The following is a 144,179-nucleotide window of genomic DNA, read 5'->3' as shown; positions in this document are numbered from 1 at the left end:
AACAGAATATTTTCCGGGCTTTGAAATTAGAAGCCATCACATCTAGTTCTTCTGACTGCTGAATACATGCTAATGCTAAATAAAATCAGAAACTGATTATTTATAAACAAAAGTCCAAAACAATTTTAATGATGAAGAGCTTTGCGACATGCTAAAATCACAAAAGCCAGATCTTCTATACTCAATTCCCCAAAAGAGAAGGCTAAAATATGACTGTTGCCAGTATGATTCTTTCATTCTTATACTTGGATGTTCCACAACTGGTACTCAGCAATTTGAAAATGCTGTATTTCTTAGACACCTTCAAGCTTTTCACTGAATATCACCTTCCCACAAATGCCTTGCTCTTGAAAATCTTAAATGGTTTTAAATTAAAGGAGAGGAGATTTACATTAGATGTCACAGGAAAAATTTTAACTGAGAAAGTGGTGAGGCCTTGGCACAGGCTGTCCAGAAGAGCTGAGGATGCTCCATCTGTGGAGGTGTTTAAGGCCAGGTTGGATTGGGCTCTGGGCAGCCTGATCTAGTGCCTCATCTAGTCAGTTGCAACCCTGCCTGCAGCAGGGAGGTTGGAACTGAATGATCTCAGGTTTCTTTCAACCCAAGCCTTTCTATAACTCTGTGACATGAGGTGCTGCAGGACTGCCCAAAACATGAGCAGTAAGTGGCGGGTCTCAGCCGAAGTGCCCATGTAGTCATTCTGGGATCTCTATCTGCACACAGATAGGACTGCCCAAGTGCAAGAGAAGCCCCAGCACTTTGTGTGTACTGGAGCACGTGTGTGCCACCAGTTGTAGCCATAGAATGCCTTCAGGCTCCTGTGAGCAGGCACATAAATCACCCTGCTTGGACATTAGCAGGTGCTGGGTTATTGTGAGGGCACAGGTGTTAAAGCACAGACAGATGTTTGTGCTGTCAAGATTGCTTGAAAATGTCAGCACTAAAAGCTCATCTTTGATTAAAAGCTCATCAGTGCCAAAAAAGTATGCAAAATGATGAATGTCCACAAAACCCCAAATCGTGGGAAATTATGTCTGACTATAATTGCAATCTATATTTCACACTCATAATGTGAATGCTGGCTGCTTAGAGACAAAAAGCAGGAAAACAGTGCCTCGTTGTTAAAATGATTCCTATGGTTGTGCTACATTGCCCTCTGCTCTCCTGACAGAGCTGTCTTTCAGAGGGAAGGCCAGGGCATTCAGCCAGACCCCGTACTTCAGCCTGTGTAAGTTCCTCTCAGATAATACACTCAGAGAGGGAGTCGAGCAACCCAAGAGGCTGTGAAACTGCAAGATGAATGTAGGCAGTGGATTTATTAGCTGGTTTTCCTCTCTGAAAACTGTTGTCCTGTCATGATCAGCCAAAATATGAGCCCTAAGAGCTAGCACTCTATTACAGGGAGATTTTTAGCACCCTGGCATTTATTCTAAGCAGAGCAACACCTTATGAATTCATAGCCTCCTGAATATTCACATGCAGGGAAAATACTGATCTGTAGAATGTACTTTCTCTTACTGTGCTGTGTTTCAAACTAACATTGCACCATTAAATATGTCAGCTAGGTCATCAAGAAAACAAAAAGGAAGTACTAAAAATCACAGATATTTTGAAATTTCAACTGTAAAGAATGTTATCTCACTCCTTCTCTGCAGAGAGGAACATGGCTTTTTTTTTTTCTTTCTTTTTTTTTCCTAGCAGTCTTAGTAAGTCCAGTTAAGCCAAATTTCTTGCTAATACTTTGGGCTTATTAGCAGATTTAACTGAAGAACTTGGTAAATTCCAAGTGAAGGTAGGAGGTCTCAAGGCTGTACAAGTCATTTTTAGAATAATCTTAAAAAAACTGAGAAGACTTTGTAAGCACTCTCAACCCATTCATCTAACTATCACTTATTGAAAGAAGAATACATTCTAACATATTAGGAAAAAATAAAGTAGAGACAAAATGTGGCATTTTCTCCACTTCAAAAAATAAAACTGCTAGTATTTTAGAAATAAAATGTTGCCCCTGCTGAATAAGAGCTCCAAACGCAGTGCTAACTTGAGGGGCTTGGGCAGAAGCTGCAGAGATTTGCATATGACAGCTTATCCCAAGCTTACTTCGTGAAAAAATTTCTATTATGAAACTATCACATTAAACACTAAATCTGATGGTCTAGCTTTGGTTCAAAATGAAAGATCAGGAATTCAGATGAGTTCCATTTATATCTCTTCTATGTATTTTTTCATCCTTCTGAAGATAAGATTGGAATTTTTTTCTCATTTTCAAAACTCCACAACAACCAGAGACATGCAGGCATGGAAATAGTGGAGATCTAACAGATCTCAGAGCATGAGTCTGTTGTGAATAATGAAGCTTAACTCATCTGTGATAACCTTATCCAGTCTTCTGCTTTGTTTGCGCTCATAAAGGCCATTGCTTCCCTAATAGTGAATGTCAAAGTATTGAAGAGCAGGAACATCGGAATTTATTAGAATTTTTCTTCTTACAGTGCTTCATTTTCCTGATGTGAATTACAGTGCAGTTCTAAATGCATCTTAGTGAGGTTTGAAAAGAGGTCAAAATTTCTTGACAACAGTTTTCAGAGACTTTTTCCTGGCATTTTTGATTCAGCAACTGGACATAATTAGAATAGGAAGTGAAGAAATCACAGAAAGTGTGAATATTTTTCAGCATAAGAGGGGGTTATGTGGGAGAATTAACAAGAAATTAACAAGAAATGATTCATTATTAACACTGTGTTTCCCCAAAAGCAATATTGAAATTTCTGGGGTCCCTGGTAAGATAATAAAACTGATGCAGTTGTGAAAATCCTAAAAGCATGTAAGTGGTACTACTGAATCTGGCACAGAGATAAAATTCATGGAGCCAGCTCATAGCAAAGTATGATACCAAGTAGGAATTGACTAAATAAAAATAAAATTTGGAAAGAGGTTGAAATCAAGGTGTTTTTGTTTTGTTTTGTTTTGTTTTTTAATAAAATATTTTTAAACACTTGGAAGAAATAATTATTGTTTAAAATATATAGGTTGCTCTGAAAGTAATGCCTCCCATTTGTTTCCATGGAAACTACAACAAATAAAAAGAGCACAATAATGTAGTTTGATAGAGCAAATTCTCAGCTACGTAACACTCCTTTTCATCTTAGTCACCACCATTATCTGTGCATTTTTGCTAGCCATGACCAACAGCCTGCATGTCAAGCTTGTGAATATATGCACCTGCAATGTTCACCCATTTTTTCACAGCTTTTATGACAGATTAATTGCTAGGAAAATGTTGCCCACACAGTCCATCTTTTATTGTCCTGAGCAGATGGAAGCCAGAAGGTGCCAAATACTGATTATATGGTGGGTGTGATAGATAATGCAGCCACGATCAGCAATGTACTCCATGGTCCTCAAATTAGTATCACAGAATCAAAGAATTGTAGTGATTGGAACTGATGTCCAGAGATATTTAAGTCCAGTCCCTCTGTAAAGTAAGCCCCTTACAGTGGGCTTGCACAGGTAGATGTCCAGGTGGCTCTGAAATATCCCCAGAGAAGGAGAATCCACAATCTTCCCAGATAGCCTGTTCCAGTGCTCTGTCACCCTTACTGTAAAGAAGTTCTTTCATGTATTGGTTGGTGTGGAACTTCCTATGCTCCATTTTATGGCCATTTCTCCTTGTCCTGTCCCCACAGAGTGCTGAAAATAGTTGGCCATGTCCCTTGGACTCCCACACTTAAGATATTTATAAAAATTAATAAGATCACGTTAGAGTCTTCTTTTCTCAAGGCTGAACAGACCAAATTTGCTCAGCCTTTCCTCATAGAGGAAATGCTCCAGGCCCTTAATCATCACTGTGCTCCTGTGCTGCCTTTTTTCATACTGGATACAGTATGCCAGGTGAGGTCTGACCAGGGCAGAGTAGAGGGGAAGGATCACCTTCCTTGACCTGCTGGCCACACTCCTTTCAATGAGCTCCAGGGTCCCAGTGGTCTTCATGAACACTGGGCAGACTGCTGGCTCATGGCCAACCTGTTATCCACTAGGCCCCCCAAGGTCCTCCACAGAGCTCCTCTCCAGCAGGTCATGCCCCAACCTGTACTGATATTTGCAGTTATCCCTTCCCAGTTGCAAGACTCTAGACTTGCTTTTGTTAATCTTTTGTTAATCTGCTTTATTGCTGCCCAACTCTCCAGTCTGTCCAAGTCTTGTTGAATGGCAGCACAGCTTTCTGGAGTGTCAGCCACTCCTCCCACCTTGGCATCATCAGCGTACTTACTGAGGGTGGACACTATCCCCTCATTAAGGTCAACAAGCATCACAAAATAGCAGTCAGAGCTCATTGTTTGTCCGGGTTCCAGAAAATCCATAAAGATCACCCCTTTCTTATTCTGAAAGACAATATACTTTACCTGATGATGGTCTCATCTTGAATTTTGTCTTCAACAGGGAATTAACATAACTTCACTCCATGTGCTGCTGTTTCTGCTTCGCTTGTAGTGGTGACACCACATCTTGTCAATGGTAATGATGTGATCCAGGAAACTGCCACTTTCAGCCTTGTATTATTTCAGTAGGTCCTGATAAACTTGCATATGTTGTTCTTTCTTTTCCTGTGTGAGTATTCATGGGCCCACCTGCTGCAAATTTTCCAATATTCCTTTCCAAGATAATGTTCCTTTCTGTACACTGTTCCCTGGTCGTAATCTGTCAATTCACATGGATGAGCTGACCTAGCCACTCTTAATTTTGTAGTGTGATGGCAGTGCACAGATGTCTGGAATATGGCTTGTCTTTCACATCACTGTCACTGACACTGAAGTGCATCACCTACTGTCTCACTGTGCTCACAGCCATTACTCGGCCTCTGTAAGTATTCAATGTCAGTGAATGTCAATGTGGGCCATTTTTCTGCATGGAGGAATTGAGTGGCACTCCTTTGCTTCATATGCACTTTGATGTCAGATATAATTTTGTCAGACTGCCCCTCTGCTGCCATCTGTCACACAGCAACAAAGTGCAATGGGATACTGGCAGGAAGGTTCACCCTCTACTGCCATACCATCACCATTTGCCTCTGACATTGTGGGCAAACGTTATAAAACAGGAGGCATTACTTTTGAAGCAACCCTCAGATATTTACATTAAGTCCAAAACATTTATTTTCAAAAGTATTCAAACTAGTATATTTACTTCTGCAACTGTTTCCCTTAAGTTTGTATGATTAAAATGCAAGCATACTGGCAAATTTGAAAACCTTAGTAATACTACCTACTCTCAGTCTATTTCTATAAATTATTTCATTGGACACTTTCATTTTAACTATTATCTTATGGGCAAACATATCTGTTTTATTATTTTTGTTGATGAGAGCAGTGGTATAGTAATAATCAGCCGGCAGGCAGCTTCTAGCTACTTCCTGTATTATATTTTAAATCAGCAAAATAATCATCAGGCCTAATGTCATCATTTGTCTCCATTTAGACTCTTGACCTTTATATTGCCCATTAAGGAGAGGAAATCCAGTTCCTATCCGTGTTTTGGCAATACAAGAGATTTTCCTGCTGTAGCTATACATTTATTCATCAGAAGTTGCAGCCCAATTGACGTCCATTTGATTTGGAAGTTTCCTTCTTCTTTACCGGAATAGGAAGCACATACTATTATGGGCTAGTCCATTAATTAGTTTTAAGGGAGGGCACTGTAAGAGAGGAAAAATGACTACGTAGATAGAAATGCTGAGCTCTAGACAGCCACCAAAAGGTGAGAGAGTATGTTGTGTTGCATACTTATAGTTTTTGAATGGACACATTTGTTCCCAAAATGAATCCAAATCCAAGAAGACAAGTAATATATTATAGCTTTTGTGACACTATTCCTTGTCATATTTTAAAAGTTGCATGCTGCAGAACTTGGTAAAAAAAAAAAAAAAAAGATAAATGGATAGGAAAACAATTTTAATTTTGTGTAACTTTGAAAATATCCATGATGTTCTGGTCTTACTACTTGCTTGATAGGCTTAGATGTCAACATACAAATTTGCAAAAAATTGTTCCATAAACATCAGTAATGTTGCAGAAATTATAATATACTACACAAAGGAATAAGTAGAAGTGAATGCTTCACTTTTCTTTAATTCAGATAAAATCTTATGATTTCCAGCAAAGTATCCCACAATAACAGTGAAAGACAGTGCTCTCCTTCCCATAGTCTCTTTCAGAGAACTGAAATGAATGCATTTTTTTATATCAGTTTTGACCAAAATTTTACAGTGCAATAGTTGCATTACTTTTCGAACAAATTACAGTTAACCATCTTCAATAAATAGTGAAGTCTGTCTCAGATTGTTAAGCTCCCATCTGCCAAAAAACTTAAATGCCAGTTGTTTAGCTGGGGTTTTGCAAGCGTAACTATATGTGCAAATTAAACAAATTCGGCAGTCAAGCTCAAATGCTGTGCAGTAGAGGCATGCAAAAGAGAAAAGTTATAGTCCAAGTTGTCTAGAGTGGTTTTGGTTCTCAGAGCAAACAGGACATAAGCTGCGGAGAGATCTCTTTTCTTTCTTTGACTGCTCAGCCATAGGTAGATGCTGTTCTCCATTTTTGCTATTTCACATGAGGTCCTGTATTCAGGAAACTGTAGGATCAAAAGAGCAAAACACAAATCTCAGCTAACACCAAGATGTTTATTTACATCCAAAATGGCACTTAAGTAGCATGTTATATGCATTCTTTAATTTTCCCATGCGTAAGTTTTGAGGAAAAGCCTGAAAATGAATAGGAAGTTACATCTTTCTGCTTCCTGAGTAGAACTGGGGGATGCTTAGGAAGGTACCTGGCAGTTCTTTGTCAAGAAAAGATCTTCATCTTAATAAATAAGTGATATGAAATTTGGTCTGTTTTTGGCTGGTGATCAACAGATATTACAGAATTCTCATCTTCCTTTTTCCTCTGCTGACTCACTTTAAAAAGAACCCCACTTGAGTTGAAATACAGAGCTAGGTACCCATACTTCAGGAGAGCAAACTTCTGCTGCTCAAGGAACTGCTGAGTGGGATCCCCTGGGAAACTATCCTTAAGGGCATAGGTACAGAACAAAGCTGGCAGCTTTTAAGGACACCCTTCTGAGAGTGCGAAGGCTCTCCATCCCCCAGCAGAAGTTGAGCAGGGGAGTCAGGTGACAGTCATGACTGTGCAAGGACCTGCAGCTTAAACTGAGCGAAAGGAGGGAAATGTACAGCAAGTGGAAGCAGGGTTGTATAGCCTGGAAGGAATACACGATGTTGTCTGTGTGTGTACAGATAGGATTAGGAAAGCCAAGGTGCAGATGGAGCTGCCCTGCAGAGAAGGACTTGGGGGTCTTGGTGGATACTGGACAGGAGCCAGCAGTGTGCGCTTGCAGCCCGGAAGGACATCTGTGTTCTGGGCTGCATTAAAAAATGGATGGCCAGTAGGGAGAGAGAGGTGATTGTTCCCCTCTACTCAGCTCTTGTGAGGCCCCATCTGGAGTACTGCATCCAGGCCTGGGGCCCCCGGTATAGGAAGCACATGGAGCTCTTGAAGAAGGTTCAGAGGAGGACCTCTAAGATGATCAGAAGGCTGGAGCATCTCTCCTATCAAGAAATACAGAGGGATCTGGGCTTGATTAGCTTGGAGAAGAGAAGGCTTCGGGGAGACCCTGTCATTGTGCCCTTGCAATATTTGATAGAAGCATATAAACAGGAGGGGGAATGGCTGTTTACAAGGATGGATAGTGATAGGACAAGGGAAGATGGTTTTAAACTGAGACAGGGGAGGTTTAGGTTAGATTTTAGGGGGAAGTTTTTCAGTCAGAGGGTGGTGGTGCACTGGAACAGGTTGCCCAAGGAGGCTGTGGATGCCCCATCCCTGGAGGCATTCAAGGCCAGGCTGGATGTGGCTCTGGGCAGCCTGGTCTGCTGGTTGGCGACCCTGCACATAGCAAGGGATTGAAACTGGATGATCATTGTGGTCCTTTTCAATCCAGGCCATTCTATGATTCTATGATTCTATGAAACACATGCAGTTCAGTACCAGAAATCAAACTCAGCACACTTTAGATGCATATAATACATATATATTCTATAAACTACGTTGGTGGTCTAAGTTACTGATAGTAAACAAAGAAGTTCTTTCAAAGCAGTTAAGTATAAAAGAAATCTACAGTGGAGGTAGGAAGGTGGTTGTGGCTCTGTTATTAAAGCCATGTGGAGGTAAAAGAACTTCCCTAGTCTAGGGAAATACTGGAAAAAATTAAAGTGGTAGAATTTGTGGTGGAGGCCATCCCACACTGGGAGTAGTTTTGCTTTAGGGAGGAGAAGTACTTGATACCGGAGAATGATTGTAAGTAAATTGAATGAGTAGGAGGAAAGGCCTGTATACACAGTGTTTTCAATCAGCTTTATTCCTCTTGTCTTTTGAGAACCTAGGCAGTTTTTAATGTTCACGTTCTAGCTCTGGAAATGTTACAGATAAAAATGCAGAAACAATTTTGAATATTCATCTACAAAAGAAAGGTTTTATAAGGAAATGACCATAAAATAATATTGCACCATAAAACTTTTCTACATGATACTAAAATATTTTTCTATCAATACCATGTCAAGATTAATATTCATATAAGAGTAAGAAATAGCAATGGATCAAAAAAGGAATTAAATAAATATTGTTAAGCAAGGTATAAGCTCCAAAATCTAAAGTGAGTTGCAGGTTTTTTAGGCAAGATTTTTTTTATCAAAGTTTTTATTGCTTCAAATAGAACCCTATATGAGATCATACTAAATATTTGAATGCACTGTAAATTGTCTTATTTCAATATAAAAGCTTGGCAACTTTTGTGAACCCCTAGAATTATTGATTTTACATTAAAAACCAGTTGAAAGTAGGCTGTCATTCCAATTTAAAAGGTTGCTATTTAAAACATCTGTGATTTTTGGATATTTTTAATTGCCCTATTACTATTTAAAACTTTAAGTTTGCAATCTTCGCACTTAGAAAATTCTCTTGCTTGTTTTAAGCAGTGGCATCTGAACAAGAGATATTCTACAGTTTCTAGTCTCACAGAATCACAGAATCACAGAATGGCCAGGGTTGGAAGGGACCTCAAGGATCATGAATCTCCAACCTCCCCATTTAATACTAGACCAGGCTGCCCAGGGCCCCATTCAATCTGGCCTTGAACACCTCCAGGGATGGGGCATCCACAACCTCTGTGGGCAGCCTGTTCCAGCACCTCAGCACTTTCTGTAAAGAACTTCCCCCTGACATCCAACTTAAAACTTCCCTCCCTCAACTTGCCCTTGTCCTGATGTTATCTACCCTTTCAAAGAGTTGATTCCCCTCCTGTTTGTTCCCTTTAGGTACTGAAAGGCTGCACTGAGGTCACCCCACAGCCTTCTTTTCTCCAGGCTGAACAAGCCCAGCTCCCTCACCTGTCTTCGTAGGGAAGGTTCTGCAGCTCCCTGATCATCTTTGTGGCTCTCCTCTGGACCCTCTCCAATAGCTCTCTGTCAAGTAGTCTCTGTAGTCTCTGATCTCTGGAAACCATTTGTGGAATTTATCACTGAAAACCAGACAAAGTCTCCCTTCCCCTCTCTCCCCACTTATCTCCTATACAATTTCCTGGGGTTTAAACATTGCATAGTCACACATCTGAGGGCAGAAACAATATATGTTTTTCCTCCTTGTATGTTCACATATTTGTTATTTGTACACTGATCCACTCAAGAAGAAGGAAATTGTGTCTTACGTGTGACCTCAAAGTTTAGAAAAATTATTTACTTCCTTTTCTATCAAAGACTAACGCATACATACATGTATGTGCATCTAGGTGATAGTTCTATGTATACTTTATGTGCCTATAGCTTGTAAGTCTCAATTTTTAACAGTAGCTGATAGAATTATTGCAGTCTATTGGATTTCAGATCTAAATCTGATCTCATTCCAGAATAAATTTATGCTGCCATAAGTGAAATCAGATTTGGCATTGTATAATATTATAAGAAACAGTTAATTGCCTACAGTAACTGTTCTGAGATAATTTGTATACTCTCAGTCATGATGAGCTCAGAAATATCACAATGAAAATATTTTCATATTCATCTTTTATTTATTTATTTGTTTGTTTGTTTGAGGTCACAGGAGAAAAACAAGCTAACTTCCTCCTCCAAAGTAAAGGCTGCATGTGCCTTGGTGGGAGAACTACTGTCCTGACTTCATGACTTTCATTTGACAGCCTTCTGAATTGTGAAACCTAGTTATATAAGTTTCAGAACACTGGGGATACTGACTTTTCTTATATGCACAAACGCAAGATTTAGCCTTCGGAATACCTAGATGACTTAGTTCTATTCAGGTTAAAATTATAACACTTAGGATTTTGAAATGGTGAAGCTGAAAAGTGGAATTTAGGAGAAAATACACTGAACACATTATGTAGTTTAGGCAAAAGTCCAGTGGACTTCAGAAAAAAAACCCTGGTATTTAGCTGAATAGACTTTGTCTTTGGGAAGCTGGAGCATGCTCCCATAATTTTCCTGTCTTGCAGACTGAAATGAAAAATAAGATTTTTTCTTAGTCACATAATGGAAGGCTTAATCAGTCCTCACAAAGCACTATTAAGAATCTGGAGTGGACAAGGTGGAAAAAAATGCTCTTATTGGTGAAAAACTTTACAGAATTTAAAGATTAACTTTGCCAAGATTCATATTTAAAATTATATCTGCAGTCACATCACCCATGCAATATAATCTGAGTAACAATTAGCCTGTTTATGGACACATGATTGCTCCCACTATCTGTCTATCAACTCTATAGGGAACTCTCTACCCACATAAGAGACAAAGCACTCTGAAAAACCTCAGGAAACAGTTATGTCTAACAACCTATCCAATTGCATCTTGAAAACCACCAGGAATGGGTATTCTACTGTGTTCCTGGGGAGATTGTTCCAGTGATTGGTTCTCATTGCAGAAAATTTCATATGTCAAGACGAAACTGTTCCTGATAAAGCTTGTGCCCATTATCTCCTATCATCTCCATGTGGATTCTATGAAAGATAGAGGCTTCATCCTCTTCATAGCCACTCTTTATATACTGCCAAACTGCAGTGAGATCCTTTGTAAGTCCTCTCTTTTCCAAGATCAAAAGATGTAATAACTCCTTCATTCCTCCCTGATAGAAGAGGTTCTCCAACACTTTGACAATCTTATTGACTCTCTTTTGGATCCAGTACTCAAAGTAAGTTGATTGCCATGTCTAAAACAGACTTGTTTTGCCTTTGTCCCATTAAACAACGTATATCAAATATGAACTTCGCTTTGAATTATCATTTACCTAACATACATGAATCATTAGAATAGTATTTAAGAGGTAAGACTATTAAGCCTTTTACTTTTGGGTTGATTGACTAGTTTTAACTAGTAACAGAGTTATCTGATTTTTTTGAAGGCAAAGGTATGATCATCTCACACTAATCTTCATTGTGGAACATCATGTGTCTAAATCAAAATCATAGAAGAATAAAATCTGATGAACAAGTTCTTCCTTTTTCCGGAGTATAGTCCTTATTGATAGCTTGTGTTATGGCATCACAGAATTGTGCTCCTGCAAGGGGAATAAGCACTTCTATAGGAAGGTTGTGCAACATTGCACTGCATCTTCTTATTTTGCATTTCAAAATGAAAAGTATATTAGAAGCTTCTGTCATAGTGCTTTCTTTATTTTTCAGTTTTAGGTAAACATTGAAATTACATTTTTTCTCAAAAAGCAAACCATTTCTTGTTATCTGCCTCTTAAAGAAAACTACAGAAAGGTCAGTGGAAGAGACATTATGCACAAAACTTTGATAAAATAGGCATCAGAATATCTCTTCAAATCTCAAAATTTACCAAGGATCTTTGTCACAGGCAATATGGGGAAATGATATACTATTACATTAATAGTAGCTATATAGAAGACAAAAAAGGACATGAATACTTGAGTTTCAGTCTGTCACTCATGATAAGGTACTTTCCCCATGGTTTTAATATGTTTGAAATCTGGCCTCAGGTTTTCTGTATCTGTTGATAATTCTAGTTATACACTGAAATTAATGAAATTAAAGAGTTATAAAGTTCTAGCAATTTAGTTAAGAATGTTTTTTAAAATTGCAAATAATTGGTTAATATCAAGAGATCTTATCTCTAGGTCAAAGATTTACAGACTTCTTCCTCTCCAAGTATTTCTTAACTGCCCTTGCAGTTAAGACCTTCAAAATAATCTAAAGATTATTGATCTATGTAAAGATTACATAGAAATGTTAAGTAGTAATGAGTACAGATGCTGAAAGAAGCTTGTGGCCTTTTCTATCAAACCAGTCTTGTATTCAGCATGGGAATTTTCAAATCATAATCAGTGTAAAAAAAAAAAAAAAAAAAAAAAGCAACAACAGCAAAAACAAACAAAAGCCTAATATCACTGGCATCATTGTCTCCTGCATTCCCACATTTGAACATACAACTTTTTTTTTTTTCCTTAGAAAGGAGAAAAACTGTGCTTTTTAAGATGTGCAATATTAGCAGTATCCTGTTTATTACCTGTGACTCAATAAGCCTCAGTCACAGTCATAAGAAAGATTGTTTTGCAACTTCCAACGAACTGAAAAACAGCATTCTATAAAAATCAAGTCACAAGTACTCAAATGTTTCCTTTCCAGACAGTAGAGTAAAGCACATTCAAGGACTTCAGCTGAGTTTGGGATTTAGTATGTATGCTTTTGAAGGGATTAGCCACTGAAACTGACAACATTTTCATGTGCTGTTCTATAAAAATAAAAAACAAAGTGTCTATTTGTCTCACAAAATTTGGAAAATAATCAGAGAGAACTGGGTCTATGAAAGAGATGACAATCACTTAAGTTAGGAAATTCTATGGTGTCACAACTTGAGTAGTAAATAAGCATTAAAGTTAGCATGTAAGCAATGTCAAGCTAATTTCCTTGTTAACAAAGATGCACAAATATATGAAGTAGATATACTGTAAAGTAACTTGTTTCCTTTTCAAGGACATTTTGTCTTCCATATACTACATTTCATAAAGATTTCAAGATTACTTTGGAATCTTCTTTGTCTTGAAAGTGGGGAGAATTAGAAATGAAAATGAGATTTTACATATTTAGCCTGGTCTGATTTTTAGGTGGTGCTGTGTGGAGCCTGGAGTTGGATTCAATGATCCTTGTGAATTTCTTTCAGCTTAGGTTATTTTATGATTCTACTTACATTTATATTCATATTTACATTTATACTTATATCTATTTGAGTTTATTTATATTTAGTGTATAGGTATGTGCCACTACCCCGCAGTGATAACTGTATGCAAAACAGTATTAAAAATCTTTCTAATCTGTTGGTGTTTTTTTTTTTTAATTTTATTATTATTTTTTCTATAGAAGACAAATATAGCTGCCTTTTATTAAACTGGGAAAGATATTGAGGTTTAACATATTCTTCTTTGATTATTTTAAGTATTTTCTACCATCAGGGTTCTTTGCTTCAGGCAACTGCAAGCATAAGCCTTGACCTTACCTCAGTGAAACAGCACTATATTGAGAGCAGTCGTTTGGTAATTGAAACAAATGGTGTCCATGAAGTTTTTTATACATTTATAGCAAGCTGCTGGTGTTCCTGATGAGTTACTGTTAGCACTTGAAGAACATCCAATTGTGGAATGGCTGCCTGGGTTTTCCGAGGCCTATGGCTCCACAGAGTCCAATTGCTCCAGGGCTTGCGTTCTCACTGGCACAGAGCTGTGGGAGCCATATAACCCTGACAATGCTAGCAAAACAGGCTGGTAAATCCAGTGTTTGTTGACAATTTGTTAGCTAGTCAGCACGATGGGATTTCCCTGGAATGCATTCAGGCTGGAAAGAAATTTTTGATGTTTCCAGTTAATGAGAGGTTTTAAATCATGTCTTTCAGCTGTTTGAATGATTGTTTTCACTCATAGTCTTTCCACTGAATTCAGTACCTCCACCATTTCCCTTGGAGGAGACTATGGGATTAATGATGACGAGAACTGTGAAATTTACATTTATTCTTATAAAATCAAAATCACTTACCAGAACTTACCACTGTGGCAAGGAGTGTCAGAATGTCACAAAGTTCACTGCATCAATCAACAAACTTAAACCAACAAACCAATCTTAAATATTCTTCTGCTTGCAAGCAAAAATAAATGCAATAACAAACAGATATCTAAACCAGATATCTAAACCCTGAAAATCTGTGAAGCAGAAGGCTGATTGGCATAAGCAGAGGAAGTGACTGATGGATGAAAAAGAGAGGCGTAAGTCTATTCATTAAGACGGTGTTGCCAATTAATCGTAGTATGAACTGTTAATGACTGAGAACAAACTCATGGACAAATAGTTCAAAAGAATACTTAAAAACACTTACTCTGAAGCCAGTGGAGGGAAATTTTTGTTTCCTGGATGTAGTAACTATATTTTGGTGTTTTTTTTTTTTTCTCTCACTGAGTAATGTAGATTTGTTATGCTTGGATCCCTACCATGGACTGAGTTCCATCTTTTCAGAATAAGAAAACATGCAAAGCAAAATATTACATGTTACTTCAACAGGGCACTGAGAAATTTTGAGGTTTGTAATGCTCCCTTACTGAAAGACATCAACCAGTAAGTAATGTTGGCAGTATTTCTCATAAATGACAAACAAACAAACAAACAAACAAAAAATAGAATAGAATAAAATAAATAAAATAAAAAAATAAAAATGGAAAAAAAAAAGTATTAAAATCTGCAAATGTTACTGTAAAAGTAACTAGAAGGGTCTAAAAACTTTCCCAGATTTTCTTACTGAAAGGAAATGTAGCATTTAATTTGTAGTCACCATTAGTAATAGAAGAAGTGAAAAACTGAATCAATTCTTATGATGGTGTCTTTGTTATTGTTGTTAATGTATTGTTTTGTTTTGTTCTTTTCTTTTTTCAAGTACGTGTTGATTTTGACCGAAAATTGTTGAGCTTCTCTGGGAAACAGGATCCTTTGATCATGTTGAATTTAAGCATGTCCATATATGATTATACCCACTAAATATTTCAAGAAATTAAAATCAGTAAAAATTCTGTTTGAATAGAAGTCATTTTCTCATTTGAATTTTTCTGTGTCGGCTTTGAAGATAGACAGACATTGGAGACTGAAGCACTATGTTTGTACAGCAAGCAAACATGGGTCATGTGCTGCAAACTGCAAACTGTTTCACATTGTATGGTGTCTTACCACAGATCAGAGGCGAGGAAATCTTACAAGTGACATGATAGCTTATTTTTTCTCTCTCTATTTTTTTAAGACTGCTGTATAACCCCGTGTAGACAAGATCAGGTGTGATTTATCTTCAAGTATATTTATTTTGGAATCTGCAGCTACATTCAGGATCAAAATTACCTAATACAAAGAAATAGGCAGTAGTTTTGAAAAAGAAAGTGGATATAATACTACATACATTTAGAAACTGTAGGGGAAAAAAAGACATGCAAAAGGTAATTCCCCAAACCAATCAGAAAAAGTCTTTCATTTTACTGAAAAATTGGGTATTCTGCTAAGTAACCTTTGCACATAAAACTTTTTTATGTGTTCACCTGACTGTATAATGCCAGGGCTCTTATTCAATGTAGAGGCAGACAGAAGAGTAGAAGAAGAAACAATTAATTCTGTAGTATTTAAGGATGATATTTGTAATTTGGACATCAGTTAGTGCAAAGAAGGATGGAACAGGCAAAGCACAACTGTAATGGTTTATCTGACTTTTTGACTAGTTTGTACTCATACAAGTACTTTCTTGGAACTATGTTACTTCTGCTCTCACATGTAGTATATGTTTTTGAAGTTGCTGCTTGCAGTTTGTGTGTTCTAGAATAGCTGCCATAGAGCTGACATAATTGTGCCACAATCAGTGGGATCTCCAGTCTCACTTCACAGAAAAGTGTTGCCCTCGCAACATCAGACACAAGAAGCCTTAATTCCATTTCTGTCTTTGATAAGAGCATTGTGCCTCAAACTCACTTCTATTTGTATCTTTACAAGGAAGCATGCTGTTTATTAGAAGTCTCTTGCTGTTTGGCACTTGCCAAACTGTGACCACTAAAATCCAAAAACTAATGTCAGTCTAGCATGGAAGAGATTTCATTCACAGATTCAATGAGTTACTGGTGTTTGTATCCAGATTACTGGACACTAATAAATTCCAAAGAGCATATGGATGGAAGTTTTCTTCCTTGTGCCAGATAGCAATACTGTAATGGAATAAGTATTATTCCTTGGATCCAACTGCCATCTTTCTCCTTCCTTTTGTTGTTGTCTGATCATTGATTTCTAGATAGTTTACCACTCAGCACTGAAGCATAAATGAAAAACAGTAATGCTGAAGTCATTCACAAAGACAATGATGAAAACGGTCACTATAGGAGATGATAATTTAACTTTTAATAAGGTATCCAACACTAATGCTGCCTGTGTTGCTCAGAAATGAACTTTCGTTATTATTTATAACAAAAAGAAATAGTAAAATGAAGTTGGATAATCAATTTTCAAGTCTCATCTTGGCAGTTTTCTAGTATCCAGTTATCTAAATACGCATGAGTTCATCTTAGTCATAAGTTTCTGATCTGCTTTTTAAGACACAGTATAGTAAGAATGGCTCCTATTTCAAGTCTAAAATAACTTAGTAAATTCAGTTTTCTTGGAATAGTGTTATATCAGAAGTATAGCAGCCATAGTAGCCTTTTTGGGGCTTTGAAAATGAGGTTTTCTTGACTTGCTAAACATTTGTTTCTAAGAGCATATATACAGGAAAGCAATTGCAACAGATTGCTAAAATAGAAAGAATGGTTAAGAGAGAAAAAAAGGTCACTAAAGTTTTTATTTTTAAATAAAAAGAGTGAACCAAAAAGATGTAAAAGAAAAGGAATCCACGGAAATGTGTTGTGGTTTAACATGGCAGGCAGCTGTGTATGACACAGCTATTCACCATCCTCTAGTGGGACTGGGGAGAGAACTGGAAAAGGTAAAAATGTGTGGACTTCTCAGTTAAAATAAAGACAGTTTAATAGGAAAGGAAAACAACAGCAACAGCAAAACAAAATAAACAAACCAAAAACCACAAGTGAGGCTCAGCACAATTGCTACCACTATCTGATCCACGTCCAGCAAGCCCCTGAGCAAAGGCAAATCACCCTGAGAAATATTCCCCATCTTTTATTGCTGAGCACAGCACTAAATGGTAAGGGACATCCCTTTGATCAGTTTGGATCAGTAGTCCTGGTTTTATTCTCACCCAACTTCTTGCGCAGTTCAAGCCTACTCATTGCTGGGGCAACATGAGAAGTGGAAAAGTCCTTGACTCAATATAAGCACTATTATCAACATAATTTTCATGCTGAATCCAAAACACAATACCATACCAGCTGCTAGGAAGAAAATTAACTGTATTTCAGAAAATAAACAAACAAAAAAACAGGACAAAAGGAAAACAGAGATTAGGTAAAACTAAGAAAATTAAGTGGAGAGTGACTTATTTTTATTTTTATTTTAGAAAGATTTTTTTAAAAAAGGTATCTGTATGTAAGAAACAGCACACAAAATCCCATGTAAAAGGAAAATCACGGTAACTGCAAGGTAAATCAAGATGCTCAGTGTCTAAAGAACTTGCATGAAATTTTTGTATTTAAGTAAATGACAGTTTTTAGTATTTTCTGCTTAAGTCTACTGGCTTTCATGGAATTAGTAGCATTCCAGGGTGCAGGTATTTCACTTTACTCCATAGTTCTGCAAAGATTTCAGATTGGTGTATGTTGCATTCTGGTAAAATTTTCACTCTGATTTTACTTCCCTTGGCTTTAGTTTCAAAGTCCTCAATGTTTGAGCCCACTGTACTAATCTCTTTTTTTCTCTGATACATCGGAACAGCAAAGTTGAAGATCAGTGGGTTAGAAGTTAAGATTATTTTAGGCAGTAATATGTACTATGGAACAAAGTGTTAAGGTGCTTGTTTAGTTGAGCTGTCCTCTGTGACCTCTGTGGTTTTGCATTATCTGTAGCTTCTGTTTGAACTTCAGTATACTTTTAGTTCTTTCTCTTTTACAGATATCAAGTAACATTACATCTACTAGGTTTGCTGCTAATGGCTGAATGTTGTCAGTAGTTAAAAAATTCTTCCCTTTGACTGTCACTATGTAGTCCTCCAGTTCTTTTCCATTCCTCAGTCCTTCAGAACCTCTGTTTCAGATCTTCAGTTTGAATGAGACCCATTTGGTCAAATTTTGAAACTGGAGTTGGGAAATTTACTTCAGCTAGTTATCTATCTTCCCCTGTAGACAATGCAAGAACAGAAAGATACTAGAGAACATCTTTTTTCAAACTTATTTAAGTCCTTTGATCTACCTATCTGTCACTACAGTCTATAGAAGCCTAGACAACTATATGTTTTAATTACACATACACATTAGAAAGTAGTTAAATTCACCATATTGAGAAAATTTCTGAAGAGGAACATAAATAATATGTTGACAACAAGATTAGAGTTAACTAGTGAAAGAGTTAAGGGAAAAGCTAAGTCCCCATGGCTTCCTGTAAGGCCAAAAGAATCAAGCGTTATTACTGAGGTTTCATTCTCTGGGTTGAGTATACAAGTCTGTAACTTAATAAGTTGTTGGTACTGGGACAAGGTAAACTTGTTGGGAAATATCAGATAAGGTAGATGGAAATTCTGTTGAAACTGTACTGAACATATGCAAATAACAGTTTTCAAAGTTTTATAACTTGTCCGAATAAGTAAATAAAACAACAAGCCAGTTGGTGTTATAACACACGGAGGTACTGCAGCTCTTCAAAGAAATACATTTCAGTACTAGGAAATCAATGTATTTCACTGCAATCTTCCTCTTAGAAATGGTATAATCATTTTCACTGAAACTTCCCCAAAAATTCTTCACTTGAAGAATCAGTGTGGGAAGTTCAACCCTACCAGTGAAACCTAGCAAAACAAAACAAAAGTAACCAACCAGCCAACCAACCAAACAAAAAAAAAAAAAACAAAACAAAAAACAACCAACAGTGTTTATAATGGAAATTTCATGTAACCCTAGTTGTAGACATGCATATCAAATTCTACTTGCTGTTCTGATTGACAGTGTAACTGGATGCTTAGGCCTTGATGACAGGATGTCAGTCTGCATCAAGGAGGCTGGACCTCCTTACATAAAACCTGTCACTGTAAAGGGAAGAGGCCTTATTCTGGTAACCTTCCTGTCTCATGTATAGTCCTCCTTCCTCTGCCTCTCAATTACATCTGGAGAACTCTTCTTTCTATCTGCAAGGGTCACCTCTGATGTAAACCACCTACACACTTGAGATGTTCCCAAAGGTATGTAAATAACTCATCCTCAAGCAAATAAACAGGTCATTTTTTTTCTCTAATTAAGAAAATTCACAAAAAGATTCCACACTATAAAGGCAGGATTTTTTAAATATATATTTATCTTTCAGGTATTATTTTTTGAGATTTTCTTATTGTCTGGTTCAGTTCATTCTACAGTTAACTCAATTTCACAGAACTGATAAATTTGCAGAATTGGACAGAAAGGAATCCAAGGTTTTACATTAAAATGTACAACTTTTCTTTAAAATAAGTAGTGTGCCCAAGAGATCTGATTTCCTGAAGCTAGTAACCATTGCAGAAGTATTTACAAATTTATCTAGCTCCAAGCTATGTAATTAAACATGTACATTCATTCCAAGGAGACAGATGGCCATATGATTAACTTTGATGCCAGACTGTTTTGACATGTGTAAAAAGCATTCCACTGCCTTTACTCTCCCTTTCCAATATCTCTTCTGCAGACATTAACTTCTCCACTTAACCCTGCAAAGAAGTTTATGCTCTCAGATTCTTGTCCCTTGTTGTACTAAAGGATCTCTCTGAAAGTGCAAGGGCTCCCTTGCAATGATTTCCTAGAAAATATGCAACTGAGTTTTAAGTTCTGAAAGGGAAATCTCCTTCTTTATAATTTTTTTTAAGGTACTAGAAATACTTACAACAGTTTTCTTGAACACATACACACACACAGTGTGACATCATATTTTTCATTCTCAGTATTCTCCAAATCTACTGATTAAACATCATCCTGAAGTTGCAATCTTCAGCTTCAAACATAAATAGAGAAAGAAAGAATTGAGACTGAATTTTAATCAGAAATAAAAATCTAATCAGTCACCAGAAAGTGACACGTACTTATCTGTGGAGAGATATGATAAAGAACTTTGACGAACGGATATGAAGAACCTACGTGGAAAGTAGTTACAGGTAGTGCAACTATAGATTAGACAATAGGAAATACAAAGGCAGAAGACATTTGAAAGCAAAGTGTTGACAATAGGCAGAGTTCAGACATAAAACTGTGTTATGCTATGGAGTATCACAAGGTGTTATTCTCCGAGATCTCCATATGCTCCATTTTAACCTCAAAATATTTTTCACTTCTCTTGAACCTTAGTTATGAATTGTTGCATACATAGTCTTTTCTACAGCAGAAGCATATGCAGAAGGAAAAGAAAAATATAAACCATAAAAATGTAGAACCACTGCCAATAGCAAATTGAACAGTTATATGGCACTGCTCCTCTCCTCTCCCCTCCATCTTATCATCTACTCTACTGCATTCTACTCAGTACTGCATTCAACACGCTAATGTTACTTTTCACTTGCTGGAGGATTTTGGGAGGAAGTGATAAAATTTTAAATTGGAAAGAATAAAAGAAAAAAAATTCAAATTGAAATTAATTTAACACTGTACAAGACAAATAGGTTTCACCCGTATATTTGGGACAGATTTGTAATGAATGTGAGTATGATTATACCAGGAACTCAAGTCAAATTGTCAGAATCAATTTCATTTAGGAATGAAGATTATCTGAAGTATCACTAATTTATGAATATCCTTTTTTAAAGTAAATCTTGGTGCAGTTGTCAAACTTCAGCGGGCCTTGGAGCAGATTTTAAAACAATTCTTAGAACTCACTCAATATCAGTTTGGTGTCATTTTCTAAGAAAAGAAGTTTATGAGTGTATATTTGCCTGGCCCTAGCAACTCTCCTCACTGTCCTAACAACTTTGGATCCCCATGTTTCACAGAAAGTTAGTCTCAAGGCTAAGTAAAACATCTATCTGTTCCTCTTACCTACCAGTGACCTGGTGGCAAGAATTACTGCAAAGTGACATCATATTTAATACCAAAAAAACTCTACAAGTAAAGTACCTTTTGAAATCACACAGAGCGTTTAAAATTCTGAAATAGAACAAATGGTCAACACATAGTCAGAAGTTACAGACATGATGCCAAATTCTAAGGGAAACAATGTTCCAGTGCACATGAAACCTCTTGTTTTATTGTTTGATCTGTTTTTAATAAAACGTGTAATGATTCAAATTGAGCAGTATCATTTAACTAAACATGAAATACACCACATTGTCAGTTTTCTGTTATCCCGGGTGGCTGTACCATACAGCTTAGATGTTGAAATGGAAACGATGCTTCTAGTACAATGAGATTGACTTTGTCTTTCCATCCGAACTCACTCTGAATGTGCTGCTTGACATGCACTTGTACATATAAAAAAATCATAGAATGGCCTGGGTTGAAAAGTACCATAAAGATCATCCTAGTGGTCCTCCTCTGGACCCACTCCAAGAGCTCCATGTCCTTCCTGTACTGGCAGTCTCAGGCCTGGATGCAGTACTCCAGATGTGACCTCACAAGAACTGAATAGAGTAGGAACAATCACCTCCCTCTCCCTGCTGGCCACTTCTCTTTTAATGGATACTGTTGGCCTTCTTGGCTGCAAGCAGACGTTGCAGGCTCATGTCCAGCTTCTCATCTACCAGGACCCCTAAGACCTTCTCTGCAGGGCTGCTCTCAAGGAGATCTTTCCCAATTTGCTCCCCATATTGGTGCATTTGTTTGGTGTCTCATCCTTAAGTTAAATCACAGAAACTGAAAGCTCATCTCAGCAGAAACGGAACTCCTTTTGTTCAGCTGGAGATCCTGACAAAAATAAAGACCAGACACATGTTCATTCTAAAGGACAAGTCCCCTTTGTACACCTATGCCTTTTTACAGGGGAATTTCCAAAATGAAAGAACATCTTGCAGTTTTGTTCCTTTGCCTGCAACTGCAGTATGCAGTAAATGAAACATCCAAACAAGACTGAATGAAGCACAAGGTTTTTGTCAACCCAGAGGTTAAGTTACCTTCTCAGTGATATCAACATTACCTTGCATCTACAACTGTTCATAATGATGCTGAGCAATGACCTATGACAGTGACCAGTTCTGAAACAGTGATTAAGGAGAGATGTCTAATATAACATATACAATAATACTAGGCACAGAGGAGTTTGGTATTGTTGGATTCATCCAGGGTACCCAGATGTACTGTAAATAAGGCTTTCTCCCTTTAACTGACAGAAACTCACATATTTCAACACAATTACTTCCATTCCAGATCTAAACAAAAAAATGCAGATTTTAGCAAAATTTTTTTTAGTTTGTTTCATTTTAATTAAGAATTAGAATCAAAATAGCTCAATTGGAAGGGATCTAAAAAGGTCATTGAATTCAACTGCCAGGCCATGTCAGAGCTTAACAAAAGATAAAGCTTTATATTAAAGGCATTATCCAAATGTCCCGTGAATACTCATAGGCATAGGGCATCAATTACATCTCTATGAAGCCTTTTCTAGTCTTTGACCATCCTCATGGTGAAGAAATTCAGACTCCAGTCTGAACATCATCTAGTGTAGCTTTGTGCCATTCCCACATGTCCGTTCATTGGTTTCCAGGGTTACCATTTCCCTCTCCATTTCCCTCACTCAGAAAATTGCACAGAACAATATGATTGCCTCTTAGCCTTCTTTTCTCCAGACCAGATAACCCAAGTACCTTCAAACTCTCCATAGGAAATTTTTTTTTTACCAGCTTTGTTGCCTTCCTCCTCTGAGTGGCCCTCCTTCTCTTTCAAATACCTTAACATCCTTGTTATATTTTAGATATCAGAAATGCATACAGTATTCAAGGTGAGGTCTCCCGACTGCTAAATGGAGTGGAGAAATAATCTCTTTCGACTATCTGGCTACGTTGTATTTAATGCATCCTAAAATGTAGTTTGCTGTCTTGGCTGCCAGGGCAATACTTCTGATTCCTCTTGAGCATGCTGTTGACCAGGAACCCCTTTCTGCCGAGCTACTCTCCAACAATTCACCTACCATTCTGCTCCGCTTTGCTCTGTCCAAGGAATGAAACCATTATTTTCCTTTGATTAAATTCATGGCTTGGCTAATAGTCCAGTGTTCCAAACTACCTAGCCCCCTCCCCAAGTCCTCTCATCCCTGCAGGGAGTTAACAGCACCTTCCAGTGTAGTATTATCAGAAAACTTTTTGAGGATGCATTCCATTCCTTCATCCAGATTGTCAGTCCTGTTTAATGGCAACAGCTGTATAGTTTAATATCTCCATCATACACAGCACAACACCTCCACCTTTCCTGCCCTGCCTATCCATCCTGTAGAGTTGATATTCCTCTATCCCAGCACTCCAGTCACAGGACTTATCCCATCAAGTTTCACCAATATAAATGATATAGCTCTGGGAAAGGACCAAAGTTTCCATTTCATTCCATTTGTTTCTTATACTGCATTTGCTGTTATACAAGCATTTCAGATGTACTCCTGAATGCACAGAGCTCCTCAAAACAGCACAAATATTCCCATTATTCCCATTAACCTTGCTACCCACAGACGGTGATATCATTCCTTTGCCTAACTTCATGAACTTGTTCTGTGAACATTCAGGTCCTTAGGATTTTAAACGGGTAAATCAACATATTTAAAATAACTTTTCTAACCAAGGAGATCATCCATGTTTCCATACCTCTTTATTTCAGTAATTCTAATACTGGGGAGTTGGCATGTGTTAAATTCATAGCAAACTAAATCAAGATAGGAAGCTAAGTAAATCTCATGTTTTTCTTTTGAATTATTTACTACTTTTGTAGGCATAAATTTACATTTACCAGGACATGCTTATAGTTTATTCCTTCATTTGCTCCTTGGCTTTGCCATTTTCAGCTTTTGCAGCTGTTGTTCTCACGGAAACCCCTGTATGTGGTTGACATCTTTTCTGGTTCAAGAGTGAGAACAGCTGACTGCATCATTATTCAGAGGCACAACCTGTTGCTTCACTATCCTTCTTTTTAAAATAGGACTTTGTATACAAGCGGGTGAATTGCGTGTACAATCATTTGCTGAAGTCTCTCTTTTACACCACAATATTGCTATGACTGTGAAGATCCTTTATTTTTTCTTTAAAAATAGTGTTGTTGGCAAAGGCATGACATCACACTAACATGAAGGCACCTTTTACAAGCTAAAACAAGGTGGAAGAATGGTTTATGCAGTTACAGAACGAAGAATATGGTGAAAGTCATCACTGACAATTAGAGCAAAACTAGTTCAAAATCCTACTCATGACATCTGGAATCAAAATGTTTGAATTTATTTTGGCTTTGATATTGACTACAAGCCACAGATGTTATATTATTAATGAGTGCCTGGATCTGTTACAGATCCTGAGAAATATGTTTTTTAACACTCTGGTGCTAGGATACTCCTCTCAACATATAATGAAACATATGGCATCAGCTTTATTTCTCATTGCCATCACACTAAATCAAATATACTAAAGATATCTCTTTCAGGTTAAATGTAGTTCTTACATACAGAAGATGATTTTTAATCTCTGTACTAAAAAGTGATCTACTGAATTGGAAAAAATCATCCTGTCTGGGAATAAAAGAGGTAGGAGATGGGGAGAAAAATGTTCAGGTATGAGTAGGCCTTTAACAAAGTTGTAGATATAACAAATTTCAGACTTTAAGCAAATTAATCATAAATAAAATGCTAATATGCATAGGCATATATCCAGTTAAATCTGTTTTTTTTTTCCAAGATTTGTATTGTTTGTAAAATGAAATCAAATCACAGCTGTTTAACTAGCTTCCTCCTCATTATATGATCTCAATAATTAAAAATGTATTTCACAATAAGTTTTATTCCTTTTAATACTTACTTGGTGACAGTGTATTGTGATATGCCAGAAGCAGTATCCGGTTATCACCATTATTCCTATGGAGAAGTCAGTTCAGAATATCAGAAGACAAAATTATCACGAGCATTAACCAGCAGGATACATGAAATATAAATTTCACAGTGTTCTCATGACATTTTAGCCAAAGTAATCCTAATCCTGAATAGTTTCTTTAATTCCTCTTTGCTCAGAGATGTGGTGGATGCCCTGTGCTTGGAGACACTAAAGGTCAGGCTGGACATGGCTCTGAGCAACCTGATATAGCAGTAGGTGTCCCTGTTCATTGCAGGGAGTTGAACTGGATGACTTTAATGGTCCCTTTCAACTCAAACAATTCTGTGATTCTATGATTCTATTTTACATCTAATCAGAGAATTAGAATGGCATAGTAATGCAATAGAGCATGACTTTCAAAATCACAAGCAGCCGCTTTGTCCTGCTCATACCTAATGGAAATAATGCAATAAAAAGCAGTGGAATTCCAGGAACTGGCAGAGTGGGTAGGTCATCTAAATAAGAGCTGTTTTGCCTTCTGGCATTCATACTTCTAGTGTGGATATCACAAAGCCCTTCGAAGTACCCTAATGTTTTGTAAAGAGTGAATGAAGAGAAAGAGTGCTGTGAAATGGGCTCCACAGTTAGGAAATGGTGTCTAAGCAGCCCCTTAAGCAATACTTAAGAGAAATTTGTCTAAAATTTTCTCCTATATCCCAGATATACATCTAAGGAATCACACTGCTTTTAGGTTCCAACTAAAATTTGAAGGCTAGAGATACTCTTAGGTATACTATGGAACCCCTCCAGTTTCCTAGCAGGTGGCAGCTGTTTCATCATGTCCTAAAGTGCAAAATTAGCTCAAATAGTTAGAATAGCCAAACAAAAATGTAGTGTAGCTGCATATAGCTAGGAATCCAGTGGGCAAAATGCTTTCTTTGGCTTGCAGGCAGAGAGAAGTTCTTTGTAGAGCAGTTTCACATAGGAATTCATGATGAGGTTCCCTGCAGGTTACACTGAAAGAAAACAAGTCTCAGAGCCAAAGGGGATGTAAATGGTGGCAAGAATACATGTTGATTCAGAAGAATATAGAGTGTTAATATCTGCCCGAGAATCTGTAGGAAAATAACATGTGGGTAGTTTTTGGCAAAGAAAAGACTGAATTTCAGATTGTTTAGTAAATTTGTTTAGAAGGGTAATAACAATAAAATAGACTGAAATAATCACTACTAAGCAACTATGTGGGAGGGAGATAGAATGGTAAATAACCCATTTTAATCTCCACTTAAATTATAATGAACATTAATAGAAAAAACAGATTTTATTTACAACTTTATTTGAAACTTCTGAATTGAAGAACAGGATGATTCTGGGTGCTAATGTAATATTTTCCCTATTTAAGACCCTTGTTTAAGGAGATATTTCCAAGTACGGAGACTTAGAATTATGTAAAAACAACCTGCAAACCCTAAGATAAAGCACAGGATTTTGCAGGCTTTGTTAGTTTTTACACCACATCACCCATCCAAATGGCTGTGATATGCCTCTACAGGTGCTCCAGTAGCTTTCAGTTGCTCCAGTTTAAACAGAGCATCTGTCAGTATTACCATTAAAATGTCCATCAACTCCAAGCAAGAAACATAGGTCCAGCTGGAGTTCAGCATGGCTTCCTTCAGTTAGGAGACTATTCTCCTTTCTTTAGTGCTAACAGATTACATATGGCCCAGTTTAAAAGTCAGACGGGGTTTCTGTGGGAACGGCCTCCACACTGGCTGGGTCCCACTGCAGCTGCCTAGTAACAATCATTAATGGGACACAGAGGGAAATAATACAACTTCCAGATTTAATTTCCATAGTTGTGTCCAAGTTCAGCACAGAGCAACACCTCTTTCCTTCCCACCCTGGCCTGATTTGCATCCTCTATGGGATTCTGCCCCTGAAGCTCTGTAGAAGGGCAGGGAGGAAGCCAGTGTCTCCCAGCAGCAGTATGCATACCTAACCAGTGCTGATCCAGGCTACCAGGGATGTCTTACAGGACAAGTGTAAGATCAGTTCTCTTTGTTGTACAAAGGGCTCTTCTTGCACTTAGGGCAGCATCAAGTATCTGAACACAGCCCTCCCTTGGGCTCAGGTGAAAAGAAAGGAAGTCATCTTCTCACAAAATGGTGGAATCGATCCCTCACATTTAGGGACAATCAGTCCCTGCCAGATTTAGGCATTTGCACTGATCACCATAATCCATCAATTCTTAGTCAAGGTCGGGGAAACAGACTCCCTGATCTCCCAAGGGCTGTGATTATCACTTCTTTCAAGAGATTATGTCCAACATGAAAGAGGTAAACTAGAGCTGTTTGTCAGTTGATTTCGTTTTGCTCTCCCCTGCTCTTGCATGTATACATGTAGAATCATCTCATTAACTTATACCTCTCTGATTTAGTTTTTACAGCAGGAATCGCCGCTGTTTCTTTGTTCTGTGTATAAAACACTGCGAGTTTTCTTTACTTACCAAAAGAGCATGCTATGGGCAAGCAATTATAGAAGGCAGCAGTTAAATAACTGCAATAAGGCTGTGAGTTGTGTGTGCCTGCTGAGTGAGCCCCCCAACAATGAGTTTTTATGGGGCTCATGTGGTCATATGAAATACAGAAGCCAATCAACGCTTTTATGGAAAATTCTCTAATTGCCACATACTCTCAGTGTATGTTAACAACTATAAAATCCTTACTTGCTTTCTGTGAAATTTATCCATGCAGACTGAAAATAAGCAAACTATATCACATTTAAGTACACAGTAAGAGATTAGACTGTACATATTTTGCATCAGTTTTCTTGAGTATAAAATTTAACCGTAAGATTCAAGATCAGTATTCAAGGAAGTTGAGGTGCAGAGCAGAAAAGGCATCAAAGCTACCACAGGCATAAAAAATTGTATAAGACAGGCTGTCTTGGTGTCATGCTATACCTGCACCTTTGTGTGATACTTGAAACAACAACAGTCTTAAGATCTTTAAATGGTGGTTTTTTTGGGAAAAGTTCTTTTTTTTTTTTTTTTTTTTTTTTTTTCTTTTAAAAGCAAGTTTTCTACAAATTTCCACTGAGAATTAAATTTTAACAGTAGCTTTCAAAAGCATCTGCAAATAAGAGGTTATAATGGATATAGTGACAGAGATTTGAGTTATACTGTAATGCCATTATATGTCATTATAATAAATAAATGCTTATTTCTGGAAAAGCATGCATAGTTTTGGGGTAAAGACTGAAGGAGATCAATCATCATTTTTGCCAGCAGTCATTGCTTTCAGTTAATATAGAATAGAAACAAGAAAGCACTTAGTTGGGAATAGCGATTTTGTTTCTGGCCATCTGGGGTTTTATGTGTGAAACTCCAGTGTCCTGCAGGGTTTGCAATTTCATTTTCTGTTTTCATACTGCTAGACAGTAGCTGGATATTCAATATGGTGTTTTACATTCTAGTATCATGTACCATCATAGTCCAAATCTGCAAACAAATCAGCAAAATGCCCATCACCCCAAGATCATGTTACTCTTCATACCTATGAAGTCTAACTGCTGGCTGATTCAGAATTTATTTCCATAATTAGTTTAGAATTCATTTCCATAATTACTGAGCCATCTCTCTTATGATGTGCATATGCTAAGTGCAGATGTCAGAAATGCAGTTTTATCTGATTTTATAGTATCTCTTTTGCATAAACATAAAATATATTCTTGCTCAGAAACAAGATTAGTTCCAAAACAAATAAAAAAAAAAAAACAAAATAAATTAAAACAAAACAAAATCTGACACAGAGGTTCAAGAACCTCTTAATTGATCTAAGAGGATTCCCTCCATTCCACATAAATTCTACCTGAGCATTTGATAATCTAGAACTGAAGAATATAGTTATCAGAAATCATAATTCAGGCAATATTCTGAACTCACAATTTCTGTGCTGTGAAGTAATACATCTAATTTGATTTCTTGAAAAGCCTTGCATTTGTTATATCCTCAGATATCCAAATTCATCAGTAAGAGGAACAAAAATTTTAAATACACAACTTCCTGACTTTGAGTACCCTTGTTTCAAGTTTGGAGTGATGAGATTTAATAAACTCCTGCATTTACAAAACTCTGAGAATCTTTCTCACAGTACAGTCCTTCCCAGTGTCTCCATCTTGACACTCTTTGGAGGGATTTCTTTCACTTCACATTTTTCAAAGTCCTGACCAATATCTAAAATCTATAATTTCTGAAGACCATTAATAGAAGTGCATTTTCTAATACAATTTGTTTATAGCAACAATAGCAGCAACTCTGTCTCATTCCTAGTTACAGTGAGGCTAAACTATGCTGATGTAACCAACATGTGAGAAGCTCTCCAGCACAACAGGCTATCGCTGTGAACCAACACATATCTCCTGCATGGATAATCAACAGTTATTGTCCAAGGAAGCACAGCTAGGGAATACAATAAACACACCAGCTTCTGAAGAATCTTCTCAGACCTTTTTACAGTTGGCATATGTTAATCTGCCTGCATGTATTTGAATGCAACTAGCCTATCTACTTTTCCCTTACCATATTGGTGAACATGGAGGAGAAGGGCCCATCTTCCCAAGTGTTAATATGGCATGTTACAGTAACCATTTTAAGAGTGGACATGCTATAGCCAGTATGCAGGACAGCAGTAGCAAAAGCAGCTCATAAAGGTGCCATAGACCACAAAATAGTGTATAAAAGTAATCTTGATACGAGTATTAAAAAAAGGTATATGTACTTGCTAGAGTCCACATTGCATGTTTACTTTATATAAACAAAATTATAGCAGATTTTGAAAAATATAGTTGATCTATCATGGAAATTGATCACCACAGCAGTACCTCATACAGATTAAGTCATGCACGACAACATTTCTGCTCCTTTAGTTTTGTTTAGCATTACCCTTAACACATTGTCAGAGCTAATAATGAACTGCTTACTTCAATTTTAATATGCTATATCATCATAACTGTGCACAAATGAAATTGGATTTGATATTCCCTAGAAAAGCATGTGTCATTGTTTGGACTAGATAAAGTCTGCATCTCTATTCCCACCAGATCAGGGAACAGAACGGAACATTCGGATCCTCCTTACAAGATCTGCCACAGGACAAGCCTTCCAGCTTGTCCCATGAAGACACTCAGTCACGTCGTGAATTATATTCAACCTGCTCTGGTTCCAGAGAGGACACAGCAATGCTGTAGCTGACTGAAAGTGAAATCTTGGATGATGTCATGATTATATGCAGCCTGCAAGATGTTTTACTCTTGTATTCTTTCCAAGCTAAATAGAAATGAATTGTATACAAATGGATCAAATCACAGATTCCAGAATGAGTGGCTATAAACAGTTCAAAATAGTTTTGTATAAAATAAGTTGTCTCACATGCTAACACATGCTAAAATTTCCTTTAATTTTGATACGGATGAATAAATCAAAATGAATAAGTAAATGTAATCTTCAACACAAGAGTGTTCTCGCAGTACCTACAAATGCGTACGAGCTTCCTGTTATTCACAGCTTGCAATGTACAAGCAGTAAAGGGGAGAAGAAAACAGAAGTTATTGCACTACCCATCACTTTCAGCAGTTGTACAGTCACTGATATTATATGCTATCATGGATCCCTTTTACATGGTTCCATGCTATGGCTCAGAGTCTGACTGAACATCATAGCTCCTCAAGTTCAAGGAAAGGGTTTCAGGTGAAACACAGCCTGCAGGACTTCCTATGGGAGGAATTATTTTGCTCATAAACATTTTTATGTTTTCCTATGTTGTCCTTGAATATCCAAAGACAAGGGAACTCTTTCTCCCCTAAAGAAAAATAAACTTTTGACAATTTTATCCCTGATCATACTGAAAGCCAATTTACAGTAGACTCCTGCTTTTATTCCTCGCTGCACTGTAAATGATATTTTTCTCCTTGTCTGAAACAAAGAAAAACAAAAACCCACTGAGATTATGATTTGCAAATCTAGTGATTTCTGCCATCTCAACTCCTTCAACAGAAGGTCAGAAAGGCTTGGGTCTCACAACTTTCCATAGACACTACAGGCTCCTTTTTTTAATGACCTTTTCATTTTACCAGCCAATGAATAAATAGAAAAAATATCTCTCCAGTGTTAGCTTTACCCTAAAAGCTTTAACTCAAGTCCAGATACGTTCTACTCCATCATCCAGACACTGTGGAACCTCATCTTTTATCCAAACTTTATATTTAAAATATTGTAAAAATGTTACCAGAAGCATTGCATTCTAGAGAGCACCACTGAAAGGTCAAAGTCTGCTAAAACTACATTTGACAGTAGTGTGATATTCAGTGTGAGCTAGTAAAATTGCCATCATTTAATTGTCTTCCATCATTTATTGTAATTCTTGCAACACATAAACTTCTAAGGTACTTGGAATGTTTAATGCCTTGTACCGAGTGGACACTTAACAGAGAGTTATATTATTTAGAGTTCAACATCAACTAATCTTGTTACAAGCAATATTTGAAAATGTAGTTCCCTTAGTAATTTTGTTCAATCTATGAATAAACATAATTTTAAAACTGTGCTATATTTATCATGTCAGCTGATAGCAACTGTAATCATATAAATGTTTTAAAAGAAAATTTGTGCTAAGCCTGAAAGGGAACAACAGCTCTGAAAATTGACTGTTTCTCATTCCAGTTACTACATTCTATACTTACATTTATATTTTGCTAAAGTACTGAATTGTCTTGGTAAAAAAGGAGACAAGAACAGCATATGCTATTGTAAGACTTTCCATATTTTGTTGCAGCTGCTGTAAGTATCTTCTAATATAACAAGTGATACTACTGCCCCTGCAGACCTGTGGTGATAAAGATTACATTTGACGTTAAAGGAAGAAAGGCATTATACATAAGCTGGAGACTTTTTACTGTTTGTATGTCTTCAAATTAGCATAAATTCCACAAAAATACTCAAAAGTTTTCGCTGATTCTTTAAAGGAGCTGCCCTGTAGTCAATAGATCAGAATTTGTCCTAACTGCTGGATGGATTTTGTCTTTTACTTCTTAAGTATAACAGAAGTTTGCATAATATTCTTGTTGACAAAAGACTAGGAACATGTGGAATTAAGATCAGATTCTTCCTGCTATCTTTTCTTGTAACTAACATAAATCGCCACAAATTTAATGAGCATTACTCCACAGTTTACTAGAAGAGCACCTCATCACAACTTTCTGAGGTTGTACCCAATTAAAGGTAGAGGCCAAGTTTCTCACAAATTCTTTCCTCTCTGTCTGCGATTTAGTCTGGATACAACATTCACTGTCAGAGCTGGGGAAAACTGGTTTCTAAACAGCGGCTGAAAAACAAGACTGTTAGCAATTCAAGTATTCAAAGAGCTGATGATAGATAATACATATACGGCAGTAAAAGTTATTGAGCATTTTTCTTCAATGATTCTTAACTTTGGAGGATCTGGCACCATTCTTGACCAGCAGATTTGTACATAATACTCTGTGTGGTTTGTAACAAAATCTTAATTTGCAATCTGCCAAGTGCTGGGTGACAGACAAAACTCAAATGTTGGTTTTTTTTTTTAAACATTATTTCTAAATCTGTTCTTGATTTAGCTTTTTTACAAGATAACATTTTGTGAAATTCACTTTCCCTGCTGAAGGAGTTTCTACACGTCAAATTATGAAAATGCGTACTAATGAAAGCTCCCTGTACTGTATTAGAGCATAACATATAAATAGGATGCTCATTTAAAAAGGGTGTGATTTAGCAATTTGTTGGAAGACACAGTACATGCGTATTATGTAAGAATACATTAGCATTAGAAAGTATTTTACATGTCATCGAGGAAAAAATATACTAGACTCCACAAATTTTAAAAAGCCTTGTTTGATTTTGTTTTAATAAAGGGTCCAAGATAAACAGCCTTATAAATAAAACAACTTTAACATTATGCAGAAAATTAATACATAATTACTACACTGTGCAGAAAGCACTATGGATCCTCTTTCATCCTCTATTTTTCAGTCTCTTCTGAGCAGATATCTTGTAAGAGAAAATGCACTGCAGTGTAAGACAAGGGGGACAAAGATTCTGTGAAGTGCTCTTATTTCTTATAATATGGCCTGCTTCTAAGCTCACTGCCACACACAGAGTAAGATCTTCTAATCTTTCTGGACTGATTTGTGTTAAATGGAAATACAACAGCTTTTTCTGCGGTCCTCTTTTTCAAAGACTACAACACATGTAGCATTCAACACCCACGTGATGCACACATTTAAACGTGTGTTTTGGAACTAGATTGATTCTCTAAGTTATTTCTGCAAACAAAGGCTATTGGAACTCTGTATATCAATTGTTCTGGGAAATATGAGACATTTTAAAAAGTTTGAAATGTTCTCCCAGAGCACTTTTCAGGAATTTTTTCTTTTACTTCAGTAATATCAAGATTGATCTATTAATAACTATTTCTATCTTAGGCAATCAGCTTTCTGATCATGTAACGAAATTTCTAGAGTTTGAATTACTGTCCTATATTTGTCCTGATGGAATATACTGGACTAAACATGGCTATATTCAAGAAAATAGGAAGACTTGATGCAATCCCTAATTACTAGAGTTCAATTAAAAAAAATCTTCCCACTTATTTGTTCTGGGAAGACAAGATTTGTGCAGTGTTACTCCTTTCATTTTAAAGAGTGCTACTTTTTGCCCTTAAAGCAAAACTTTGAATGTTTTAGATAGACAGTACCTTCAATCAGTATTTGTATATCTGTGTGTATGCATGTGGTTGTCCAAGATTCTAATACTGCTGTCCATTTCACAAACAGAATCTCCCCTACATAGAGAAAAAGTCTTTGGTGCAGTGTATTAAGGATGGTGCTTTGAACTTCAGTGCAGTCTGTATCAGCCTTAAGAATATTATTTATATTTGATGAAATAAATAATCTTTAAAATACATGGAGAGATTGAATGAAAATGGTATCACTGCAAACACAGTTGTAACAACATTTGTGGTGTTATCAACAATGAAGTCAAGTACAGTATCCATTAAACACAGAAAATTAACAGAAATTACTTAAATAGCAAGAAAACTCAGAGGCATAGATTTTCCTAACTGCAAGCTCAGTTCATGCTAAATATTGTTAAAACTGACGTCATAGTTCTTGGTCATGGACACCACACTAGATATACAAATGTGAACAATAGTGTAGTCTGATGTAATACAATTAAATAAAATGGACCACGATTTTTTGAACTGGAAATAGAATGAAAATCTGAATATTTCCTGTCTCAAAATAAAAAAAAAGACGAATGAATCAGTGGCTTGAAATGCTGTGTAACACTAAATGCTAAATGGTAAAGGTGTCACTACAATTAAACCAGGTCCTTTTTTTTGTTGTTGTTGTCATTAAATTTTATTTTGCTATCTCTTAATTCTAAAGCTGAGATCTACTAAATGATATTTTACAAAGGACTACTCAAAGGAGTAGCAATTTGGCATAAAAGTACCTCTAGATTTTTCCCAAACAAAATTTCTATATTGCCTATGTTAAGAGGAAGGACTAAATCATTTTTCTTTAAATGGAAACCATACACATTTTTATTATCGCACAGGAATGTGTGAATGTTTAAATGTTATTTTCTCAATGAAAGTGTTAATTCAAAAAGTATTATGATTGTAATGGAAAATTATGTCTCAACTTTTGATGTTTCATCCAAAAAAAAAAAAAAAAAAAAAAAAAAAGTGACACAGAGCATCTCAACCTATTTTGCCAGTAGAAGAATCTAATAGTATCTTAAGCCAGACTGGATGGGGCTCTGAACAACCTGGTCTAGAGAGAGGTGTCCCTACTGATAGCAGAGGGTTGGAACTAGATGATCTTAAGACTCTTTTCCAACTCAAACCATTCTTTGATTCCCTAAAATTAAGGCAAAAAATAAGAGTTCCTTAAATTTGGTGTATATTATTTGTTCTCTGATCAGAAAAAATAATACTTTGATTAGGTTTGGAGTTGAGAATTTTTAATTGTGAAAGTTTGCTCCAAGGAAGAAACCTGAGTTCCTTAAATATGGACTTCAATTGTGCTTCACTTCTTTCAGAATGAATGCTAACACAAAAGAAAATATTTACTTTCCAATATCTGGACTCCATAAATAGGATGTGGGAATTTTGTAGTGAGTTTGTCCAGTTCCCTCTAGAAAGTGCCTCACTTCGATATGAGATTACATTTCTGAATTAATCAGTGTAGATGTATATTCATTTCCAGGGCAGTCTAAGGCAAATATTCTATTCAGTGAAATGTTACATGACTTGACAGCTCATGCGAACTCAGACAGATGCATCTGCACTTCAGTTTCTCATTTATGAACAAGAGAAGAAAATGATGCTTTCCTGTCCAACAGTGGTGTAAAGAAAGCACTTTTAAACATTCAAAACTGGCCCATCATCACACTGCTATAATAATACAGGCTGTGTAAAAAAAATAGCTGAATAGTAAGAATTAGAAGATGGTACATAATGCATCAAAATAGAGAAAGTGAGATTATATAGATAATCAAAGTAATAACATGGCAAAACCTTCCCTGATGTGAAGCTATGAATTCATATATCTGTTATAATTCATACTTGAAAATATGTTCACTGGAAAGATGCTTGGTAACACAGACTTTTTAAAACCAACATTTCCCCAAACACTTTACATTTTACCCCACTTGGAATATCAGTTTTCACGGTATTTCCAGCCAGTGTACATTTTTATTCAAATTGAATTAAACTGTTTAGCCACATGTGCATGCCAGTTTAAATAGCGCTGTTTGGAGAACATTATTTTCACCTTTATTGGACAAAAAGTACCGCAGGAAGTTGCCTTCCCCTGAAAATTGAACCCAGTTGAAAATAAAAGAACTGATATATAGCCAGGCCTGGAAAGTGTGTAAAATAAAAATCTACTTAGCAGAGAGGTGCACATCTTAAATACTACAATGTTGTTATCTTTTAAGAGGATGGAGTGCTTTCTGGGACTATATCCCATGAAAATAGCTGAACAGCTGAATTTTACAGAATTTGCATTATAACTCTGCATGATTCCACAGATAGATCCAGTTTCTAATAGTATCCATTTAACTTTTGTGGGATAAAAACATAAGCTATTACTGTATCTCCCACAGCCTCCATCCATAATCAATGTTCCACGGCAGGACGTTCTGTGTACTGAGAATGCTGGCCTCATGGATTACAAGCGAAACAGACAGAAGATGAGGAAAAAATGCTTGTCATCACCACCCCTATTTTGTTTGTGAATTAGCATTAGAGCGAATTGAATAAAGTTCTAGTTGATTCCCTAAATCCATAATGAAACTACCAAACTGGGAACAGGTCTCCTGACTTCCAGAAGCATCCATGTATCACACACTTCAAAGTTGTCTACAGTTAGCAGAAGGCACAGGTTTCCTGGAAGGGACTTACGAACAAGTCAGATGAAAAAAAATATGACCAATATTTGAGGAATTTAACTACTGAAAAATCATCCATAGGACTATTCCTCTGGAAGTGTGAAAAAATGTGGAAAACATACAGCCAGAATCACAGAAACACCAAGGTTGGAAAAGACCTGCAAGATCATTAAGAACTCCAGGGTCAGTGACTCCACCACCTCTCTGGGCAGCCCATTCCAGTGACTGACCACTCTTTCAGAGAAGTAGTATTTCCTAATGTCCAGCCTGAATCTCCCCTTGTGCAGCTTGAAGTCATTCCCTCTAGTTCTATCATGAGTTACACAAGAGAAGAGGCTGACCCCCAGCTCACTACAACCTCCCTTCAGGTAGTTACAGAGAGCAATAAAGTCTCCCATGAGTCTCCTATCCTCCAGGCTGAACATTCCCAGCTCCTTCAGCCTCTCCTCATATGGCCTGTGTTCCAGACCCCTCACCAGCTTTGTTGCCCTTCTTTGAACCAGCTCCAGGGCCTCAATTTTCTTGCAGTGAGGGGCCCAAAACTGGTCACAGTACTCGAGGTGTGGCCTCAACAGAGCTGAGTACAGGTTGACAATACATGTTGTTCCTGAAAAAGCAGATCATTTTCTTTATAAGTGACAACACGTGCTTCACACTAAGCATTCTTAAATTTTCTTCTTAAACATTCTCCACTGTTCTTCGTGGTATTCAAGTCTGAAACTGATTTGGTCATACAAACTATTTTGTTTTGAAGAACTGTATTTATTTTATGATGGATCTGATGAGAATATGTACAGTCTTGCTACTCAGATGATAATTCTTTCTCTTCAATTTTTATTCATACAGATATCCTGTAGTTGACAAATTTCAAGTTCTAGCTCCTTCTGGGAGATGTGAGTTATGCAATTATGTGAACAAGATTTAGAGTATAGTTAACTCAGCTGCATATTTTTTAGGTTAATTGGCTCTTGCAATATTTCAAATTTTTATCACTGCTTTCCTCTGGTTCCAATTTTTTTATCCAGATCTTGTGAACCAGTTCATGCCAATGGGGATTTTCAGCCCTAAGGTATAAGAGTGAATTTCAAAAACCCTTGGCAGAGATCTCAGAGTCAACAAATATTGCTTTGAAGATCTGGGGTCCTAATTTCTTTTTTACTCAAACTAAAGTATATAACTGCCATTAATAATCCAGACATCCTTACATTTACTATCAATGGCACAAAACTGTCAGCAAATCACTCAAAAGTGAAATCTAGTTTTAAGAAAGTCATTTGTGAATCTTTGGATATTTTTTCTTTAATTTCTTTATTTTTCTGTAGTTTTTATTCTAAATTCATAGGAGATGACTCTGACAGCATAGCACCAATATCACAAGCAAAATTTGTCTGCATTAAGAGAAATCATATTCTTTTTAGTGAGCACTGCCACCATTTCGCAGAAGAGTAGAAAGGATAGGACATTTATGACCCTTGAAAAATAGTAGATAGATTGCAAACTAGCTTCACCAGGAAATCAGGTTTGCCTCCACCAGATTTCACCAGATATTTCAGAAGATAAATTCGGCTTGAATCTACATTCTCTCATTTCTTCGCATTGAGAAGATTTCAGCTCAGGCTATAACACTGCCTGATTAAAGGTATTTGTAAGGATAGAACTTAACAGCCTTAATATTTTCACCTCATGCTAATTTTATTAAACATATCCAAATATTGTTCTCTTAGGTCTAAAAGTCCTCTGGAAGACTCATTTTTCTCAGTGTGGCTTCACAGTTGCTGCCAGAGTAAGATTTAGTTCAGATAACCTCTTATTTAGTTAACAGAATATTCACAAAGAAAAGTTTTTCTGATATGCATAAAGTCTCCTGGAAACAGATTTTGTCCCAAGGTCTACTGAAAAAATACTTTATTTCTACTTTGTAAACATACCGAAATATAATTGTCCATTTGAAGGTGTTACCAGAAAATTTACTTATTTTAGATAATAAACTGGGACCAGAAGTAGATAAAGGATCCCAATCCATATTTATATGACTTATAAATTTTTTAATCCTTCAAAATTTAAAACTGAGTTTTTTCAAGAATGGATTTGGTGACTTGGACACACAAATGTGAGGGAAATTCTGGCTCCATTGAAGTTAAGGTATTTCCATTTCTAACAACTACCAGTAATGTCAGGAGGTGAAGGACATTATTTCTTCCCACTAAATTCTCAAACCCATCTAACATGGATGTGACACAAAATTCATACTATTTGTAAGCACATGGAAACTAAGAAGAAGAGAAGGAACAATATTCTATGACAAAGTAGAATTTCTGAATAACGGAGAACTATATATGTTTTAATTCACAGTTTAATACTTGCTTGGACAATAGGAAACCCACAAATGACCAATTCTTTAGCTTATAGCATAGAAAAACAAACAAACCAAACCATCAAAATCAGAGGAAAGGTCTTCTTCCTCCACCTCTCTCTCTCTCTCTCTCTCTCAATAAACAAACAAACAAACAAATAAATAAATAAATAAAATCCTTTTTTCTACCCTCCTTATTTGAGATCAATTTAACTTACTAATATCTGATAGTTGCCACCTGCTGCTATTTTACTGGATTTGAGATAGCCTTTGCTGATTTTCCTCAGAGTAATCAGAAGGCTCTGGATTTCTATTTTGTCCATAGTTAATGTTGAGGTATATCACAAAAAAAGCTACAATATATGTTTCTAATCTGTAGGTGAAAGTGTTGAAGCAGTGGAAGACCAGCATTCACACAAACCATTGATTAAGAAAAAATAGGCATATGCCTTTTAAGAGTGTTTGCAGTCTAGCAAAGTCAAAAACTTCAGGAATAGAAAGGAAAAATGTAAGTACTAATCAATTTTAAACAGTTATATTGCATTAAGCAATCTAAAGTTCTGGGAGAAAATAATCTTTAGAAGCCAACATGTATACAATACATACATGTATATATATGTATATAATATTTATATTGAAAAAATGCTTGGTAGTCATAATACAGAAGTAACCAGAATCAGTGTCCTGATCAGTGATACCTACATCAAAAGAAATTATGTCTTCCCCAGTTATTTTAATCATGACATTTACAATACTATATATAAAAAAAAAAAAAGTTTAAAATCTTCATTTAAACTATCACATTTTTCTGTCTTGATCACAACTCATCATTTTTTTTTTCTATTTTCCCACCTGCCCACCTTCTTTCTCTGAATTTACGTATACTAAGAAATGCCTCATTCGAAGACTTAACTCCACTCACCCCCAGTGTTTCTCTGTTACTACAATTGAAACAATGAGTAGATGAAAAAATTACTCCTTTCCCAATAGCTCACTCTTGCATTTCACTCCAGAGGGCACCCATGAATGAATGGCAAATGGCCATCCAGATAGTTGCCAAATACCATTAGTCAATGAACCACTGTGGCAACATTAAGAATTGTGACAGGCATGATTTAATCTATTGTTTGGTGATCAAATTCATCTATGGATGTTCTCTAATTGTTATAAGCTCAAGAATTATTGCTAGTCTTTTGGAGCAGAACAGTTAAGAGAATGTCTCACTTAATAATCACAAATTGTTCTTTTCTTCAGTCAAAAAGGTAACCATTTCATGATTACTTGAGAGAAAAGATTATGTCAGCTAGATCTAACAACACAAGCTTTGTCTCAATGAATACTACTTTCTCCCAGCCAGCTCCCCCAAAACTCTATGCAATCTTCAGATTGGATGTTGCTCACTGGGATAATAATAACACCATTCATGCACTGTCTGATTCAGATTTAATAATTATAATGGCTTACCCCTCAATTAAAGGGCAATGTTACTTCTGTTTACTGTTCCTGTGATTTACAACCTAGTACTACAAAACATCCACCCTCATCCCCACAGTCTTCCCCCCAAATAATCCCCATCCCTTTCTGGTTAGTATGCAATAGTTATTGGATTATTTCATACTTGACCTTATCTTCTGACTGAAGACAAATTATTCATTTGAAGGAGTGAATCATTTTGTCTATTTTAGAATGTGGACATTCAGAAGTTCAAAGTTATTCAGAATTTATACTGTATGGTTCTGAGGATGAAACTCTCATTCATAACATTTCAGATTGCTAAGTATAAAGCTGTAAAACTTTCAGAGACTGAAAAGCTAACTCTCAAAGAAAACAGAAACATTGGCAGAAAATATAAGTACTTTCTGAGATAACTCAAATGTAGTTACTCATGTTTAAGTTTTAAGATATCATGAAACTGTAATTTGCTGGAAAAATACAATTTTTCAATGACATCTTTTTAGATTCTCAACACTTACATTGTTTTTCATAATTGTTGCATTATTCAAAATATCACTTGTCAAATAATTTGTGGAAGTAAATCAGAAGTGCTACTTAACTATGAGGCAAACTGGGATTGTAAAATTGTGCTATCCTTTAGCTAAACTCTTGCTAGATAAAGGTGTCCTACAGTCATTACGAATTCCTTCTTTGAGATTTAAGGAGATTAAAATTGCACATTGGAGAGAGAAGAGAAGATCACTGCCTCCTGACAACTTGATCTAGTAGACATTTCTACAGTAAGGTACTGGAGACCTCAGGTCAGGCACTGAATGGTCACAGTGACTATTTAAAGATTTGCATCATAACAGGAAACACTCCCTCTTGCTTGTCATCTTAGCCCAGCAAAGCAGTGGTTTGGGTCCCATGCTGTACACTCACAATTTTTCCATATTTGGGCACAATCTACTGCAAATCGCTTGTATAACCTGTTGATGCTCTCAATACAAATAACTGAGGAAGTTCAGAGGGGAAGGCTGTGCCAAACTGTGCCAAACTTTCATTTATCTATTCTCAGGCTCATGCCATAATCATTAGACATCCTGTCGACTTAACACTAAAGGAAGTTGGTCAGGAAGCAGAATAACATGACATATACTTGCATTTTATAAATAGATGATAGCACAAAAATTGTATGGATTGAAACATTGTGGTTGGGGTAATACAAATTGTATTTAAAGACTATAAAAAAGAAGTTTTTAACAATCAGAAGTGATTAACTTGGAGAATTATTTTTACTGACATTACTACTTTTTTTTTTTTTTAACTTTTTCTGCATTGTTTTCCATCTTCTCTCCTTTAAATCGTTAGTAAATTTACATAATTATGAAAAGAAGTGGGAAACTTCAATGTCTATTAGGCTACTGCTTAAGGTACCACTGTTTTATTTTCTCTGTTACTGAAAGTTTCTAATATGTCAAAGCTATTACTCTCTATCTCTTTTATTATAATTCCAGGTGAATTTAATCTGTTTCTCTTTATGGAATAGCTCCTTTCTTTCATACAAGAATCTATTCCTCACAGGATTTAGATTTGTCCTTCAAATCCAGGACAAATACCAGGACAAAGTTTTTGAAATATTACCTGGGATTCTTTACAAAAGACAATTTACTCACAATTATCCACTTGTACACTCCTGACTCCAAATATCTTATTTGAAATACAGGATTGCAGACTATTTCTCTGTAATTCCAAGTGTTAAGTCACAAATACTTGCCTGCTTTCTGATCAGTTTGACAAAATCCTGCAAGAGCTGAACACTTAAAACTAGTTTTTTTGTGTGTGTGTGTGCAATTTGCTAAGAAGAAGAAATAACTGTAGGGAAATAAAACTAAAATCAAAACACAAAGGACAAATGTCACATACATAAAGAGGCCATACTGTCATGAACTAAATCCAGACAATCAATTCATTTGCCTAAATATAGGTATTTAACTCTCTTTGAGATGCTCTGATTTGCTTGAGAGATCCTGGGGCTTCCAGAGATAGCACAGAGCCTGCAGATTATCTGTGTCCCTTGGAACAGCAGCTGAGAGCCAAAAGGAATAGCTAAGGCCATGATGTGACCATATTTGGGAACAAAATCAAGCTTGAACTGCTGATAGACACTCTGTCCGTGTCTAATACAGGCAGAATAAAAGCCAGGCTTTATGAATCATGCTTTGTCATTAGAGAGGTAAGCAGGAAGTAGAGCTTGATTGGTTCTTCACAGATTATGGTAAATTGCGTGGAAAGAGGTAAAAAGCCAAAAGAATTCATCCTTTGAGATTTGTAGACGATTGAAGAAGACAGAAAAAGAGGTGGAAGAGACATCGGCTTTTTTTTCCTGCCTATCTTGATCTTGTTTTTCATATTTAAAAGAAATGAATGAGACAGTGAGACACAAACGAATAAAATTAGCTGTCTGCATCTTTTGTATCAGAGAGCAACAAAACCCAGAGTCAGTGATGATAAAATCAGTGGTAAAACATGATAAAAAAAAATGACAAAAATAGGAGATTGCAGAACTTAGATGTGGTAAAAAAAAAAAAAAAAAAAAAAAAAAGCTTTATTAAAAAAAATGCTTGTTGCCAATTTAAATGCTTGTTCCCAATTTTAATGATCTAGTCATATAATTAGACATTTCTTTCCTTTTAAAACTATACAGTTTTAAACTACTATTCTGTTTTGATTGGCACTTTCTGGAAGTTGTACAACTCAGCTGCTAAGTGTAGGGTACATGTATGGATTTAGATGATGAATTTTAGATACACAGGTTGCCATCCTATACTTTTAACAGAAATTCAGATATTTGCAATTTACATATGAAGATCTGGAGAGTAGAAACAAATGCAATTTCTAGAATTGTGGTGCTGAGATCCAAATATATACTTGAAAGAAACTGAGCACTTCATTAATCCTTACCCTAGGTAATTATGATCTTCGTCTGAAGGCAACCACACATGTTGGACAGTGACACAGTAAGCTAATTTTCTGCACAGACAATACCACGGCTAATAAGTCTATGCATCATTTTTAATTCTTGGAATTTTAAGCATCAAAATTATTTTGTAATTTTGATTATGTTTTTCTTTGCCCTGTCTCAATTTCAGGTGTACATTCAGTATTTTTATATTTTTGATTTTTTTACTTAGAAAACATTAAAATCTACATAGAGAATTGACAGTATATGGGGGGAAAATGACACAAGTGTTGAAAATGTAAAGGACTCCTTGAGATTAACTAGTCTACTAGCCTACTCAAGCAGGGTCAGCTAGATGAGGTTGTCCAGAACCATGTGCAAAGAGATTCTGAGTATCTGCATGCAGACTCTCCATGAATGCAGAGTTTACAAACTCTCTGAACAACTTCACAATAAAAAATATGTGTTTTCTTGTGTTTGGATGGAATTTCATGTGTTTTAATTTGTGCTCATTGTATCTCATCCCATCACTAAACATCACTGAGTCTGGCTCTTTTACCTTCATTTTTCCAAATAAAGTATTAGTATGCATAGATAATATGCATTCAGACATTTGTCTGAATCTTCTCAGTTCGAAATGTAACAGTCCCAATTCTGTTAGCCTGTTCTCATAGGAGAAATGCTCCATTTCCTTATTCATCTTTATAGCCTTTCCCTCTTACACTGAGAAGACAAGCAATGGACCCAGAGCTCCAGATACAACCTTACATGGGCTGAGCAGAGAAAAATCACCTACTTTGACTTGTTGCCAGGATACTGCCAGCCTACTTTCCTTTGAGGGCACTTCGCTGTTTCATTATCAGATTACTGTCCACTATGACACCAAGATCTATCACAGCAGAAATATTTTCCATCCAATCAGTTCTGAGTTTGTACTGGAACTGTACTGGGGATGTTTGTACCCAGGGGCAGGACTAGTCAGTTCTTTTTCTTGAACTCCATGAGTTGTCTGTCAGGCCGTTTTTCTAACCTATTGAAGTCCCTTTGAAGAATATACAACCATCTGGTGTATCAGACACTTCTGATTTTTCTATCATCTGAAAAACTGCTGAATTTTTGTTCCATAATCCATGTCATTAATAAAGATTTTATAGAATCATAGAGTCGTAGAATATCCTAGTTTTGAAGGGATTTACAAGGGTCATCGAGTCCAACTCTGGGCTCCACACAGCATTCCCCAAAAATCAGATGACATATATGAGAGCTTTTTTCCTGACATTTATTGAACTCTGTCAGCTTGGGACCATGACCACTCCCCTGGGGAGCCTATTCCAGTGCCCAACCATCCTCCAGTGAAGAGCCTTTTCCTAACATCCAACCTGACCCTCCCTGACACAGCTCCATATAGTTTCCTTAGGTCATGTTGCTGTCACCAGAGAGAGCAGATTAGCACCAGCCCCTCCACTCCCACAATGAGGAAGTCGTAAAGGAAGCCTCATTAAACAGTATTTGCCTCAGTATTGATCCCTAGAGTATACGAGTAATGCCTCTAGATGGTCTTTGTGCCACTAATTATAACCTTTTGGGCTCAGTCATTTAGCGAGGTCTCAGGTTTTTTTTTGTTGTGCACATACCTAACTTACACTTAGTTAGTTTGTCTGTGAGGATAAAAATGTCAAAATCCTTACTAAAATTAAGTTGAACAATATCGAGTTCTCTTCTTATATCCATCAAGAGTGATCGCATTGTAAAAGGCAATCAGCTTGTAAAAGCATGATTTCCCCACTGTAAATACATGCTGACTACTCCCGATTACCTCCTAGCTCTTCATGTGTTCCTAAACGGGCTTCAGGATTCATTGCTTCATCACCTCCTCAGGGCTTGAGGAAGACTGACTGGTTGGTAGATCCTTGAATGTTCCTTCTGGATCTTGAGAAAGATGGAAGTGATGCTTATTTCTTTCAGTGTTCAGGAATCTCACCATCACCTGTCGAAGATAGTCTAGAGCAGCCCCCCCAGAAACAGAAGCCAGCTCTCAGCCCTTGTACACACAATTCATCAGACCTTAAATATGTGGGTAAGCCATTTTTGCTCTAGGCTGTTCCTCTAGTTTTAGTGGCAAGGAGATTCTGAAAGCTGGTCTTATGGTAAACAGGAAGGTAGAGAAGAGATACTACATATCTCAGCCTCTTCTGTATCCTTGGTCACCAGGTTCTGCACCCCTTTCTTTCTGTATATACAGTAACCCTTGTTGGTCTTCACATCTTGACAGCATGTTTGCTGATGACCCCAAAGAAGTGAGGTGGACAAAGCAGAAGGAAGAAAAGCCAACAAGAGAGACTCTGATAAACTTGAAAGGTGGGCCCTTGTGAACCTAGTGAGCTTCAACAAAGCAAAGTGCAAGGTTTTGCTCTTGGGTCAAGGTAATCTCAGATATATATATACAAACTGGGAGAAAGAATTAGGGGCCCTGGCTGATGTAAAACTTAACATGAGCCAGCAGTGTACACTTGCAGACTGGAAGGCCAATGGTATCCTGACTTCCATCAGAAGATGGGTGGCAAGCAGGGTGAGGGAGGTGATTGTCCCCCTCTATTCTGCCCTCATGTAGGCTCCAGCTGAAGTACATTGTCTAAATATGGGGCCCGCAACATAGGAAAGATGTGGAGCTTTTGGAGACAGTCCTGAGGAAGGCCAAAAAGATAATCAGAGGGCTGGAGCAGCTCTCCTATGAAAAATGACTGAAGGAACTGGACTTGTTCAGCTTTGTCAGAAAAGTAAAATGGTGAGACAGCCTACTGATTTAACTGACGGTGATTTAGCTACCTAGCATTATTAGATGTCATGAAAATTTGTAATTGATTTATTCCATTTTTTATGCATGTGTCAGACACAGTTTCTAGTCAGTAAGCATATACAAAGAGAAATTAATGTTACCATTTAAGACTTCAAGAAAGTTGCAGTGCAGAGCAGCGTTAGAAAAAGACAGAAAAGAAATTATATAATTTAGAATATCTAAAATGAATAATGTGACTAAATTTTGAGACTACCATCGTAAGTGTTTTTTTAGTCTGAATTGTACATTGCCTTATTTCAAGCTAACTTTCATAGGTTTTTGGTTGAAATCAAATAATTGCCAAGCTCTTCTTTTTAAGATGGCCAATTATCTGCAAATGCATTACACAAACCTCTATGTAAAGCTCCAGGTAAACATAGTTGTGTTAAATTTACATTTTCCATTCATTGTAAAAAATAACCTAACATTGAACTGCAATCTATTATAAGATTCTGGAAAATAATTAGATCAAATAAAACTAGTCTTCTGCCAGACCATATTTCCTTCAGCACATAGTTATTTCAACTAATGCTGACAAATTTCAGCACAGTACAGAAGCATGCCATAGAAGAAAATCTCCTCTCTCACAGTTATCATATTAGAATTAAACTGTTAAAAACTACAATGTCAAGGAAAATTTAGGATTAATCCAGATGGATCTGCCAGATCTAAAACTGCATACTGTCCAGTAAAATAGGAATGTCTTCTAATCTAGATAATTTAGTTATATTTTTACAAGGAAGGTCCATGGAGCTGTCCATAAGTTCAGAATAAATAATATTATATACATCTGTTTGGGCCTTCATATTTAATTTTCTACTAATCTATGTGGCTTTTAAAATTACATGAGAAAGCAACTACGCATGTGTATATGTATATATAATAGATATAGATATAGATATAATAGATATAGATATAGATATAGATATAGATATATAGATATAATAGATATAATAGATATAATAGATATAATAGATAATGTGTATATGTATATATAATAGAGAGAGTTACTTATAATCCCCTCAGTATTACAGCTTGATGATAATTTAATGATGAGTCAAACTGTCTCTAGAGTAACTAGGAACCAAATGGCAGATGAACTGACTTTTAAGAACTGGAAAACTTGACATATCTGAAAAGTACTACAAGGCCTGAACAGTGTGAATAATGTTTAGTTTGCAGCTGTTGTGAATCCATTTGGACTGGCAACATATTTAGTACTAGTGTTACCACCCTCTTTCCTTCTGATCTAATTTCTTTAACATCTGATGGATATCATTATAATGGGCCCCTCAAGGCAGTTCTTTTTTTACTTCATCAAGAAAAAGTAATCAAAATTTTCTCAGTGGGCCCTAGTTATGCATTACAACCTCTCCTAGTGTTTTTGAGGTATTTTTGAAATTCAGAAATTCCCATCACATTTGCATCCTGGAAAGTTACACAAGGGGTTGGGTGTGATCTACTACAGCTAAAAATTGTGACTGTAATGCTTCAAGAAGATCCACTCTATCTCATGTCTAATGTTGCAGCAACACTCACTGGCTGCTAATGATGACTGTATACTCTACAACATGTTCCGTTCTACTCGAGGGGAAGAGCAAGCATGTATCCCACTGTTCTCTTCATCCACTGTCTGTAAGAAATACAGCTATGAGAATTGCAGTCTTCTCGTGCATGTGGAGTCATCTCAGTGTTGACTCCTCAGAGAGAGCTGAAGAGCCCTCTAGATGACACCGAGATTAGCAGTTAGTGCTGTAACATGCCTTGGCATTCAGTTCCCCTAGGAATTCAAGGACGAGGCCAGAGGTTGTCACAGGCTATGGAAATCCAGGCATGAGATGGAAATCTGTATACAGTAAAGAATGCAGTTGGAAAAGGGCATCTGAATCTATAACTCTCAAAGGATGAATTGTATCCGAGAAGACCTGAAAAAGAGGGAGCATTTTCCATCCTTTAGCAAAGCAGACAATACTGGGGAAGCAGTTATGTTCTTCCTATCTACTAAAAGCTTTCTTTTTGCTAAAATTATTGAATTGAATAAATTGCTTTGAAAAAAAATATAATACTTCATATTCGCACTAACACAGAAATGCTTGTATGCGTACCTATATGCAATGAACATCAAGTTTATCATATGTAATGAAAGAGTGGGAAAATCTTACACATAATTCATAATCTGTTACCTGTACGTTTCAATGAAAATCATAGGGTTTTATCTCAATAGCTTAATTGGAAATATTTTACTAATCTCCATCTTCCTTTAGCTAAAACAGAACAAACGCAAATTTATTGGGTTAGAAGCCTCTAACTGAATAGGCAGGAACACTGTTCTTGACGCTAACATGTCTTACAACTAGTGATCTTACAACTCCTTCAAAAACACCTCTTTTGCCACCTCCAATTTTCGAATTATGCAAAAACTCCACTACCCTTATGGCATGGAGAAAGACCTTGGCAATGGTCATGATACTACCACGTCAGAAATACACTTGCCCTTCTATCTATAAAAGTTGGTCTCAAATTTTGATAAGAGTTTAAGCTTAGGAAATACCTGTTCTCAGGTAAGTTAGTAAAAACGTTAATTTGTTTGACATGTTTTTTAAGTGTTTTTTTCTGAATCACTTGTAATTGTCCTCCAGCTACATGAGACACTGTAATGTAACTCTAGAAAATGCACAAAATTAGAGCATAAAAAAGCATGTCTTCTGCTACAGATGTTGGTCCTTAGCAGGAAGATTGGAAACTCAAGGGGCCAAGGAATTACCTGCGTTTACCTATGTTTCCTTTGTTGCAAGGAGGATATTGAAAAAAGGAAAAACTGGGGAGAGGAGATTGGAAGGTGAAAAAAGCAAAGGAAGGAAAAACAAAACACAGTGATGCAGTGGGCTTAGTGTTAACTAAATTCTGAATCTTTGACTTGCAATTCTAACGTACTGTTTGGATAAATGACAGTAATAATTTAAAAAGTAAGACTACATCTAAATAGTAGTGCTTGAATTTTAAGTTGGACTAATAAATAAAGAACACATTAAATATTTCTATACAAGTATGTTATTAAACATATGTCCTGTGTTGTATTTCATATAGTGAATGAAGCAGAAGGTAAGCTAGTAAAATAGATAGAAGAAATAGTCTTTTACAGTGAGGGTAGTGAGGCACTGGAACAGGTTGCCTAGTGTTGTGGGTGATGTCCAGTCACTGGAGACTTTCAGGGCGGGGCTGAATCAGGCCTTGGGTAACATGATCTAGCTGTGGTTTCTCTGTTTGTTGCAGGGGAGTGGACTAGATGGCCTTTAAAGGTCCCTTCCAACACCAAGGATTCTATGACTCAATGAGTCCATGATTCTAAACTCAAACTTTTAAAAAGACCTTTATAGTAATTTCTATATGCAATATAAATATCAAAATGTCTTGGAAAACACTGACAATTCCATATCAAAATTATGATTATATTTTGTTTACACTGTTATTCCAAGGAAGAGAATAAATAATATTTTTTATTAAAACTCAGCAAAAAAACACATTTTTTTATGGATCTAAGAAAAACATACATACATCGACTTTTTTCAATTGTAGGAATAGTCATTGCATCAAGGATACTAAAAATTGTCTAAGGAGGAAAGATGCTAAAAAATGTTGTATCTTAAACATAAAACAGTATGGGCTCATTAAATTATAGGCCCAAGTTAGTTATGCTACTTTCAAATCTATGATATTTTTGCTCTGTGAAGTATTCTGAAAAAGAAATCCTTAATGTTACTTTTTTATATAAAAATAAAGGTTTTAAAGTATACAGTGATTATACTGTGACATGGTTATACAACAATCTAAATTATGGAACCTTTTTTTAAAAAAAAATAAATTAGAACTAGAGGAGAAAGCTATGCAGAGCAAATTTCACCTTAAAGTATAAAATATCACTTATTTCATCTTTGAGATAAAGTCACAGTTGCTCAACTCCAGTTTGCAGAAGTGCATCAGGATTCTTTTGTCACACCTCTTTCTTAATGAAATGACTTTAGCATCTCAATGGGCTGTGACGTACATTTCTTGTAATTCCTTCTGAATTCATGGAGAATCTCTCAAGTAATTCTGATAATGCTCTTCTTTCTCATAAGTATCCTTTTAAATGGTTTTAACTATGATTCACCGCATATACTGAAAGACCGACCAAGGAGTGCTGAATTAATTCCTCTTTCTTTACAGGAACAAAGATTAATACAAAAGAATAGTTTCAAATACATGACCATCGAGGAAAAAAAAAAAGATTTGCTCTTCAGAAGGAACTTTCTGGGACTTATTTTGACTCAGAATTCCTCTGAATTAAAGACTTTCTTTCAAAAACAAATTTATTATTGTAGAACTAAATTACGGCTTAATGAACTATTACTGGCCAGCTTTTACATTTTTTTAATAATCTTTTTTTTTTTTTCCTCTGAAAATAAGAGGAAATCCATTAGACTTTCTACTCATATAAAATGCACCGTAGAGTCAAATGCATCTTGATCTATCTAAAAATTACTAAGCATTGGTCTGTTCCTGCAAAGTCAATTATGCACAGCTGGTGCAATTGTAATCCTTACTTACAGCAGAGCTGCAGTGTTCTTGGGACAATCTGATAGAAGTTTAATATTTTATTCACTGTATCTTCAAATAAAAGAGGAAGGGACACATTTATTTTCATCCAAGTACAGGCTTCATCTGAAAATGATAATTTCATTATTTTTTTCATTCAGTATAACAATGTATACTTTTGGTACAGAGATCTGTTACGATTTTCATCGATAAATCAAGAAGAAGAGATGAACTCTTCAGGAAGCCAAATGTAGTGATTTTTTTAGCCAGTTCCATGGATAAACAACCATTATTTATGCTAAAAAATAAATAAATATTCTGGTGTTTTTTCCAAATAACTTATGTCATTTTTCAAACTCCTCTTCCATTGTGATTATTTTGCTTTTAAAGTATTTTCTTCTGCATTTCCATAATGCATTAAATATTTTGCTAAAACAAAGTGTTTCATTTTTCATATTCTTTTAACATGTCCATCATTTCCAAGCCTAAGTTAGATGATTTCTTTCTGATGGAGATGTTCAGCACATTAGAAAACTAAGTCTAAAGATCTTCTCTAACATATTTGTTGACAAGTTCAAGATCTAATGACTATCATTTGATAAGGTAATTTCAATAAGGTAATATTTTTGTACCTTGAAATTCATTAATTCATTAAAGCTAGGTATTATTCATTCTCAAAACAAAGAATAAACACTAAACAACTTGGAATCTAAATAGGTCAGCTAGAAAGACACTAGAAAATCTACATTACCATTATGTAAATGGATCTAGAAACTTATCAGGATTGGAGTCCAAACTTATGAATTACGTACCTAATTTCATATACAGCAAGTAGTAACATTTTTTCTACATAGTGCAACTGATTCAGTTTTCTATCCCCATATGCTTATCTTGTTAGAAAACTATACAAAAGCAAGTTGCTCCTGTAAGTATGAGGGCTTTTATAAAAATTTAACAACTAAGTTTAGAAAGAACAGTCTTAGTGGATCCATTCTAGAACTAAAGAGACTGAAATAGACAACTTGAACAAATTGTTAGATAATTCAAAAAAATTACAGCAATTAGACTCCAAAATATAGAATATTATATGCATTTGTATTCAGGGTATCAAGTTGTATTTTTGGTAAATTGTAATAAAACAGATATACATTTCAACATTACTAAAAGAAAGTTTTCAAGATTTTGGTGTTCAATTGTACTTCCTAAAGAAGGACAGAATCTGTGCTCAGAGGCCTAACCTGAGCACACACTTCCTAGCTAATCAAAGACTACATTATCGTCCTGATTCATTTAATTTCTAAATCAACACAAGTATTTTTAGGTAGGGATTAAATGTTTGCAATAAACAGAACCATACCAAAGTAAACTTGATGATCATGTCAGTCAGTCAATGAAAATTAACTTTTAGCATTTCGATACAGATTTAAGAAAATAAGAAAAATCTGTTTAGACCCGGACAGCCTGAGAGATGCACTACAACAAAACTACTGTAAATTTCCACCACCACAAAATCAAATTTACTTGGTGGCACAGAATTTTACATTTTAACTGCAATTTATGTGTTCTGGGAAATCAGACTGAACAAATGGAATACAATAAACAAGGACTTATTCACAGTGTAGATCACATTCAGGATCAAATCTGCACAGACTGAAGAAGAGGAGTGATGCAGACAGAGGACTTGACAGATCACATTCAAAGTCACAATAATAAGTCCTGGGAACAAGAAGCTTTTTATTTTAAGGGAAAGCTACTGCCAGAAACTTTAATTCTAAGCAGTGCCTTAAAATCAGATGCTTATAAAATTGCTATGTAAGTTTTGTGGCCTGATGTTTCATTCCAAACAATTGCAAGACATTTATGTGGTTTCAAAAAAGGCAGTTATGGAAATTATTGAGGGTGGCTGCTGAGGTTTTATAAAATTGCTTGCATCAATCTGTTGTCCAAAATGTTAAATCACTGAAGTTGTATTAGAGATGATTCACATCTTCAGAGAAAACACATAGTGGGCCAAAGTCATGCTTGGTGCAACTCCAATGAACTTCATGAAGTTACATGAGGAATTGATTTTTGTTAATCTTGGATGAAATTATTTAGTTACATTAAATTTTAGCTCAAAAATAATAAATGATAATATTATGATGTGGAGCCTCAGGGACCACAGGCCTGATTTCCTTAAGGACATAATGAACTCATCTATATCCCTAGTTCACAGAAATTAAGCAAATTGACTTCAAGCTATTCACTTGGAAACTAGTGGAACTCTCTATCAGTGACGAGTGACTCTGGAAACTGGTCTCCACTATGGAAAGGTGATTTTAAACTTATCTTGTGCTTTTGGGTTGGAGAAGGCAGTTATCACAGGAAAGAAATAGAACTCTCCCTCTTTTGGGAAGAATTAGGTGCCTATGTATCTGCTGTAGGATAATCTAAGTGCCCACCACTAGCTTGAACAGGGTATAAATAACACATCTTGCCCTGGTGCCATCAGACTGCTAGGAAACTTCACCTTTCCCCAGAGCAAACATACTGAAAGTGAGTCACAAAAAGTAATACATTTTTAGTATTTTGGAAAACACATTTCCCTTTGAGAAAATAAAGATTTTTCTCTTGCAACCATATCTCTTGAAGATATCCATGTAGTGGTCTGGATCACTTAGAATCACCAGTGTTGGACTGTATGACTGAACAGCCAGATGCTCTTTACCAAAAAGTTACCCTGCTGAACACAGCAGTTAGCTCCATCTAAACACTGCATGTACAATAGGGGTCAGCATATAGAGAGCAGAGCCCAGGAAGATTTCTTTCTTATTCCTGCCAGGAGGCAATTATCCTGTATCCAGACACATGAAGATTTTAAGTTCCCACAAACATTTAGCTCCCCTTCCTAACCTCCAGCTTGTATTTATGCAGACATATAAGTAAAACACATAAACAGAAAAAATTTGAAAGATTATACATTGTTGTTTCTTTTCTGTCTGCTGAGCTGCCACAGGTGTTTAGTTCCCCCTCCTAAAGCCCACCTAATGTTTGCAGACATTCAAGTAACACGTTTGAATAGAAAACCTTGAAAGGGTATGTTTTGCACTTTCTTTTCTATCTACTTTGTGAATACTAACAGGAAAAGATAAAATGATAACTGTGATGCATCTGGTAGAAAATGGGTGATAATGAGGACAAGCATTTTGCAGTTCTCAATATGCAGCTTTATCATATCATAGCAGGTCAAACCTGAAACATTTCCAGAAGTCCTTAGCATTTCAAATATTTGCCTCACTGGTTCAAGAAGAACAGTGATTTATTTATTTATTTTAATCCTTGTATTTTCTCACCATTCATAAGCCCACCCAAGCAGTAAGCAATTCACGCAGACAGGAAATATTCCATTGTGTGGGCCAGATAATTTGGAAGTGATTCATTTGTACCTGAGTTCAAAGCTTCTGGCTTAGACCTATGGTGCATTTTAGTCTCCACTCATTCTTGCCTCAGACTTCTGTGTTCAGTGCAAATAAGCTGCTGGAGTGAATCTTACAAAAGTTCAAGTGGCTTCAAACTTGGATTTAAAAGTCTCATCTGGGATTTCTGAAAAAGAAACAAATTAAAAAACCACACATGTGAAAAGGCCACATTTGATTGCCAACATAGAAAGGAAAATTTATTTTTCCCAAGGCTGTAAAGTGATTTGAAGTCCAGTATCTTAACTTACTCCACAATGATATGTATATACAATTATACCACTTTCCCAGCAATCTCTTTCCTAGTTTATTCAGTATTACATAGTGTAGCTACTCAGTGCAGGTGGAAGAAATAGGATAAATGCAAACTTCACACTCCTTTTCTGCTTTGTTATTAATGTATGCATTGAAGACAGCTGTGAAAAATCTTCATTTTGCCTGGATACAAGTAGGAAAAGTCTTTCCCACTGCATTAAAATATTTGAGATCACTCCTTCTCTACTCCTCTCTGGTCTTATTGAACACCATGTTCCAAAAAAGATCTACTGAAAATGAAATGTAACAGAAAGGTGAGAAAAGTACCCTTCAATGCACGTTTAGTGACCCAGAGCTAGTGCTATTATATGAAATTGTCCATGCAACACTCCAACAAAGAATCAAACGCAAGATATTCAAACCCAAGTCTATCTAGTTCATATCATATGTGTTTTTCTGGATTAATAAACATACAATTTATTCAAAAATAATGTTGTTTATTCTTCAAAACCTTTCAGTGAAGGACCATTGAAGGAAGATGCAAACCTGGTAGTATTGAAGACAATATATAGAATGGACTAGTAATTCTATATGGATCATTTAAGTTGCAAGAGTTCGCATGAAAGGTCATCATCGGGTGGAAGATTAATATCAGCAAATGGCATGCTTGTGCAAGGGGCACATACGGATCACCAGTCTTTATCCCTGCTCTCAGTTTCCAAAATTAGTTTGCAGAGCAATTTGAAAAGAGCTGAGATTAAGCTGAAATAGGAAGGAATGCCAGAGATTAGGTCACAGGGACAGTACTTCAAGCCTTTCTTGGCTGGTCGCTCAGCCAAGCAAAATTCCCAAGGAAGCACAGCTGAAAGCAGCGGAAGCATTGGGCTCATGACAGAAGACATTATCATTTCAAGTGTCATGCAAACTCTGACAGGCAGAAACACATCCTCTCTGCAAAGTTGCTATAGGATCACCAAAGAGGAATGAATGGAAAGAGTCTCTTTATGGAGAGCCATATGCTCAAGAAAATGAGATGTCGTCCTAAAGATTTGTAGACATAGGCAAAATAACTGTATAAATAATCAAAATTTTGCTCTTGTGTTACAGCAAACAAAAATCATATTGGCATTATTATTTGAACTACTATAACAACAGTAGAGTTCCAGTTCGGGTGGGGTACATTGTACTAGGCCCAGACAATTGCTAAGAGAATGTAACTGTCTCAAAATATGATTCAAGGACATAAAACAGATAAGCAATGAGATGAGCAGAAGCAGATGAACTGGTTTAACCATCTTCATATACCCAAACAATGCTGGGTTAGAAAGGATATTAATCTTGAGCCTAGGTGTAATACAATGCACTCTAACATATTGTCTTTCCTTTTTGTACTGAGAGATGAATAGGAGAATGCTGGCTCAAGACTGAACACTTTACTGTAATTTTTCTGCATTTCAGAAAGAGATATACAATGAAAAAAATTAAGTAATCAAAACTAAACAGAAGCCTCTATAGCACTGGTGATATTGGGAAAAAAAAAAAAAAAAAAAAACAACTGATTACAAAACAAACATGTCAGAGGAGTCAGATGAGTATGAATGAGCAGGTAAGAGTGAATAGTAAGCAATATTTCTTCCTCAAATATTTCCTTCGAAGAACTACGGAGTCATGGATATATGTACTAAGTTTCCACCTTATCAGTCAACTTTTTGTGTGCTCTCCATAAGTAAATATAAACTCTAGGTTTCTGTGATCTGGTATCTAAAAGAGGAATCCTAATACTGATGGGCATTCTTTCATGCGTATTTTTAAAAAAGTAGCAGAGCTCCAGAGTTGTCATTTAGAACTTGTCCACAGAATGATTCCAGAAATCTCACAATAGCTGAAAACACAGGGAATATATGAATTTAAACAGAAGGGAAGCATTATCTCAAGGTCACAAAGCCAAAAACAGATGGAGCCAGAGTTGGGTATTGTGGCTTCAGCCCTTGGACAACACCACCTCCAAACTAAGGATTTAAAGCACCAGAAAGGAGGTTGCACATTCCCATTGCACAGCTGTCAGTGGTTAAGAGTAGTACGCTCAGAGGAGACTCAGAGTTTCATTTCCAGGAGCTGCTATTGCAAAATTTCTCTGTGATGAACTCTTCCAGTCTTTGACATGTGCAACAGTTCGAAGCCACAGTCTGCCCACAGAATATGGATCTAAATGCAAGTTACTCAAATCTCCAAAAAAGTTCAGAGTGTTTTACTCACAGATGTTGTGGAAAAGTTGTTTCATCAGTTAAGTGTTTAAGCCAAATAAAAAATTTCCATTTGGCTCAACTTCGAAAATATTATCAAAGGATTTCAAGTGTTCTCCTTTAAGATGATATCTCCAGCTGCTACCTGGTAATTATAATTTTCATTTCCAGATTTGAAAAGTATTTCGTAGGTGAAGTATCTAATCTTTTAAGTTCCAGTATGGGGAGAAAAAAAGCAAAAACAACAGAGTTAAAGCATCTTAAAAGCATTATTTATCAACTATCACAGAATACTGATTTTTGTTCCAAATTTTGGTAGCTAGTAATGCAAATATGAGCCTCCTGTTTGCTTATGTGAAAGTCTGATGAGAAATAATGTTTTCACAATTTCAGAGAAAGACCAGTCAACCATGTTGTAGAAGGAAATCCACTGAGTCATTTGGCTGATGTGTGGTAAAAAACAAGCTGATATTTAAGAACACCTTGTATTGACCTCATTTTTCATCCAAAGTACATGAGAACTGGCAAGAGTATATTGAAGTGTCCAGTTACTACACTGTTCATTCCGAAATAACCATTTCCTTCCTCTCCTCTAAGAAGCTATCCTTTTTTTTTTTTTTTTTTTTAATCTTTTATAGACTAAGGACATTGAATTTACTGTAAAAAAAATCTAGTTCAGTAATTCCTTTTTGCACTCATTTTCTTCTTCAGTTCATTTTTTATGGGAAAGAAGTTTACAAGTACAAATGCTCTTTAAAGCAGGCTCTTCTGATTATGAATGTGCTTGTCACTGATGTACTTGTCTGAAACTCAGGTTTTTATTCAGTTCTCAACTCTTTGACTTTTGTAGAGGAGCATATCTCCTCTACAAAACTGTCCAATTCACAGAGTGCATATCTGAGTTTTTTGTCTGAAAAATGTAGCTAATCTTCATTTTATTGGGGTTTTGTTTGGAGAGCCTCACTCATATTTGTAGAAATCACCCATCTAGACAAACAGCAGTATTCTTAGTCCCATCACTATGCATAATGAACCTACTATCAGTATATTTTTATGTTGTTTTTTAATAAATTCTTCTCAAATTCCTTTATGCTTGTGCTGATTGTGGACATCCCATGTAATAAAGAAACTGATGTGCTTGATTTATGACTTTAATCAGATAGACCAGGTTGCAGTAAGCTGAGAATCAGATTTCTTCTGGTAAATATTTGAAATAGCAGTGAAAAAAATGCAGCCATTTTTTAAACAGATGACAAACAAGCAAACAAATAAAAAGCAAATAAGAGAAAGATATGTTATGATGAGTATTACCTCAGCAAAATTATTCTTATCTTTAGCAGCAGATGAGCTTTATCTTATTGCTGAAGGTCTCAGGGCTGAGCTCCCACTCTGTAATTAGTAATTTTGCCACAGACAAGGAAATAATCCCAGAAAACAGAACCCTTTGCACTGTTAACAGGTCTCTTTGTTCTTTTGAAAGCACAGAAGTGATTTGAGATTGAGTTTTTACTGAATGGCAGCCATTCAGTTTCACTTACAGGTTCAAGGATTCTTACTGTGATCTCAAAAATGAGAATCATATAATAAGAATTAAAATTTAGGGCTAGTAGCAGCCAAAATCCAGAAGATTAAATCAGTTTTATAATTTATGTTCCAATGGTGGGATGTTATGCGTAGATAGTGCCAAATGTGAGACTTTACAGGGATTTTACAAGCAAGGTTTCTGTGAGTGTCAGAGTGTCAGTGCTGTCTAAATGAGGTCTCCTGATACATATTCATTTAAGTACGGTACCTGTTTTCATATTTGAAACTCTTCTTTGAAAAAACCTCATCACTCCTCATTTAATTTTATGTATGAACACCTAAATTTGCATTCATAACTCTATTTGTCCTTCTCGTTTCAGAGTTGCACACTCATAGCCTAGCTTCCATCTGTTTAAGCAAGCTGCACGTTTTGGTTGGGAACACCTGCAGGTTAATGGCTGTCTAGAGTCAGCCTTTAGACTGATTGGAATTTCATTTAAGACAACAATCTGAGTGCTCTAACCTTCTCCTACCTCCAAAACACACATATTGAGCTTGAAAAAATAGCTGTAAATGTGCTGAAGGAAATTGTAGAAAGCTTTTTCCCCGGCCCCCACCCCCTCAATTCCTCACTCCATGGCTCTATGGTAAATACCAGCAAGGCAATCTGGGAAATTCTTACAAAAATGCTAACAAGCGAATCCCATACCAGTCAAGGACACTGGGAATCGTACTGCTGTGTGAAAATTGCCAAGGCTCCATTTTGTTACAAAGATTATTGTGAAGGTCACCTTGCAATGCAGCATATCCTTAAGATTTAGAAACAAGGGGACATGCTGTATTGAAAATACTTGGGGTCTTTTTTTTTTTTTTTTTTTTTTTTGGTATTAAAGGACTGAGGTAGGGCAAGGGTCATACAGTCTTTGTCACTCAGAATATCCAGTCATTTCCAATTATTTCACCAGGCCTATCATTTCTGTATTTCTGCTGAACAATACTGTGATACACTGTGATACACAATAAGCTATGTTCAAAACACTTGCAAGCATCAGATGAATAATCTTCACTGCAAGTAGAAAGTTTTCTAAAATTCACAAATTTTAATTGGGAATCCATAGTTTGTTTTTGGTTTAAGCTGATAGTGATACAATATTGATACCCTCCTTTTTAAGAGGTTCTTCACATATTTTTGATTGAAATAGTTCAATTATGGCAAAGTTTCAATGGTGGAATACAAATCTGTTTTTTTCCCGAAGATGTGGGAAAAACACTTAGAACACTACTGCATGTGCCATTCTGTCTTGCTTTTCTGTACAAAATACCAGATCTAACCGCCTTTCCCAATACTTTCTAGTATTTCTGAATTGCTTACCTATTAAAAACATAAAATTAAGGTAACATTTCTATTATAAAATTTTTGCTCACTTAAAATTAGCCACATACGGAAATTCAGAGTAGAGCTAATTTTAAAAGAGGAGTGGAGAGAACATGAGTGAAATGGAACACATTTTATGTATAAAGACACTTTATCACCAGAGAATCACAAAATAGTTTAGTTTGAAAGGAAAGGTCTTAAAGCCCACTCACCTCAACCCCTGCCATGGGTAGGACTGCCCCCCCCCCCCCCCCACCAGCTCAGGCTGCCCAGTGCCCCATCCAACCTGGCCTTGCATGGTCCAGGGATGGGGCACAACAGCTTCTCTGGGCAGCTGTATCAGCTTCTCACTGTTCTCTGAGATAGTTTGCTCCTAAATTATAACCTAAATCTCACCTTCTTTAGTTTAAAACCATTCCCACTTGTCCTATCACTATTAGACTGTAAAAAATAGTCTCCCATCCTTTTTTATAAGCTCCCCTCTAGTACTGGGAGGCTGCAATGAGGTCACCCTGAAGCCTTCTCCTCTTTGTGCTAAACAATCCCAGCTCCATCAGCCTTTTCTCATAAGAGGAGGTTCAGCCTTGTGATCTTTGTGTTCTTCTCTGGATCTGCTCCAACAGCTCCTCATCATTCTTGTGCTGGGGCCCCAGGCCTGCATGCAGTACTCCAATTGGGACTTCATGAGAAGACCCGTTTTACAGATTTTATGTATTATTTTTACTGAAGCACTGCTAATATGATGATAAAAATAATTAACCAAGACACTGATATTTTCTCATGAAAATCTTAGCCCACATTGGAAAAAACGTTTAAAGATGACACATGCAGACAAGAAAATGAAAGTGGTAATCTTTTGGGTGTGAGGGGAGGTGCAGAGGATGAAGGTAGATTTTTTAAGTTGTTTATTGTAACTTATTTTACTCTTTATTTTGGAAAAAAACAAAAACAAAAACAAAAAACAAAAAACGTTATTTGGCTTCAGTATTTAGACTGGTATCATTTAAAGTCTTGTTTTAGCATTTTAAAGCAAAGACCAGGGGAAAAAATAAAATAATAAAAAAGTATCAATACAAAAGCTCTGCAGTACATTGCTATTTCCAGGAAACATTTCATGTGTATTAACTCTACAGACAAAACCAGAGGGAGTAGGTAAAGAAACTTGGAAGAAGTGTTCCTGGCAGCAGACAAGAACACTAGAGTGCCTACATGCTGTCATTTTTAGGTTTACTGGTTAGGGACTCTCTTTTCACAGTTTACAGCTGGCTGTGACACTGAAGAAAAGCTAACAGAGAGAATAAGAAACACAACTTTTATGATTGTTGTTCAGGAAAATGGAATACTGATTCCAAGAATAAACAACACAATTTTGTGCTCTACTTATGTCTTCAATTCAGTTATAAACACCAACAAAAAAACAGGGAGAATATCACGGCCAACTCCAACGCATGTACTCACCACCTTCTCTGATTTCAGATCTCTGAGGGTGCCTGCTTATCAGTGGCAGTCAGATTTGGAGACTGCATTAATATTTTATAAAAAGGCCTTCATATCAGTCTGTACAGACTGCTCATTACTGTTGACTCCAACAGACACTGTGTGTCACATAGGTATAGCAGAACATTTAGTTTATATAAACATTGGCAGTGTTGGGGAAATGTCTTGGAGAAAGCTGCGTGTGTGACTGCAAAGTCTAAGGGTGCAAATGATGGGAAAGAAACTGAGGAAATGATTTTCCTTGGAAAGACAAAGACTAGCTTTGTGACATTTTCTTCTCCCAATCAGTGCTCTTGGTTAAACTTCCCTCTCCCCTGCACTTTGCCAAATTCTCTTTCTCCACAAATATCTTTTTCTACTGTAATAGACACAGTATAAGAAAACAAGTGGGAATGGAGAGGGAGGAGTCTTCATGGAAAATACCTTCTAACAAGAATTAAAAAAATGCAGGCAAAAATTTTCTTTCTTGGTAAAGCATAGGATAGCACTGAGAGCATGAGGCATTTTCTTTAGAAACTAGATGGACTAGAGCATGAGGATCTACCACCAAGTAAATCCATAAAAGAAGGAATATAAAACCTAGTTTTCCTGCTCACGCAAGTTTGGTGGCTTGTAGACAAGAATGTGTGAAGTTCAGACAAAAATTTTCCCTTATTTAGAAGACAGATGAACACTCCAGCATCCACAAGTCCATAGGATATTTCACTTTTCACTATTCTCTATTGTCTTTCTGTTTTCAAGAAGCTTCTAGAAATTGACTGTCTATGTGAACATCATGTGTCTAACAAATTTGGTTTAAAACAGCATGTTGACTCAGGTGGAGGACAGACACATTCTCAAAGAATCCTTTTTCTCCCAAGTAACCAGGTCAATGATGTGCTTCTGAAAACTCATTTTTCCTTCAGAAACAAATTCAGTGGCTTTTGTTTGTTCGCTTGTTTTTTGTTTTCCTTTAACTAGTTCTAATAAGTTCTTCACCACAGTCTGTTCACGTAGAATAGCCTTCTTTGTATCTTAACTAAATATTAGTATTTTTTCACTCAAGTTGAACATGGATTAGGGAATTTCAAAATTAACTAATCTGACTAATGATCACTTTTATGAAAATGTTAGCTTAATCGTGAAATAATTTTCTATATTTCACTAGATGCTGACGCTATCTGCTGTCAACAGGTGTTAAGATATAGAAAATTTTATTTAGTTCCAGGCTGTTGGCATAAAATTCGAGTGATTTCCTCAAAACAAATGGTGATCTCAAGCCTCCTTTTCAAATTGGTCCAGGAAGGTTGTATCTCATCCAACTTTCTTGAAGATGCTGACTCATCTGAAAGTGGAGAGGGCTTGTCATAGGTTGTGGGGGAGTAAGAAGGTGAAAAGATATTTACCATAGTAAGTAAAGCTTATAAAAATTGCCAACAAGCCCCCTATGATAAGGTGTAGAAAACCACATACTCATTTAAAAAAATAAGTTTGGAAGAAACCAGTAGTTGATAGTAGTCTGAAGGTAATTGCAAATTATAGGTGATTTGAATTGATCCCTAGCCCTCTGAAAAAGTTTAGATTGAAACATGCATACCAGAGTCCATGTTCACATAATTTTTCTCCCTTCAGTTCTCAAAGATGGAAGGAAATGTTCCTATCATCTTAGAAGCAAAAGATTTCCAATACTCAATTTATACTGAAGTACATAAAAATATTTCTGAAAACAGTGCAAAAACAAACAAGCAAACAACACAAAACTAAAAACCTTCACATACCAAGTAATTGAACAGAAATAGATACTACAAATCAGTAATTTAAAAGCTTTCTTTTAGTCTTTTTTTTTTCTAATTATAAAAGAATAAAAATGTTATTACCTCAGATTAAAAAAAAAAAAAGATGATAAATTGATCATTAATATTTAATGTCCTTAATATAGTCAGAAGAAACTATCTGGATTTCAATCTTTCCACAAAAAGCACAGAAAAGATAGCTTGGAGCTAAAAGGAGACTAATATGGTCTGCATATCCACACATCTCTAATGAGATTTTTTACTGCTCAGTAAATCTTTGCACAGTACTGCAATTGCAGTATGACTCAAACAGCATTAATCAAGTGTTATGGTAACCTTGTTTTATAGTACAAACACATTCAGACATTTATATCGCTATACTTCATTTCTTACCAAGATTCTTTTAATAGGTAGGATTTTAGGATGTCCTTTGCATTTGCTTTCCTTATAAAAATGTCAAATCTCAAAGTGTACCTACATACCCAGAATTCTTCACTGTATTTTCGCCTGTGTGCCAGTAGCTTACATCATTTTTGCTTTGTTTGAACAGCTGCTGTTCACCCAGCCTCAGGAGTTCAGAGGTACAATCAAGGCCAAGACCTCACTCTTCATAAAGAAGAAATACAGAGCGCAAGGAAATAGGATGTATCGCCAAATATCCGTGTCACTTCCCCTGAGGAATAAGTCTGTTATGTTAAAAGTTCCCTACTGCTTTGGTAATGCAGACTTCATCAAGCACCTCCGAACTCCAGTGTGTTATCATTAAGTTGGGATTTTCAGTGACTCATGGATGCATCCATTCTTTATTTTCTACACCACAATTCTGTCTCCATTAGAAATTGCAGAAGGCCATCACGTCTTCTATCTCACATTTCAGCTTTTCCTGTGAATAAAAGGAGTTTCAGAAGCTCTTTTCCAAGGAGATTATAAGGTTGAAAATGGATTTTAGCATCGCCAGTGATGAGGGAGAAGTGAAAGCTAATCTGCTCCACAAGGGCACCAAGCCAGGAGAGACCACACACAGGTCCCCAGCATGGTGGCAGCAGTCAGCTCTCTAAGCCCAGAGCAGGGAGATGGCTGGGTACAAGTTGGGACACAGAACTGAAGGCAAGATAGGTACAAATGTGACCTAGAAGACAAAGCCAGGAGTTAGCTACTTACAGAGCAGTCTGATAGGACTAGGTGACCTCCACATGCTGGAGCATTCCTAAGAGAATGAAATCAGGGAAAAGTGGCAAGGGGCCTGTGCAGATGAGCAAGGAACTCATGGATAAACTGAAAGAAAAGAAAAAGGTCCATGAAATGTGGAAAATGGGTCTGTTCACCTGGAAATAATAAAGGATTGTTTTCACAGTCTGTAGGGATGCAATGAAGAGGGCTAAGGTCCTCTTGGATTTAAACCTTGCAAAGGAGGTAAAGGATAACAAGAAAGGTGTTTTTTTGTTTTGTTTTGTTTTGTTTTGTTTTGTTTTGTTTTGTTTTAATAAGTTTATCAGCAGTAGAGGAAGACTAGGGAAAATGTGAATTCTAAATGAGATGAGTGCCTTGGTGATGGGACACTGAGAAGGCAGAGATTCTGAATGCCACCTTTGCTTCAGTCTTTGGTACAAAGACTACCCCTCAGGAATCTGAGACCCTGGAAATAAGAGTGAGAGGGTAGGAAAAGGAAGACTTTCCATTGGTTGAGGTGGATCTGATCAGAGAGCATATAACCAAAACCAATGCAGAGAAATCCATGGGTCCATGTGTGCTGAGAATCATAGAATCATAGAATCACAGAATCACAAGGTTGGAAACAAACCTATAAGATCATCTAGTCCAACCGTCTCCTCATCACCATTGCCACCACTAGCACTAAACCATATCACGCAGCACATCATCCAGACGCCTCTTGAACACTACCAGGGTCAGCGACTCCACCACCTCTCTGGGCAGGCCATTCCAGTGCCTGACCACTCTCTGAGAGAAAAAGTTCTTCCTTATGTCCGACCTAAACCTCCTCTGATACAACTTGCGGCCATTACCCCGTGTCCTGCTGGTTGCCTGGGAGAAGAGGCCAAATCCCTCTTCACCACAACCTCCCTTAAGGAGGTTGTAAAGTGCAATGAGGTCTCCCCTGAGCCTCTTCTTCTCCAGAATGAACAATCCCAGCTCCCTCAGCTGCTCCTCATAAGACTTGTGCTCCAGACCCCTCTCCAGTTTTGTTGCCCTTCTCTGGACACGCTCCAGGACCTCAACATCTTTCCTGCAGTGAGGAGCCCAAAACTGAACACAGTAAACTGAGAGAACTGGCAGAGGTGATTGTTGAATCGCTCTATCATTTTTGAGTGATCCTGGCAAATGGGAGAAGTACGTGAAGACTGGAGAATAGCCAGTGTCACTCCAGTATTCAAAAAGGTCAAGAAGGAGGATTTGGTAAACTACAGGACAGTCAGCTTCATCTCCATCCCTGGAAAGATGATGGAACAACTTGTTCAGGATACCATCTCCAAGCAACTGGAAGAGAAGATGGTTATTAGGGGTAGTCATCATGGATTCACCAAGGGGAAATCACACTTGATCAACCTGGTAGCCTTCCATGATGTCATCACTGGCTGGGTAGATACGGGGAGAACAGTGGGTGTTGTATGCCTTGACTTCAGGAAGCTGTTTGACACTGTCTCCTACAACATCCTTATTATGAAACTTAGAAAATGTGAAGTAGATGAGTGGATGGTAAGGTGGACTGAGAACTGGTGAACTGGCAGAGCTCAGACAATGATCACCAGTGATGCAGATTCTGGTTGGAAGCCTGTAACTAGCAGTGTTCCCCAAGGGGTTGGTTCTGGGTCCGATCTTGTTCAATATTCTCATCAACAGCTTGGATGAAGGGATAGAGTACACTTTCAGCAAGTTTGCTGATGATACAAAGTTGGGTGAACTGGCTAATACATCTGAAGGCTGTGCAAGCATTCAGCAAGACCTGGACAGACTGGAGAGCTGTGCGAAAAGAAGCCTGATGAGGCTTAGCAAGAGCAGGTGTAGAATCTTGCACCTAAGGAGGAATAACGACGTGCATCAGTACAGGTTAGGGGATGACCTGCTAGAGAAAAGCTCTGAAGAGAAGGATTGAGTGTCCTGGTGGACGACAGGTTGGTCATGAGCCAGCAGTGTGCCCTTGTGGCCAAGAAGGCCAATGGTATCCTGGAGTGCATTAAATAGACTGTGGCCAGCAGGTGGAAGTATCTGATCATCCCCCTCTACTCTGTTGGGTAATGCCACATTTAGATTACTGTGTCCAGTTCCAGGCTCCTCAATTCAAAAAAGACAGGGACCTCCTGGAAGAAGTCCAGTGGAGGTTCACAAAGATGATTAAAAGCCCGGAGCATTGGTCCTATGATGAAATCAGAGTAACCTGAGTCTATTCAACCTGAGGAAGACTGAGAGGGATCTGATAAATGTTTGTAAATATTGAAAGGGAGGTGGGAGGCAAATGGATAAGGCCAGGCTCTTCTCGGTGGTGTGTAGTGATAGGATAAAGTGTAATGGCCTAAAATTTGTACACAAGAAGTTTTGTACTAAATGTGGAAGAATTTCCTTATGGTAAGGGTGATGAAGCACTGGAACAGGTTGCCCAGAGAGGCCATGTAGTCTTCTTCTGTGGAGATACTCCAAATCCAGATCGACATCTACCTGTGCTACCTGTTGCAGAGTATCTGCTTTAGCAGGGAAGTTGAACTCAATGATCTCTTGAGGTCCCTTCCAACCCTTGTGATTCTATGATTCTGTGATTCTGAAATATGTAGATCTCCTGGGCCATGTGCAGAGGAAGCGAGGGTAGAGATCCCAGGTCAGGCCAGACAGGTCCATTAAAACCCATGATGACCCTCTGAGCTTTGCCAGTCACCAGTACAAACATTTGCTGTTTCCATGCCTGCTCTTCTATTTCTTCCATCCCTGAAAGTTCTTTGAGAAAAGCACCAGTAGTGTCGAGACAGTTTTGACTGAACAAGTCTTCAGTATTCTTTCCTTTGGGTTTTTCTGCCTAGACAGCCACGTTGTTGATCATCACGTTTATTTTCTGTTTGATTTATAAAGTTTGTATGAAACAAAAACTATCCTCTTTTCACTGCAGTCATTCTTGAGTCTGCTTCTCATTGTGGTAAAAAAAGATCAAGACTAAAATACCCATTAAGAAAAGGAAATTAGTGTAACTTTCCTTAGCTACTAACATTACATCTGTGAATAGAGGGATTCCAGTATTCAAATGCTCAAATATCTCTCCTTCCTTCGGAAGCCCAGAAGAGCCATCTGCAATACTGCAGGAAATCATCTAGCTTGCTGTTTAAAAATACAGAATGATTGTAAGTAGAGAATCACAGCTTAAGGAGGAATTAGATGTAATTAATATGGTTATTTTGCACCGTACCTGAACAAAGAAGGGGGTTGAGCCTTGAGATACTAGCACTAAAACAAGCAGTGAATTTATCAGCAGCAATTCCAAATCTGATGCCTCAGTATACTCTCTATTTTTGACTATACAAACTTGTTTCGTTGAAAGTCCTGGGAGGGGGTGGGGCTGGGGGGCACTATCAGACAGGTATTTGTGAATCTCTTTAAGATCTCTTTAAGAATTTAGAAAGCAAGGGTGTTCCTTCTGAACCTTGTGATACCATCCATGTGTCAAGACTCGTATGTTTTGCATAACAAATATTTTCTGCAAAATTTTCTTTGAAATGTGCTGGTTTAGGCATCTTTTTTCTAAAAGGCCTCAAAGATCTTGAAGTTAATTTCTGCTTGATTCATAGAATTAATAGAATCATAGAATCACTGAATCACAGAATGGCCTGGGTTGAAAAGGACTACAATGATCATCCAGTTTCAACCCCCTGCTGTGTGCAGGGTCACCAACCACCAGACCAGGCTGCCCAGAATCACATCCAGCCTGGCCTTGAATGCCTCCAGGGATGGGGCATCCACAGCCTCCTTGGCTGGGTGAACCAGTACAATAAGGACTCGAAGACAAACAATGGTTCTACTGGTAGGCATATATTTTTTCTTTGCATATCAGTTTTTTGTGGTGTAACACATCCAGGCTCTGGTGCCATTTGAAATGCCAGGAGCTGATGTAAAACAGAATCCTCCTCCACCATTCAGTTTCAAACCACACTTAGTTTACCACAGAGGAGATCTATACCTGCATTCACAGCCACTGTGCAGAGTGAAAGAGCTAGTTCTGAGGCCCTGACTCTAACATTATACTTACTCCAGGGGGTTTCTTGTTTGGCTGAATCAGACTATATATATACATATCTAACTGAATGCTCACCTATGGCTGGCATGTATTGGGTGCATTTTCAGTTTAATTTTATCTCAAAGACATCCTGCTCAAGTACTTGATACTACTCTGTGATCCAAACAAAGAACAGCATATGAATGTTAAAGATTCTCCTTAAAAACACAATTCAACTTTGAACTAAGAGTAATGTAGTTGGTTGCAGGAAGAGGCCTAATACAGAGTGAAGCAGGACAATACCCCATTCCCTTGGGAGCAGGGATTCTGGTGTTTGTGGTAGAGTATTGAGCACATAGACATGAATATTACTTTGAATATTTTTTGTCTTCCGGTTATCCCACCAGTTGTAACATCACATTCTTAATTACCTATTTAAGTCATGAATAGTGACAGGAATTGTATGCACCACTCCATCTTTCTTTATTGAGAAATAAAGAAACTTTCCTTATTGAATAAAATAAAATGCACTAATGGAAGTTAAAACAACAACAACAACAACAACAAATACATCCTCCTTCTACTCTTAAGCATTTGAATGTGATCTTGAGAATGAGGCTTGCAAATCTTAGATGAAGCTAAGGAAGTTGGGATGGTGTTGTAAGGATTGAATTAAAATAAAAAAATAAGGTACGGATGAAGTATGCAATCCATTTTCAGGTCATAAATCCTGATTTTTCAAGTGAAAAGGGTACACAGAGGATGTATAAAAATTTAGTGGCTACAGTCCTGCTAGTGTCAAAAACACATATTGACATAAGAACACACACTTATTTGGAAAAAAATGTAAAGCCATTAAATTGTAAGATGTTAGTAAATCAGCTTTCGTTAAACTCAACTCCCATTGTGCACCTGCATATGTATTTCACTGTGTTCCAAACCTTCTTTACTATGTGACTTAGTAAATCAAGCTATGATTTACTGAAGCAAAAAACTTTGAGCAAGGAGTGAGTCATGATATTTATTTGAATTTCATTGACCCCTGGTGGGAATGAGAGAAAAGGTGGCACTGCCCATTTCTATGAATGTAATGTTTTCTTATCTAATGCCAAGACACTTTGTTTTTACTGGGACAGCTTCTGAGCTGGAAACATAAATAACAAAGCTAGTACTCCTGTTGGCTGCCTTCCTCAAATAAGTGAGGGTTGTAGGGAAAGGAAAGCGATTTAATTCAAACTCAGCAGTAACCTAGCAACCAAGAATAAACAAATAGACTTAGGGCCAAGTTAAAATGAAAAAGGATGTGTCATGTTTCTTTAAACTCTGTACTGATTACACAATGTACATGCATACATATGTTTTCTATGTTTGGACATATAAAATCCAGAAAAATTTATATTGCATGCTTTTTAACATCATAGGTGATAGATTTAATGGAAGAATAGAGCTAAAGAGAGGCCCTTTGCTTTGCTTTTGTTCTGTTTTGAATATGACAAATATAACAATCAAGGTGGCTGAATCCCACATCTTATTCAGTTCTTATTAACTGTACATAAATGCAGGAAGGTGAGCTACACGTGTGCATTCAGCTGCTCCACTGAGATCTGCTAGCCTTGTCAACAAAATGGAGGTGAATCTTTAAAGCCTCCAAAATCATTTAATGGGAATGAATTGAATCATGATGATTTTTCTACTATGTTCCTTGATGGTAAGGAAAGCAGCAAAGTTATGTGTAATGTATTAAGAAATGAAATTAGTTTGTTTTCCTTCAAGGCATTTAACAAAACAAATATGTTAGTATTGCTGAATAAAAAAAAATATTTTCATATCTGCTGACTCAGAGGCATCATGATATCTTGATAACTATACAAGATCTGCCAGTGTCTGAAGTGCTTTTACTCTTCTACTTAAAGCTCCTGTGTGTATTTGAGCACATTGAAGCCCTTGCTTGTGTCATGCTTCTGTAACAGTTTGATAGGTGATACTGAAACCTTAGGATGAATTACTTCTCTTTAGACACCTTACTTCCAAAATGGCTCTGCATCAGAAGCACCCAGTCTGACAAGATGAGAACTCAGGTTAGTTGCTAAGTATTTCCCTGTGTGTTGCAGGACCAATCTATGACACACTTTTTACTTGGCATAGTTTTTCTCATTTCTTCCATATTTCTTTCTCAGGACAAGCCCTGTTGTAATCTATGGTAGTATAAAACAACATTTCAATTAGCTGATTCTCTAGTACTTTTTAGCCCAAGAAAGACATGCAGCAAGAGTAAGCAGAAGAAAAGAGAATCAATAACATCCTTGGCACACAGCAATTATCAGCATTCAGTTATCACAGGACAATACGTAACATTGTTTTTCTTGTTCTAGGAAAGTAAAAAAGAAACTATCAGTCACATTTTAAATATTACTGTTTATGACAAGCTGTTTTGTTTATCAATTTCTTTCAGTAAATTATAGCTGCTTTTAAGCATACACAATTAATTTTTGTATGTCAAAAGGGCTTCACTCAGTCCCTTCAAAATCATTTCTCACTTGTGTCTCATGTTCAGTGTGGCACCCATTCAGACGTTCCAGGTCCTTCTCTTCTCACAGAGCCAGCCAGTCAGTTTTGGGTCTGTATCAGAACATGGGTTTATTGTTACTCAGGAGGAGGACTTTGCACTTCACTTTCTTGAACTGAGATTGCTGTAAGATTGATTTCTCCAGCTGGTTAATGTATCTCTGATTACTGAAACAACTATCCATGCCCTTTCAGTTTTGGGTCATATCCAAGTCTCATTGTCCAGGTAGTTAAAGAGGGCATTAAGCAGTATTGGACCAACTTCAGTGGTTTACAGTGAAAAGTCTCCAGCTGGACATTAGCTGTTGCTGATGGCAACTCTTTGAGAATGGCTGTTCAATTGGTTTGTTGCCTACTCCGCAGTCCACTTATCTAACCCACACTTCCTCAGTTTGTCAGTGAGGATGTTATCAGAGAGGATGTTGAAAGCCTTACAAAGGTCGTGATAAACAATAGCTACCGCTTTCATCTACCAAACTAGACATCTCATTTTAGTGGGCTATCAACTTGACAAGACATGATTCCCTCTGCAAAAACCATACTAAATTTCTCCTAATGAAAAATACGTTAATAACCAGTTATTTTTTATTCTTCGTGATTTCTGCTAGAATATTAAATTCACAACAACTACAATCTACTGTGTTATCCTGTGTTCATGCTGAAGCTTTGGGAATTTGGAAGTTTGTCTCTACCCATATGAGTGTATGTGGAATCACTGATCAGAGTCCACCTGGTGACATTATCAATATCAATACACATAGATTTTATTTTCCTGTCCCATCTAATTACAGCTACTCTTTCAGTCTCATCTCAAAAGTACATTTTCCATGCTAAATTTTCTAGTACATGTCTGGGTCTTTACATTTGTTTTGTTTTCTTCATGTTTTATTGTAGATGTATTCCAAACTGCTAATTTAAATTCCAATGGTTGAGAGCTTGTCTCATCTTTGTCTTGCGTATTGTTATTATGAATCATTCGAGAGATGTTAATAGCTATGGCTATTCATGCTTTTCTTCAACATTAAATATAAAATGTTAGGATGGGTTCTCCTACTGATTATTCAACTTTTAAAATAAAAATTGGACTTTGGTGCTTACAGTAATAATTCAATATTCTAAAGCTGCATGACATGTGAGTAAAGAATTCAAGATCATTAATGATTACTTCATGATCATCTCTGATCCAGAACAGTTAAAATACCATTAAAGGAGGGGATAAGTTTCCTGTTCTGAATCAGGTCACAGCATCTGCAAGCCAAACTACATTTACTGGGAACACCCTTTCAGACAGGAAAGATCTTCATTAATGAATGCATCTGGGAGATATGGGTCTAATAAACTTGGAACATATTTGTTCTATCTTGAAATAAATAAGTGTAGGGACCTGGAAAACTATTGTTAATAAAAAATACTCCATTCTGTCAATGCTAAACATTTAATCAAATTTCATAATTGTTATCACATTTGCTCTGCCATATGGAATTGAATCATATGACAAATTTACTGAATAACCGGCATTCTATGAAGAAACAAAAATTCACTATTCAGTCATCAAAACACATTTAGGTCTTGATATCTAGATAAGGCTGACTCCACAAAGCTTACCTGACATAAATGATGGGTTAGGGTGCAACTTAGAAGTCAACCTGACAGAAATTAATATTAATATTAAAGACCGATGTATTGTACAAAGTGAGAACGGTGAGCCTATTCAGGGAGCCAACTAGATTCTCAGCAGACTTGGACACATAAATTATCTTGACACTTCATCCTATATGAATATTTATTGAAGAACATTGTACTTGATAGACTTCAATGAAGAAAAACAAAAATTTGAAATGTAGTAACGGTTCTCTGTTAGGTTTCAAAATTTGATCATTACCAAACAGTTTTCTGGCTGTGCTCTACAGAACTACATTACTAGAGAGAAATTTCTTTTTCCTGCTGGGTATTCAGAAGTGATTTAATTAGAGAAATGTCTAGTGGAGAGAACAAGACAAATCATAGAAGAAATCTCTGGATTCTGAGTTCAGTCTGATTTTAAAACCATTTAACCAGATCAAATAATAAAATATTTTGGAGGATCAAACCACACTTCAAACTGCTGGAAACAGTCTCATGACTAAGTGAAATGCTTAGTGGAAAGGAAAATGAGTCTTTTAAAAAGTCTGAGATATAAAAGTGCAGAGACATCCACTAAAATGTTCTTGCAAGGCTATTAACAAATGCTTCTTTCTCTAGTCCTACTTAAAAACTTACTTGCAGGTAGTTTGCAAATGATTTGGAAAGAAATGGGAAGAAACATGAAGATTAAACAGTATATAATCTGAGCTCCAGAACTGTTCCATGCCTGGATCAGTCCAGTTATGGAACTAGGATAACAGACACAACTAGACCTGAGGACTGCAGTTGGTCGATGGAGGAAATTTTATAATCATGGTACAGCTGGTAATAGAAGTCAGATACCCACCTTTGCTAGACTGAGAGTCGGAGTTGAATGTATTTTTGGATATCTTGTTAATACTAAGCTTTTACTGTCCCATTTACTATTTTTCCTTCCTTTCTTACTGAAGAGTGTGCTCTGCTGCACATTAAAAAATGACTTGAGCTTATTTGCACATAAAGCTAATAACAACCCTCAGGCAAAGTAGTAGTTTATTCTTAAGGGTAAATCTCTTTCTGTACAGTTTGATCTTCATACAAAGTCAGGCTTCCTAGGAACAACAATACAATACTGCAGGAGACACAGCTTTCTCAGTGGGTGATCTGAAATAGCAGAAAGAAATTGCCATGGCATCTAAAACTCACACTGTCTCTGCAGTGAAAGAACTATCAGCATTCCTCGCATCTTAGCAAAGACTAGTGTGTGCAGGAGTACTACTGTCATGGTTATCTCTAGATCTGCCTGTGCCTATGACAGGGGGACAGCAGGCCTACCAGCCCAAAAATAGAAGGGGTAAAAGGGGAAAGGGAAAGGGAAGAGGAAAAGAAAAATGAAATGAAACACAAACAGCAGCAGCGATCTGAGGAGGAAAATTAATTTACTAATTATAACAGCAGAAATACAAATTATTGGGATTGAAGCTAATAAATTGAATAAAATAAGAGTTTCTGAAAACCAAGGTACTCTGATTGGACAGGGAACAAAAAGAGAAGGTTTCATGACTTCCAGTCAGTTTTATCTTTCTCAGCAACTGGAAATTCAAAATGGAATGCCCATGAAATGGTAGAATGTCTATACCTGGAGATCATAGAATAATACAATCATAGAATCATTGGGGCTGGAAGGGACCTTTAAAGATTATCTAGTCTCCATAGCTAGATCAGGTTGTCCATGCCTTAAAAGCCTGCAGGGATGGGGCATGTTATTGCCTTTCTAGAATAGTTTAGATTTCCATCTGAGTAAAATATTGTAATTCTATCTTTTTAAATGAATTTAAAAACTTGATTACTCAGTATTGTGGTTCATTTCCAGTCAGAACATAGTTGAATTAATAATGTATTATTAGATCACAGTTATAATATTTCACTGTTTGACAGTTCTTTTCATCCAAATACCTCAAAAGTACTTGAAAATATAAAATAAACAGCACATTTACAGACTCAGATGTGAACACGTCTCCAAACACTGAATATATCAGAGCAATGCTTAGAGGCTAAGTTGTGTGATAGAAAAAAAACAGACTGCAGTTTAAAACAGTCTATCAAAAGGGTTTTAAAAGATGTTACTGTCATGAGAAAAGACTTCTTCTGGTTACTAATGCTGAGGGTGAACATTATGTTAAAATTATCACAGAATCATAGAATCATAGAATCCTTAGACTTGGAAGGGACCTTTAGAGGTCGTCTAGTTCAAACCTCCTGCAACAAACAGAGAGATGTGCACAACTAGATCATGTTGCCCAGGGCCTGATCTGGCCTCACCCTGAAAGTCTCCAGGGATGGGGCATAAACCACATCTCTGGGCAACCTTTTCAAGTGCCTCACCACCCTCACTGTAAAATCACCTACATCAACCTGCTGGCCATGCTTCTTTTGATGCAGCCCAGGATATGGCTTGCTTTCTGGGCTGCAAAGGCACACTGCTGGCATGTCCAGCTTCCCATCCATCCATGATCTGTGCATTCAATTCCTTCAGCCATCGTCCTAAGCCTTGAAGATATTTAACAGACATGTGAGTATGCACTAAAGGATCTAGTTTGATGATGTGTCTTGATAGATCAAGTTGATGGTTGGGTTTGAAGATCTTGAAGGGCTTTTCAAGTACAGATGATTCTATGATTTTACATAAACATAAAGTCTTACCTCAATATCGAGGGATAAATGTATTATCAAAAACTGTTGAGTAGCATCTTTCTTTAGCTACCTTGTTTATCAGCTAGATAAAAGAGACATCAAAAATTTAGTTTGATAAGCAGATGATTAGAAATCTTATTTCTGAAATCTGGGATCAAATACATATCGCATCTTTCACTTACTTTGTTAGTCAGGCTTTTTAAGCTTAACATAATCATCCAAACATACTTCTTTTAGAATATACTTCTATACTTCTTTTTCTTTTTCTGTAACCCAGAATGCTTCAAATACAAATCTCATTTATCAGCATAACAAGGATTTTACTTGTGTAATGATAGAACATAGAAACAAAAATAATCCACTATTAAAAGCATTTCCACTTGTTTTTTTAGCACTGCTCGTTTTAAAATCTTAGAAACACTTTTATCAGTGAACAGTGAGGTGTTAAGATGATGCAACTGTTCAACTGAGATAAGATGAAGTTAAAAATGAAGAACATCAAGAACCCGAAAAAACTCTGCCCTTAGATATTCTGTTTCTGATCAACTCTCATTGTTTTGCACAGAACCATCAAGTCTTCCAGAACCCTGCAGCCCATGCACACTCTCATTTTAAGCAATCAAATAACTTAGCAGGACTAAGCAGGACTTGAAGTATCCACAAGGGGCAGAACACCACATACACTAATCTGTTGACTGTTGTTTTGGCCACACTTATTTCCCAAAAAGCAGACAATTGGAAACAAAAATACATCCACCATCCAGAACCTGCTTCCCTCTTACTATCACAGTAGTAATAGGAATTGCAAAAAAGGCTAGGATCCCTGAAGTTCAATAGTTGTGCATCAGTATTCTGCCTTTTTAAGGAAATGTTCAAAACAGAGAATTAAACCCAGAACTAACTGAGAATCAAATTAATTGTTAGTATTCACCATGAAGCTTGGAACACCGCTAGTTTACAACAGTCAGAACAGAGAACAATACAAAGAAAGTAGCTGATTTTGGAATACCCTTCTCATTTTCTTTCTTTAAAGAAGAAGGAAGACACTGTCGAACGACAGTCAAAAAACAATACTGCATAAATACAGTTAAAAAGAACATGTGGGCAGAAGCCCCTCCCTTAATATCCTGCCCCATGCAGTACACACTCTCAGACATGCAGACATGATAGTAAAGAAATAGATTACCTAGATACTTTCATTCACAATTCAGTTGCACCTGGCCCTATACACAAACAGTCCATATGAAGTCATGAAGGAAAATGGTTCATTCTTCCTTTCTGACCATTTTCCATTTTAATTTTCTACAGCTGATCATACTTTCCAACTGTTCAATCTGACTCCAAATTAGAAGCTGTTGTCCTTCCTGGCATGCTTGTCTAAAATTCCATCAGTATTTCCTGATAAAGCAGATCCAAATTCACAACTGCTTTTGTTTTAGTTTATATAGCAAGCATCACATTACCACATATTTTCATGACCATCACAAACAGCTGCCATTAAACTCTGAATTCTATTGTTTATATGTCTTTTGGAAGCTTTGACTGGAATATGGGAAGAATGGGACTTTACAAACATGAGGGTGAAAATGTGTGTGACTGATAATCTTATCATTTTGGAACTATTTTGAAACCAACTCAGTTGGTGCTTTTTCACTTTAAAAGAAAACAACCTGGAGAAACTCCTTAAAATCACTTTGATAATAAGAAATATTATGGTTTACCGTAGACACAAGTTATGAAAAGCTGAAAAATGTCATAAGAACTCAAGAGAAAATGGCCAAATCTGCATCAAAAGTTTATGATACTGGAGCATACGCCATTCTAAAATTTTTCTCTCCTTGAAGAGATAGGACACCTACTTGTTGGCTGTGGAGTTAATTCATTCTGTCTCTATTTTCTCCTTAGCTTATATATATTTATATGAAATAGTCTGAAAATTGTTTTCTGATGGTAAAATATGGAGTCTGTTGTTTTTGTTTTTTGGTTGGGTTTTTTTTTTTTTTTTGGTCAAATTTCAGAACATAAATAAAATCTGACAACTCAAGTTTCAAAACTGTTATTTTCAAAAAATATAGACTTTGAGTTTTCCTGGTAAATAAAAAAAATGAAGTATCTTCAAATTAAGGATTCTCAACCGTATCTGATTCAACTGCTTGTACACAAGTATATTCAACTTTTTGCACTGTAGTGCCCAAAGGAAATATTAAAAAAAAAAAAAACCTTTCAGGTGAGTAAAATTAAACACACATTATATTTAAAATCGCTGAAATATCACCTTTCAATTAAAAAAAAAAATCAAATTGCTTGTTGATTGACACAAAGTCATTATTACAGGGCAAGGAATCCCAGTGCAGCATACAGTAAACATTAGAGGCAGCAGTTTGGGCCCAGAACCCAGCTATCAACTCTATCATGTATATTATTATTTGGTTAACAACAAGCCAAACAGAAATATGGCGATGTGACAGAAATCCCTCAGTTAAACACAATTCATTCATAACCAGTATCTTGCATAATGCATATCAACAGAGCATCGCTTGCCCATGTGAACGACTGAGACTTTATGAAGCAGCAGAGAACTGAAAGGCAGACTGAGGTGAAACACTCCATCATTCATCCCTCAGTCATACAAGCCTAGGAAGATCTGTACAGCATTTGCACAGTAGTACATCAAAGAGTGTTGGACACTAAGTGGGAGGAGAAATGAGACAATTACTGTGATGTATGCCTTAAGCAACCCTGGAAGGATTTATTAACGGCAAACACAATTGTATTTCACTCTCCCATTGGGGCTCTGAGGACAGCCTGAAGGCATTAGGAAGACAGCTTACTGTTTACCCCAAACACCGGTGCCTGGAGAACAGTATAGAGATCCCTACTGAATCCAAGCAAGAGACAAACACACCCAGTCTTTTAAATCAGAGTGGAAACTCACCCTATTTGTCTGGTTCTCAGTGTGAACTGAGTCTTCTCTGAGATCAGCCTGATTATTCTAGGTATGAGCTGAGGACTGTCAACACAGAATGAGTTAATTCTTGTTATTGGCTTTCATTCCTCCTTCACAGAGGATTTTCTCTTGTTCTAAAAAGAGCCAATATTTGCTTTTTCCTTGACTCCCAACACTCACACTTTTCTTACATGTCAGTAGTGCTCAGCATATTTATTAGACAAAAATGTACTAGAACGCAGTATACCTGTTCTTACACAAGCATTCACCACACAGCTCAAAACCTCATAAAAGAAATAGAATCTGAATAAAGTAAAAATAATACATATTAACATGCACATTGTAAACAAATGTCAACACATTCCAAGTTGGTCACATACAGAATTTGCAATTGAGATAGATTGTAACTGATAATGGTAGTAGTCTCATGTATAACAATTTTCTGAGATGTTAAAGTGACTTTTGATTCATATATAGCTGTTGATTTAATAAAGGAAAAAGACCTAATGAGCTTGTGGGTAGACTGAGTATCAGATATTTCTTCAGTTTAGAAAGGTTAAAGACATTCAAACTGATATATTTAGTGATTGCTCTGAAAGTAATGCCTCCCGTTTATTTCCATGGAAAATACAACAGATACAATAAGCACAATAACACCACTTGTTAGAGCAAATTCTCAGCTACAGAACACTATTTTTTAACATAGTCACCACTATTAGCTATGCATTTTTTTTCCAGTGAAAAACAAGAGCCCACATGTCGCCTTCATGAAAGTCTGCACCAGTGGAGGTGAATCACTGTTGCTGTCAGCACTGCTGAAACACGGTACCTCACTGTGCTCACATCCACTCTGCTATCTCCATAAATGTTCAGAAAGCATCAACGAATGTTATCGGATGCACTTTTTTTCTGCATACAGGAATTCAATGACACACCTTTGCTTCCATGTCAGATGCCATTTTGTCAGTCTGTCCCTCTGCTGCCATCTGTTGCACAGCAACAAAATGTAACAGAATATTGGTTGGAAGTTTCAGTTTCTACTGCCATACCACCAAACTCCACCTCTGATGTTGTGGACAACATAATAAAACAGAAGGCATTACTTTCAGAGCATAAATGCATCTTGTGCATAAATATATATAAGCATACATAAATTTTTACATGAGAGATCTCTGATGTGATTGTATTTAACAAAGTGTTCCCCCAAATGGCATTCCCATTCTAACATCAAAAGAAAGCAATAACACAGTTTTAAAACTGGTTTATATACTTTTCTATGGAACACAGCACTTCCATTCAAAGGCAAGAGCTCCCTCTAGATAATAGCTTGGGGAATTTTCCAAAGCCTAGCTTTGGAAGTGAACTTTGAAGAAAACAGGGCAGCCACTGATTTAGAAACCATCAAAACATAGTTGTCACTATTCTGAGAAAACTTGGAATTTATCTCCTGACTTTGTGTTTATAAAGAATAAATGATCTGATTAAAAAATAAAAAGTATCAGCACCTTTAGCCTTTCGAAGTTATTTTTATTGAATCACATTATTTATGTGCTCCTGCTATATTATATGTTATTCCAAAAATAATAGCAGTAGCTTAGTAGCTCCTGATGATTTTTTTCAAGATTTCAGCAAGCAATCAGACATGATCAGAGTTTGACAGAAGTATTCCTCTCGCTCAGCACATAAATGCTGCAGTTGAGAAACAGCATCAGTTTGGGATTGAGGAGTATTGTACTGCAAGAAATGGAGAGACCAAAAGTAATTCAAAGATTTGCAAGAAATGTCAAAGAATGTGGCCTGTGAGAGAAACTTGAAGAAATGGCATTACTTTGTCCAAAGAGACAGAGAGTGAGAAGAAACAGGATGTTTTTCTGCAAAGATTGCTGTGAGGAATCAGAGGACAATCTGTTTTTCATGCACATAGAGGCTGGGACAAAAGTAACAAATCTAAATTGCCTGGAACAGCTGTTTTGGAGCAGACTTAATTTGTGTAATTTGAGTTTGGACTTCCAATTCTGTCAGAAATTGCTTGTGTAAAGCTGCTTCTGCCTCAATGAAAGGGAAGGGCTTGCACAGTGCTTTTGGTGTCCCATCTCTCTGGAATCTCACTGTCTCTATTTCTGTTTACAGCTTGATATAATTTACCTCTTGGCTACAATATTGTCTCTGAGAATAAGCTTCACTAAAACTTCTATGTTTTTTCTGCAGAAATTGTACTTGGTTACAATGAGGTAACTTGCCAATTAACCTTTCTCTTTGTGGAACATTGCATTTATTTCTAATGAATGATGGCCTTTTCCTCTTCAGTATATTGCCTGAATTTCTTCAAGGTTCTTTTGAGCATTGTTTGGCTCTTCTAAAGTACTGTGTCCACGCCTGGGACCCCTAGCACAACAAGCATGTGGATCTGGAACTGGGGCTGTTCAGTCTGGATTCTCTCCAACTACCATCACAGAGACGTTGAGGACAGGAAAAGTGACCTACTAAATTTTGAAGTTCTCAAGAAGAAGACCATAAGGTTCAATGAACTTTAAATCAGTGGATTTTTCTAAGTGTTTTCTTACCTATTCCTCCCTTATTTGATAGAAAAAACTTGATTTCTACCAGTGGTTCTTTATGCATAGGCCTCCTGATTTCGTTTGCTAAATTTATGAAAAAGACTTGTAAATGATTTTAACAGGTTGGAACTTTCATGAGTTGCTTTCATTTTCATGGAATATCAAGCTACTTTTTGAGGATGGGAACATTTCTTATGGTAGAAATACTTCTCATTTTATATGTGATAATTGCGTACTAGTTGCATTTCAGTTTAGATAACTGGGAAAATTCCAATGCACACTTCAGTGCAGACATATTTTTCCTGTAAGCAGAAGTTTCCAGAAACCAGTATGACTGAGGAGAAATGCTAAAGTCAAATTACACAGATGGTTTGGGGAATTCCAGACAAACAAAAATTAAAGATACCAACAACAATATTCACATGTAGTAATTTACACATTTACATAAATTCTGACTGAATCTGAGAAAATCAAAGAAAGGGTTTCTCCAGCAAAATTATTTTGTTTCCGATCACTGTAGAGACACAGTTTTATTCAATTAAGCTTCTTATGAGCAGTGTTATCTATTAATCTAGTTCTATAGCATGTTGCAATCATATAACAAAATTCAAATATTGGTCACCCTTTTTAAAGATTCTCTCTTCATTTTTTGAAACTTTTGCATAACTTTTAGTTAGAAAAAGTAAGCTTGCAGTTAAGGCTGATATTTATGATCATTTGTAGGAATAAAAAATCACTTTATCTGAATATTTTCTATCATGTTTTTAACATTTCTCCCAAAATGTCAGTTTCTTTCCTTCATGCCTGTAGCCTTATTTTACAACAGAAGGAGTCTGGGATTGTTCCTCAAATTTAGTTTTAGAGGTAGAGTGATATCTGTAAAGGATTTTTTTTTTACTGTTTAGAACCCCTCTGTAGACCCTACTTCCCAGGAATATTCACTGAAAGCATTTAAATGAAGAATTAAAAATATGATTTTCAAATGAGCATTCATGTAAGTTTTGGAGAAGGTTTTCCAGCTCAAATAGAGACTAAGCCACCTCTGTCTTGCAAATAAGCAAACTATACATAGAAACTAAGCCCTTTAGCTTAGAGAAAATTTTATTTGCTTAGCCAATAGAAGGAATTGGCAAAACACCCTGAGCACAAGTTTATCGTTGTGTTTAATAGACAGCAGGACTGTACTGACATGCAAGCCAGCAATTACAATACAAAATATTCACAAGTCTGCCAAAGAATGATGTCAGTTCCAGGCTGTGGTGTTTGGTACATATCAAAATACCCTCACTACTAGAAACAGAAGTACGTATGTGTGAGTTGTATACGAATTCCCAAATGTAATAAGGCCACACACCTTGAAAATGAATCATTTAATGGTCAGCATCAGAGAATACATTTATCTGCAGTAAGATTCCTTTTTAAGTGTTAAGCATAGGTTAATGTGTGGGCTTTTTATTTGCACTTAGGCACCTGGAAATGATTAATAACCATTTAGTTTTCCATTCTGTAAAAATGTCTTATTTCTTTAAGAAAAGAACTTGCAAGAAATTATATAGAAAAGGGAATACACTTAACAATTTAACTTTATTAATAAGATCTATCTTTCTTGTTATGTACTGAGTTTGCGGGCAGAGAAAGTTCCCTCTGTGTCAATAATGTGAGAAGATTAAAAGATTTAGAACTATGAGAAACCATCAGGACATCATTTCTGGAGGATCTCCAAGAAACTTTACTGAATTCAAATAGAGTTTAAAAAATACATTTTTTTTTTTTTTTCCTGGGTCACAGTTTTGATTTGTTCTTTTCCATTTTCTGAGTGAGACCGGCTCATGCTATTCATTTCTTATGGCTCCTGAATGGATATCAGGTATTAATACCGGAGATTTCCCAAATATAGTTCTGATGGCCCAAACCAAAGCCACTTTAATGTTTGGAAATCTTTCGACACGGTTAAAGGGAATTTAATCAGAGCTGACAAGAATACCTGAATAGTCTGTTTATAAGTTGTTATATTTTAGTCGCCTTGAAACTGGTTTCACATAGTAGTGATTTAGAGATAACAGAACAGGGAGCTAAGAATCAGTTCATACAAGAGACAATAGGCTGTAGACATAAAACAAATATAATCCAAAATGCAGTCACGTAGTGGAAAGTCATAACTGATTCTGAATAACTTCCTTTTCCTCCCACACATCCAGGAGCTGAGAAAATATTGAAGGAAAGATGAGAAATTTCACATCCACTTCTCTTGAATATGGAGCCAAACCTTGGGAACAGGCTTTGCCTGTCTTCCCCTTGTCTTCCTCTACCCAGTGGAAAAAAGTGCTGTGACCATCTTCTCTGGAAAACTGGTGAGCATGAATCACTGTGCTGACGAATAATTCCCTTATTAAAACATTTCTAAATTGTTACCAGCTTTGTGATTCTTTTACCTATATGCCTCCAGCGATTCCTGTACCTGTGAGAAAAGAGGAAACAACTGTGTTGGGTCTGTGGATGAAATATAGGTGAATCACTGCTTTATCTGTGAGGTTAAGAAAGTCTATTTCCTCAAGTCTTGTACAGACCAGCTTTTATAAGGGGGAAGCTCACAAGAAGATTCTGTGATGAAGAACATATTCTTCCTTTTCTGCCTGTCTCATTTGTATTTGTATTCCTGGCTGAAACATTGCACTTAACAATGCATTTAAGTTCAGTTTGTGTAACAAGTCACATAAAATGAAAGAGTGATTTTCGAACATGGGATCTTGACACAAATTATAAAAATAGAATTGGCATTTGTTAAACGCTTTTGGCTGAGCATCTCTTTCCAAAAAGGCTTCGTAGACAGTTACACTGTGGAGCAAAGTATGGAAATACCTGAAACAGTGGTTACAGCTGTGAAAATATGTCTGAATCTGGTTCACATGGAAACCTGCAGACTTACTTATTGATGAGCTTCATTCACAGACTTCAGTGCAAAAAGGTGAAGAGTAATCTAGTCATGAACTCTCTGATGTCCTGTATGCATGCTCCTTGAAAAGAACAGAAGGGCTGGGTTCCAACAAACTGTGTTAGTGGATCAGCCAGTGAAAATCCTAAAGATTTTTTATCAGCTTTTTGGAAATGATTGCACAGCCCTTGACTCCTTGGACTTCCTCTAAGATGTGCCCTGATATTGTTCATTAGGGCATACTGGAATTGACAACACCTCCTAGGAGAAGTTGAGTTTCTATGAGCTGGTGAAAGTCATGCATATATTCTCAAGGAACTCCTGTTCTATCTCAGGAAACAAAACATCCTTTTAACCATGAGAGTCCTCAATGTGCTGCACCTGCATCCGACTTCCTCTATTCATACAAAATCACAGAGTGGAGAAAGGCTGAACCCATGCTTGGAAATCAAATGATTCCAGGATGTTCTCCCAGGCACTGGTATTTTATTGTGCGCTTAAATTACAAGAGAAGTCCTTGGCTTTTGACCTATGGTAGCTAGTGGTCTCCTAAATAACAGCTGGGCATGACTGGCAGTATAAATGCAGCCACACTGTTTTGAATATGCAAAGACATTAATTTTTTCTCTTTCAGAAAAGACAGGATTACATATATGAAGCTGAGGTCTGAGTAGTCATCTAAAAACTTCTTTATTCCCTTCTGTTTATTCTCTTTATTTCATGTTTAGTTCACATATCCTCACAACAGTACTTCTAGTATTAATCTGTAAATGAAACAAATGGAAAATCGATAATCTAAAAGCCAAATTATCAAAAAGGATTTCAGCACTGAAACAGCCTTATAAATTTAGCAGATTTACCAAGACTATATAGAAAGGAAATGGATGGTTATTGAAGAAAGTTTTCCAGAATCCTTTACCTATGCTACCAACAGGCCATCCTTCCTTCCCTTTCGTAGAATGACATGCAAATTGTGTAGAAGATTAAAAAATGCACAGACTCTCAGTCACTATTAGTGAATGAAATAAGAACATATAAAAATATCAAGAAGTGTGCTTTTGAAAATTACATATTTTTCTGTTTCATTATACTAGTGTAAATCATCATGGATTTTTAGACCACTCTTCTTGCAACTTTGGTGAATATATTTATTTTAGTACAGCTAAGGCAAATAATATTAGCAATAGAAGAAATATTTTATGAATCTGTTCACATATAATTAATTACTATTCACAACTCAGCAGGAGATGATGTCTGAAATATTGTTCCAGCACATAGCAGATGTTCTGCTTTTGTATAATGGAAATGAAAAATGTAGGTTTAGCAAAGTATAATATCTATCTCAACAGATTACCTCAGCTCTACAAAAGACAAAGGTTAATGACGGATGCCTATAAAAACATGCAACAAAGTATTCAGCACTCCTAAACTTTCCAATAATGTCAATTTATAGTGAGTTAGAGAGACCACATTGAACATGAGAGGCTTTTCTTTAACCAAACAGTGATGTACTGACTTTGAAGATCAAGATCTCTCTCTCTAAGGAAATACACATTGACATCAAGAGAATGAATTAATGGGAAAATGCAAATTTGCTGTCAGCAGCATTTATGTGGGGAGCTGCACAAAAGCACGTCCCTGTGCAATACCTACTTCTGGGAATGGACAGCAAGCTGAGTTTCACATAGCTTTGGAACCACATACGAAACTGTATTTTAAGTCTGGTTGCTTTAGTATGTCAGAAAAGCTAGGAAATATATCCTTCATACCAGAACCCATACAGTCAATAAATCTCAGCATTCAGATCTTACAGTCTCTTACCTGCTGGAATATTCCAGGGAAAATGCCTAAGCAAGTCTCAGCATGTTCTACGATCTCACTGTAAAACATTGAGACTGCAGAGGAACCATGCCGGGTGTTACCTAGCTGTCAAGGCTGCTACATCCCAATGAAATGCTTTAATCCCATCTTTCCTCAGTTCTGAATCCTAGTCATTTCAGATGATAATTCAGTATCTCAACAGAAGCGGTAGAGTAGACTTGCTAACAATTGTTAATAGCAACAAATACATTGAGTTTTAATTAATTGACAGGTTTGCCCAATTTACCAGGCATGTTTTGTTCACTTCTGCAGCAAGGAGAAGTTAAAGAAATCTTAAGGCTTTCAAAAATACTGAAAAATGAAAATTAAAAGTGAAGGACAGTGTGCCACTTGACGCTGTTTGATCAAAAGGAATTGGTGCCTCATATTTCAACAGACACAAATATGCACGCTAATCATTCTCTTAATGACAAGACTGATATCAACCATATACATAAACTCAAACACATAAGTCATTTCTTGCCTAAAATTGTGCAGAAAGAAAAGCCTTACCCAAACATATACCATGGTGATTTGATGAGTGAGATGCAATCTAAGGAGTTATAGACTACAAGTAGGGAGGAGGAGAGGATATATTTTTTTATTTCCCCTCTCAGTTTCCCTCCCAGGCTTTATTAATACAACCCTTTGCAATCTTATAAGATGTTCTTGGAGAAGCCCTCTGTTTCCTCCCAAAACAATAGTAGAATATCTATTTGCGTTAGGAATAATATCCTATGGATTTTAGCTGATTCAGACCTTACCTAATTTCACAGTCAGTGAACAGCATCACATCTATCACATCTTGATAATAATAACTTTATAAGGTAAAGTGAGTTTCACAGTTACAGTTAAATGTTATAGTTTGTTACTTGATTAATTACCCAGCATTCCCATCAGATGATTTATTTTCCATCAGAATGCATTGTGTTTCAGCATCTAAGAATGTATTATTTAAGTTTCTATACTGCTCAAAATTTAGTCATATTAGTAAAAGTCAGTTGGGGAACTTTGCTTTGTGTAATTCAAAGCTGAGACTTCATATCATTTCTGGTGCTCCTGTCCTTTCTTTCAGAATTTTTATAGCCTTCCAGTCTCCTGGTGGATTGTTGATTCTTCTATTTCTGAAGAAATTTTGGGATGAAAACTTCCTTTCTTTAATATTAAAAGTAGTATTAGGTACTTTTTATGATACTTTAATGAATTTTGTATTTTTTAACTAGTTAATTTTAATATTTTTTCTTAATAACATTTTAATTATTCCTTCTGTCTTCATAGTATGATATTAATTTATAGTAAGCAATATATACTTAAACTGTTGCTGTTAGATACTTTGTAAACACAGACAGAACACTTGTTATTCAACTTGTTTTAAAAATAAGACCTTACATAAAGCATCCATAGAATCCGTATAATAGTAGATTATTCTCTTCCTGAATACATTATTACAATACAATGTATTGTATTGAGTGCAATGCACTTCTTATAGTCAAAAATAGTATCCCAAACCAGATAGATGCAGAAATCACATTAATAACCCAATAACCATAAAATCATAGAATCATAGAATGGCCTGAGTTGAAAAGAACCACAGTGATCATCTAGTTTCAATCCCCCTGCTTGGGCAGGGTCTCCAACCAGCAGACCAGTCTGCCCAGAGCCACATCCAGCCTGGCTTTGAATGCCTTCGGGGATGGGGCATCCACAGCCTCCTTGGGCAACCACCCTCTGTGTGAAAAACTTCCTCCTGATATCTAACCTAAACCTTCCTGTCTCAGTTTAAAACCATTCCCCTTCGTTCTATTACTGTCAACACATGTAAACAGTCAACTCTATTATTGCTGCAGTTAGGAGTTTCTCTCCAGTTTATATATGAGAGCTAGTTTATTGGCCTGCAGAGCTGATGTGCTCTGGTTTGGTTTCCTCTTCCCTATGTTCAATTTGAGATGCTCTTATGGTTCCACCACTGCTATTATATCCAAATGTGTGGACAGTTATTTTGGTTTCTGCTGTAGTTGTGACTTATTACTCTTGGCTGTAAGCCATGAAGTGATGGAAAATGCAGAGGTTGCACCTTTTGATGTTGCTTGTATTGTTGAATAGACATCCTGTGGGCCAGACCCAGACCTGGGAGCTGATAGCAAAAACTGATTTTTTAAAAAACAATGCTGTAATAATATTGCTGACTTAAAAATTTCCCCTATTTTCATTCATACAAAATTTGTCCTTTGCATATCTAAATGTATGGATGTCATACATTTATCAGTTTGTTGCTTTCAGTATACATGAATTCTGATTAAGTACTAACTGTGCTCTCTTCCCTTATATTTCAATTTTCCATTCATTTTCAAAGTCTCATCTGCATGTATGTCTTATTTCCAGTTTGCTGTTTAAGACTAAACCATCTCCCCAGTGGTTCCCTTCAGTAGGCAAGTCAATGTAACCATAAGAAAAGAAGAGACTTAATTTGAAGATTACCTAAAAATTGAATGCAACATTTGGTTATTGGAAGAATTTATTGACTAATTCCATATTTTCAAATGTACAGATTACAAATTAAAATCTTATGGTTTCACTCATAGCTTTGCATTCATATTCATACATATTCATATTACAAGTCCTTGGATGCATAGCAACTCCCATTGCAGTGTTAAAAAGGCAGCCCTTCTGACACATCAGAACAGTAATTCAGCAATGTACTATTAAAAATCTTGACCTAGATTTCATATAGAAAATTCAGTTTAGTTTTATGCCTCTTACTGATTCTCTTTTTAAATTAGTATCGATAAACACATTAGCCTTTTCTGACAAATTTTCAGTTTTGTTTTCTTCCTTTCACCAAATCACAGGATGGTTTAGGTTGGAAGATACTTCTTAGGTTGGAAGATACTTGAACATGTTCAAACTCCCTGCTCAATGTAGTCAGCCAGAGCAGGTTGCTCAAGGGCCATACCCAGTCAGGTTCTGATTATCTCTATGAGTGCAGAGACTCCATAGCCTCTATGAGCAATTTTGTTCAAGTGTTAGTTCACTCTCAAAATAAATATATAGATATAGATATAGATGTCTTGTGTCTGTATGTGTCCAAATTGAGTTTCGTGATTTTTTCTTTGCAGTCGTTGTATCTTGTCTTGTCTCTGGTACTGCCAAGAAGTTTGACATCTTGGTTCCCTCACATCAAGTGTTTCTTCTCATGAGTAAGAAGCCTCTGAGCCTTCTCTGCTGTAGGCTTAAACTTCTATCTTTCACATAAGAGGTGCTCAAGTCGTTTAATCAACTTTGCTAGATTCACTTTGCTAAACTCATGTCTTTTGTGTCTTGGGCAGATCAGAACTGAACACAATACTCCTGCCATACATGACATTTTACTGTACTCTATGAAAAACTCTGCATTTGGGAGAAGCATAGTTCTTTTCACCAGAAAAAAAAAAAATAAATCAATTGACAGCAGTTCCTGATTCTGCTAGAGATATTGCCTTTCTTTGTATACCCACGAAAGTAATGGTATTGACTGAATAACAGATGCTTATAGGGATAATCATACAAAGAGTATTAATTTAGTACATATACATTTTTTTTCCTTTCTTCATTAGGATCCTGAGGTTCAATTCTCAACTTGCAAGTGTAGACAAAATATGCTTTTATCTATAGAAAAATAGGGTGTAGTCTGGAGAAGCTGAATAACTCACTGATGATCAGTCTTGGCTACAGTGATGAATATTTATTATTTTTCTTTAATAACTGTGTTTAAAGAATCTCCTTCTTGCTTTTGATGATTTATATCTAAAAAGAACTCAACCGTCTTCACTTCTCTTATTAATGATGGACAATTATTGTTTTCAGATATTTTTCTATTGCTTTGTGGAATTTTATTCTGTTCTGAGATTATAGGCACTCTGTTCATACACCTTCAATTAAATTCCCCTTTTCTCTGAGTGAGTTTGCACATGACTGAGTTAAATACTGATGAATCAGAGATTTTCTCTCTTTCCGGTTTCTATATCAGTCTGCAAAGGGACCATTTCATTGTACAGACAATTAAGTGAAAACCATGCATTTCCAAAAGTTTTAAAAAATATGTAAATATACATTTATATACATTTAATTAAATAATTTTCTACAGAGAGGAAAATAATATTATGTGAGATAATTGGAGGCTTAGCATTGAGGATTTCAGCTATGAACTCCGTAGAATACTGGGGCTGCTTTTATGATGCATTTCTCTGCTACACCATGATAAAATCCTCACCCACACATACTGCCCTCACAGAATCTGCATTCCAAATACAGATCTAACTCTCCAATCTCCTAGCTAACCTGATAACAATTTCTTCTCTCTCTGGATAATATATTCAGGAGAGAAAACCAACTTTCAAAAACGTCACCCCACTAGAACAAGATTTTTGGCTGGTATAGGTTTTTTACCATTTTATCTGTCTTTTTAACTACTGGCAAATAAAGAACATTGTGTTTCAGTGTTTCAGTCTCTCCTGAAGTTACGTTTTGAAGACATTCCAGAAAAATAGCAAAAGCAACACTAGTATGGATTTAGGCTGTCCATGCCCTTATATTTACTGTAAACATGATTACAGAATATTGTTTTATTATTATTTTTTTAATTAAACATTATAAAATTCAGAAAAATTCTTTGAATTTCTCATCAGAAACAGTTACTCTTATGGCAACTGAGCTCATTAGCTCATTATAACCACAGTATTACTAATGGAAGTTTTGCTTCAATTTTTAAGCTTTTTGTGTATTTTTTTTTCTCTCTTTTGCTTTGTTTGTGTTTATTTGTTTTCTTTTTTCCCTACAACATACGCCTAATTTTAAGCACTCTGGCCCTTATTCAAGGAGGTCCTTAAAAATCTACTTTGTTTTAAGAAGGTATTTACAGGCTTTCTCAAGTAGAACACTTACCTGAATGATTAAATAGTTGCCAAAATAAAGTTAGTCATTTGTAAACTAGAAGAATGTATTTGGTTTAATTTTTCAGTAGAGTACATGGGATGTATGGGATGAATAGAATGCTTTACTTTTTTGGCACATAAAGACCAACTCACGTTCCACAGCTAAGCACCTGAGAATGGAGTGTCTTTGTTTTTTCCATCAGACACTTTTCCCAAGGGATTTTTCTGGCCATTCCTCATCTCCGATTTTGTTACTCCAGCATAACTTCAGTCAAAACTTTCAATAGTCTGATTGACTTGTTCCCCCATACTTGTGTTCTCTCATGTTGTCACTCTGAACCCAAAGCCATGTTAGGCAGAGGTTTTAGCTGTATATCTAGAGCTGCAAGTATGAAGTGAGGAGATGATGATGAATGAGTAGATTTTGATAAGGGGGAATGATGATTGCTATTCTCAGTCTTCACAGATCAGTTTTTCCAGGTTTCACCTGGGAGCACTGAGCTCCAGCAAAGGCTGATCTGGTCCTATTAGATTGATATTGGATACCTCTGCAGTTCTTTGCTAGCTAAACTTCTTGTTATTTAACACTTATTAATGTTTTCAGAACAGTACTGAAACAGGAATACAATCTCCATACATATTTGCCTCTTCCTTTGCAGTCATGAAAGCAATTTTCTTTCTTTCTAGCAAATTTCTTTCTTCAAACTATAATTTGGCTGAGTAAAATGTTTTCAAATCTGCTTTGCCTGTTGTTGACTGGTCTCACACCATGTATAAAAGAAATCTATATGCATACATGAAGCTTCAGTCAATGATTCAATGGATAAATACTGAAACAATAAGATCAGTATCTTAATTCCATGAAAGCATGAAAAATAAAAAAGACTGAAAAAAAAAAAAAAAAGAAAAACAGTTTTCTATTATAACCACAATGGCCAGGACTGAAAATTACTTCTTTTGTTGTGTGAACATAGTAAATATTAAAAGACTATCTTCAGTCAGGCCTTTAAATATACAATTAGCTTTTCTCACTGTTCTGATTAAATGTAGCCTACCCCTTAAATCAATACTGCTCTTCAATAGTTGTTTTATGCCAGATCCTAGCAATCATCTAATCAGAGTGGTTATAATTTTATATTTCCAAACAACAGCGTGTATCAATCTTCAAACATTTCCAGAATGTAATTATTAAGAAGTTTAATAACCTGTTATGATTTTCCACTCCAATTCTTATCCCCTTAACTAGATATGATTTTATATTTTTTGTTTTTAATCTTTTAATATCCATATATATAATCTTTAAAAAAAAAACTGAAAATGAAATGTAAAAAGAGAGACAAAAAAACTGATAAAAATCTCTCACACACAAAAAAAATAATACTTACAAAAATTATCCATAATTACTTTCTATTAATAGAAACAATTTTCTTTCTTAAAACAAACAATTTTCTTTTAGAAAGACTCATTACATATTTTGCCATAATTCCCATCAGTTTTGCTTAAGAGTTCTGTCTTCTTTCTCATCCACCCCCTTCTGGGCTGTCACATGCTTGCTGTGAGTCTTATATGCATAGGCTCTTGCAAAGAAGATGTAACTGATTTCAAGGTAGCAAAAGAAGTTAACCAAATAGCTTGTAAATGGACATAAAAAGGAAGAAACTATGCTCATCATTCCAAAGTTTAAATTCTCTTACAATAAAATCTCCAAGATAATCTATTTGAAATACTGTAAGGATTTGGAACCATTATTAGAATATAACCTCACTTAAAATAAATGTGGCATTTAGAAAAAAAGCCAAAAAAACCCTGCATTCTGCTAAATTGAAAGCTGTTAAATTTTGAGTTTTTGCACTACCATTTTTGCACACAGAATTGAAAGGAGAAGTAACTTAATCCATATGTGAACAGATGAGTTTTACTCCATTTAATAACAGTCAATTTTAGTGATACATTGAGATGCATTAAGAGTACATCATACTGTGATTGGGAACACTTAGCAAAATAAATTATAAAGGTAGGAATAAAGGTAGGAATGCCCCTTTGAAAACAGTCTTGAATAGGAAACAAACACACTTTTAAAGCCATGCAGCTTAACCCTGACTTTTACACGCACTAGTTTTTTTCTCTTAGAAACCATCGCAACATCTTTGGAAAGCTATGTGAATATCAAGCTGCAAGACAGGTCATTTTCATGCAACCTCCAAAACGACCTTTTCAGAACTGCATGGCCATTACCTAACAATGGCAGCCTGCGAAGAAGGATTGTGCATTCAATCTTCTGATACTCCCAAGGAAGAAGAAAGAGAGCCAAACGACTAAGCTCCTTATGCAATATAGACCATAAGTATTTCCTTAATAAAGACATAAAATGCTGTTGCTTTCTGGCAGAAAGACTTAATCTGCATGCCTGCTAAGAGATGGACTTAGTGATAACAAATGGCACACCTTGTGGTAGCAATACTAGCCAGCAATCCCTCCCCATGAAAGAGCACATCAAGATAACACAATCTGTCCATCTCTTTTGCTTTCAGAGTCCACAGACACCTGCCCTTCCCATTTTCCCAGGCTTGTGTCCATTTTTTAGCTACAGCAAACTCCTCTAGCCTCTACTAACATCTTATGACTCTTGGACTGGATATTTTTTGCTTAGGAGGAGCTGCTCTTTCTTTTTCCTGCATCTTCCTTCTCTGTGGCATGGTTGATGTCAGCTGGTTCTTCCCATGTGGAGTTTATAAAGTCTGTGACATTGACTTTGCTAAAGTAGATTTTGAAGTCATGCGCATTATGCTATGGAAAGATAGATGGGGGTGGTTCTTAATCTGCTTCATGATGGAATCTAAGCAAAAGCTCAGGAAGTCCCAACTCTTCCAGGTAAACTCTGTTAGCCCTAGCATATAAAAGACCCACTCCTCAGATCAAACCAGTTGAAGATTATTAAACTGTGCTTGATCTCTGTATCATAACTTCCCTGACAAAGACATATTAGAGGAATAATTGATGTTAGCATAAACCCTGCCTGTGTAGTTGCTGAAGTAATCTATAACTGAGGAAGACAAAGAAGAAACAAACTGGAACAAAGCAAGAACAAGGAAATAGTTGTTAGGATACTAACTCTGAAAGGTCAGGGCCCCAAAAGGATAGAACTGTGAATCCTGAAGTTCTTCAATTTGTGCAGTACTGTGCTACTTTGCTGTCGTGTTTGCTGGGGAACAAAGGCAGAGCACCAGGTGGCATGGGAGAGAGGCACAATGAGGAACAGAAATGGAGTAGCACAAAAGTGCAGAAGATTACAACATGCACAGCAAATGAAGCAGACAAAGAATCTAAGCTTACTATTTGAAACATCTATCACTTGAGAAACTAAGAAACCGTGCAAGAATTTCAGAGAAATTCTGATAACTTTGTTGCTTGGAATTTATTCTTGAGCACTTTTTCAAGATAATTTACAGAGAGAACAACTGTGCACTAGTAGAGAAAATGAAGTGGTATTTACTTCCTTTTCTAGCACTTGTGTGCACATAGTTTTTCCCATTTTTTCCAATTCATAACAGTTCATGCATCTGCTCATACAGATTCTCTTCACATTCTTTAAACACCAGAAACTTCTTTGGACTTTTCACACTTTAGGTAGCACAGTATTAATTTTGCTAATGCTGATACTACACTTGAAAATATACAAATTATCAGAAACTTTTTTTTTGTAGGAAATTCATCTTTCCTAAATTTCACCTTAGAAATTCTCAAGCAGGAACTGTATATTATCTCCTTGTATGTTTATGAATTGTTCCCTCAAGACTCTTAGGGTTTCAGCATGGACTTCAATAATGAGCTGCATGCCAAAGAGCCTTCTTGGTTACTACATCTCTGGAGGACATATCTCTCTTTAACTGTGATACCAGCTGTCCACATAGGAAATCTGAAACTTCCCTTTGGATACTCTTGAGAATGTGCTGCAGAAGGTACAGCACCTCTGAATGTGCCCCATGATCCTATTAACTCACTCAGAATTGTAGGCTAGGGATGTCTAATTTACAACAAGCTAACTGGAGATCCAGTCACCTTGAACTGCACTTAATTCAGTTCATACCAATATAAGATGTAAATAAAGACTATTTCCTTAGAGAAAATATCTACATGCATTTATAATAGCCAAATGTAAAGAGAAATGAAAAGAAATGTAAAAATATAGCCTTAATAATCTTACACTGATTTATATTGCAGATGTCTCTCAGTCACCTCATTCAATATCTTGACAAAGCAGATATCATACTTTCAGTTTTCATACATACCTTCCTCCTCAGATTGCATTCATTAAAAATAAACTCTCATTAAAAAGAAACCTTCATCTGGGTGAAGTATATTCTCTCTTTTAAGTGATTTTTCTCTAGAAGATTCAGACATATTTGAACTTTCTCCCTGGAAATTATTATTTTTCCTTCTACGCAAGCAGAGATTTTTCCTAATTACAATGTCTTATTTTATTTGCTCATCGATGCAAAATATCACTCTGTTAGGCCAATTCTCACCTATACTCCACAGGCTAATTAACAATGCATCTTAAAAAGGAGTAAAATTATTCTTTAGCCACTCCATTTTTGTAACCCCCCCAAAAAAGGGCTACCTGATTTTATTGTTTATTGCTTCCAATGATCATTATATTATATATTGATCTGGATATTAAATAATTCGCTTTTATGAATATTTAAGCTGGGCGAATTGTGAGGACCTGTGAAAAAATTTCATTAATCTTTGAAAGCATATCTTTGTGATGAAATCAGTGCTCTAAAGTGATTCTACAGAAATAATATTTTTTAGTAAAACTGATCATGTCTGTGATTTAATTTCAGACATTAATTATGTTTATAAATATCAAAGTGAGATGGGAAAAGGAATTCATCCCTTGAGGCAAGCTGCAATCCAAGACAGAGAGGCATTTCTATGTCCTAGGAAATATAAGTTTATTTTAATTAATAATTTTAAGGCACCTTTAGCTTTTCATTTTTAACCTGCTTTGAGTATGATCAGAGAAATCCTTACAGTTTAAGATAAAGAAATGAGTAATACTTGAATGCACAAAACATATTTTAATGTTCAGAACAATTTTCAGTACTCAATATCCACTAAAAGATGACTCTGTCAAGCTCGCTTCTAGCCTTCATGCTCAGTGTGCTACTTGTTCTATAAACATCTCTATTCCTCTTTTCATACTGCCCCTTGTGATTGGAGAACATTTTCCCCAAACCTTGACAAAATTGACCAACTGTTCTTTGGAAGCTCATGCAGAATCAATGGCTAACAAAAAATTGGCCTCGACTTGGCTATCAATACACTAAGAACACTAACTATTAGCTTCCTTCTAGATCCTTCTCTTGCTACATTTATCTACCATCATTTGCATAGAGTTGAAAGCTTTCAGGAGACACAGTCTTCCCTTCCCTTCCCTTCCCTTCCCTTCCCTTCCCTTTTTCCTTCCCTTCCCTTCTCTTTTTCCTTCCCTTCCCTTCTCTTTATCCTTCCCTTCCCTTCTCTTTATCCTTCCCCTCCCTATATTCTTCCCTTCCATTTATTCTTCCCCTTATCCTTATCCTTTATTTCTGCAGAACTAGCAGAAACTAGTAATTACAGATTAAGGCTTCTAGGCACTTACAAAATACTGGATCATTCTGCTTTCTTTAAAATCTAAGGAAAGATTAGGGGACATCAATACTAACATTGCCAAACAGATACTGGCAAGCATTTTGATGTATGTGTTTTCTATTTTGTTAAGGCACCTAGGGTCCTTTAAATATTAACTGAGCTTTAGATCATGTCAAGGACAAAGATTTGTCAAATGTTTACCTTTGGAGACTTCCATCACTGTGCAGGAATGGGTCTGACCACTGGTTTTTGGCTGCCATGAGAAAGAAAGCAAAAGCAGGAAGCAAAACTTGCTCTAGATTGTTCTTTAGGGATCTTGGTAACTATGCCATACAAACCACATCTAGCAGAGATTGTGCTGATCCTTATCCCTGAAGCTAGATACTGAAAAACGCTGGGAAGATCTTAGAATGCCATTCATAATGCCCACAATTTATGGTAGAAATTCTAGAGAGTGCAATATAACTTCTTGAAGTCTTCCATACTTAAAAGTATTTGATGCACTGCAAGCAAATAGATACATGCATATTTCAAATACATACTCCTCACACTTGTACTCTGTTTTCATATGGTGTTCAGGTTTATGGACATACAATAAGGATAAAAATATATCTGAAATTATTATGAATATAACCATTAAGTATACTTTATCACTACAGTTGTGAAAATAAATACCAACTGCGGAAATACAGGTAATTGGAGTCAAGCAGGATAGAAACACTTACTTTTCTTATTAACTTAACGTCTGATGAAAGATTGGACACTCAACAGACATGAAAAAGCACTGATATAAATAATTTATAGGAGCAGGAGGGAAATGTTAATTCTGCTTCACAGAGTGTTTTAGAAGTCTACACTTGCTTGCAAACTGCACAAAATTTCAAGAATATTTGCAAAGAGGAAAGGAGTATCAGCATTGCCAATTAAATTTATTCCACTTTAGGGCTTGAGTTGGAGCCAAGTAGCAGACATGTTGGTGCTTTTCTTGGACTCCCATCCTACAGGAGGCCAACAAATCCTAAGAGAAAAAGGTTCTGAGGAAATATATATGATCATTGATTTGATTTTCAAAACCTGCAGTAATTCCCTCTTCCTATGAAAGCCCTACTTAACTGCCCTCTCTTTTAATATTTATTCATGAAAATAGCATTAAAAACAGTAATTTTAATGAAGTAGCAACAAAATGGACTTAATAGAATAAATAAAACCAAATGAAATGATAAAAATATCTAAAAACATTTGTGACAGAAACTCAGAAAATGTTGGGCTCGTCCATTCTTTAAGATAATGCATATAAATGCAGTTTTGCTATTTAGCAGGAGAAATATGCATACTCCGGGCTTAAACATTAAGTATCCTCATGGGTTGTGTGGGGGAAGTTCAGGAAAAGGAGCCAAGTGGAATGAGTGGCTGCTAGAAGTGATGACCCTCAATCCTGCTAAAGATTTTTAGGGTACAGAATGTGGGAGAGCTGAGGAATGGTGGTGAATGATTTGTGTCTCCCTCTGCTTCCCCGATCCTCTGCTTCCATGCCGCGGTTTGACAAAGCAACTGAAGGCATATGGAACAATTTTTTCAACCATCAGCTTCATCGCAGTTTGGGAATCACTGAAAGACTTCAGACAACTTCTGCCACAAGCCTTCACCAGTGTCCAAACTGATGATATAGGCCAAAATCTGTATTTATACATTGGAATTCATTTTTCTGAACAGTCTAAAGCTATGTATTTCTGAATTTCATAACTTCTGGAACAGCAGAAAGATTATTCATATTGCCAGTAGTCAGCATTAGGCTGATTTAAAAGATAATTGAGAATGCAGTGGTGAAAGAAATCAACAACTGATTTTCTGGGAAATGGCTAATGACCATGTACGTCAGAGGGAATAAAAAAAAAAAAGAAAAGAAAAATAAAATAAAACTGGGAATTTCAACGGTCTGTTATCTTGGAGAAAAGTTAAAATGTGGAAATAGTCAAGACATCGTAAAGACTATCTGGAACCATTATAGTCTACATGGACTTATGTTTTTTTGTAGCTGCTTTTTCCCTTCTGGAATGAATGAGATCTCCTCATTCCCAGTCTGCGGGTTTGGACTGATCTCTTTCAAAGGAAATGCTCAGCTTCCATTGCTGCTGTGAAGTACTAACGGAAGGAGGGGACAGATTTCTCAATTCTGGTGTAGTACTGAGCCAGAAGCCACCTTGACAACAAGTGTAAAAGTAGTCTCTAAAGATTTATACTCACATTCCGTTTAACTGTCAAATCTCCAGGAAGCCAGAAGCAGTTGGAAAACAGCCCATTAAAACTTTGCCTTGGTCCTCTAACTGTGAGGCTGTTCCTCCCCTGCCTAATGCTAAGGACCAAAAGCAGATTTAGCCTGAGATGTTCTCTTGAGTTTAGTGAGGAAATTTAGCAGCAAACATTTCTTCTTGAGAATCATTTCAGAACTGTACACGGACACTTTCTGACGGCAAATAAGATAAAGAAACTCCAGTTTCTTTACGTTGATACCAATACCATAAGAAAAGCTATACATTGCATAATGCAAGTTGCACTGTAGTCAAGGACACACTTCAGAGACATTCTTTGAAAATCAGGTATATACATATCATCAATAATTTTCCAGTTGCAGAATTCAATTTGTTTATTTGCTGTATAAAACTACCGCAGACTGAGCATTTTCTGTACCAGATTTTTTAAATACATGAACATTAGCTGTTAGTCTGTATGATTAATCCACATGAACTAATGTATTTGGGGATACTGTGTTGAGCATAAAATCCATCTAAATTTGGTTTAGAGAGATATCTGCGTTACACTCTAGGCAAGTTGACAGCTTGCCCAGAAACACAGAGAAGATGAGAAATGATGCACATACACATACAGTGTAATCCAATGTCAGATGCAGTATTTCTGCTGAAGAGTACTTGAGATGCTAGTAACATCGTAAAAGTTTAACAAATGGTAATTATGCTTTTGTGTTACGACACAGGCAAGAGGTAATGTTTCTAAAGATATTTTTTTCCTTTTTTTTTTCCCCCTTTTTTTCATAGCCATAGATTAGCTGCTGTGTCAACATATGAAATTTATTCAGTTTTTTAAATAAACGGTGTGCTCAGTGTAATTAACTTACATGTCTGTGGTGTGTTATACACAATAGCAAAAAGTGTGGCTTTGATTCTAGTTACAGACACAGGATATGATCTGTCTAGACCATCAAGCAATGTATTTCTGAAGTAAGAGTTTTACATGTGAGATTGCATCTCTGAAATTGAAACTGCTTCAAGAATATAGGCCAGAGAAGGGAAAAACTAAATTCCTTTTACACTGTCCTATTTATTTTACTCACTCACTCTTCTAACCAGCCCAGTGCAAACCTTTTATCTAGGATGTTTTCATTCTACTGGATATATCAGTGTTTCCTGTAAGACATTCAATGATTAGATAACAACTTCTTTCTGCCAGCAAAAAATATACATATTTTTCATTTGAAATTTATGATTTATGTTTACAATGAAGTTTACACAGAGTACAGAACCAAAAAAGTAATTATTTAATTGAAAGCTTTACATTCAACTCCCTGAACTTATAGATGAGATTTCATGCGAAATTTCATATGAAATTTTTTTCTAAAAATTTCTTTGTCTCTACATACTTTCAGCAATCAAGGATTCAGCAAATATGATTAATCTTTGACAAGGAGATGTCAGAAGTCATCCAAAAGGACTCTTACTAATTTTCTCCACAGCCTTCTCACCTGATTATTTTTATGTTCTGCCCGTTCCCGTATTGACAGCTGTTTCTGGTTGCAATTAACTTCTCTTTCTTTTCTGAGCTCATTCTTCATTTTGTAGAGAAACCAAAGATGCCACTCAGGATGCTGGCTCGGATGTGTAACCTGCTGTCACAAGCAGTGCAGGTGATGCCTAAATGAAGAAAAAAATCACCAAAACAAAACAAAACAAAAAAACAATTAGAATAAAAAAGAAAAAGAGACAGGAATCCTCCTAAAATCCTAACATTCTTGAACATGATGGGTTTTAATCTTCTACACAGGGGAAAGGATACTCATGACATGCGCATGCTGGGCAAAGTGTATATGCAAACGCTAGAAATGAGTTGTGTATTCATTCATTGATCCCATGGAGTAGGCATCAATCTCTTGAAGTGGCCTGTACTAGCTTTTTAGAATTATTAGCTTGGTTTTGTCTATAGAGCTAACTGACATCGTTCTCAATTATGATAAAGCTTATTATGCTTATTAAATGCAAAGAACAGCTAGGGTCAGGCATGCCAATGCCACAAAAGAAATCAAAAAAGTCTCTCACAGGATATGTACTGCAAACAAAGCCAGATGTAAAGACAGTCAGTCCAGCCTAGCAGGAATATGTGAGGAAGTGGATCTGCAGCTGCCTAAATATCTGCACTGTGGCTTTTAAATTGCCTAAGCAACCAAAGGACACAGAGGGGGCACCTGTGAACTATATGTCTTGATGGCAAAGAAAAGGAAAAAAAAAAAGAGGAGTAACTTTAAGATTGGAATGCTCAGATGGGGTGTTTGGGAGAAAAGGAAACACAGTGAGGACGATCGAGCACGAGGCAGGCAGAGAGTGTGAGAGTGCCTGTGTGTGTCCTGGCAGCAAAGAGAGGAACAAGGCACTTCACAGAGAAAGCCAAGTCCAGGGTCTGCCAAAGATGCTGGGAGACTTGTCCAGCCAGCAGAGCTGTCAGTCCAAGTGTTCATTTAATGTGACTAAGCAACAAACTGTAATGAATCACTTTCAGACAGAAAGGCTTTGCCTTTGTATTTTAAGTAATTGCTACCCTTCAGTACTCACAGAAGCAGATAGTGATATCTGAGGTCCTGCTTTTTGAATACCCACATGAATGAGGTATTCAAATGATTTTTCAGCAAACCTCGCACCTGTAAATATCAAAGTGTTATAAGAGAGCATGCATCTATTTGAAGATGATGCTTATACTTCTTGCATGATTTTCCAATTCCAGATTTGGGGGGAAAAAAGATATTTCACATTTCCTACTGTCAAAAGTAAGATCTTTAGTAGATGGAGGCCAACTAAGAAATAGTTTTGACACTGCTGTCTATCTTCAGGTTTACTGTTCTTTACATGTTAATTTTTTCTAATGTTGTTTTTATTTTCATTCGCTTCATCAGCCTGTTTTTTAATTTGTGACATTTCAGTTGCTTAAGAAATATGCTTTGCTAAATTCTCTAATAAATCAAACAAAGCATGAGAAGTTGAAAAAAAAACCCAAAAGTTATTAAACAAACACTAACATTTTCATCAAGGCAAGTGGGAAAACTGTCCTTTACTCACAATTGATTTACAGAGGCACTTTAGCATAATTACTTATTTGGATATCATCACTGACAAAATGCTGGGTGTCTATTTTGGCTCTTCAAGAGCCTAGTGAACTTCCTGCTGATAATTTCCATCAAACACTGAAGCACCTAAAGGAAGAATCTTTATTTTCTTGTTTTGATTGGTGGAGAAATTACAGCTTAATACCCGATCCATACGGAGGTGTTCCTGCCTATAGCAGGTGGGGTAGAACTAGATTATCTTAACTGCCCCTTCCAACCAAAACCATTCCATGATTCAATGATTATGATTCTGTGTTTTCTCAAGCAAGCAGATAGGTATCTGTGTTCTTTAAAATAGTACTTTCTTGCTGGGAGCACATGCTTATTTCACTACTTGGTTATGACCATAATCCCATTGTTGGATCAGTGGCCTAAGAGTCAAGATGTTTATTTTTCATTAAATTAAAAGTAGGTATTCAGTAGACTTGATGGATGAGGCCTTTGCCAGGAAGTCGACAAAACACTGCAGAAAAAGCAGTTTGCACTTTGAAATAGAATGTGATACTTGGGAATGTGAACATTTCCCAAACAGTTTTTGAGAGGCCCATTAACAAAATAAGATTTTCAATTAGTCCTGAGAGTGCAACTGGAAATAATTGCTGCACTGATTTCATGTTTATTTGATATGTGCATGTGCATGTGTGCATTTTTGTTGAATGGAAATCTCCGGAGGTATAGCAAGTCAGTACTGGCATTCCTCCGTTATGCTGCCATATAAGCTTCAGCTGGTGTGCTGGCTCTGGTTCTGAGTTTGACACAGTCAATCCATACTGAAGAGACATTGCCAGTGTTATCCTTCATCTCTTACCTTGTATAAGCCTGTGATTTCTGATTTTAAGAAAATACTGAAAATCTCAACAGGAGAGCTTTCACAAAACAGGGCGGAACTGGATGTCCAGAAAGGCCATGGATGTCCTGTCCCTGAAGGTGTTTAAGGCCAAATTGAGCAGCCTGATCTAGTACTTGACCTAGCAGTTGGCAACCCTGCCTGTGTTGTGCAGGTTGGAACCTGACGATCCTTGAGGTCCCATCCAACTCAAGTAATTCATAGAATAGAATCATAGAATGGCCTGGGTTGAAAAGACTACAATGATAATCTAGTTTCAACCCCATGCTATGTGCAGGGTCGCCAACCAGCAGACCAGGCTGCCCAGACCCACATCCAGCCTGACCTTGAATATCTCCAGGGATAAGGCATCCACAGCCTCCTTGGGCAACCTGTTCCAGTGAGTCACCACCCTATGTGTGAAAAACTTCCTCCTGATATCTAACCTAAACCTTCCCTGTCTCAGTTTAAAACCATTTACCCTTGTCTAAACTGAGCACAAGTCAGATAGACAAGGATGCATGTATTACCAATCACTGTAGCTCAATAAAATCCAGGAACACTTGATTTTTACTACTCAAGATCTATCACAGTGGAAAAATACATGGATTAAACAAATGTTTTCTTGACGTGTTGTGCCAGTGTACGTGAAGCAAAGAGTGAAATTAGATATGAAGTACAAGCAGACTGTAATGGAACTTGTAAATACAAGTACTTGTAAATACAAGTACTCAAGACTTCTGTTGTCCCTGTAAATGACTGGAACAATCTCATTCTTTATTATATTTTCTTTCTCTTCCCACACCAATTCCTTCTACATCAAGTGACTAATGATGGCAGTCATTAACATGTTTCTTTGTGCAAACAAACTTGTCTTCATTTTTTAATTGTCCTACTTCCAAGTAAAGGAGAGCACAGGATATTTGGTAGCGTTAAAGTTAGCGATTCTGGAAACATTTTGTAGAGCAAGTTCTCCACCTTTTAATGTATATTATTGATGTAGAGATTCAAAACTCCCAGATTTGTGCATAGGCAGCAAGATTTTTTATTTATTTATTTATTTATTTAAATACAAGGACATTCCCACGAGCCCAGCTGAAGCCTGAAAACCAAGAAACGTTTTCAGATTTCATTCAAAGTAGTCATCACTCAGCAAAAAGACATACAAGATCCATTGCCTCTTTGGGGACACGTTTAAAATTCCTCACCTCAAAACCACTCTCCTTCACCAAAAGAACAGTGTGCAGGAAGCATTTTGGCAAAGATCTGCTCTTCACATTCCTGCTGTGCCCTATCTTTGGGACTCAGTCTATGGGGCAATGAACACACAGTACTTCTCCAGCTTCTGGATTCTATCTTTACCTTAACATTTTACCAGAAACATAAACAGAATAAAAGCTGATCTACAGGTAAGCAGAGGTTTCTGTCTCAGAAACAGCATTCACATTCAGATATAGATATTTTACTAGCAAACAATGTCTGCTGTCCATACAGCACAGGGCACAAAGGGAGGTAAATTCAGTAAATAAAAAAATTTAGAGACTTTCAGCAGTAAATTAGTAATTGTCTCTTGTCTGTTCTACACTAGATGGATACAATTTAGAAAAACAAAATAAAACAAAACAAGCCAAGTCACAATTTTTAGGTAATATGAATTTTGACAAGAGCCAAAAGCATTGCTATCCATTCCACATTGACGTCAGTAAAGAAAAACACTAAAGGGCCATCAGCGCTCTCCCCAGGCTTGACACTTGTAGTCTGGCACATCAGCAACAATCTGTATGTTTCAACCGTGCAAAGTTTTGTTCCTTGAAAAGTTCTATTAACTGGAAGACTTAAGTCCTTCAGATACCAATTTGCAGTCATTCAATTAGAGAAGGCCTGCAAATTTTTAAAAATGCATGACTAAATCTTAGGGGAAAAAAATGGCAAGCTAAACACCATAATTCTACCCATTTTTTATATTTTTGTCATCTTCATAATTCTTCAGGGCTGTGTTCCTACTGCATTTATCACAGGCTTCAATTATATCAGTAAGCCAAAATTAAAATCATGACCTGAGTTTTACATCCAGCATATAAACACTTCTGAATGTAGCAAAAGTGGGGAAATTTTGTCACTTGTAGGACACCCATGAAGTACAAATTTACAAATGTTGTTTGAAGGCCCCAGAATGAAGACAGTTCAAAGAGGCTGTAAGATTCTGTTAATCAGTTAGGACACACTCAAAAACAGATGGTCCTGACTGATGCAGCCATGTTGTGTGTCCATTTCCTCTCTCCAGATAAACAAAACTAAACTAAATACATGGAAATAAATTACATAATCCTAGGAATGGAATAGAACATTAATTCTGTTTACTTTTTTTTAAGAGTAGTGTTTAAGATGTGGAAATAACACAGTGTAACTACAGTAGGTAGTTATTATATTTCCTGAAATTTTCTTGTACCAGCTAGAGGAATTTACCAGTACATAATAAAAACATGAGACCAAAACATGCCAGAAATATGGATGTTTCCACAGACACTACTATTCTACTTCAGTATTGCAACTTTTTATAAAAATGAAACGGAACATAGATCTGCAAGGTACGTTTCCTGATACAATTAAGATTCCAGGGAGTAATTTATACAGTTTTGTTTAGTCTTTCCTAATATAGATTTTATTGTTTTTGATCGCTATTTTGAAATAAGTCACAATATAAAGCCATCAGAATTTTGATGTTCATTTACTGTCATGCCCATGACTAGTAAATGACTACTTTTCATTTATTTGCTCTCTCACTGATGTTGGATTCATTTGTAAATATCCATATATAAATGCATGTATATATGTGTGTATCTGTAAATGTTTGCATGTTGGTGTGTGTATAAAAATCCATTTCCATTAATAAGATTTGCTTTAACAATGTCAGCTGCATTTTTTTCCATATCATGTCATCGTGGCTCATAAGCCTTGAGTATATTAATCATCATGTACCCATTGGAAGTAGATTTTCTCTGTCAAACTCCTGAAGCTGTCCTAAATGATTTTTAGAATGCTGTGGCAAAGCTAGTGATTACACTTTTCCCTGCCTACCAACTGAGAAGAAATGGGAGATAGGCAACTCAGTGAATCTAGGAAGCCTGTGATGGAGGCTGTTTCCATTCTGTGATATTTTCTAGTGGTTTAGTATCCCAGTCAATGCAAAAGCTGGTATCTATCCCAGCACTCCAGTAATGAGGCAATGGGAGAGGTAGGAGCAAAGACACATGTAGAACAAGACTAAGATCTGAGTGAACACCAAAGCCTTTACCAGAGTATTCCTGGATTAATGTAACTGTTCTCATTCTCCTACATCTAGATGTTATCACAGTCTGTATCTAATGTTGTTTGTGCTGTTCCTTTCTAGGAAAATAACTATGAGTGGCCCCATCAGTTTGCACCATGTCTATCTGTTACTCAGCAATTGCTGAAGTGGGAATATGACAGGAAAAAGCAGTTCCACATATCACCACGCCCCAGAAGATTACCTAATACAAATATTGACAACTTGACTCACACCAAAACAAATCATAACCATATATAAACACACCTAATATACAATGTACTGCTTAAACACTGCTTCATTTTCTATACATATTCCAGCATGATTAAACCTCATTCAGATAACAGACTTCTCATCTAACGTGTCTATCTGGGAGCAAGCCAAATTCAACATGATTCATGCCATGAGGAATCTCACTGACTTCACCTTGATTTTGTGCTCCTCTGTGTTCATCTTCCAAGTACGGGTGCTATGAGACAAAAGATCTATTTATATTGTTTATAACAGAGAGGCTTATGAAGAAAGTGAGTGAATGAGTGAGTTGCTAGGGCAGACAGAAATTTCTCCACCCAGTAATCGTGAAGACCATTTTTGGTTTCTTTTTGTGAAAAAACTGTCAAGCATGAGCTGCCAAGAATTTAGGAAAAGGTTGAGGGACTTTTCCATAACTGGAAAAAAGGATTTGTTAATAACGTATACAACACTCTTTTTTCCTTCTCATCATGGTACAGGTCCATAGATGGGCAGAACTTAGAGGCCAGTGACTGTGATCTAACAGAGACCTGTTCTAATCTAACAGTGACCTGAGGATCTTTTCAACCCAGGCCATTCTATGATCCTGTGATTCTATGATTCCTCTCATGCAGAATCAAGCTTCACATTACATAAGTAATATTATATTACTAATGACTTAAAAATCAGTACTTACGTTATTGTATTGTATCCCTCAGATCTGGGCTAAATGTTGTGGTTGTTGATGCTTCAATTTTGATCTCTACTCCCACATCCCTTCCTTTTTGGTTGGATTTTTAAGCCCATCCTTAAAAGATCTTTGGAAAACTGACTTGCAGCTTCCACCACTTCACCCAATATACGTACTTGCAGTATTCTTGACTCTTCCTAAGCTGTTTCTCTACCATTATCTTTCTGTCCCTCATAATCTGTTCTTTCTCTGGCTTATCTTAGTATACTATGGTCAGGGAGATGAAAACTTGTTGGATATGTTGAGGTAATTTCTGAGCTAGGGGATATGTCCCTGAATGTAGGTCAAAATCTGTCTTCACACTCCAGCAAGTCTTTCTAGGAAAGTTTTACTTGGGCACAGAAGTTGGGTGCATTCCAGTTTCCCAAGGAAGCTTATTGCTTGCTAAGTTTATTAACCAGAAATCAGGAAGTATTGTCCCACACAGCACATGGAGCAGAAGGGTTTGGAACAAACTGACACAGACTTCGAGGATGATTCTAAATAATCTTGAAAGTATGAGCCTAATTCAGTGTAATGGAATAACACTGTAAAGTATCTCTTTACTGAAGAATAGGCAAAAATGGGAAAGTGCCAAAGCTGAACTCCAGTTTCTACCACCTTCATTTCTTCATTTTCAGCTGAAGACAGCAGTTGTGCTCAAGAATGTGCAGTAAGTAGTGTGGGATACAGGTTAGAGAACAATTGCCAAAGAAGCTGGTTTCCCAGTCTGTGGGAAAATGAGTTTCTTGAAATAGGTTTCAGCCCAAATAGGACAAAAATCCAAAGAAAAATAAATGAATTCAACAAACTCAGAAATCCCCAAGAGCTGGAAAATCTCGGGATCTTTCAGCAATTCAGTGAAACTGGACAAAAATGTTAGTTACAAGAAATATTTGCGGGGTTCACACAAGGATGCTGATGTTAGAGTAGACTCATTAAGAAGCCACCTATGGCTAAGGTCACAGAACTTCCTATGCCCCTAGATACAGAGAGGACCAGCCAAACCTGTAAGCCAAACTTACGAGACAAACTTGTGAGGCAAGAATTCCTTGGTCCCTCAGTAAATTTCCAACAAGCAATAACAACAGTACATGCAACAGCATGCTCTAGTCTTGAAGAGTAGATGTCTTAAAGAGAGGAGTAATCAGTGCTTGCTGTCACCACAAAGGCTAGTCCAGCTCTAACCATAGTAGTGACTTTGTGCTGAATTAGTATTTAATTAAGTTGTAAAATGCTACAGAATTAATATTGTCCCGTACTCAGGCTGAATGTCTTCCATTCTGTATCATTTTGAATCTTTAAGGATGTATTTTATCTAACTAGTTAATGAATAAGTCTTTTAAAGTTAATCTTGGTGATTCAGACAAAATCCGGTTATTTTATGAGTAAAAATATCCCATTGAATCTTCATTATGAAGACTAATGGAAAACCCCATTGGATTACAGTTTGACGTCAAATCTGGCACAGCGGAACCTGCAGACATCTGACTCACAGTGCCAGCAAAGACTTGGAAACTTACAAGGAATCTTTCCTGTATTTAAGCCAGTATAATTCTCTGGGAAAGAGCACATGTGAAAACAAATTTGTCTTAAGAACAATTCTTGCGATCCCATTTGAAAATGGATTGGCTTTCTCTTAAGGAACTAGAGGGGAAATCCCTTTGACTTTTCATGGAGAATGAAAATGAACATTGTGGGTTTTTTCAGTAGCTCTAGTAGATAGTTTCCTATAAATGGGAATTAATAATTTGTATTGAGGACTGTATTTGAGGTTAATGGTTTGTTGTTGTTGGTTGTTTGATTGAGTGAATAGAAAAAGGGAAATCTTTCCAGAAATCGTAGTTTTTCTGACATTTGGCTGTGGACTAATTTACTTGATCTAAATTGCAGGTATGTTTTTGTGTATACATATATATTTACACAAATTGTGTCTAGATTAATCTACAGATTTTTCAACAAGAGAAAGCATCTTAACATTAAACACAACACACTTTCTTTCAGAAGTTTTCAGATCTCAGTCCACAGCCTGTTGCATTGTAAGAAAATTTCTGCAATAAAAGAGGAAGAGATCTTGTGAAACCCCATCTGAAGTACTGTGTCCACGCCTGGAGCTCCCAGCACAAAAAAGATGTGGAGCTAGCTCTTGGAGTGGGTCCAGAGGAGGACCATTAAGATGATCAGTGAGCTGGAGCACCTTCTATTGACGTACAAAAGAGCTGCTATAAAAGCAGCTTACTGTAATTTTTTTGGTATATCTATTCCATACATTAAATAAATAAATAACACAGAATGGAACCTAAGTTACAATTGATGCTTTTTTTTTTTTTCTTTCTTTTTTTTCTTTTTACTAGATTACATATATCACATCTTCAAGTTAAAATCATCTGGTTTTATTTGAAACAGCTATTTATTTTAATATATTTATGTGTCTTGGTTTCAAATACAAAAACTTAGAAAATGCTGATGTGTCGTTTTGGGTGAAGTAAAATACTTCAATTTTGTATATTTTTAAGTCACCAAGAAAGCTTCAGAAAAGGTTAAGAACTTTTCTTTTTTACAGAACTGCTAGCAACCTGTGTGAGGGTTTTCACACATATGCAGCTGGTAAAATAGGAGTTCATAGGTGACATAACATAATAATAGCCACAATTTTTACCCTCATTACAGCATCTACTATCTGGCTATACTCATGATAGTCCTAGTTCTTAATTTGGCTCTATGAAATGCCTCTCTAAACCTAAAACCTGAGGGCAACCCTACTTAAATCACCAGAATCTACACAACAGCTGAAAAAGCTGACAACAAAAGTTAGGTTTACCTTCTCACATCAATCATTGCAGCCTCTGGGATTTGCTACCCAAACATACATTGAAACACTTGAGAATAAAGACAAGCAGTTTGCAACGTGAAAACTGTGATGCTTGGGTGCCTCAAAAAGAAGCTTTAGGTTCTCTGAGAAAACTTTCTACCTCTTCATCATGTATCCCTAGAAAGCATTTCAAAACAGTCTATTTAAGAAAAAGTATTTTAATTTTACTTCCGGTCATAAATATTTGTATGTTTTCCTCCATCTGAAAGACAATTTTTACTGGCTTCATGAATCAACTCTTTAAACTCTTAAAAAATCTTCATGTCACAACTGCATTCTTCTCAGCTTTAGGAAGACTGGGAAACCTGCATGCACTACATCAAATAACTAATGGATATCTATGACCAGTTCCAAGACATGCAAGTAGTAATTAATTTGCCCTGTAACATTTTTTGCTTCCTTTTTTAAAGTGTAGTAGTGCATATGGTATTTCTTCTGAGGGAGGAAAAAAATTGAACACTAAATTATTACCGCATCATACAGTTCTTTCAACAGTTTTTAAAAATATTTCCGATTGCTCAATTTTATTATGTATCAAACTTTTCATTCTAATGAGGGCCAAAAACCAAAGTGGACAGAATGAATTCTAAAGAGCTGTTGAAGTTTGCTGTTGATAATATTTTAAGTTGGGTTGCAAATCTTTGAGTAAAACCAGTGCATCTTTAGTATGCATATGTATTAGCTTAGTTGTTTTAAAATTCAATATTTGGAAACTTCAAAATGGTCTTTAAACTTTGCTACAGGTAAAATATTTTCAAAAAGATGAGTCCTCCAATGACTCATGAAAGAAATATGTACATCCCACTGTGGAAAAAAATAGTTATATGCTAATGAAAGGTGAAAGTTGGAATTGAATAAACCTTATATAGATTTTGTCTGGTCTATAAGCTTTTTTCCTTATGTCAGGTGAGACATGCATAAAGTTGTTCATACTTTATGCAATCAAGCCATGAGTCAGTAACTGAGATTTGCCTAAATAAGGCCTGTGCATATATTCAGAAAATTTTGGTAAAGCCTTTTTTGTTTCTGTTCATTGATTACTGTCCTGGAAACTGCTGTTTGTTTCTACAAACAACATCCTTATTTGTCATCTCTACGGAAAACAAAAACAAACAAACAAAAAAGAAACACAGCAAACCAATGCTTCTATAACTATTTTACAAACAAACTATGCCTCCTCCCATTTTACTGCTTGCTGAAAAACCTCTAAGTACTTGGTTTCCCTGAAGCACATTTTAAATTAAAGATTAATATGGTAAATCATTTTTTATATATAAAAAAATAAATTACTGTATTATCACAGACTTATATCTCACTTTAAGGAAAAAGAAAGCAAATGTCTTTCCCCATCACCTCAAAAATATGCAAAGAGATGCATTTTAGTTCTTGGCAGTGTTACATCTTGGCAGCTTTATAGTCTTCCCTTGTGTTATATGCTTATCTAAATTAAAATTAATTACTTGGCGTCTTGATTTAATTTTCTACCCCTGGCATTGCTATGGACAATTGCTTTAAACCCACGTTTGTTAGATGTAGACTTCACAACTTTAAATGAGCTTTCAATCTGTTCACATTCAGTGATTCCCCTAAGATTATGATTGAACAGTTGAAGTAACAGTTGAGTAACATAGTAATGAAATACAAGAATGAGACAATCTAAAGTACAGATATCAACTTCAGTGAATGTATTCATTTCCCCACTACTCTAACCCCTGTAGAATGTACACTGGAAGGCAGCATCCGGAATTAAATGGTCTCAGTGTATGAGCAGGATAAAAGACAGTTATGGAGCCCCATGAGAATTCTAGGAAGGAGAGCAGGCTACTAGTCAGAACTGTTCTCAAACACTCATGCCAATGTACATAGATGATATGGAATTTGAACCCATTTCCAACTCTTCTGTTAACATTGTTGTCGTCTAAATCACAGTCATGTTGTACTTCCATTTTCTCAAAATGTTTCCATGCTATAGGATGTAGAGTGAAAAGAATACTTATCAAGGACGAAGCGGCTCTTCATTCATCAGATAGGTCAGCATTGGTGTGACATGTCTACACACAAATTCTTCTTACATGCCTGTTGAAATCATAGCATTAACCTGTTGGGCAGCAGAAATGCACAGGCTTTTGGTAAACATTGGTTCAATAGGAGTTTCTTTCCAAGGCTCCTTACCTCTTCCACTAGCACTGCATAATTGACCTGTTGTGTTATGCAAGATGATTGCATTCGGAAATATTCAGTTCAGACAATCATGGCTAAGAACAAGCTATCCTGCCAAAAAATATCAAATCCTATCTTACTGTAAAATTACTTAATCATGCCTGTCATATTCTTTCCTTTTTCTCTCCCCTAGTCCAAGCCATTGAACACAGCATTTCATCACAGCTAAAATTTTGCATTTCTCAGAACCAAGGCAGTCTCAAGGCAACTTTAAAAGGCTTATCTCAGTATTTCAATGTCCTGGAGCAGGTTGCTGTGACATACATTTTTGTCTGTTCTTACACTACATTTTCCTGTGCTCTAGGTCTCTGCAAGACACAAAGCTATACTGTCCTAATGGGAAACTTATATATTAATATTTTATTATGTATAATTAAAGAAAAAAAGAATGCACAAAACAGTCTAGTCATTATATCTTCAGGGAAGAGTGCTAGAAATCAGAAGCAATTTATTGTAAAAGATTGTTTAATAAAGGTATTTTTCACAAAGCGTTACATAAATCTCAGCACAACATGAGAGAAAAACTTCTTAGGTCTTAAGTAATTTTTAATTCTTTTTCTCCATTACATCTACTTCATAAATAACTATTCTGCACAGACACTTATCATTATCAATAATGATCAATCCAGAACTCAATGAATTAAAAAATGGTATACTCAATACAGCCGGAATATATGACATCTCTTGAAGGTCTTTCATACTAACTAAATTTTGCAGGAGAATAGTAGGAGCAAAGGCAAGAAGAACAGGAATTTGAATACGAAAAAGCAAAGTGAGTAAGAAGGACTACTGCCTTGAGTCAGAGGAAGAATCATAAATAGAGCAGAATTATGATGGTTCTGTTAGGAGGAAGAAGGAGTTATTCAGAATAATGATGAATGAAGGATACAGGAACAGAAAAAAAAAAAAAAACCAACACAAAAGGAACTAGAGTGAGGATTGTTTTATGCACATTGAGAGTGGAAATAAAATTATCACTGACTTTCTCAAGGCACATGTTTACATTGGAGAACTTCTGACTGAACAGATATCTTCATTTTTATTTTTTTTTTAATCTAGTATTCAACATTTCTAACAAGTACTACAAACTTGGAAGTTCAAAAAGTCTGTTTCAAGATGACATGACATCAGTCTGCCCTCCAATCTACTTTGAGGCTCAGATGTATCCCAGGAAGTCTACATCAAAAATACCTCCAGTCCACACAGAGGAAGATATGACAGTGTTACCATGTGTTTTCCACTAGGGATATGTGAGCACATGACAGGGAGCAGACAAGGTAAGCCTTCTACTTTAGAATGCTTCTACAGGACTAGGCAAGTCTCCCAGTTCTGTATGCTGACCTTTTTGTTCTTCTAGTTCGAAACTTGGCTTTTATGCTACTTCATTCACGATGCTGGTTTGCCTCATAAACTACATCCAGATATAGTAGACTGGGAAGTATTTTGCTGGGAAAACCCCAATAGAGACTAAAGTTGACTTCATTGCTCTGAATGAGTAACTTTTCTTACAGTTTTCTTGAAAATGAAGTTCTGTTTTCTCCCAAATTACTCAGGGTAAGCCACATCCTCTCACCAGTATATGAGGTTTGCATGTGAGGATGTTACAAGACATGCTGCTGTCTTCCCAGGATGTTGAGATGGAAATGCTTCAATCCACAATCTAAATTTAAGCTGGTTGACCACCACAAATTCATTCAGAGATTATTTTGTAATGATTTCAAGCAAGTATTAATCCTGATCATATTCCTCATCTCTGTCTGCCAGTATTTCCCAGAAACATAGAGGTTTAGTGGATACACAAATGCTGATTACCATTTTTTATATAAACAAAACACACTGAGCATTTGAATGTAGAAGGTCTGATAGAAAATACAAGAATATGAGCAAATAACATCTATATTAATCCCCAACAACTGTCAGATTTAAGTTATATATCCTATCTGAAATGCATTATGAAACAGCCAGCAGTACAACCACTTCAGGTTTGTGTCAATCAAAACACTATCAGGAAATCTTAATGTAACATTTTCCATGTATCAAAATCAACAAATTAGTAAATGAAGCCCTAAGTTCATACCATATCTGTTGAAGGATATTTTGATTAGTGTTGAGGATTAATATTACTAGTGTGGGCCAAGAATACAAATATGCTATAAGAAAGCATTCAGGAGTGCAGCTGAAGAGACAAGTGATATGTAAAAATGTTTATATGCTACCTTCTCAAAAAATTTGAAGAAAGATAGCAATATGGAAAAAAAATAATGATGGAGTAATAGCATTGATTTAAGTATTGCATTCATACTACAACTGATTTTTTTTTTCCGGTGCTCCCAGTTGCCCACTCATCCACAGGCTAGATGATACCCTAGCATGAACAAATAAGCTAATCACTGCTCTTTCCCTCTTGTCACAAGAGCCTATTAAGTTTCCCTTCTAAAGGTATTTCTATATAAACATTTCTTTAAAGAAATAGATACTTGTCTCTTTTCCACATACATCAAAAGTCAAAGTTCATACATCAGCACAGAAAAAGTACTTGTTTCTGTGTTTGTTTGTTTCTTAAATTTGCAATACCTCCAAGATAATAAATGTTATTGGTATACCTGAAGTACTTCAATGTTACATTGTCTAACCTCAGAATTGCTGGGAAGTACTGCTTCCAAGTCTGTCCAATCTCACTGGCCTTGTGACAAAGAAAAATTATGCCTTTGTCTTGTCTATGAGCAGTGCGTGTTGGGGTAAGCAGTGAGCACGGTGACACAGCAAACTGGGCAATGCAGAAAAGAATATTGTATGTTGAGCAATGGCATAGGCCGTATGTCAACACCGGATGAGACAACAATATCTGAAACTGCTGGACAGATCTATCACGGTACAATCAGCAGATCTGACTGGTAGATGCTGTCAGCATCTGGCTGGAAATATCTTCTCTACTAGAGATTGAAGAGTGGCACATGGTTAGGTGTGTGCTCAACGCTGTCAGCGTGGGGCCAAGGAAAATGCCCAGACTGGCAGAGCCAAGTCTTGTGCTGTCCCAAGCCTCACAGATCTTTCATTATGAGAACTCAACAGGAGACAAGCAGAAGGTTTGGTGAGACCCCCAACCACTCTCTAGCTCCATGATACAAAATTTGTGCCTGAGATGATAACATTTTCACAAGCTAGAAAAATTTCCTCCCAAATCCAACAGTGAAACAACCCCAAAATATTATCTACTACAAACAGTAGTATTGGGTTTAGTACAGGGACTATGTACACAGTGTTGATTAAAGGCTCTAGAACACATTTAAATCCTTAGTGCATATTTAATTCCACCAGTCAATGTCTATTATTTTCATAAACCTATTCTTTAGGCCACCAACACACCATGGGAAACCTTAGAAAACTCTGATGTAACATAACGTACATTGGGACTATATTTCTTTTAAAATCTTTACTAACAAAACACTGTATAAAGTTGTCTGTGTACATCCAACAGTATCATAGAATCATAGAATCATAGAATAGCCTGGGTTGAAAAGGACCACAATGATCATCTAGTTTCAACCCCCTGCTGTGTGCAGGGTCGCCAACCAGCAGACCAGGCTGCCCAGAGCCACATCCAGCCTGGCCTTGAATGCTTCCAGGGATGGGGCATCCACAGCCTCCTTGGGCAACTTGTTCCAATGCTTCACCACCCTCTGACTGAAAAACTTCCTCCTAAAATCTAACCAAAACCTCCCCTTTTAGTTTTAGTTTTAAACCATTCCCCCTTGTCTTACCACTATCCACCCTTGTTCCGCCAAGCCTGAATGTAGTTCATCAGAGGATGGGGCCTCATAAGAGCTGAGTAGAGAGGGACAATCACGTCCCTCTCCCTGCTGGCCACTACTCTTTTTATGCAACTGTAGCATAGTTTGGCCTTCAGGGCTGCAAGCTCACACTACTGCCTTATGTTCAGCTTCTCATCCACAAAGACCTCACAGTCCTTCTCTGCCAGTCTGCTCTCAAGGAGTTCTTCTCCCAGTTTGTACAAATGCCTGGATTTATACCAGGCACCCTGCACTTGGCCCTGTTGTACCTCATTAGGTTCTCATGTGCTCACCTCTCCAGCCTGTCCAGGTCCCTCTGGATGGCTTCCCTTCCTTCCAATGTATCGACTGCATCGCTCAGCTTGGTGTCATCTGCAAACTTGCTGAAGGTGCACTTGATGCCATCATCTGTGTTGTTGATGAAGATGCTGAAGAGCACCGCTCTCAAGACTGACCCCTGAGGGACATCGCTTGTGACTGGCCTCAACCCTGACACAAAACCATTGATCACAACCCTTTGGCTGCTTCCAGCCAACCAATTCTTAATCCACTGAACAGTCCATCCTTCGAATCCATTCCTCCCCAATTTAGAGAGTAGGATGTGGTTTGGAACCATGACAAAGGCTTTGCAGAAGTCCAGAAAGATGGCATCTATTGCCCTTCCCCTGTCCACCGAAGCTGTCATTCCATCATAGAATGCCACCAGATTGGTCAGGCAAGATACGCCTTTGGTGAAGCTATGCTGGCTGTCTCAGATCACCTCTTTGTCTCATATGTGCCTTAACATAGCTTCTAGGAGGATCTGTTGTCTGTGTCTTTCCACTGCAAGACAAAACAAAACAAATAATAACAACAAAAACAAGTTGAGGAGATGATGTGAGTTGGATTAAGAAAGACCTTGAATGATGAAATGATGAAATGATTACATGGCACCTGGGTCTCCAAAAGCTGGGTCCCTTAGATTTTTATTTCTAAAATTAATTTATCAAGACAAGCCAGAGTTGCAGCATTCATTCTCACTTTGGGAAAGATTTTTGATTTTGTTGTTTTCAGACATGAGGGGAAAGTGGTTGGGCAAACTGGATTCCTCTAAAGGACACTTCCACTATAACTCTTTTTTTCACTTTATTTTTGGTTAGCAGGTAAGGCGAAAAAAAAAAAAAGAAAAAGAAAAAAAGAAAAAGAAAAAAAAAAACAACACAGCTTCAAGTTCTTTATGTACTGAAGTATTAATAACACGATTATTATAGAATATAGCATACTCATGGTCGTATTTCTTGGTGCAAATGCTGATAGCTAGGATAAATATTGTTTGACTTACCGCAAATGTTAAATATGTTGCACAAGGATGGTAACTGTGTTTCAGAAGTCAAATAGAATGGCACCGGGTTTTAAACCAAATCTCTCCGTTCACATAACACAAAAAGACAGGAGGGTTTTGTGCGATCCATGAGTGCCACCTGGTGACCATTTTCTGCTGCCTGTGTCAGAGTTTCAAATAACTTCATTCCAGCGCCCTCTTTGAACTCTTTTCAGAACTGGAATTTCAATAAATTTAACCAAAGCATAGTATTAACTGGGAACTACTCTGTATATCAACACCAGGGAAGTTAATGTATTCCAGTTCCAACATATTAGAACTTTCAGCTGAAGTATTTTGATAAGAAAAAGTGAACATATATATGAAATTTAAGGAAATTTTATTCTATATGGACAGTTTATGTCCACGTCTCCTATCACATGAACAACAACAGAATAGCAGGTTTCATAAAATACAATTCAAACAAGAATCCTCGCAACTCAACAAAAGCGCTTTCAGAATAGACAATAATGTCTCATAGAACAGCCATACTTTATTTTTTCTGACTTTACCTGGAAAAATCTCCGTCTATAACAGTATTACAGTATTATTTCTGACATGTGTATTTGAATCTGTTATTACTGCTACTGCTTCTTTTAACTGTTTTTTGTTTGTTTGTTTGTTTCCCCTAGTCTTTTTTTTTTTTTTTTTTTTTTTCCAAACTGTATCCTGGACTGCATGACAAGAGGCATGACTGGGAGGGTGAGGATATTGTTGTACCTCTCTGTTCTGTCCTCATGAGGCCTCATCTAGAGTAATGAGTCCAGGCCTGGAATCTGCAGCACAGGAAGGAATGGGGCTGTTGGACCGTGCCCAGAGGAGGGACACAGAGATGAACAGAGGGTTGAAGAACCTCCTACAAAGAAAAGCTGAGGAGGCTGAGCTTAGTTCGAAGAAGAGAAGGCTTCAGAGAGACATCATTGTGGACTTTCAGTATTTGCAGGGAACTTACGAGCCAGAGGGGAACCGACTTTGTACATGGGTAAATAGTAATAGGACAAGGAGAAGTGGCTTTAAACTAAAAGAAGGGAAACGTAGGTCAGGTGTTAGGAGAAAATTTGTTACTCAGAGATGAGGCACTGGCACAGCTGCCCAGAGAAGCTGTGGTGCCCCATCCCTGCTGGGGCTCAAGGCCAGGTTGGATGGGGCCCTGGGCAGCCTGAGCTGGTGGGGGGCAGCCCTACCCACAGCAGCGGTTGGGGTGGGTGGGCTTTGAGGCCCCTTCCAGCCCAAACCATTCTGCAATTCTATGATTATGTTAAATCTTACTATCAGACATTAACTGACAGAATTAACACTTTTGCAGTTGTTGGTACTGGCACTCTTGCTGCTCTTCCATCCAGCCTCTGAGGTCACCTTTCCCTCTGAGGACCTTGGTGTATGAACTGATATGTTTATCATTAATTGCTCCTCTGTCAGACAAATTTATGTTCCCAGCCAGAAAACCAAGGCCTAATTTACCAAAGAAATGAAGGGACATCTGTTATTACGCTGTTGCCTTTTGCATCCCCCTTCTTCGGTGTCTGAAGCAGCCCGCATGCCTGGTACAATCTGGGGGAAAAGGAGACTCAGCTGGGAGCCCAGAGATGCAGAGAGGCAGTGGGAGAAGAGGTGTGGAAGAACTGAAAACTGTGGGAATGTGCAAGAAATAGTCACATAAGCTGCTTCCATGAAGTCCAGTAGACAGGAAAGATGTTCTCAACCTCCGTATTCTAAATAGTGCAGAAATGTAATGTCAGCTTCTGTTCAAGCCCCCCTTCCAAATCATGCAATTAGAAGAAGATTAAATCAAATCTAGATATCTCAGCTATGTCAAGCTTCAGAACAAAGTTATTTGTCCCAAGCAAATGTGGCAATATTGGTATGTGGCCAAATGAATTAATGCTTAGAGACTAATACTACAATAATCCAGTTATAAATTATTGCAGGAGGTCTGAGATTTATGTTTAAAATAAGATCTCAATGTCAGATTTCTAAGATTGTAATGTTCAATGGTGCTTCCCCCTTCTATTTTTTTTCTTTTAACAGTAGTCTCTGACATGCATCTAACCATTAACATCAATGGACAAAGTTGTAAAAAAAAAAAAAAAGGCTCTTCCTCTGGAGCAATTTTGCTGCTTGAAGCAAAAGTAAAATAAAATTCTTAAAAGAGTGGTATAAAATTCTTATAAAATAGAAAGAGGCAAAAAAAGGAAGAGAAGGAAGATCCCATTAAAGTAGTACAGAGATAATAAAAAGTGGGAATGACTCAAGTTTCCTCTGGAAAAGAAAAAATAAAAGAAAAAGCAAAACTGAGGAAGCTGTTAGAAAACAACAAGCCAGGAACACTATTCAGATACTGGGGACTTTCCTCACACGTAACAGATATTCATCAGTAAAATTAAGTTTAAAAATGACGTGTCATCTCCTGGCTTAGAGATGGGGGGATATATTTTCACACAGCATGATTTAATGTTATTTGAGTATTCCTATTTCCTTCAGTTTTCCTTTTAAGGAAAGCTTGGATTGCACAGAAAGCAGGAGGACTCAATTCCATACTCTGCCAGGAACCTGCTCTTTGTTCCTGATCATATATCTCTGGTTTTCTTTGCCTCTGTTTACCTTTTTACTCATTTCTTGGCTTTAGGCCAGGCCTCAAAGGGCTGGAAGAGTAATCAATGTCTTCAATACCAAACTTAAAAATCCAGGCAGGAGTGGAAAGGGGATATCAGTCTGGATTACGTGTCTTTTTTGTCTTTTTTTTTTTTTTCTTCTCTTTTTTTAATTTATTTTATTACTTTTTTTCCTAACCAACAGAAGAAAAATAATCCCATACAAAAATTTGACTCAGCAAAAGATATTCAAATATTGTAAGAAAAACACAGAGAATTAGCAGCAGTCCCATAGCTGACATATTCCTCCATGTCCATTCACTAGATAGTTAATGTTGGAGAACCAGCTCCAAGACCCTCTTCTGCCTGCAGGCAACAGTGACATCTCAGATCTGTGCACTTAACTCACAACGCTACAGAGTCCTTTATGGACTTCTTTACATAAAGAATCACAGAATGGATCTGAGATTGTGCCTGTAACAAGGACTTCAGTGGTCTCTGTACTGGTGTTCACTGGTTGTCAGCATGGTAAGAGGTTATATCAGCAGCCACTGCCCTGGATTGAAAGAGAGTAAAGTTATTGGTGAGTCTCTCACTGTGCAGGTGGGCACCTTAGCCAGTTATCCTAGGTTGGAAGGTTTTCCAAGATGGCAATCCTGTAGCTCTGTCCCTTGATGAGCCTCTTAAGTTTCACGTGGACTGCATGAAAGTAGCTCCTCAACGGCAAGGACATCCATCTTTCAGCTGCTGCTTCACTTGTTCTAGAAAATGGAAGGACAGCTCACCTTTCAGTCACATTGCACAATCTGATAATTGAAGTGTTTTCTAAGAAAGTGTGGGAGAAGACAGAAGTCGACCCATTTCACACATTTTAGGTACTTTCTAGTGGCCAATATATAATTACACGTTACCCACCATCCTTGTAAACCTAATTTTCCAAATATCTTTCCTGCCAAGATTATCCAACCAATTCAATACAGATTCACAGCTCTAAGAGGTCTTTTTCAATTTATGGTTCAGAAAAGTTATTTCAAGCTCTTTATGATAAGAACTCCTCTGTGAAGATAAAGTGAGCTTTGTTTATATAAGAAAATAGAGGGTAAAATAGCATGGACTTGTGTAGTCTGAGGGTGTGAGAATGATTCTCTGTGGCTTGTAAAGTGAGGCACCTCAACTCTGTACAGAGAAGCATTGACCACTTAGACACAACAGATTTACATGTGAAAACGTGCATGGGAGAAGAAAAGAGCAGAAGATACTGAGTCACCTGACTCCACCCTCTTTGCTAAGTAGTAAATACAGGATTTAGAAAACAAGCATTTAGCTCAATTCTAGGGAGGGCTTTTGCATTGCACAACATGGGCAGAAGCATCCTGTAACCTGTAGGTTCCCCACTGTCTTTTTGGAAACAGCCCTGACACCAAAGCCAAAGCCTACAAGTTCTCATGCTCACTTTTGATCTCCACATCGCCCTTCCACAGTGAAAGTGTTTCCTTGTGCAGTATGAAAATTTCCTATTTCACAGTAAAAAATCCCTATTGGAAAAATTAACCACAAGCAAACAAGTAACAAGTTCAGAAGTGCATTTACCTACCAATGCCTATGTCTCACTGCAGATGGTCAGATTCAAAGTCTGGCACAGAACATTAAAATGGTAAGCGTGAAAAAAATCTAACTAAATTTCTCTCTTTCATGCTAGAAACTCAATGGCAGCTTTCACAAAATATGTGTTTGAGTGACTGAATTGAACAAACTAAATAAGCAAAATTTCAATACCTAATGTGATTTTCAGGTATGTGCAACATATTGTTTAGAACTAAATTATGATTCATTTACACCCTTAGTTCACACAAAACAGATATTTCTTTATATGCTTCATAGCTAAGAAAGTAATGGTGATGACAACTGCTGTATATAAAAAGGCATGTTAATATTAATTAAAGACTTGGGGGAAGGGGTCCAAAATGGCAATGTTTATGCCTTTGCAGCCAGCTGGGGTATGAGCCAGAACCACCAGAACAGTAAAAAAAATGTTCCTCAGCTGCCTCCCAAGACACAAGCCAGAAGGCCAGCCACCTCAGGAGTGTATATAGCAATGGGGAGTCCTCTTGCATCCATCTAGGGAAACCTGCATCCTCTGCTTCCTCTTATTCTTTGAAATGCCTCTATAGCAGCACAAGCCATGCAGGGAATCAACAGGAAAAAATAAAGATCTGTGTGCAGTTGTAGGACCGTGATGTCATTGCAATCATGGCAACACTGTGGGACAGTTTGAATGATTGGAATGCTGTCATGGATAGCTCTGTATTTTTTTTTTTTTTTTTTTAAGGAAAGACACACCAGTGTGGCAAGGTGGTGAAACTGCTTTTTATATAAGAGAACAAATGGAATATCAATGTATATTGCCCTGCCTATGGAAAAATGGTGAATGAGTGGAAAGCTTATGGATAATAATTAAGGCTAATATAAGTGACACAGTTGTGGGTATTTATTACAGGCCTCCTGATCAAGAGAAAGAAATTTATGAGACCTGTGCCCAGCTGGAAATAGCCTCACAATCAGTCACTTGTTCTCATGGGGGACTTCAGCTACCCTGATCCTTGCGTTAAAAGCAATACTGTCAGACAGACACAGTCCAGGTGGAAGAGGTGTCCATGGACTCAAGGAAAGCTCCAGTCTTCAAAAAGCTGGAAAATAAGAAGGAGGCTGGAAAGTACAGGGTGGTCAGCCTTGCCTCCATCCCTGGAAAGGTGATGGAGCAGCTTATTCTAGATCTCCAAGCAAGTGAAAAAAGGGTTACTGGGATTAGTCAGCATGGATTCACCAAGGGAAAAATCATGCTAAAACAACCTGGTAGCCTTCTATGATGCCATGACCAGCTGTGTAGATGGGAGAAAAATTATGGATGTTATATACCTTGACTTCAACAAGGCACGTGGCTCTGTCTCCCATAACATCCTCGTAGATAAGCTTAGGAAGCATGAGATAGAAGAGTGGATACTGAGATGAAGAAACGACTGAGTGTAGCTAGTGATGTTCCCCAGTAGACAGTACTGGGTCTGGCCTTGTTTAACATCTTCGTCAGTGAGCTAGATGAAGGGGGAGAGTTCACCCTTGTCAAGTTTGCTGACAATACAAAGCTGGAAGTTGCTGACACACAAGAAGGCTGTGCTGCCATTCAACAAGACATGGAGAGTTGGGCAAGGAGAAGTCTAATGAGGTTCAACAAAGGCAAGTGTAGAGTCTCGCACCTAGGAAGGAATAATTGTATGCATCACTACAGGTAAAGGGGCTGACAGGCTGGAAGGAGTACCACAGAGAAGGACCTGGGTGTCCTGGAGGGCAGCAGGTGGGCCATGAGCCAGCAATGTGCCTTTGTGGTCAAGAAGGCCAATGGTATACTGGAATATATTAAAAGAACAGTGAGCAGATCAAAGAAGGTGATCCTTCCCTTTACTCTGCCAGATCTGTAGTATTGTGTCCAGTTCTGGGCTTCTCAGTTCAAGAAAGACAGGGAACTGCTGGAGAGAGTCCAGCAAACAGCTGGAAAGATGGTTAGTGACCTGGAGTATTTCTCTTATGAAAGAAAGGCTGAGAGACCTGTGTCTGTTCAATCTGGAGAAGGGAAGACTGAGGAGGTATCTTATCAATGCTAATAGGAGCTAATGGCAGGAGTCAAGTGGGTGGGGCCAGGCTCTTTTGAATGATGGCCAGTGACAGAACACAATGCAACAGGCACAAACTGGAACACAGAAATTCCGCACAAACAAGATGAAGGACTCTTCTTTGAGGATGATACTGCACTGGAACAGGCTGCCCAGAGAGGTGGTCGAGTCTCTTCTCTGGAGAAAGTCCACCTGCATGCTTTTCTGTATAACCTATTGTACAGTACCTAAGTTAGCAGAGGGCTGGACTTGATGATCTCCACAAAATTGTGGTTCTGTGATTCTGTAATATAACAATGGGAACTGAAAAACTGGAGCCCATAATTCCAGAAATAGCATGCAATCATCTTGTCTCATTGCAGGTCTCTCCAAAGCCAGAGGGAAAGACAAATTTTTTTTGCTAGATCTCTTTTTCCCTCCCAACATTATTACTACTCTAATATAGAAATATCTGAAATGCAAGGTCTGCACTCTGTCCTTTGAGACTCAGCAGATGTCTTTAAAATGCTTGGTCTATTAAAGCCTATAATGAATGATTAATGTTCTGAGAGCTGCTGATAGTAGGTGAAAGACTCAGCAGAATTTGCCCAATAGCTTTTGCAGATTTATGATTTGCACACTAGAAACTAGAACTATCACTGCAATTATGTCAGAAAAGCACTGATACAGTGCTATTAAAAACAAACAAGAAAACACAACACAAAACAAAAAGCAATTCAACAAGCAAAGGTGAAGTGGTCTGCAGAATTTCTCCTGTTGTAATATCCTAGTTTCTTCTTGCTCCTTCAGTTTTTTCTTCCCATAGTACTGCAGAAATAAGTTTTCTTATCTGTTTATTTTCCTAAGACTATTAAGTTTTTTTTACCCAGATCACAAAGATATGAATTTTCTACAGACTTTTCATTTCAGTCCAAGGCATGAGTAAGTGACTTTTATGAACTGAGAATACCAATAATAAAACTGGACTGCATAGTGCTAATTTGCACTGAAAAACATCACTTTGTTAGCATGCAAAGAAACTTTAGACAAAAAAGGCATCTGTTTTCTATTCCTTTTCAGCTCCTTAAGTAATTTAGTCATTTAGAAATAAATACATTCTTCTCAAGGTGAATATAATGCTCAAAGTGTTGCATATGAAATTTATTGTGCTAAGTTCTCAGGTGCAAGCAAGGTATGCACAATTTCAGCATTATTGATATACATACAGTTCTTGCACTTCAAATTAGATTTGATCTTTAGTGCACCAAATGAAAACACATCAGGAGCTGAGTATGAACAAGAAATTAATCTCCTACAGGCTTTACTACTAAACCATTAGTATCTAAAAAAAAACCAAAACATACACATAGAATGGACTTGAACATTTGGAAATGCAACAATCTTGCACATTGTAGACCAAAGTTCAAATCATCATATCTACCTTCTATTTACAAAAAAAAAAAAAACAAAAAATCAACACACTCTGCAGAATGAAGAATAGTACAAAAAGATAAAATTAACTAAACAATAACAAAAAGTAATGTTGACAATTTTAGGAAAAAAAAAGACACTCAGGCTGAATCACCATTCATACTTTTATCATTGTTATTTTATTTAATGATACTTTCTATAAACCCATGAGATAGACTATTTGGAACAGTATGCAAAGCATTTAATTTCTCTGAATAATAAGACCTGAATGCAGCAGTCACCTGGAACTTATGGCAGATTCACTGCTATATTTTTCTCTCCATTCGATGTTTGGAAAACATTTATTTGTTAGCTTTGCATATCTGATGAGTGATAAAAGTATTTAGAGTTTTCAATTAGAGCATTAGTTTGTATTCTCAGCTTCACAGAGCTAATAGGCTATCAGAGCTAACTGTGGTATGGGAAAAAGAAAGCAATATGAAGGGAGAGAAGCCTCTTTAATAGTCTGAAATCTTATCTAATCTAATGGTAATACCAATATGTGTATTACTAAGAGGGCTACAATGCCACTACTTTCTAAACAAAAGTGCTCATTTCCCATCAACTTTATTTGTAAAGCCACTTGCCTCCTATACAGATTAAGAAGCCAAGACAATAAGTAAATTACAAGTAAGAATGGAGGTAGAATGTGATGTAGGAAAATTTTCTGTATTCCTTTTCTGTGGGAACCTACAAGAAGAAACTCTGCATGCTCTCCCAGTTCTCCCACACCAGGGACTCTTGCTGGAGGCCTAAGCCATCCAGCACTGACACCTTACAGCCTATCAAAAAAAGCCACACATTCAACAAGTCCCACATAGATATTTATTAATTCTGATCACTCTAAAGTATTCCCTGAGGTCACCAAATCCAACCAGGAAACATTTGTAGTCAGAAAAAATGGGTAATTGTTAAAAGTGAAATAGGAGCGAAACGTATAGTTCAATGTGGAACAAAGAGGAAGGGAAGAAACACATGATTACAAAACCTCCTTTGGGGGTTTTGTAAACCTACCTAATCTTGTCCTGAAAGGTATTTGAATTGTCTCAGGTATACATAGTGCATGGCTGGCACCATATATCTAAATACATACCAGTAAGTTATTTTCATATAATAGTCACACTATGTTGCCACTCAAGATTCAAGTTCATACATATTCTTTGACAAATCCAACAAATGATTTAAACTTTATTCAGCTGTCAAAACCAAAAGTAATAATGGAGAAATCCTGTCAAATTTAATCCAAGTCCTTTACTTTTAATGGGGCTTGTGACTGACTAAGCATCCAGGTTATAAGTGGATGGGCAGTACAGTCTTTACAAACAAACTTAAAAGGAATTAGGAAAATACTTAGTATCCCTGAGAGCTTTTCACAGCTTTTTGCCTGCCTGTAGGTGTGCAGCAAGTCTAATCATCACCTAGCCATAGGGCACATCCTTGTGCTCCTTCATACTATATCCTTCTATGAGAGTTTGAGCAGTGAAATAGCTGTTTTGATGAAAAGCAGAAGGCTTTGTGGTTTTGATTTCTGGCACCAGAAAGTTTGGTGCTACCAGGTGCCAGAGAGAAATCAGTCTTCAGCATTTAGAGATGTTTAATGCTCTGGTCATCTGTCATTATGGTTGCCCTCAACCTTGCTGAGCAGGGCACCCTGTGCAAGCACCCACTTATTCATAGATATCAGGGAAAAGAAGTCACGTGAACATTAATCTCTTCACAAAAATGATTTATGAAATTTCCTTTCCCCTCTTGTCCAGCAACTACTTGTTTCTGCCCTCCTTAACTTTAATGGCCCTCCTAACATTCGAGGCTGTGCTTTCATCCTGTCTGCTGAAATCACACAATTGTGAGGGAAGGAAAATAAAAAGACACATTATATACAACAACTTCGGGGAAAAAGAAAATACAAAAAGGACACAGCAGATTTCTTTCTTTTTTCCAGTTTTGATTACTTCATCAAACTGGTTTGTAGTTCATCTTCACAGACAACTCTGTACAATTGGGTTGTAAGCTATGCTGCAGGTTCTGAAACAAGCAGTTATACTTCACCTTGAAGCTGGAAAAAGCACCATGTAATCACATCCTGCATTCATGGAAAACAATAGACACCTTCCAGGGAGCACCATACATCTGCACGTGAGCCCAGTGATTTGGGGGTGGTCTTTGGAAATAACTTCAGCATGGCTTCCAAACATGAATAGGAAGCTGCAATTGGGATAGAGTGCCATGAGCAGAATATGTCTGGCTCGTCAAAAAGGCAGTATTGATATTGTAACCATAAAATATGAAGGCAGTGCTGTGCTTGAAGGTTCTGATGTTTTGAGCCATGGATCACTTGTATATATGTAAAAAAATAAAAATAAAAAATATAGGTAAAACAATACGTCTCTGGGGGATTTGATCTGCTACAGATTCACAGAAAGAAAAAATATTTCCACAGAAAAATCAGAATTTTCAAACTTTCAGGTACGTGAAGCATCCCATCAATTTTCTCATACATCTGATTTTAACACCTTATTTCTGTCTCACATCTTTCTGATTATAATGTCTAAATCAGATCCCAGCTTGTGTAGATAGACCAGGATAAAAATAGCAGAGCCAACTAGCTTCTATGGCCAAAATAACAGTCTGATGAAGCCTTATGTTTAGGCCACAAAACACTGTATCAGTGTACTCTTAAACTTCCATTTTATGGGCATACTACAGAACTCTTTCTTTGATTTGTAAGGCAGACTCTTGAGGGTATATTTCACAAATGGGACAACAGATCAGTCTGGGCGGGAAAATCCTGTTCAGCTACCTGAAAAGATTGCCTCTTTTCGCCAAGTTGTAACTTTCTGACACCATCAGCAGCTCAGGACGTACACAAGCATATATGGTTAGTGTTACGGGGGGTTTTCTTAACACAGTCACTCTCTAAACAGAACAGCACTCATGGAGGAGACCTAGGCAAAATGCGATTGACCATCTGCACACTTTCCTTGCCTTTCTTGTCTCATCATCGATGATGTGCTTCACATCAGTTGCCCTCCAGTCCACCTTTGGCTGACAGCCTCTCTACTGCTATTGTTTTCTTCCTCTCTGTCAAATGGGAATCCCTTGGGAAGCAAACCATGTCCTTTCACAACTCTACTTGGAGATTTCCCACTTTATGCTCTCTGTCCTGTGCAGAGGAGCCTGGTGAAAGCAATTTTCTTGCTCATACACCCTCATCAACATCTCCTCTCTGATCCCCTGTGGCACAGACCTCCAGTGCTGACAGTGTTTGATTCACTGAGAGCAGGCAAATCTCCACATGCAAATTACCATACAAATTATAACTAAAACTCACAATTACAAAAAGGCTGCTAGCTTCTGTATAATCAACAAATATACAGAATAGTTAGGTTGGTATATACAGATTGTATATCTAGAAAGATTACCATGGTGAAATGGGATAATCAAAAAATAAATTAAAAATGCTCCCCCATGTCCTGGGCTCACAGGAAGACTCCAAAGGAGAGCTAGAGAACAGGAAATTTTGGCTCAGGTAAATATGGTGGTAATTCAACCTGATGCTTGTCAAACAGTGACTATGGAACAAAAGCTATTGGAAGAAAATTATGTTCTCTATGATAATTGCTATTTTCTATAAAATACTGTCTGAAATAATCTATTGGTATCTGTGCTATCTGGAACAACACTAAGAGGGAAAGAGAAAGAGGCACTGACTTCAGAGCTCTGAGAAAACAGAGCCTGATCACAGATCCTTGTAGTCCTAGATGTCTTCCTAGACCCAGATACAAATCCACAACTAGGTATTTCCCATTCTCATCCTCTCTTTCTCCAATAAAATCTTCACAGGCACATCTTTTTGTTGTTGTTTTAAACATAATTGTATCCAGCTCTGTTAAAGACTTTTGTATAATACTTCACATTGCATATTTTTCTTACTTTTATTTTATTATTTATTATTATTTATTTATGCATATTTTTATTTTATTACTTTTTTTTTCTCCCATGTTATATCTTTAATAACTACCCACACTGCCTCTTGACAAATCCTACTTCCCTTTATTATCCCAGATAATTATGGCCAAGACATGTTCAGCATAGCACCTGAGAGTACAATAATCTGGTGTGCTATAACACATAACCTAGAGACTATAAACCCAGGTTGCTGCTTGTAGGATCTGAGAGCACACTGAGTACATCACCTGGGCTGGCTGTAGTAAGAAAATTGACAACAGAGTTGTTCAGAATTTATAAGTCATTTGTGGATTCCTCCAGGCTGAAAGGATCCTTTCTTAGCTGCTGGAGATGGTCTCAGGGCAACTTTGTGGTATGGGAATGACATTAACTGATCTAATCTCCAGAGGACCTGGCTCAATGCATGCAAGAGAAAAGTAGGGCAGAAAGGAAATCTTGCTACTACAAACACTGCAGTGGCAGCCATCCATTGTAACAGACTCAGAGTTTATGTAAGACAGTGGCCAGAGCTGCTTCATTCTGAGTTTCATAACAAGAAGTCTTATGTGACAGATGCTTAGCCGTTTAGCACAAGAGCAAGAATGAACTTGTGAATACATTCGGAAGAGCACACAAATCACCAGTATTGCAGTTTGTAGTAAGCTAAACAGATGAATATGATTGAAGAAAATACAAAAAGTCTTTTCTGTCCTTCATTAACAAAATATACTCTATAAAAAGAGGCAGTATCTTTGAAGGCCTGATCAAAAAGTCAGTCAGATTGTTTTTCTTGTTGCTCCCTGCTCTTCTATTCCCAGTTATTACAGGGTTTCTACATGCTGTCCCACAAGACTGAAAAGACCTCAAAAGGATGTCATTAAATCCTTGGCCTCTATGAAGGTGATATAACTAACAGAACGGGATCATCAGTCTTCCTCAACTCTCACAGGAAGGATGTATCAGAAGTGACCAGAGAAAATCATATTGTTCCCTTATTTTTGGCTATTAAATTTTCATGAGAAGGAGAGGCAGAGAGATACAGAAAGCTTCATATATGTCACAGGTGAAGCCAGTCTGATCACACTTCTACAGGAAGCCAGTTAAGACTGTGACTGAACCAACAGGAAATATTGTCAAAGTATCTTTAAATAACCTTAATTTTTCTCTACAATGTTCATCATTGCATCAGGGTCTTGGGATAGAAGAAATGAGATAATCTTTATGCTTACATGAAGAAGCTCACCTTTGCTAACTCTGGACTTCCACAGATTAAATAAACGGATTGGATTTGAAGACAGCTTCCATCAGGGAAACAAAATATATAATGAACACTTGTCTTCTCTGCAGTGTGAATACTCATTGGTCAGTAATACTGTTACTAGCCTTGCCTTGCTGACAGTGGGTATTTTTGTTTTGTTTTGTTTTGTTTTTGTCCTTACTTTTGATATGCTCCAGTTACCAGAGCCAAAACCTGAGATGATCCCCAAAGGCAGCTGCACATGCTTGGCAGTGGCAGTACCCAAATACTAAAATGTATTTTGCAGTAACAGGAGCTCGCTTGGACACAGTGGTGAGTAACTAGCTTGCTGGAAATATTTCCCTTAAATTTAACAACCTGCCAGGAAAGAGCTGATCAAACAAAAATGGGTCTCTTTCTCTAGTAAACATACCAGGTAAAACAACAGAAGGAAATATATGCAGTCTCCAGTGGATCATATATGCCTTTATTTTGACTTTAAGAAATGAGAATATTTCATTCCGAAATGTTTGGATTTTGCATGAACTTACCCTGGGCCAGCAACAACAACACCAGAAAATCAGCCATGGCCTCAGGTCCTGGAGCAGCCCACTCCCTGCATTCTTAGCATCCGTGGCAGAGCAGCACATTTTCTAACTCTGCTAACCTTTAACTATTAGCCCTCTGCTGACTATAAATGACTGTGCAGATAGGTGGGAATACTAGCAGTAAGATTTTACTATCTCTCTTTTGTCATAATGGGCCATTAAAGCTAATGCCTATAAATACACAAGCCAGGGGGTCACTGAGTCCATTCCACAGTCAAATGCTCATGTTAACATGTTCTCTACCATGCTATTAAAAAGGGTCCACATTTCTCTAAATTTTCTTGACGACGTTTAATTGTCCGAAAAGTCAGGTCAAGAGTTTCAAGGAGTAAGGAGAGGCAACGTAAATAGAATTTTATAAATACTGCATCATGTAAGGGATCAAAATAAACATTGCAAACTCTTTGTTCAGCATTAGATGAGTATCAGAAACAGGAATTTAAAGCAATAAAGAAAAAAAGTTAACCAGAACAATGAATCAAAGAATGACATGGTTGCAATTAAAACAAGATAGTGTAACACTAGTGTCTGCATGATACTGCCATCCCTTCAGACAGCTAGCTTCCACTCTTTTGATTTTTATTTCTGAGAGCTAAAAAAATCCAAACACTGTATGGGATTCCTGTTTAAGTCCTCGCTAAAGCGTAATGGGGATTTCATTAATGTTTACTGGTAGATATACTTTGAGTTTTTTAATGCTTTTGTATATAATTTTTAGATGTTACAAAACAATTTTTTTTTTTTTTAAAGAATTGGAATTGTCTTAGAACTTTGACGAATATATTTTATTATACATAAACTTAAAGATATTGGTTAACAGCTTGCATCTCTATCATACTCTGTGCAAAAGCTCTAAAAAGAGAGCTAGAATAGCATTTTGTATTTCTGATCTGTGTATATGGCACTCTAGATTTAATTTAATAAAAATCAGCTTACACCCATGAATATGACAAATTTTTCACAGAAAGTCTTCACATAGACTTTCATTGCGGTCTAGAAATATAAATCTTGTCATAGTACTTGAATTTTGGGATCTTACTAGTGCTCATTGCATTCAGCAAATAGCTTTGTAGTTATTTTTATAGATAATGTCTGAAACACAAATTTGAAAAAGAAGAAGCCTCAGTTAAGTGAGGTCAAAAAATGTTTGTGCTTATGAGACATTTGACAGATGGGGCAGAGACAAACAGCAAGAGTCAGGAAGCGACTGATCTCTCTCTCAGTTGACGGAGACCAAGAGGCAAGTATCCTTGCTGAGAAGAAGATTCTCAGACAATAAATCACGCAATCAATCAGGTAATTTTGGTATACTTTCACGCAATTTCATCAGAGTATTAAAAAATCAGTCATCCCTTTTCAATGGAAAAGACCAACAGAATCTGAGATGGTCTTGAGTCAGCAAAATCAATATAAAAGCAGTGAAGCGTAAAATACCCCTGTTAGAGCTGGCACGCAGACCTCAGCTCTGTGAGCTCTGAAATTCCTTACATGCTGGTCAGTAAAGGAGTATGTGTACCATTTACTGCCTGAAAGCAATTTCTGTCATGGTGATTGCGGCACAATGTACATAGTGTGCTCACTTGTTGATACAGGTGAATATTGAGATCATGGATTTCTAAACCAGCAGCTTCCTTCTTCCTGCTTCCTTCCTCTCTGGAAAAGGAGACAAAAAGTGTTTGACCTCTGTCAGTGGCCAGTTTCAGATCTGGGTATAGCACTCACTAATGCCACCTCAGTAATCAATGGCAGTGGACAAACATCCATGCTAATGAATCACAAGGATTTTAACAAAGTACTGAAGTCAGATAAGTGTACTCAAAAGCTCTGTTAATGTAGTTTGGAACAGTAATACCATGCTCAATTTCTGCTCTTCTCTCTTCACTTGTGGTGTACCACAAAATGTATTTCTGCCTATAGTTCTATTCAGAATAAACCATAAGAAGCTGCAGATTTCAGATGTAGTTTTAGAGATTTTGCAATATAGTTTTAGAGGTTTTGATATCATGGAGTCCTTGATTTAGCAAGTGCTAATGTAGTGAAATGCAGGCCATAGGAATCCAGTAGTACTTAATGCTGATGGCATTGAAATAAATGTATCTTAAAAAGTTCTTTAATTTAGGCAAGATGTAATTGATGCTTAATAGCAAAAGAAAAACAACAAACTAGAAATATTAATTTTCCTCTCAGCTACAAAATCTAAGAACTTACACAAGCTGAAAAGAAATTCCATTAAAATTCACATCAGAGGGATTAATCCAGTTTTATAATAGCTAAAGGAGAATAAAATTTAAGAAGGGAACTGTGGGGAAGTTTTACACATCACAATAGCCTTTAACAAATGTGTGACTACCTCTGATCAACAGCAGACACAACTGTGTATTGCTTAAGTGGGCATGGGAAGTTTGGCATTAGATGTTTAGGATAGCAACCCCTGGAAAAAAATCCTGTAGAATAATGTCTGGTCACCACAGATCCTTGGATACTGATTCACTTCAGTGTAGATTTTAGCAGTGTTTCTTGTATCTTTTTATTGTTATTATTATTAGTTTCTATTAGCACAATTACCCAGTGAAACCAAAAAACACCCTGAAATCAGAGTAGACTTTTTTTCAGAGTAGACTAGGATTAATAGACTTCATTGTGGCCTTCGAAGACTTGAAGGGAGCCTATAAACAGGAGGCGGAATTTACGAGGGTGGATAGTGATCAGACAAGAAAGAATGGTTTTAAACTCAGACAGGGGAGGTTTAGGTTAGATATTAGAAGGAAGTTTTTCACACAGAGGGTGATGGTGCACTGGAACAGGTTGCCCAAGGAGGCTGTGGATGCCCCATCCGCGGAGGCATTCAAGGCCAGGCTGGATGTGGCTCTGGGCAGCCTGGTCTGCTGGTTGGTGACCCTGCACACAGCAGCGGGTTGAAACTAGATGATCACTGTGGTCCTTTTGCATCCAGGACATTCTGTGATTTTATGAGTCTATGATTCTATGATTCATTCTATGATTCTAATAGAAGTCTGTCTTTGAGTTACTTTGAAAATACTTCTATATTTTTCTTCTTCTTCTTAGGTGATATACTGAGAATAACATTTCATTCTTAGTGTAATAGCTGGAGTTTACATAGTGACAGAGCACCTTAAACCACATGCGTGTGCACACACACACACACAAAAGATGATATACAGGCACTTTTTTTTTTTTTAATGTTTTATTTTTCTACAATATCTAAGAACATTATCAGGATTTCTAAGAACAGGTTATTCTCCTAAATCACAAACTCTGGTAACATCTTTAAATGAAAGATTGCATAAAGCAACTCTATGTGCCTTTGAAGGCAACTATATGGATGACAGAGAAAAAACTAGAGAATAAATAAAATCTTTATTTATATCTGTTTGTTGTTTTTATTGCTGGTGGTGGTTGTTTGGCTTTGTTTGGCTTTTTTTCCAAACAAATGAAATGCTCCTAAATGTAGTTAACAGCAGAGTATGACCCTTCCATTATAGCATCTAAGGGCACCACAGTGATTAATTTTATTCTCCCTAGTGCCTTTGAAGATGAGATAAATGAGTTGTCATAGGTCAAATAAAAGTCTGTGGTTGAACTGGGAAAAAAAGTCAGATTTTTTTGTGTCTAGACCTCTGCCTTATCTTTATAATAAACGCTAGTAGCAAAAGGAGACAAGGAGAGAGCTGCTCTAAGATCAGTTACTTTCAGAGAGGGAAAGCCAAGAGAATTGGGAAAGTAATTTCTCCATGAGACATTTTAAAATATAGTTTTCATGCATTTTATTGAGCCCATAATTATTCTCTGATCTGGTAAAGAAATAGATAAGACTATACATGGTTTTCATTTTTAATATTTGTTTAAAAAGCAAAGTCATTTCTCTACACTGATGAACCATATTTCACCATAGTTCTCCAGTTTACTACTGTGCAATGTACAACTTTCAGGAGAATAGATGGTCTACTACTTTGAGGAGAATGGAAGATATCAAGGTATAAAACGTGATGTCCATTTCTCTCATTTTGACATTTATGTTGTTTCCACGATCCTATTACTAGTGACGAAAATGGTATTTTCCAGGAAAGCTTTTTAAAAAACTTGCTAATAAAAAGAAAAAAACTGAACATCTATCTCTTCCAAACGTACAAATTGTAGAACAAATTGTTGTCCTTCATATGTTCCATAGTTCCTTATTTCTGGCAATATAATTTTAATCTTTTTAGATCCTTGAAAAACACTTAAACATTTACTTTAATGTCTTTTTTTTTTCTTTCTTTCTTTTTTTTTTTTTAGTTATTAAGTTTTCAATCCAAAGACTACCCAGAAACTCATCAAAATCAGATATTTGGCTTTGATGGATTTAACATCAGCTACCAAATCTTCATTTATTTCTAGGGAGTACAAAATACACTTAATGTGCAACTGGTTCTATATTATGTATATAATTGTATAAGCAGACATTCTCAAAGAGTTGTGAAACCTGCTAAAAGCACCCAGAGGTAAATTGAAGATAAAAGAGGTTTTCAGGAAAATGTAGCATGACTCAGATAAAGCTTCTGTAATTAGATTTTGAATGAAAAAGATTTTTCATTACAGTTAATATTAGCAGATGAATGGAGCATTCTCTCTTACTTGTATATTTTAAACTTATTTTGAAGATAAAAAGTGTATTGCTGAGCTAAAAACAAACTAGCAGCACTAACTTAGAAGAAAGATGCAGAGAATGCAAGCAATCGTAACTCTATCTATTGCATTCAGATCTGCAACATTATAGGCCCACTTAGACATATAAATTATTAGGCAGTGAAAGTACTTCAAATTTTCAAATTTGTAACTGAAGTTCTTAGATAGAAACTTAATGACGTTGATATGATTGATTTATATTTCAAAGCTAATAAACATTCTCTATAATCTTTGAGTTCCTAATAGCAGGGCTTAGAAAGAAGTAGCTACCTCACTATTGCCCTCGTAGCATTAGAATTCATTTTCTTTGTATTCTTCTTGTTTGTTGATATACACAATTATAATCTATAGTGCTAGTTTCTGCAATCATGTATTTACAGAAATCTCTGTTTTTTCAACCTAGAAATGTCTCTGAATTTTGAGTTAACTGGAATTAAGGTTTGAATTGACTGATAATAGATATTATGAAATTGTTTATCTTTTAAAAATCTTAGACTGGTAAAACTGAATTTTGAGTGTTTAAAATGAATTGAATTAAGCCCTGGAAGAAACTCTAGGTTGTTAATGCAATCCTGATTTTCATAAGTCTGTATAATTACGGCTTACTGCATCAAGCTACAAGTTGTACAACTATAATATGAAGAGAGCTGATTCCCATTTAGCTGACATTTCAAAAACTTTGCAAAAAATGAAGCATTTGCTTGGCTGTATTTTTATTTCTGAAATGCAAAAGCTGTAAAAATTATTTTAAGGAAACTCTCTATCCTATGTGTCCACCCTCCAGCCAGAATTCACATCAGTCATAAATGATGTACTTATTTCAGTGTAATTGTTTACAACATTTGGTAACTTCTTGACTTCATGACTGCTTTAAGCAAAAATGCTCACTCAGACTGCACCTTCTCTTCATCCATCTTTTCCTCACCAGAAAAAAAAAAAATTGAGACTAATTATTGAACTAGACTTCTCTATTGTCTATCTTGACTTCAACTCTAATTACCCATATGAGACATTATTTAGACACATCTCATTAGATCGTGCTTCACATTAAAATGGAGTCTTATAGGACACGTTTACACTTCTACTCTCTCTTCTAAAGCTATTTAGAAAAAATCAAATAATGCAGGTATGTCACACTTAAAGCAGGCCCTCTACACTGTTTTAGCCTCAACATTTCACATCATTTTTTCACAGCATATGATTCAGTCCTGGTCCCAATAGTTACACTCTGACACCAGCAGGTTGAGAGCTATCACGAGCTTCAAATATAAATACAGGAGTAGAAAGTATGCCTAAAATCACTATAACCACATCAAAAATGGAAATAAGTAAACAGAAATCTATGAAATTAGTATATTTTCATACAAACAACAGATTTTCAGAAAAGTTTAGCTCACACACATACACATAGAAAAGTGCCTAAGTTCTAATGAAGGCTTTTTTCTTTATTCCTGAAGAGGAAAAATAATGATAATTATGCATTTTCCTTCAGTACTTTGAAACATCATCAAAGACTATGCATCACTATTTCAAGAAAATGTACTTAATATTACAGATATAAGTAATATTCTTAGTGTAGCTTTCCAAAATAAATGACATTTTGGGCTAAGATAACTATGGTAAAAAAAAAACAAAAAACAAACAAACAAAAAAACATAGTGGTTTGGTTTTTTTTTTTTTTCCCTCACACAGTGTGAGGGAAATTTTTAAGTTTATTTCATTAAAAAAAATAAATTATTCACTCCTCCTCACCTTTAAAATAAAAAAAAAAAAAAAAAAAAAAAAAAGCAATTTTTATGTATTTGGAATTTTGCTTTTTGTTGCAAATTGGGATCAGTGTAGTGGGAAAGTGAGGAAATAATAAACCATTCTGACATTTAGTGGAGTGAAAATACGTAAGAAAATCAAGTAGCATCCAGCAGGCTCCCACACAGAATGATACTGTGAATCTTGTGACTAAATGTTCTTAATAAGCTGTGTCCTATGCAGTAACCTTCATCTCTGCTGTCTTATTTACCTCTCTCTATGCCAACACGATGAAAACTACAATTATAAGAAACAACAGTGAACCATACAAAAATATTCTACCAGCACAAGTGCAATTGTGTATTCTTACATCACGATATGTATGTATAGGCAGCTCATGTTTTATGGAAAGCATTATTTTATTGGGAATTTATTCTTTCTGATTCTTTCTGTCAATTATAATCACTATGTAGGCAAATATACAGTTTAATTAAAACCAGAATATATCAATTTTCATGTATTTTACATGGAAAAAAAAAAAACCTTTTAATTGAAAAGCTTAGCTTAACTTCGAAGTATGTACAATCTGCAGAGGTCCACTGAGAAATGAAAAAAGTATTTAATTTTAAATTGAGTACTTTAGAAAACATTTTAGAAGATTTTAATTAGAAATTTTAAGTAATTCAGTTTCACGGAGAACAAAGGAAACAATTAATTAAGTAGATAATTCTCTAAGACTTTAGTGATGAGCATCCTCATTACCTGTACATGAGGAAGAGAAACATGTTAGAACAATCATGTATGTTCATTAAGCAGATGAAAGAAATTTAAATATTCTGAATACAAGTGTAAGGATGAAGATTTGTGCAAGGACCTGTACATAACCTTGAAGTTACTATTGAAACTAATCCTGAAGCATTTAGTCTAGCTCTTAAAATATTGAGGAGGAACACATCTCTAGGGATAATAATGATTTATTTTCTTTAAACTTTTTAGCTTCTCTATTACAGTGTGAGAAATAGCTCAGGGGGGAAATATTTTTCATAGGTGAGATATTTTTCATATACATCAAAATGCATAAACTTGTTTTAGTAAAGAAAGGATGAGTCTTTAGAGGGAAAGTACCACAGGACAATGGAAAATATGCCGCATTTTAAATCTGTCTAAATGCAATTCACAAAAAAATATTATCACCACCTCAGGCAAAGAATTACTGAAGACACAATAAGTATCTGAAACTAATTAAAAAAAGAGGTCACAGAAGCGATCAAATATAAATTTCCTAGGAAGAGAAACTGCTGCTGGGATATAAAGGCCTGCCTTTAAATGGGAATATTTTCTAAATTCAGTTGTCATGGCTTTCATCTTTCCTTCCCTTCACTAGCTTCAGTGCAGAGCTTCCTTTCAAGAGATAATAGGAAGGCAAAGCCCAGCTCTGTGGTCTTGTATTAGCCATCTCACTGCCCTGCAGGCATCCATCCCAGCCTGGATGCCTCTATTGTTCATGTCTCAGGGCAGACTATCATGCTCACTCCATAAAGGCAGCACACTCAGTGGGCATTGCTCTCTGGTGACCCTCAGCTTGACCATCCTTTATGGACAGGAGGGGACTTCCTTGCCTGGAAGTCCTTTGTGAAATGGACCTTTGTGAAGAGCTGTGTGAGTTCTGAAGCAAAAACTGCCTCGGGGACTGGCACCACTCATGACTCTGTCTCACACAGACTTTCTGACTCTTTTCCTCCTCCAAACAATATTGCCTCTGTCTTGTCTTTCTCTCTCCTCCTGCTCTCCATATGCCTCATGCAGACAGTAAACTCTTGCTGAGATAGTGACACTTTCTGTATATACCTTTGGCCAAACCTAGTGGGGTAGCAGGATATCAGCAGCTGCACCAGGCCAAGAAGTCTTCTTATCTCTTCTGATGAGAGGGGAGATCACAGAATCATAGAAAGGTCTGAGTTGGAAGGGATTTCAAAGGTCATCTAGTTCTATCCCTCCTGAGGGCAGGGCTGCCAACTACTAAATAAGGCACAATAACAGGCTGCCCAGGGCTCCATCCAATCTGACCATTAGCAGTTCCAGGGATAGGGCTCTGGGCAGCCTATGCCAATGCCTCACTGCCCACTCAGTAAAAAATTTCCCCCTAGCATTTAATATAAATCTCCTCTCTTTTAGTTTAAAATAATTCCCCTTTGTCTTATCACTATCTACCCATGTAAAAAGTTGATTTCCCCCCTGCTTATAAGCCACCTTTTAAGTATTGGAAGGCTACAATGAGGTCTCCCCTGAGCCTTCTCTTTTCCAGGCTGAACAAGCCCATCTCCCTTAGTCTGTCTTCATAGCAAATCCTTGTAGCACTTCCAAGAGTGGCAACTGAATGAAGAAGAGCAGTGTCTTGTTGCAAGAATTCTGCCCAATTGCACTGCTGCAGCCATGTTAGGGCATCTTCAGCACAAGAGCTTCTGCCTATTCATCTGTAAACAGTAGTTACATCTCTCACAGGATGATTATTATATCAAATGCTACAAGGCACTCATAGTAGGGCTGCCCACGCAGTACAAATGGGAACAGCTTGGAATATACAAGCTAAAATTTATTTTTGTTCCAAAGAGCAGACTCAAGAATGAGTGAATACCTTGGGAAATTCTAGTATAGTTTCTCTATGCCAGTGTATTTTCTGGATAGCCATACCATGTGGACCTTGACATTTCCAGGTGAGTGGTTGGAATATAGAGAAGGAGGGAGAGAACATTATGCAAACAGCAGAAGAGTTTCTTCATGAGTGGCAAAGAAGAGGAGAGAAAGCAGTGAAAATGTTAGGAAACCACATGATTTCATGGAAATTCTGTGTCAAAGCCATTGGACTTCTGATTTGGAGCTGTACATGAACTGTGCACATCAAGCCCATTTAAATGCAACATTTTTATCATTACCCTCAGTCTCTTTCCTATTGTTTTACAATTAGTTCTTGTTTTCCTGTCTTTAATTAAACAGTAAGCTGCATAAAGCACCATCATGACTACTCCTATTTATACAATGTTTGGCGCATGGACTTTGGGGCATTGCCAAATGTGAAGGAAAAATAGAAGCATAGGACATAAAAGTACTGTAAAGTAAGCTCAAACTTAGAACTTTGTTCTTCTAGGCTATATAAACTTTGGGTATTCAGCTCTGGAAAAGTAAACGCAGAGAGACTAGTGGAAAAACAATCAACAGAGAAAAAAATATAACAATGTATACTCATGCCCAGAGAAATGGAAATATTAGCAGACAAGAACAACCACATTAGAGATCCCAGGCTTGGATCTGTAAGGCAGCACAACGTATGCAGGTGTCTTAAAAAAGGAATCCAAGTAATTTCTATGCCTTAGAATGAAACAAAAATAAACAGTCCCTTTGACTGTTCCCCTGGACTCTGTGAAGGAGCCGATTATCCTGCAGTTTAAAGAATGATACTTGCTCATAAATATATTTTGCATATTCACGAAGGGTATGGGATACTGATCACATATGAACCTTAACTTCCTGGAGAAGACCACGTCTGAAACAAATTACACCAGTGAGATCAGGATCAACCCATTTTTTCATTTTCTATATAATTCCAAGGCTTTTTCATCAGTTGAATAGTTCCATGGCAATTTGCTGTTAAATTGCGCTAATTGGAGGGCACCTTGTAGCAGGAAAATAGGCTTCCACATATTTTCAGATTTTATTGAGCAATTTGAATTTTATTGAAGTATTTGAACTTAGGTCATGGTGAAAGAGACAAAAAAAGCCCTTTATTTGGCTGAGCATGCATTGCATACCGAATTCTAAACTACTCCTTCAAACCCCTCTTAATTTTTTATTACTTGGAAATTTTGTTTGCCTTTGGTTATAGAAATATTGATTTTACTCCTGCCATACTCATTCTGTGTTCTTCTGATCTGACCTCTGCACAGTCAGAATTTTTACTCTGTAATTGATTTTGCCAGAAAAGTACATAAGGGTACCTAAAAAAATGGTGATATCAGTAACTACACATAAAAGGTCAAAAGCTGATATACATGCTGCATGGGAAAAATAAATAAATAAATAAATAGATCTGTCCCCAATAGGCCATTGACACTGAAGGCTGAAGATGTTATGCAATCTTTATTTTCCCTAATATTAAGATCTTTCAGCTCAGCGAAGGTAAAACACTTCATAACTTCACATGCACATATCTCAACATAGGCAACTGTGTGTGAACATTTTATATGTCTGAACTGCTCTGATTTGTTTTGGAATATATTACTACCCTTTCCGCAGTAGTGAGCTCATCACTCAGCCTTAGCAACTGCTGCTGAGCTGACCAACGAACAGAGAAGAGTGTAGGGTGAATCTAAGTGTTTAACTAGGAGAATAGAGAAAGATGACATGCTCCAGAAAAGCTTTTTCCTGGACCAGGAATGGAGAGTTATGGCAAACAGATGGAGGGAATCAAATCCAAAACACAGTGTGTGACCTATCTCAGATAGAGCCTCCTTCTTGCATTTCGTTTTGGCAAAACTCGAGTATCCCTTATGCCAACAGAATGTTCCTGAGCTGCAGATCTTGTCAGCAGGCTCCAAGTTACAGTCCTCCCCCTCTCAAGACTTAATGGACAAAATAGTTCAGCAGTAAATATTGACTAGATAGAAACATATGCAAAAAGTAACGTAACATAAAACAAAACAAAACTGCTATTCCAGAGTGAAGGAAACTCATTTTTGCCTTCCAGCAATGTGAAACTCTTGGTTTCACATTGGCCAGAGCAGGCAGTTGTCTAAAGGCTCTTAAAATCCACAGATGGGAAAGAAAATGAACTCTGAAAAGGGCTGTGCCCTATTGTTAATCTCCCTAAATCAAAGATGGAAACAGGACTCCATCTCTCTGTTTGACAACAGCATGACAATGCCCCAAGTGAAAAATGGAAGAGTCCATCTTTGCTAACTCTGCCAAGAACTCAGAGACACACAGAGATTTGCTAAGAGACGTATGGGTCAGAAAGTCAGGAACTGAGACAACCAACACAGCGTCTGGCATCTGATGGATCAGAGATTCATCACACTTTAACAGCCTCCTAAAAGTGAAAAAATAAAACTAGGGAGAAAACAACAACAACAACAACAACAAAAAAACAAAAAAACAAAAAAAAAAAAAAAACACAAAAGAAAACAAAGAAGGAAGGAAGGCGAACTAGTGCTAGATCTCAGACTGAAGTCGTCCTGTGTGGCCTGCTTTCCTTTGTATAAGTCAGGAAAAGGAACCGTCATGCAGAAAAATGTCATTGATATTAATAGTTATGAGGAGAGTAACACAAAACATTCATGGTGAAGACATTTGAAATTTACAGTCTTTGAATGTGCCAGAAACTCCCGCCCTTTTCAATCTGCCTTCACTGCTTCTCACCAATGCATCCCCCAACCTATTTCAGTGAATGTAAATGAGGTTGCCTTAAATAGCCTGAGAAGCTCTTTGCCAACCCACTCCATTTTGCACGAGATGGCTTTGGGCACAATTGCACTAACAGGAAAGCCAGAAGCCCAGAAAGAGCTGCAAACTTTCAGAGGAGAAGTGATAGCAAGCAGCTTGAAGAAACCTCTTCAGTGAGGATACGTACTGATTCACAGCACATGTGGTTGCAAGCAGAACCAACAACTTATTCCTTTCCAGTTGCCTCCTCCTGTGTAGATTTTTTTGTTCTTATTTTTCGCTGTTCCTAACCTGCATTGGATCTGAATGCTCGTTTGCCTCGGATCTAGAGCAGGATCATTTTTTTTGCTTTGCTCTGAAAGAAGCACTCATTACAAAATATATCAAATCTAATCTTTCTGTGATATTTACAGCTTTCTGCCATTTCCAGACATCCTTCTTAGCTCGGAGTGGTGAGGCAAAATTTGCAGACTTATCTCTGTGGGTATGTTTTGGTTTTATGTCTAATGTCAAACACATTCACAGATATCAAAATAGGAAGGAAACTCTATATCTCCACACATATTATTGTACTAGAGCATCTGCCCCTGTAACAGCTGTGCCCCTGGCTGCCTTGGAGGGTTGTACCAGGTGCAATCCCCAGAGCCTCAATGGAGTTTACTTCAGAATATTCTTGCTGTAGGTTCAAAGCCTTCCTCCAAACTAAGGAGGTGAATGTCACTGGACCTTCAGCACCTTCTGCTGTAGCAAGCTATGGCTGAACTGTCACTGCAAAGGGCAGTTACTTGGAGCACCTGTTTCTGAATCACTGAAGAGCTTAGTTTAGCTTTCTCCTGTCTCTTTGTTATGGGAACTTCTGAGTCTGTTGGAAGAGCCTTGGATTAGGCAAGGGATGGTTTCTATTTATTTTAGATGACTGTGACTTCTGTTTGGTTTGTGTCCTTTCAGGAGTAGGGTGGTGCTTGAAAATAGGGTGATCTTGTCATTTTCAGAGGCTTGGATGCTAATGTCCTCCTAAATCCTCCTTTAGTCACTGTAAATTGCTGTAAGTTTTTCTGTGCTGGGGTCTAACTATGTCTTTTTATACTGTGAGAACAATGGGATTCAGATGTTGGGGAGGGCCTTGAGGGACTACTGTAATACAAATAATAGATTAGTACAACATGCCACTTGGAGTGTGAAAACCATAGTATAAAATCCCAACAGATGCATTCCTTCACTGTTCTGGCAAATAAAATTGAACAGCAAACACAGAAAGTGGATGTATGTGCACCTGAAGCAAAATCATCTTTCAGCCAGAGAGAATTCTAGTGGAAACTGTTGTGCTGTGTTTGCCAAGTCTCAGTTGTGACTGTAGTGAGCTGCCTTTCCCACATACCTCCCTCAGGCAATGAAAGAATTAGATGCCAGGATTTTTGCTAGCTTGGCATTACACAAAAGGCCTGTGGGCTGGGTACAATGGAATTTAGGCTGGGCAGGGAGGCAGGACACACCAGCATGAGTCTCCAGCAAACAATAGCAACAGCAGGATCAAAACAGCAGGCAGAAAGCATATGCACAATTACCAACAGAAAATATCTGGAGCTACAAGGGAATTACATCCTCAGCCTTGTCCCCGAGCAGGATCCCACTGTTGTTAACGTAACTGCTACTGAACTGGGCATAGATTTCACACAGTGAAACACATATTATCCAAAGGAGGAAGGTGAAAATCAGAGGGATTAACCTAAGGCAATAAATTCCAGTCAATTCCTTCAGGTTAGCAGGGCATTAAACTAGCCGACATCCAGACTTCCGTCATGTCACAGAAGCACAGGCACAGAAGCAGCAGAACAGAAATTCAGACCAGTTGTCAACAACAGAATTTGGTACACAATGAAGCAGGGAAATAAATACAGTCATATTTGAATAATAAGTACTCAAAAGAGAAAAGCTGGAGGAAAGAGTCATTCCTTTTGCACATAAACCTGTTACTTAATCTTCCCTTTTAGAGTGGGAGGATGAGGAGACGACATAAAATGGTTTCTTGATTGAATAGGACATAAACATAAGAAGAGCTAGTCGAAAAACAGGTAATGTTGGGGATGGGACTTACAGGAAAAAAAGGTCTTATAAAAATATTTCATTAAAAATATGAATCTGTTTTTTTCTCGGTGCATAGAGAAAAGCATTTTTAATTCCACATATCTGAAGATCTCCTGTTCTGTCTAAG

The sequence above is a fragment of the Lagopus leucura genome, unplaced genomic scaffold (genome assembly GCF_019238085.1).
Source record: "Lagopus leucura isolate 7727_CA_CO unplaced genomic scaffold, USGS_WTPT01 Super-Scaffold_100001, whole genome shotgun sequence".
Lineage (NCBI taxonomy): Eukaryota > Metazoa > Chordata > Aves > Galliformes > Phasianidae > Lagopus > Lagopus leucura.
This window is presented reverse-complemented; position numbering follows the sequence as displayed.